At 38.8% G+C, this 143061-nt stretch overlaps 6 protein-coding genes, 6 long non-coding RNA genes and 1 pseudogene across 25 annotated transcripts; 11 read left to right on the plus strand and 2 right to left on the minus strand.

Moving 5' to 3' along the window:
• The first annotated feature begins 13653 nt into the window (after nucleotides 1-13653).
• On the plus strand, nucleotides 13654-18090 carry LOC133711728 (disease resistance protein At4g27190-like). The gene is made up of 5 exons (XM_062137826.1): nucleotides 13654-13682; nucleotides 13789-16184; nucleotides 16887-17189; nucleotides 17305-17781; nucleotides 18058-18090. Exons 2-5 carry the CDS (start codon nucleotides 13797-13799, stop codon nucleotides 18088-18090), a joined length of 3201 nt encoding a protein of 1066 aa, XP_061993810.1. The 5' UTR covers nucleotides 13654-13682; nucleotides 13789-13796.
• Nucleotides 18091-18762: 672 nt separating this feature from the next.
• LOC133707794 (uncharacterized) lies at nucleotides 18763-22303 on the plus strand. Of its 3 annotated transcripts, none has more exons than XR_009845280.1 (6): nucleotides 18763-19341; nucleotides 19492-19561; nucleotides 20352-20550; nucleotides 20617-20749; nucleotides 21297-21567; nucleotides 21689-22303. It is a non-coding gene; the product is annotated as an uncharacterized LOC133707794 (long non-coding RNA). The 3 variants fall into 3 exon arrangements; XR_009845279.1 differs by having other exon boundaries at nucleotides 20634-20749; XR_009845281.1 differs by lacking the exons at nucleotides 18763-19341; nucleotides 19492-19561 and adding an exon at nucleotides 19870-20213 and having other exon boundaries at nucleotides 20634-20749.
• Nucleotides 22304-30269: 7966 nt separating this feature from the next.
• On the plus strand, nucleotides 30270-43360 carry LOC133712436 (uncharacterized). Of its 2 annotated transcripts, none has more exons than XR_009847396.1 (3): nucleotides 30270-30616; nucleotides 30736-30769; nucleotides 42893-43360. It is a non-coding gene; the product is annotated as an uncharacterized LOC133712436 (long non-coding RNA). The 2 variants fall into 2 exon arrangements; XR_009847397.1 differs by having other exon boundaries at nucleotides 42899-43360.
• Nucleotides 38498-42166, plus strand: LOC133707908 (uncharacterized). 3 transcript variants are annotated; one of them, XR_009845407.1, is made up of 5 exons: nucleotides 38498-40627; nucleotides 41166-41253; nucleotides 41344-41380; nucleotides 41651-41737; nucleotides 41889-42166. XR_009845407.1 is itself a non-coding variant. In XM_062133364.1 (4 exons), the coding sequence occupies exons 1-4, from the start codon at nucleotides 40306-40308 to the stop codon at nucleotides 42006-42008; spliced, it is 603 nt and encodes a 200-aa protein (XP_061989348.1). In that variant the 5' UTR covers nucleotides 39753-40305; the 3' UTR covers nucleotides 42009-42166. The 3 variants fall into 3 exon arrangements, 2 of the variants coding, with proteins under 2 accessions (XP_061989348.1, XP_061989349.1); XM_062133364.1 differs by lacking the exon at nucleotides 41344-41380 and having other exon boundaries at nucleotides 39753-40627; nucleotides 41903-42166; XM_062133365.1 differs by lacking the exon at nucleotides 41344-41380 and having other exon boundaries at nucleotides 39761-40627.
• Nucleotides 43361-46402: 3042 nt separating the features above from the next.
• LOC133711730 (uncharacterized) lies at nucleotides 46403-55813 on the plus strand. The gene is made up of 9 exons (XM_062137827.1): nucleotides 46403-48592; nucleotides 49654-49956; nucleotides 50108-50584; nucleotides 51214-51970; nucleotides 52087-52733; nucleotides 52834-53583; nucleotides 53691-54149; nucleotides 54253-55348; nucleotides 55543-55813. The coding sequence occupies exons 1-8, from the start codon at nucleotides 46403-46405 to the stop codon at nucleotides 55321-55323; spliced, it is 6654 nt and encodes a 2217-aa protein (XP_061993811.1). The 3' UTR covers nucleotides 55324-55348; nucleotides 55543-55813.
• A 122-nt stretch (nucleotides 55814-55935) lies between these two features.
• Nucleotides 55936-76146, plus strand: LOC133712434 (putative disease resistance protein At4g19050). 8 transcript variants are annotated; one of them, XM_062138539.1, is made up of 12 exons: nucleotides 55936-56495; nucleotides 57066-57154; nucleotides 57327-57977; nucleotides 59104-59920; nucleotides 67935-70342; nucleotides 71425-71814; nucleotides 71960-72418; nucleotides 72593-73357; nucleotides 73472-74149; nucleotides 74344-75091; nucleotides 75249-75314; nucleotides 75462-76146. In XM_062138539.1, exons 5-11 carry the CDS (start codon nucleotides 67937-67939, stop codon nucleotides 75296-75298), a joined length of 5496 nt encoding a protein of 1831 aa, XP_061994523.1. In that variant the 5' UTR covers nucleotides 55936-56495; nucleotides 57066-57154; nucleotides 57327-57977; nucleotides 59104-59920; nucleotides 67935-67936; the 3' UTR covers nucleotides 75299-75314; nucleotides 75462-76146. The 8 variants fall into 8 exon arrangements, with proteins under 8 accessions (XP_061994523.1, XP_061994522.1, XP_061994519.1 ...); XM_062138538.1 differs by lacking the exon at nucleotides 59104-59920 and adding an exon at nucleotides 58084-58168 and having other exon boundaries at nucleotides 55937-56495; XM_062138535.1 differs by lacking the exon at nucleotides 59104-59920 and adding an exon at nucleotides 58090-58168 and having other exon boundaries at nucleotides 55937-56495.
• Nucleotides 76147-76888: 742 nt separating this feature from the next.
• LOC133712435 (uncharacterized) lies at nucleotides 76889-81526 on the minus strand. The gene is made up of 3 exons (XR_009847395.1): nucleotides 81387-81526; nucleotides 80160-81177; nucleotides 76889-78999 (listed from the first exon to the last, which is right to left on the minus strand). It is a non-coding gene; the product is annotated as an uncharacterized LOC133712435 (long non-coding RNA).
• A 994-nt stretch (nucleotides 81527-82520) lies between these two features.
• Nucleotides 82521-84976, minus strand: LOC133709954 (uncharacterized). Its single transcript, XR_009846407.1, has 2 exons — nucleotides 84728-84976; nucleotides 82521-84586 (listed from the first exon to the last, which is right to left on the minus strand). It is a non-coding gene; the product is annotated as an uncharacterized LOC133709954 (long non-coding RNA).
• Nucleotides 84977-104484: 19508 nt separating this feature from the next.
• LOC133711731 (disease resistance protein At4g27190-like) lies at nucleotides 104485-120610 on the plus strand. The gene is made up of 5 exons (XM_062137829.1): nucleotides 104485-104625; nucleotides 104751-104810; nucleotides 116041-118439; nucleotides 119579-119959; nucleotides 120116-120610. Exons 3-5 carry the CDS (start codon nucleotides 116043-116045, stop codon nucleotides 120608-120610), a joined length of 3273 nt encoding a protein of 1090 aa, XP_061993813.1. The 5' UTR covers nucleotides 104485-104625; nucleotides 104751-104810; nucleotides 116041-116042.
• A 627-nt stretch (nucleotides 120611-121237) lies between these two features.
• On the plus strand, nucleotides 121238-122370 carry LOC133711732 (uncharacterized). Its single transcript, XM_062137830.1, has 3 exons — nucleotides 121238-121958; nucleotides 122087-122157; nucleotides 122243-122370. Exons 1-2 carry the CDS (start codon nucleotides 121238-121240, stop codon nucleotides 122143-122145), a joined length of 780 nt encoding a protein of 259 aa, XP_061993814.1. The 3' UTR covers nucleotides 122146-122157; nucleotides 122243-122370.
• Nucleotides 122371-127491: 5121 nt separating this feature from the next.
• On the plus strand, nucleotides 127492-130943 carry LOC133710966 (uncharacterized). Of its 2 annotated transcripts, XR_009846985.1 has the most exons (5): nucleotides 127492-127731; nucleotides 127815-127963; nucleotides 130252-130414; nucleotides 130568-130630; nucleotides 130820-130943. It is a non-coding gene; the product is annotated as an uncharacterized LOC133710966 (long non-coding RNA). The 2 variants fall into 2 exon arrangements; XR_009846984.1 differs by having other exon boundaries at nucleotides 127492-127963.
• Nucleotides 130944-131029: 86 nt separating this feature from the next.
• LOC133708102 (uncharacterized) lies at nucleotides 131030-131585 on the plus strand. Its single transcript, XR_009845568.1, has 2 exons — nucleotides 131030-131286; nucleotides 131396-131585. It is a non-coding gene; the product is annotated as an uncharacterized LOC133708102 (long non-coding RNA).
• Nucleotides 131586-135548: 3963 nt separating this feature from the next.
• LOC133711733 (probable disease resistance protein At1g61190) overlaps nucleotides 135549-143061 on the plus strand; it is a 10094-nt pseudogene continuing 2581 nt past the window's right edge.

The following is a 143061-nucleotide window of genomic DNA, read 5'->3' on the forward strand; positions in this document are numbered from 1 at the left end:
GCCAAATTTGAAGCGAATCTCGTACCGATATGGGATACTTATATGGGTTGTATATGCGTATCTAACACACCCAGGTATGGATACTCGTTCCAACACGTCGCATCTGTTTTGGATACCTTTTTTTTTCTATAAAAAATAAATTATTAAAAGAGATATGTGGGGTAATATTATACTTTCTCACCCTAATGAACAGTATAGGGGAAAAAAAGGAGGATAAACCTAATCTCATCATGATTCTCAAAGAATCGATCAATTTGCTGTTTTTCTCCTTCTCGTCCTATTTGCTCAAACAGAGCGGTCACTTGATCATCGAGAAAAACTCTACGACAACTTGGGATTGATATATTATTGTTATGTTTGTCTTTTATAAAAATTGATATCTGTTGTAGAAAAACTGAATTTGAGAGGAATTTGCTGTGTATTCTTATTGATAATAGGGGCATCTTTATATAGAGGATTACAATGCATAGAATCTCAATCGTACAAGGAAAGTAATCGTACATTGAATAGGAATCTAGATCCTTCTAATTTAACCCTATTACCACTAGGTCAAGTAACCTAGAGTTTGGGCCAAACACAAATTAGGGTTTACTTGAACACTCCCCCTTGTGTTGCCCAAACGCGGTGCTTCTCTCGTTGCCTCGTTAAAAACCTTGCCGAGTAACAAAAACCCAGTGGGACAAAAATAACCTCGGTCGAAGGGGAAAAAGAGCACAACACACCCTTCACGTTTCGAGACCATACATGTAGACATCTCCCCCTGATGACTACGGTCATGGGAGTTCGGATAACTTCCGTAAACGATGCTACCAACATGTTTCTCGAAAGTGGAATTTAGGCAATGACTTAGTGAGCAAGTCTGCCACACTGTCCTCAGATCGAACCTAGTTCATTTTGATCTTGAGGAGAATCTGTTGTTGCTGATTAAGCTTGGTGTTGTCGCTTTGATGTAGCCTTGCTTCATTTGTTCAAAACAAGCTGCATTATCCTAAATGCTCGTAGGCTCATCTATGGTAGACTTCAAACCACAATTGTTCGAACATGCGTAATTATGGATCCAATCCATATACATTCACGAATCTCTTCGTGAAGAGCAATAGTCTCTGCATGGTCCGAAGATATAGCGACTAGGGTCTATTCTGTAGACCTCCAAGATATCGCAGTCTTTACCCATGGTGAACACTTAACCAGTTTGGGAAGACTTTTGTGTGGGTCAGAGAGATACCCAGCATTAGCAAAACCTTCCAAAACGCTAACTTCGTTTTGGGATGGGGAGAGCGGACGCAGGCCGGTGTTGGCGGCGTTCCTGGAGTGTGATGGGTCCGAATCCATCATCTCTCTGTAGGGATAGAACAAGCCCATATCAATCGTACATCTCAAGTACTGAAAGATATCTTTTACACCAATCCTAATGGCGTCGCGTTGGCGCAAAGCTATATCTTAGTTAACAAGCCTACTGCAAATGAGATGTCCGGTCTTGTGCATTTAACTAAGTACAATAATGCGCCTATTGTACTCAAGTAAGACACTTCTGCCTCTAGCACATCTTCGTCATCATCCTTTTGACGAAGAGGATCCTTTTCAGGATCAAGACTACGAACGATTATGGGGGTGCTTGAAGGCTTGACCTTGTCAAAATGCCTAAGCATCTATCAACACGATGCTCAAGTTCCAAACCGAGACATAATCGTGTTCTCCCAAAATCCTTCATCTCAAACTCGGATTTCTAGTGTTCAGCGGTTTCCCTTAACTCTTTAAGGGCTTCCAATGAAGATCATGTCCAACATGAACCGCGATAGAATCCGAAATTTGTTATGGAAACGCGTGGGCCAATCCCTTCCCAATCAAGTAGTCACTTTAGTGAGCGTTTCAACCTCTTTGTAAACGCGCTCCGTGGTCTAGAGCTACTTGACTTGGGTAAATGAAGTTCACCATGAACCTTCATGTATATTCCGTATCTAGATCCCCATAGAGATACGTAGTGACCACATTTGTAAGCTGCATGTTCAGTTATTCAGAAACTACCAAACTGACAGGGTAGTGGAGTGTAATGACATCCATTACGAGAGAATATGTCTCATCATAGTCGATTCCAGGGCGTTTTATGAGAAGCCTTGCGCCATAAGGCGAGATTACCATCTCTTTTTCTCACTACGCTTTCTAACGAAGACCCATTAGTCAATAGGTTTTATGTCAGGAGGTGTTGGCATCACTAGCTCAGAAAACCTTCCTCTTCGTTAGAGAATCCATCTTAACCTGGATCGCATCTTTCCATTTAGGCCAAATCTCTCTACGTTGGCATTCATTCATCAACGGAGCGTGGTTCGATATCATCGGACTCAACAAACTCATGCGCAACGAAATGCGTGACTACATCATCAATTATGATGGAGTTTTTATCCCACGTCTCATGTACACTAGTGTAAGTTTTCATAAAGCTCTATATTCTCAGGAATAGGGTTCTAACGTTGAGGCGTCCCCCAACGATAACCATAACCCGGAAGATTCTCATGAGACGGATTTTGAGTGTCGATGATCAAAGGATTGAAATGTGCCAAAGTATCCTTCGAACCCACGGGCCTCCCATGCATCCTAGCTGGGGCCATGGCCTATAACGCCAGAGTGCCACTCTCTATGGCGTTGGCGCCCTGCCTACCTCTGTGTAGGGTGGCGCTACGTCCTCTCGTAGGGACGTCCATCCTTGCAGGCATGTTTGCAGCATATTTGTGTGATCTCGTCACTTTAACAGGGATCGAGATGAGACATAGTGGGGACAGACTACGACAATTCCTGTCGTTCCTGTTGAACATTCGTGTTCGTATCTCCCCCTAACTACGGGAAGACTGTCTCATCAAAGTGACATCCGCAAATCTAGCGGTAAGGAGATCGCCTAGCAAGGGCATTAAGTGGCGGACGAATCTAGCGGTAAGGAGTTGCCCATTCGTCTGTAAGGACCCATCATAAAGCGCTGTGGCGGCACAATGGGCACATAAAGACACACTCAAATATGCGTAAGTACGATACTTGTACCCAGTCACTAGCTGTAACGCCGAGGTAGATTGAGTGGCGGTAGGTCGTAGACGAATTAGCATAGCTGCATGCGATATTGCATCACCCCAAGCGAATATAAGGAGATTGGTGCGCATTACCAATGTCTTGACTACCATCGTAGTCGTTTCCGTGAGACCATTTGGGTGTGTACATGGGAATATGATGTCCAACATCAGTCCCATTGCAATAACCATCGAAAGTCTTCGATGTAAACTCTCTAGCATTGTCAAGTCCAATTGACGGAATAGGATGATCCGAGGAGTGAGCTCGTTGTCATATGATATTTGCTAGGAGTGTAGCATAAGCAGCATTACAAGTGGACAATGGCACAACACGTGACCAGCGTGTTTACGTGTCAACCAATCATCATGAGATATTTAAATGTCCGCAAGTTGGTTGAATCAGTCCACAGAATCCCTATGGATTCTATGTAAGAACATAATGAGTATTTTCATATCCTTTGCATAGGACGGTCTCTGTCCTAATTTCCCTAAGGAACGGGCTTTGTAAAACGAGCGAGAGGCTTTAGAAGCAACCAATGAGAATTTTGGTTGGGCCTGAGCGTCTGAAACGCTATTTTGAAGCAAGTTGGTGATTGCATCATCACCTGGGGCGCCATCACCATGATGGACGCCATCCATGGCGTCATGGATAAGGACTACGCCAGCCCTAAGCTGGTGGTGGACGGAGGCAGTGCCCTAGGCAGCAGCGTCGGTCACACTTAGTCCAGGAATCAACTTTTGATTCATGCTTCATTTCGCTCGAGAGAAAAGATGTCCATGTGAAGTCTTTCGTAGACGGATCATCATATCATGACTAGGATGACCTATCCTGTCGTGACAAAGCCAATATGTGTCTAAATCCAATAGATCTTCTCTCATAACTTTTATTGGATTAATAGCTCGAATAGTGACATAGAGTCCACTAGAGAGACACATAAACTTCTCTAAGATGCTCATTCGTTCGCAATCATTAGAGGCATTGCAAAGGAACTCATTTATGTTCTCTACATGCGTTTTCGCATGGAATCCGTTGGCTATCCATAGGTGCGAGTTGCCCTAGGAGCGTAGAGAGTTTCTGTGACATTAATCAAGGTGCCATTTGGCAAAGAGAACTTGGGCTATTCCATGTCCTTGAATTAATACTGATGGCCCAGCCATCGTAGTCACAAAGTAACATGCTCATGAATCAAAATGGAGTCATAATGAAAAGAACTCAAAATTTTATTCATAAGCCAACGGAGTTACATCATTGTCTCTTTGACCAAAGAAAATCTAATCCAAAATGCTAGCTAATGCAAAACAATGGTAGTCGTTTGACTTCTTTCGGTAACTCCAAAATAAATATGACCAGGTGAGTAGAGAGATGTCGGTGGAGCAAAGCTCGCTTAAGTACCACTTATCTCAAAACCTTCCTAGACATCACACTCATTTTGGATGAGCCTATGTGAAGAAAAACTAAACCAATAGCATTTACTACATAGTATGGCAATTGCATATTACATCTCTTGGAAAATAAAGACTTAAACAGAATTGGCGATCTATTGATCCCAGCCAAATTTGTAGTCTTCAACCCTTTACTCTAGATCATCTTCTTGATCTTCTTGTTCCACATAGTGAGCTTCTCTTGCTTCACAATATGTTTTGTAGGCGGTGACAATTTCTTCACGAGCTCTACAAATGTGTGCCTAATGATCAGACACTCCACATTGAGAACATACATCTCTTTGCTCAAACTCCATTGATTGAGGCGCTTTGAAAGCGTCATTAGGATGGCTCTTAGTGTTGGTGGAGCCACCAACATGGCCAGAGGCGTTGCCTCCCTCTCTCTTTCCACGTTGACCTCTTCGGTTCCGTGTTCGCCTATTTTGGCGATTACCTTCCCAAGTAGAGCGATTATATGGACCAGAAAGTCCAGAAGTATCCCTAATGTTAGGGTTTTGCTCTTGGCGCCTTCTCTTAGGGGCACGACTATAATTGGATTCCGGAATATGCTCTATTTCCACTGATCTCGAATTATAGTTCTTCACAAGGATATTGTCATACTTTTCAGTGACATTCATAGCTCCAATGAGCTCATAAAACCTTGTGATCCGTCCTGCAGTAACATCAATTCGATAGTTCTTAGCAACCATCAATGCAGAAACGGGGAAGGTAGAGAGAGTCTTCTCAATCAACATCGCATTTGTGATATCTTTACCACAGAATTCCATTAAGGATTTAATGCGAAGTGCTTCCGAGTTGTAGTCATACACTCGTACTGGAGTGAATCATCCATATGACGAGTCATTAGAATGATGGCTTTCGCCTTATTTGCCTCTAAGGCTGCTCTATTTGCTTCCAAAGCTTGAGCTTGCTCAACAGTTAGCACGTCCTGGCTAGGCTCGAGAATCGTATCCAGGATTCCATCGGCCTTGAGATGCTGGCGGACATCACGAACCCACCTGTGATATTCAGAGCCAGTTGTTCCCAATGGAGCAAAGTCCAATTTGTTCAGGTTACTCATCCTGAAAGAGAACAAGAAATTAGGGTTAGTTTCGGAGCGTGAAAGGCTACCACGAAAACATATAAAATTTCTGAGCGTAGTCGCTTCCAAGAAATTAGGAATTTCCGAGCGTAGTCGCTTCCAAGAAATTCGATTCCAAGAGGGGTTGGATTATATCGAAACAATGATGTGTTTGTGGTCGATCATAACTTCTCAACAAACTCTAAGTTTGGAGGACTCTACAAGCTCTAAGCTTGGAGTGAGCGCGAACCCCCACAGTTCGGCTTAATTTGGTCTCCCCTATGAAGAAGAAAGGGGGGTAGAAGAAGGGAGGTTGCAAGTCCCCGAGAAAAGAAGAAGAAAAGTAATAAAAACTTCAAAAACGGGAACTTTTAGAAAAGTTTACCTTGAAAAATTGCCGGAAATCTTGACCCGAAAAGTTGGCCGGAAAAATGTTGCCGGAAAAGTCGCAGGAAAGATGGCCGGAAAAGTGGCCGGAAGTCTGCCGGAAAAAAGGTTGACCGGAGTTGACCGGTCGTTGACCGAGGTGCTGACGTGGCGGCCGGTTGCTGATGTGGCGGTCAGTTGCTGACGCGGCAGTGCTGACGCAGATGCTGACCTGGGGATGACGTGGCAAGCTTCTGGGCTGCTTCCGTCTTCTGGGCCTCTGGGTCTGATTGCTTTTTGGGCCGAAAGCAGGGCTGGATCCGCTGGGTTGGGCTTGGCTGGAGGAAATCTGGCAGATGCAGACCGGCAAGGAAACGTCAGGTGATCTTCTGGCGGGTTCAGGGTCTTGCCGGCCGGTTCCCGGAAAATTTCCACCGGTTCCTGGATCCTGGAGTGGCGTGGCATCTTCTGAAAAAATGTGGCGGTGATCGGTGGACAGAAAGGATGCGAAAACAGGCAGAAGATTGACAGATTCTTCTTGGGGGCCGGTTCAGTCAATTCCGGCGGCCGGTTCAGGTATATTCCGGCCGGTTCTTGGGGTGCCGCCGCCGGTTCTGGATTTCTGGAATCGAGTTCTTCAAGGTGTGGGGTGGAGGCCGAAAAGGCTTCAAGGTTTTGTATTCGGATTCAAGGTTTTTAGCTTCTTGAATCAGGGTTTGGCTATTTGTTTCAGGGTTAGGGCTTCGTGCTGATAACGTGTTGTAGAGAAACTGAATTTGAGAGGAATTTGCTGTGTATTCTTATTGATAATAGGGGCCTCTTTATATAGAGGATTACAATGCATAGAATCTCAATCGTACAAGGAAAGTAATCGTACATTGAATAGGAATCTAGATCATTCTAATTTAACCTTATTACCACTAGGTCAAGTAACCTAGAGTTTGGGCCAAACACAAATTAGGGTTTACTTGAACAATATCATTATAATCAATAGTCATTGACTAGAGTCTAACATATTTTTAAAACATGATAATCCACAAGAAAATCCAGAACTCTGTTTAAGAAAATATAACTTTTTTTTTTTTGAGAAACCCAAGGGGACGTCAATCCATTGAATGTAAATGTAGGTAACATTACAAAATGACTCACCGGGATCTCCCGGCTACGACAGAATTGAGCCATGAATAGAAACCCTAAAGTAAAACCCTAGAGATTCTAACATAATGTTAACCTTAGAGTGAAGCTCTAAGTAACCAGTGACCAGTAACCTGACGCTACTAGAGAATGCCCCGAACACAGTCAAAAGCATTCTCCAATATATAGAGAGCCCAATACACTTGGGCCCCAATCCACCTGGATCCCAAATACGGGCCCAAAAGTGAACGGGCCTAACCAACACAGCCCACCCAGAACCACCAGGCCCTATAGCAGCCCATGACACCAGAAAATTGGACCATGCCCAGGCCCTTGAAGAAGCACTCAGGGCACCCAGACCACCATCCCGACGCCGCCACATTGAGTCAGGCCACCGTCGGAGTACACCATCTCCATCACCCTCCGCGGCTTTCGTCCTCACCGGGTAATTGTCGTTTCCTGGTGTTTGGCTCCAATTTTGTTGCAGCTGGTCAACAGTCTCTTTTCTTGCACGGGCGTGCCAGCACCGTCGGGTGCGGTCGTCGGGGGTGTCCCTTGACCTGACTTCTGTCGAGCGATTGTAGACGAGGAGAGCACCAACCTCGTCGCGGGATTCTTTGTGCCTCGTGGCGAGGACTTTTGCTGAGCTTCTTGAAAATCACAATCGATACTCGATGTTGTAGATCGAGCAGAGCGAGAACCATTGGGAAGTGAGGAGAACTTGCTAAAGCGTGACTTTAGCTTGGCTGGGTTGCTAGGTCGTTACCCTTGCTTGGCTGGTTCTGTAACCGTTGTGGTTGCGGCACTACCGTCGGCTCCTGAGGAGACTAGGACCGAAGTACGTTGGCAGAGGGTTTGGTGGCACTGAAAGTCGGCTTCTGAGAAGACTAGGACTAGGAGTGTGATCACCGGTAAGAGAAAGAGAAGGAGAGGAGTTGCTCTTAGAGAGGTTGCTCTAGAGAGAACTTAGATCATCTTAGAGATGTTTTGATGTTGTGAATGTGTATTTGAGAATGAGAAGAGAAGGTGTTTATATAGGGAAGAAAAAGAAGAGTGAAATGATGAGTGGAAGAAAAATAATGAAAGTGGAGTATGAAAGTGATTTGTAAAATATGGAAAAGATAGAGAAATGATGAAATGAAAGCAAAGCATGAAGGTGTAGAAACATGGAAGTGGTGATGATCTATTAAAGAGATTGTAGTAGAAAAATATATCCAAGGAAAAAAAAAAAAGCATCTAGCTTTCTTCATGTGGGTAGGAAACATGAACATGTGAATATTGAGCTGGTTTTAGGTCAGTTTCTGCCCTTTATTCCTTCAATTATTTCTCCAACAAGACTTCCGAATGAGCCTTCGACTTCTTCATAAAAAATGTTCCACTATGAGTGTAGATCATCCTGACAAATTTTCAGAGCTTTATTCCATGCGGTTGGGCTGGAAATGCTGCTGGACCTCTTACAGGTCCAGTTTTCCAGTTTTGCTTCTGCAAAATATTGGACTGATTGTTTGAAGGCCTTACACTCAAAAATATCTCTAGCACTCTTCATAAGAAATGATCCTTGGGATGTCTAGTATTAATCTGGAAAGTTTTAGCTCATTTAGATTTCATTTGGTTAGTCTGCCGCCCCTCCTTCCTTGTTTAGCTCGGTTTCTCCTAGCCTAAGTAGGAAAATGTGCTAAAGTTAACTTTTCATGCTTCCATGCTTCCATAGTAGGTTTTATTTAGCCTCTAAATATATATTTCGAGCTTGTCGACAATATGTAGCTTGAGCCACTGACATTGGCTCAATTTCTCCAACACGTGCCTTGTCAGGCCAAAATGCTCATTTTGGGTCGAAACACCTGGAGTTCGGATCTACCACCAGCCCACAAAGATAGCCGATCTTGGAACCCATCGAGGAGCACCATGGGGCCAGACAGGCCAAAGCAAGGCCGCCGCCATACACCGGAACAGACCCAACCACCACACACCACCAGCCACCCTCAGACTCCTAGATCGGAGACCAAGCCAACCTCCCACCAGCGAGCTAACTCATTCACCATCACACCAGCCCCGCCTTCCTCGAAAAGGGGAAAAAATAGAACCAGGATCCCAAACTTTATTTTCTGCATCAGACAGAGTACGATGAGATTCCCTCAAAAAACCGATCTCCTGACCACTCTCTTCACTAGCTCCGCCGGAATAGCAAGCCAATAAGAGCCGGATGCCACAACCCACAGGTTGAACAGAAGGGAAGTACGACCCCAAGGAGGGCGACAGACAGGCTTCACGGGGCGAAGAGACCTCCACGGAAGCCAAAGATCTCGACGAGGAAAACCCTAGAGATAGGGTTCGTCGCCGCCAGAAGAGAGAGAGGAGAGCTCTCATTTTATTTAGACTTCTAATTTTATATGCTCGATATCTTGAGTTCATGCCACACTCCACAAACAGCAAAAAAAGAAAATATAACTTAGTGCAAGTCTGTTTTGAGCTCGCTTTGTAGCAAACTTACAAATAAATAACAACTCCGTATCTTATAGAAAAAAAAAAATTCACTAGTCTACCATTAGCCTGCACGAATTGTGGTATATACCAACAGAACGCCACTTCCTAACAAACAAGTAGGAGCAACTCCTAGAAAGCCCTTAAAGCAGGGCCAATCAAACCAAACTCAAAGTCAGACCCACCAGCCCAACTCCATGTAGTAGAAAAGAATACTTCAATTCAGGGTTAATTCGATGATTTTATTCATCCCACAATGAGGGTATATATACAAGTACAAAGGAGTAGTTTAACTCTAATAGGAAACAATCTTTCCATAATTATAGGATATCCTAATTAAATAAAATCCTAATTACATACAGATTTACAGCGATTCTACACTCCCCCTCAAGTTGGTGCATTGATGTCTATCATGCCCAACTTGTCAACCAAGCTGTCAAATATCTTCCTGGACACTCCTTTAGTAAGAACATCAGCTAATTGCTCCTCTGAGTTTACAAATGGAAGGCGAATAACCTTTTTGTCAAGATTTTCTTTAATAAAATGACGGTCAACCTCCACATGCTTTGTTCTATCATGCTGAACTGGATTATGTGCAATCTCAATGGCAGCTGTATTATCACATTGCAAATCCATAGGCTTTTTAAGCTTGTAACCCAGGTCTTTCAAGACATTATGAATCCACAACATTTCACAAACTCCATGTGCCATACCTCGGAACTCAGCTTCTGCACTTGATCTGGCAACGACTTTCTGCTTTTTGCTACGCCAAGTGATAAGGTTCCCTCCAACAAAAGTGAAGTACCCAGATGTAGAATGTCTGTCAGTTTTATTACCAGCCCAATCTGCATCTGTGTACCCAACAACTTCCAATTCATCTTTTTTCTGAAACAGTAACCCTTTACCTGGCGCCATCTTCAAGTACCTCAAAATACGAAAGACTGCATCCATATGCTCTTCACTAGGACAATGCATAAATTGACTAACAACACTCACAGCATAAGCAATATCAGGTCTAGTATGTGAAAGATAAATCAACCTTCCTACAAGACGTTGATACCTCCCTTTATCAGTTGGAACTTGATCAGGATAAATAGCAAGTCTGTTATTCATCTCAATGGGTGTCTCCATTGGTCTGCAGTCCAGCATCCCCGTTTCAGCAAGTAAATCAAGGACATACTTCCTTTGTGAAAGCAAAATCTCCTTCTTAGATCTTGCAACTTCAATACCCAGAAAATACTTCAGTTGTCCCAGATCCTTCATTTCAAACTCCTTTGACAGATACTTTTGCAATTCATTCATCTCTTTCGGATCATCCCCTGTAACAATCATGTCATCAACATACACAATAAGAGCTGTAATCTTACTATTCTTGCGTTTGATAAACAAGGAATGGTTAGAATTGCTCTGTCTGTATCCAAAGGTTTTCATGGACTTTGAAAATCTTCCAAACCAAGCTCTTGGTGACTGCTTCAGGCCATACAAAGACTTCTTCAATTTACACACCTTGCCAACGTCACTTGGGTAATTCTTAACACTTGGGGGCACATCCATGTACACTTCTTCCTCCAAATTCCCATTAAGAAACGCATTCTTCACATCAAACTGGTGCAAGGGCCAATCTTTGTTTGCTGCTGTTTGGCTCCAATTTTGCTGCAGCTGGTCAACAGTCTCTTTTTTGCACGGGTGTGCCAGCACCGTTCGGGTGCGGTCGTTGGGGGTGTCCCTTGACCTGACTTCTTTCAAGCGATTGTAGACGAGGAGAGCACCAACCTCGTCGTGGGATTCTTTATGCCTCATGGTGAGGACTTTTGCTAATCTTCTTGAAAATCACAATCGATACTCGATGTTGTAGATCGAGCAGAGCGAGAACCACTGGGAAGTAGAGAGAACTTGCTAAAGCGTGACTTTAGCTTGGCTGGTTTGCGAGGGCGTTACCCTTTCTTGGCTGGTTCCGTAACCGTTGTGGTCGTGGTACTATAATCGGCTCCCGAGGAGACTAGGACCGAAGTACGTTGACAGAGGGTTTGGTGGCACTGAAAGTCGGCTTCTGAGAAGACTAGGACTAGGAGTGTGATCACCGGTAAGAGAAAGAGAAGGAGAGGAGTTGCTCTTAGAGAGGTTTGCTCTAGAGAGACTTAGATCATCTTAGAGATGTATTGATGAGTGAATTGTGTGTCTAAGTGTTTCATTGTAACCTCTATTTATAGGCTACCATGCCAAAGTGTTTAGCATTAAACAAATGATAGTGGAGCATTAATTGGAGATCAGAAATGATGAATTTTGGAGATAAGGAATCATAATTGGAGATAAAGAATGATGAATTTCGGAGATAAGGAGATAAGGAGGCATAATTGGAGATAAGAAATATGAATTTTGGAGATAAGGAAGCACTTTCGGCTCCTTTATTCATTCAATTATATCTCCATCAAGCATTCCGAATTTGACCGTGACTTCTTCATAACAAATGTTTCACTACATTGTTCTACGTCGTTCAGACCATCTCCGGCGACGGCGGTTTGACTTCTGGTGGATAAAGGCACTGAGATCAGGTTCGTTGGGCGAGAGGCATCTCGATCAGGCCACCTGGTTGCAGTGTTCTCGGGTTAGTCTCTGCCATGCTATCCTGAAGGCGCGGCGGTCTGTTTCGGCGGCGCGGCAGTGCGGCTCGGCGGCGTGGTGGTGTGGCTCAGGAAGGGTGCCCAGCCGCTCAGGTGCCCAGGATATTTTCATATGGGCTGGATCTTGGTTATGCAATTGGGCCTGGATCTTGGTCATGTTTGTTTTGGCAGACTTGATTTTGGATTCGGGTCGGATTTGGATCCGTATTTGGGACCCGGGTCGTCCTCAATTCTGGATCTTGGATCCAAGACAACTGCTCATTTTGATCTGGTATTGGTTCTGGTTCTTGGGAGTTCGTTTGCTAATTTTCGAGTTTTTGACACCCTCGGTTACTTTCAAACTCCGAGTGAGTGAATCACCTCCCCTAGGTGTTCGTATCACTGGTTACAGTTACGGTTACTATTACATTTTTACTGCTCTAGTGACATATGCAGTGCAGCGATGCCAGTCGGCATCAAGTCACATGGTTACCTGGTTACCTTTCCTTCTCGATGCGATTGTGCATCTAGTTATGCTTTATTATTTTTTCTTTATTATAGATGCGTCTGTGCATCTCGTTATGTTTTATTGCTTTCTTTCGATGTTTTGTGCATCGCTCCATGTACTCATCAGTTTCACTTAATATAGCTTGTCGTCCTTCCTTCAAAAAAAAAATTTAAAAATAACAGCAAAAATAAAAAATACAATTTTACAAGTAATGATTTGTAATCAACTTCATCATTCATTCTTTCACAGTTCACTGAGAGACTTGGTGAACCATATATTGAACATATTCTCAACTTATAGTCACAGATAGAAACTAGCAAGAAAGGGGAGCAAAGAAACCATATCCAATCCCACCAAGACTATTCAAATGTAGAGTTTATGGCCTGTCTAGATGATTTTGGGGTTAATTGAACTTGTGAATATTCAATTGGGTTTCTTCCAGTTGAAATATAGATATCTAACATTGAGTAAGAAACAGAAACTGATCGAGCTTTTATAAGATCGAAACTTAAACACTGAGCTTCTTGTTTACTCTGACATGTATGAAACCCAAAACTCAAAACACCGGCAAACAATAGAGAACATCCCTCAAATGGAAAGAATGCAAGCCAGCAGGCCAATCACATCACATAAGATGAAAAAATTGCATAAGCAAATGAAGAACTATCAAGGATAATATCACATAACTGGATTGCCCAAATTGAAAGTCGAGAAACCCACAAACTACACGATAAAGCCCTAGATTACAAAGAGAAACGAAAGCCCATGGTGTAGAAGAAACCTGGAGATCAGCAATGGAACCAGAAGAAATCGCAAGATATGGATGTCGTCGTAACTTTTCATTCTGCTTCAATTTTCTGCTATCATCATTTCCAAATTAAACAATCTTTCAAGGAAAATAATTTATTGGGGACCAATTGTATTTTCAGTCCCTCTTTGATTTTATTTGCTCTGTTTCTCTCTTCTTCTTCTTTTCTTCCTTGTACGACATAACATTACGTTATAAACGAAAATATCTCAAATCCTCTGAACCTTTAGTAAGTGATACCTAGATGTGATGACCTTTGTTTCTTTCGTCCATTCTTTAACTTGAATATCAAGTTTTGTTGCAATCCTGATCTTATTTGTTTCGTTTGTATTCAGTAACAGACATGGATTTTCTTGTTGCAATCGGTACTGGAATTGTTGGAAAGATTGCTGAGTTCACAGTTGCTCCAGTTTTACGCCAAGTGGGTTATGTAATCTACTACAACAAGAACCTCAAAAAACTAGAGAGTCAAGTAGATGAGTTGGGTGCTGCCAGTGAAAGCATGAAGCGTGCTGTTGAAACAGAGGAAAGAAAAGGTAGAGAAATTAAAGCAGATGTCCAGAACTGGCTGACTAAAGTGGATGAGATGACTAAAGAAGCAAACGATTTCTTGGAAGATAAACAGCATGCAGAGACTAGATGTCTCCGTGGCTTTTGTCCTAATCTAAAGCTTCGCCATCATCGCAGCAGGAAAACAACAAAATTGGTTCAAGAAGTTGCTGACCTCTGTGGGAAAAAGGATTTTGGCGATATTGCATACGATGTCAAACCAGAGGAGGTGTGCAGCATACCTGCTAAAGATTACCAAGCCTTTGATTCAAGGACTTCAGTTGCGAAGGAAATCATGAATGAACTGAGACAATCTAATACCCACATGATTGGGGTGTACGGTATTGGGGGTGTGGGAAAGACAACACTTGCTAAAGAAGTTTATCGGCAAGCTACAGAAGATAAAACGTTATTTGATGATGTTGTTATAGTACAAGATGTAAAAAAGAGTCCAGATTTGGAAGGAATTCAAAAAAGAATTGCTGAAAAGTTGGGAATGGAATTTCTCGGAGATGAGACTATAGACAGAAGATCTAGTCGTCTTTTTCATAGGATAAAAGACAACAAAGTTCTGGTAATTTTGGATGACATAAAGGAAAAAATTGATTTGGAGAATGTGGGAGTTCCACGTGTGTCGAATTGTAAAGTATTGTTAACATCTAGAACCAGAGAAGTATTATCGGGTGAGATGCGTACACAAAAGGAGTTTCAACTTGACCTTTTAGATGCAGAAGAAAACTGGAGTTTATTTGAGAAGATGGCAGGTGATGTTGTTCAAAATCCTGCCATACGAGAAGTAGCAACAGAAGTGGCCAAAAAGTGCGGAGGCTTGCCGGTTTTAGTGGTAACAGTTGCAAGCGCCCTGAAGAATAGAAGTAAGGTACAAGATGCCTTGCGACGCTTAAACAAATTTGAGAAAGAAGGATTCACGAAAAAAGCATACTTGGCTCTGGAGTGGAGTTACGAGCAATTGGACGATAAGGAACTTAAGCCATTGTTCTTGTTATCTGGAATTATGAGAGATTACTCTATGAATCTTCTTGACTTGCTGAAATACAGTATGGGCTTAGGTTTGATTAAAAACGTGGATACGGTGGAAGAAGCACAAAATGCACTGCATTCACTGGTTGAAAAACTTAAAGATTCTTGTCTATTGCTAGAGGACAGTGATAATAATAAATATTTTAGAATGCATGATCTTGTTCATGAAGTTGTAAACCGGATTGCCTTGAGAGAGCAACATGTCTTCAAAGTTACTATTGGAGATGAGTTCAAAGAATGGCCAGCTAAGGATTTTTGTAAAAAGAGCACTATGATCATTCTTGTTAACTGCAATATTCCCCGTCTTCCTGAAGGTTTGGAATACCCAGAACTGAAAATGTTTACCTTTTGTGGTAGCGATTTTGATCACTGCTTGGAAATTCCCAGAAACTTTTTTGAAGGGATGAAGAAACTCAAAGTGTTGGACTTCACTAATTTGAGTATCCCAACACTACCTCCATCTCTCCAATTCCTAAAAAGTCTTCAGACATTGTGTTTGGATGTCTGCACCTTGGGAGACCTAGCTTTAGTTGGAGAGCTAAGAAACTTAGAAATGCTTAGCTTTTTACAATCCAAGTTTAGAAAGTTGCCCGAAGAAATAGGGCAGTTGACACGTCTGCGATTGTTGGATTTGAAAGGTTGCTCTCAACTCGAAGTGATTTCACCTAATGTTATATCAAACTTGAAAAGGTTAGAAAACTTGAGAATGGGTGATAGCTTCAACCGATGGGAGGGTGAAGGAGTCATCAGTAGTGAAAGAAGAAATGCAAACCTTGAAGAGCTAAAGTTCTTGCCTCAGCTAACTACTTTACAAATACATATCCCAGATGCTAACATCCTTCCAGCAGATTTATTCACCACTACTAGTAGGTTAAAGAGATTCCAAATATGTATTGGTTCTGCGTGGAAATGGGATAATGTTGATGAAGCCCTCAATACACTAAAGCTCCGACTCAGTGCTAGCAATGAATTGGACCAAGGTCTAAGAATGTTGCTGGAAAGAACTGAAGACTTATACTTGGAGGGGATGGAGGGTGTTAATAATAATATTGTCTACCAAATAGGTGCGAAAGGTTTTCAGAAATTGAAGCATCTCCATCTCCAAACGAATGCCGAGTTTACGTATATCATAAATGGGAAGGTGCGCTCCTTCATTTGTTCAAATTTGTCATCATATTATAATTAATTCTGTTACTTTGTAATAGAATTATAGACGTCCTTCATGTATTAAGGTCATTATTTCTGTGCATAGAGAATAATTTTGAGAGAGATGCAAGAGCTACTTGATTTTAATTTTGTGAACTTCTAATCTCCTTTATTATCAAGCACAAACCACGGTATTACAATTGTCGTGTTATTTTGCTGTTGTTAGAGTTGGTGAGTGTTGGGACCAGTGGGCAAGTGGATTAGAGTAGGACTTTGGGACTTAAATGTTAGGAGGAGGCTGAAGTGAACTACTTCTAATCATATTTCTTCTTACTTGATTACTCATATTGCTTCTTACTTGATTGCTTAGTTACAAGATAACTCAAGATAAATTCTAGACTACTCTGGGTAAATTAATGTAGTTCTAGACAAACTATCATCATTGTTCCAGGATGATGTAGAGACTTACCAATGTGCATTATCATTTTAAAAACAACTTAAATACAGTACAAAAACATTGTTTCGAAGATGCCTACTCCACAATATATGAAAAAGAAATAAGATATCTTAGAATAACGAAATATCGATTAATCATTCTTAACATAGTTATTTAATTGCTCTTTTGTCATTTTTCGTAATGATCTAGCAATAGCAAATGTGATTTCCTAAACATGATCTACTTGTGCCATATGTACAGGTTAGGTATCCCAACTTAACATGGTTGGCGGTGAATGAACTCAATGGTTTAACATTCTTGTTATCATCTTCAATGGCTAGAAGCCTTGCACAACTCAAACGTCTTCAGGTATCAGGATGTCAAATAATGGAAGAGATAGTATCCATAGAAGAATCTGATGAAGAAATTGTAGACAACTTCTTTTGCCAGCTACAAATTATGGAGCTAAAAAACCTTCCAAATCTCACTAAATTCTGCTCAAGAAACCATACTGAACTTTCAAATCCATCCTGTGGGATACAACACTTTCTTTTTGACAATAAGGTGACTAATACATTTATTTTCCTATTTCACATTTTATTTCCAATATTCTCGATCATTTAGTTACATATTGTTTCTTCACTGGTCCATGATCAAGATGAATATCTTTCATATGCAGGTAGAGTTTCCAAACTTGAAGAAGTTATCTTTTGATGGCCTAGCAAAGTTGACGACAATATGGAACAATCAATTTTCTCTAGAGAGTTCAAAAAATCTAGAGATAATTGAAATTGTTTCTTGTGACAGTTTGAAAAATATATTTCCGGTTTCGGTGGCTAGAAATCTCCTGCAGTTAAAAGAATTGATAGTGAAGAGTTGTGGAGTGGAGGAAATTGTCGCAAAGGAAGAGTCATTACAAACAAAGCCTAAGTTTGTGTTTCCAAAAGTAACACTAGTGATTTTTGATGGTTTGTACAACCTCACAAATTTCTACCCAAGGATGCATGTGACCAGCTGGCCATCACTCAATGATTTGAGCGTGTTGCGATGTGCTAAAGTCAACATGTTTGTTGAGGAAATCTCAAGCTTTCAAGGACATAATGAGCTACAACGTCTTTGTGTTTCTATGCCGCAATCTCTGTTTTTAATTGAGAAGGTAAGAGTACTTAATTTACACATTCTTTTTATTAAAAGTATTAATTATATTATGACATAGGAAGATTATTAATTTTCATACCTCAGTTTTGAAAAATATCATAATGGCATCTGAAGATTTAAGCCCATTAACTTTTTAAGGGTATTTTCGTTCCTTCAGTATTCATCTTCTCCAAACTAGACAATTATAAAAAGAAATAAAAATAAAGGGAAAAAAAATGAGCTTGCCATGGCTCAAACTCTCGCAGATCTAATTGGATCTTCTTCTTCTTTGCAGACCGGCGATCATGTCAATGGCCTTCGATTTTGACTAGTTCATTTTTTTTTCCTATTTGTCTCACTTGTCCAACGGCGCCTCCGCTACTAAAACTTGTTTATGCTATCAGGCGATAAAAAAAAAAAAAAAAAAAACACAAAACTAGCCTTTTTACATGAGCATGAACCATTAGTCAACACTTAAAAACGAACATATCCAGAAGTTTGGGTCCTCTTTGTTCCACTTTGGAGTTGTTCATCATTTTTGTTTTAATCGAAGAGGCAGTATTGGAGAGGTATATGACTAAATTCTAACTGTAAATAAATAAATAAAATAGAGAGAAATAGAGAGAGAGAGAGAGAGAGGAAATGTTGATTTATTTATAGTTAGCATATTTTGTAATGTATAACGATACGCACACATATATGCAGTCACTCTCACCTGCTGAAAATAAAAATCTTACAAGAGAGTGAATCAGCAGCACATCAAATTAACAACTGCTTGATTATAATCAAGTTCCGTTATCTTGTCTATTTCAGGATTCATTTCCGAACTTGGAATGGTTGTACGTGAGAGCAATGGAGTTTTCGAATGGTCCACTCCTAGCAGCAGCGCAGTTGTTTAGCAATCTAAAGCATCTTGAGGTTTGTTGTCCAGAGTCCAAGTCACTTGTTTTCCTTGACAAATTACTCGACCCAGAAGGAATCACCACTAGTAGTGCAGTTGGGATTGGGACCAAGCAGCAGCAACAGCTCCCACATTTAAAACAGTTGTGGCTTGTTCGAATGGAGAAGCTGACGCATCTGGGCCAAGATGATGAAGATGATAACTCACAATCAGCCCCCCGCATCCCAAATTTTCCCAACTTGCAAATTCTATACGTGAATGGTTGCGACAGCTTAAAGAATCTGAGATCATCAGCAATATCCTTCAACAATCTAACAAGCTTGCGAGTAAGTGTTTGCAAGGGGCTGAAATACTTGATAACTTACTCCATGGCCAAAAGTTTAACGCAGCTCACAAAATTGGAAGTTGAGGAGTGTAAGAGACTGGTATATATAGTGGCAAGCAATGAAGATGACGATTCATTAGGAAGTTATGAGGTTACATTCAGGGGGCTGAAACATTTGAAACTATAAAGTCTACCAAGAATGCAAGGCTTTTGCTCCGGAAATTGCATTGCTAAATTCCCGTCCTTGAAAACTTCAAGCATGAGCAACCGCCTCAAATTGAAGATTTTCGAAGCTCATAACCAAACGCTACAGCTAACAGATGAAGAGGCAGACACAGATGTCGATTACTTCGGTAAGTCTTGATTCACCATTCATGGTTTATTTTTGTATTCTCCCAATATGTACTCTCTGGTGCCAAGCTATGTGTATGTCTTTCTATCTATACAATTAGAAATCCTCATATTGAAATGCTGATTTGCGACAATCTTTGAAATATTTCCAGAGGCAAGTCTGATTGCTGAGGATAAACGGAATTCGGCAAGTACTAATTGATATCTTAACCAGATTTCACTGTAAGTAAACCTTCTTGTGCCATGCGTACCACGTGTTTGGGAAAATGCTTGTGTGAGAATTTTGCTGCATTTCAATTCTTATGCTTCTATTGATCTTCATGTGTATAAGTGTTCACTCTCTTTCTACTTCGCAATAAAGGAAAAAAACAAGAACACGATAGAAAAAAAAAACAGAGTGATTCATATTGGACCTCTCCCCATTATTGTGCAACCTTTGGTCATGCTGGTGCTTTGTTCCAATTGAGAGCTATGGAGCTTCTTTTCGGTTTTTTTCTCTCAGCTTAATAATTTGGGATCTTCATTTTTTAGTTGCTTAATTGGCCCCAGGCCTTATTGACTATGAATAAGGCTTTTAATTAGGAGTAAGAAATAAGAATAAGTGTTGATTAAATGTTTGAGTGCTTTTACGAGAAATCATTACCGTGTCTGAAAGGCTTCTCATCATTTTTGGTGAGTTCTCTTCTTCTCTGTTTCCCACCGAAGCCATGCAAATGGCGTTGTTGTTGACCTAATAGAGTTGAGTCTAGGGCTTTTACTGCTTTAGTTGATTGCCATTGATTTCAGTTCATACATCAATGGCAAGAATTGTTTAATTTTGTTTCAGCCCGAGTGTTTTTGATCATGTCTTGGTGCATGATTGAGTCCAACCCAGGTAAAATTCCACAAGAATTCATCAAATTTTGCGTTTGAGATCTGAAATAGGAAACTAAAGCTTTCATAATTTTCATAAGCATAGTGGATTTTGCTTCAATTAATTGTGCTGATCATGAACTGATCGAATTTGTTGTAGCTTTCAAACAGTGAAGCTCATCCGGGGTATCAAGATGAAGTGGAAATCTAGTTTTTGAGGACTACATTTGGGAAGGGTTATACTATACAGACCAATGTTTGCATCAGAGGAAGTGGAGATGGAAAAATTATTGGGAGAGAGATGAAGTTACTTTTGTGGTTTGATCCGATCGATCATTATGCTATATTAAGGAGATTATGTGAGTTTATTTATTTTTATTTATTACTTTTTGTTATCATAGTTTAAGCTCCATTTGTTAATTCAGAATGTCAAAGTGATCAGTTTATCAAGGACCGAACACAATTTGTCAAGAGCCCTGTAAATCATGAAGTTCTGTTTTCCCTGCTCAAAGTCTTTATCTCCTTCAGCAGGAATCATCGATGATTGTACCTTCGCTGGTAAGTATAGACTTTATGTTTCGATCATTTTTGGAAGCTTATCATCTTTTTGATACTTAGATAGCTCTCATATATCCTTTTTTTCCTTACTGCTGATTCTTCTTTTAGGCCGGGAATAACCAACCTGGTTTTCATTGTTATGACTTATGAGATTATGAACAAACGAGTTCTACTTTTGCCATTGATACTTTTTTTCTTTTTTGCTTTCTTGAAACTATGATCTATGGTTTGGTGAATGTCACTCAACATAGAAATAATTTAGCAGAATACTATAACAAACCCTCAGATTGATAACTTCATGGGGTACGTGAAAAAGCATACATCTCTTTCAAACAAATCCTTTCAGTTGTATGATGCAAACCTGTTTTCTGCACCTTTGCCCTTTTTAGATTTAACATTCACAACATGTTGTCAAATGTCCTTTATGTTCTCTGATTAATGAAAATTTTTGATGGTGTGTTCTGAGATATACTAAATTTGTTGTTTCTTAGATGACATGTGGAGCCAAAATATTGTTCTCTCACATGACTTATATGGTGTGGAACAGGATCTGTATGCTGATAGTATCAGAGGGAAGCTCAAACAGAATTGATGCTTCTGAAGTTTCGTCGGAGCTAAAATCAAATGGACAAGTTGTGGATGAAAGTCTGTTCAAAGATAGCAAGATGAATGTGACTGAGATGCAGATAGATGATTCAATGCAGAAGTAGGAATGGAATGTGAGGTGTCTGTACCAAAGTCAGCTTCAGATATCATTATGAAATGATATCAGAGGTTATGGATGGATCTGATGAAAAGATCTCAGCTGAGGATAAAGGGTAAGTTAAATTGGAGTTTATTTGTCATTGTGACCAAGATCCTTATGCTTGCTCTTTTTAACTTCGGTTTGTATCCTTTTTATTGAACTTCTTTTAATGTCATTGTGGTTGCTGCCTGCAGAACCTCATTGTGAAGGAGCACAAGATTTGTTAGTTGCCAAAGATTCTAATTATGTTACTATTGTTCAATCTGCGTTGCCACAAACAGTAAACGAATCCCCAAGTGCTATGAAAACTGTTGAGCCCATTTCATTGACTCAGAGTTCAACTCCCACTAAGAGTTGATGTGAATGTGGCTGCCACTGTGATAGAGCCTAAAGAAGCTTCAAGGCTGAGGCATTGGGTGATTAAGATGGGAAATTAGATTTCGAATCAGGTTCCAGCGTGGAAGGAGATTCTGAGGATGAGGGCACTAAAGATGAGGCAGTGGCTGAAGCTTCATATGAGCTTTAGGATAACATGAATGTTGCACAAGTGAAGAAGAAGATTCTGAGGATGCGAACTCTGAAGATAGTCGGTTGATGAAGCTTCATCTGAGCTTCAGGATAACATGAATGATATCAGGAAGCAAATGAAGAGGAAGGTTGTTGCCTCTGAGAGTGAGACAATGTATTGTGTCTATGTAGCCTGCTTAGAATTTACGTTTTTAAAATGTGTCAATATGCACGTCCGGTTAGAACACCAGCTTTTGTAATATGTATAAATTTCATAAAGATGTTTGGTAAACGTTTTTTAACTTAGGTCCCTTTAACTTATAATCGTTACTATATTACGTATAAAGTAAATAAATAAAAAACGCGGGTGTATTTCCTAGGTTAGTAAAACTCTAGTGACCTGGGGTGTAGGTCAATTTTGACCTAACCTCGTCAACATTTTTTTTTCCTCCTGTTTGTGTATATAATTGTTGAGAAAATTTTACAAACAGTACCCGACTATACAAAACTATCACTTTGGTACCCCAAGTTTGAAGCCCGACCCAAGAACGGTACACGCCGTTCATGACGGCGTTAAGAGTCCAGCCACGTGGCATATTTTGAGGGGTAATTCGGTCCAACTTTTTTTTTTTACTTAATTAAAAAAAATTTATGAGATCAATTTTAAGTTTCAATTCATGCATTCAAATCTGCCATTTGGAAAAAAATCGTGATTGAGTAGCCGTGGAACTTATAGAAAGTTCAACATGTTAAGTCGATATGGAGCTTTATTCGAATCCCTTCTAGAATTTTGAACCCAACATGGAAAACAAAAGTACTTTTTAGAGCTTTAACCAGCACTAGAACACATGAATATGAACTTTGCACCAATTATAATTTACATTACAAATTATAGTGAGAGTTATTTAGCGATTCATCTATGATATATTAAGCGGACCAATTCAATACAAATGTAGAGTAGATGGGTCTGATCTCTAGTTCAATATATTCAAATCCATTAGAAAGAAGGGGAGCTATTTAATATTATGAGGCTAACTAATGCTCAACTTCTGAGTTTGATCCTTATCGCAGCGTTGCAGACTTAATTGACTGTTGTTGAGTGTTGATGCCCTTTCCATCTGTCTAGAATTCTCAAGTTTCAACATTTTCCCTAATATATAGTGTGGTATTCTATCAAATCAACTAGCACCGATCTTAAGGAGAAACCCTCTCAACCCTAGTAAACCCTAGCCGTCACCTTAGCAAACCCTAGCCTTGCCGGAGATTTGTTGCTTTCCATTCTGTCCTATGCAGCAGTTCAAGATCCTTGCTTGGAACTGCCGAGGGCTGAATAATATAGAGACCCAGGATGCGCTCGTCGATTTAGTCAGAAGACAAAACCCTAGTCTGGTTTTTCTTTCTGAGACGTTAGCCTCACCGGATCTATTGACGACTGTTCGCCGTAAGATTGGTTTTGATGGAGTCGTGTGTGCTCCCAAGGATGATGATTGCCGTGGACTGGCTTTGTTTTGGCGCAAAGACATTCCAGTTCGTTTTCGAACGTATTCTCCTAATCATATAGATGCAGAGGTAGGGGTTGTAGGATCTGCAGGTGTCTTTCGCTTTACCGGCCTTTATGGAGTCGCTACTGCAGTTAATCGTACCATTACTTGGGACCTCCTTCGGTTGTTAGCCTCCCAACTCCATCTTCCTTGGCTGGTAGTTGGCGACTTCAATGAAATCCTGAGTCCTGAAGACAAATCAGGAGGCCCTCCTCGTGGTGCAGCCCAGATGAACCGATTCAGACAAGCACTTGTGGATTGTGATCTGATAGACATGAGGTTCGTTGGGTCACGATTTACGTGGTCCAATCGTTTCACCAAGGAACGACTCGATCGTGCTTGTCAAACAGTTTCTTGGAGAGAACTATATCCTTTCTCTAGGGTTATCACCCTCCCTCTCAGTCACTCGGATCATTGCCCTATTCTAGTCGAAGTTAATCCGGAACCAGTTACTCTGTATCGCAGACCTCGATCCTTTCGTTTTGAGGAGATGTGGGTACCTCATCCTGAGTGTTCAAAGGTGGTGGAACAAGGATGGATGCTCCCCACTTCAGGGGACTCGATGTTACAGGTTGGACGAAAGATCCAACATACAGGGCAACTTTTTATGAGTTGGAATTCTGGGGTTTTCCAACAGCGGCAAACTGAAATGAAATTGATAGAAGGTAAACTGGGGGAGTTGATGAAGCGTGGTTTTGAAGATGGACATTTCGCCGAACAGAAAGCGTTACAATTTCGCTTGAATGAATTGCTTACTGCTAATGAAACTTATCGGCGGCAAAGATCCAGAGTCCAATGGTTGAAAGACGGTGACCGTAATATCGCTTTTTTCCATAGGAAAGCTTCGAACCGTAGATGTCGCAATCGAATCAAAGGGCTTTCTAACGAAGCAGGCCAATGGTGTTCTAGACCTGAGGAAATCGCAGATATTTTGATACGGTACTATGTGTTTGGCTCCAATTTTGCTGCAGCTGGTCAACAGTCTCTTTTCTGCGCGGGCGTGCCAGCACCGTTCGGGTGCGGTCGTCGGGGGTGTCCCTTGACCTGACTTCTATCAAGCGATTGTAGACGAGGACAGCACCAACCTCGTCGCGGGATTCTTTGTGCCTTGTGGTAAGGACTTTGCTGTAGTTTCTTCTTGTTCACACAATCGATACTCAATATTGTAGATTGAGCAGAGCGACATCATCGAGAAGTGTTGAGATCTTGCTAAAGCGTGACTTTAGCTTGGCTGGGTTGCTAGGGCGTTACCCTTGCTTGGCTGGTTCTGTAACCGTTGTGGTCGCGGCACTACCGTCGGCTCCCGAGGAGACTAGGACCGAAGCACGTTGACATAGGGTTTGGTGGCACTGAAAGTCGGCTTCCGAGAAGACTAGGACTAGGAGTGTGATCACCGATAAGAGAAAGAGAAGGAGAGGAGTTGCTCTTAGAGAGGTTTGCTCTAGAGAGAACTTAGATCATCTTAGAGATGTTTTGATGTATGAATTGGTCTTCTGAATTGGTCTTGGTCGCGGCACTACCGTCGGCTCCCGAGGAGACTAGGACCGAAGTACGTTGACAGAGGGTTTGGTGGCACTGAAAGTCGGCTTCTGAGAAGACTAGGACTAGGAGTGTGATCACCGGTAAGAGAAAGAGAAGGAGAGGAGTTGCTCTTAGAGAGGTTTGCTCTAGAGAGAACTTAGATCATCTTAGAGATGTTTTGATGTATGAATTGGTATATTGTTCTATGTTGTAGCCTCTATTTATAGGCTACCAAGCAACACTATTTGGCCTTAAAAACAAATCATAATGGGTTAGGTTTGAGCACTTAAACACTTAATGGAATGTTAGGTTTGAGCACTTAAACACTTAATGGAATGTTAGGTTTGAGTCATTTTCTGCTCCCTTATCCTTCAATTTTTATCTCCATCAAGCACTCAGTTTTTGACCGTGACTTCTTCATAAGAAATGTTCCACTATGAGTGTAGATCACCCTGATAAATTTTCAGAGCTTTTGATATAGTGTTTGGGCCGAAAACGCTGCTGGACCTCTTACAGGTCCAGTTTCCAAGCCTTTCTAGACAAGGAAATTCCTTCAATTTTATCTCCATCAAGCACTCCGTTCTTGACCATTACGTCTTCATAAGAAATGTTCCACTATGAGTGTAGATCACCCTGATAAATTTTCAGAGCTTTTCATATAGTGGTTGGGCCGAAAACACTGCTGGACCTCTTACAGGTCCAGTTTCCAAGTTTTGCTTCTGCAGAAAATTGGACTGTTTGTTTGAAGGTTTTCCACTCCGAACGAGCTTTGGCACTGTTCATAATAAATGATCAATGTGATGTCTAGAATTAATCTGGAAAGTTTCAACTCATTTGGAGTTCGGATGGTTAGTCCGCCATCCCTCATTTCTTGTCTAGCTCGCTTTCTCCTAGCCGAAGTAGGAAAATGTGCTAAAGTTGATTTTTCATTTCCATGTTTGGTAGGCCTTATTTAGCCTCTTAATAATATATTTTTGAACTTATCGAAAATATATATGTGAGCCACTGATATTGGCTCAATTTCTCCAAGACACGCTTTGTCAAACCAAAATGCTCATTTTGGGTCCAAACACTATGAGGAGATCTTTCAAGCTGGCAGGTCCGATCCTGTAGCCCTTAACACGATTCTAAATTGTTTGCAACCTAGGGTTTTTGCGGAAATGAACGCAGACCTTATTGCCCCTTATTCTGATGGTGAGATAATTAAGCGGGCATTATTTCAAATGCATCCTTCTAAATCGCCGGGTCCTGACGGCATGTCTCCTTGTTTCTTTCAGAAATTTTGGAATGTAGTTGAAAGAGATGTTTGTATGGCAGTTCGTGAGGTGTTGAGTACAGGTCAGATCTCTCAAGAGTCCAATTTTACTCACCTTACTCTCATTCCAAAGATTAAGGATCCCAAACTTCCTTCAGACTTAAGGCCTATAGCATTGTGTAATGTGGTGTATAAGATTGCCTCCAAGGTTCTGGCTAACAGACTCAAGGCGATCCTCCCTCAAGTTATCTCTCCACTGCAAAGCGCGTTTGTTCCGGGTAGACTCATATCGGATAATACTTTGGTGGCAACCGAAGTAGCTCATTTTATGAAGAAACTTCGTCGCCAGGCTGAGGGTTTCTTTTCTTTAAAACTTGACATCTCCAAAGCATATGATCGACTTGAATGGACGTATTTAGAGGCTATTTTGCTCAAATTGGGGTTTTGTCGAGGTTGGGTGGAAGTTGTCCTCTCCATAGTCAAGTCGGTTAGTTATTCTATTTTGTTCAATGGCTCACCTACGGGTTTTATTTTGCCTTCGCGGGGTATTCGACAAGGGGATCCCTTATCCCCATACTTGTTTATTCTGTGCGCAGAGGGACTTTCTGCACTTATTTCCTCTCGTGTTCAGAATGGTATCATTAAAGGTCTCACTATGACTCCTACAGCTCCTACTATTCACCATCTTTTATTTGCAGACGACAGTTTTTTGTTTGGAGAAGCTTCAAGCCGTGAATGTCAAGCTTTTAAATAGGTACTGTCCATCTATGCAAGAGCTTCTGGTCAACATATTAACCTACAGAAATCTAGTGTTGTTTTTAGTGGTAATGTTAGCCAGCGAGTCAGGACTTCTTTAGCCTCGATACTCGGAGTGCAGTGTGTTGACGAGCATGGCTTGTATTTGGGTTTGCCTATCCATGTTGGACATAACAAGAAGGACATTTTTGCCTACTTAAAAGAGAGGTTATCCAAGAAACTCATTAGTTGGCGGTCCAAAATATTGAGCTCAAGCGGCAAAGAATTACTCATTAAAGTTGTAGCCCAGACTTTGCCTAACTATGTGATGAGCTCAGGCGGTCCATGTGTGATGATTTACAGCAACTCTGTTGTCAATTTTTCTGGGGAAGTACAGATGATAAAAGAAGAATTCATTGGAGGTCTTGGGAGAGGATGTGTCTCCCTAAGGACAAAGGCGGTATGGGGTTTAAACACCTGCATTCGCACAACTTAGCCATGCTCTCGAAACAAGGTTGGAGGCTTATTGCAAACCCGGATTCTCTTGTGGCCCGAGTCTTCAAAGCAGTGTATTATCCGTTTGGATCTTTCCTAACAGCTGATATGGGTGACCGGCCTTCTTACTCATGGAGAAGTCTTATGGAGGCAAGACCGGTCTTGCAAGCAGGCTTGTTGTGGCGTATTGGCAATGGCCAATCAGTTAGAATTTGGGACGATGAGTGGATCCCTAATGTCTCTCATTACTCTTTATCTCGTTCCTCGGACTCGGTCTTTGAGACAGTCTCTGACTTGATTAATCATGATTCATTTTCATGGGATATCCCTGCAGTTCACTCTTGCTTTGAACCTTCTGTAGTGGCCCAAGTCTTGGCAATCCCTCTAAGTAGGCGCTTTGAAAGAGATAAGCCTGCATGGAAGCTCGATAAGAAAGGTTATTTCTCGGTCAAATCTGCATACAAAATTGCATGTGACTTCTCTCTCGGTACTTTATTTGCCTCAGCCTCCACGGGGGATCCATATGGTCCTGTCTGGAAAGCTTTGTGGAAGGCACAGGTCCCTAGCAAAGTTGCCATCTTTGGCTGGAGAGCGATTCACAATTTTCTTCCCACACGATCTGCTTTATCCTTGAAGGGTTACACGGGTACAATGCAGTGCGTTATGTGCTCTACCCATGTGGAAACTTTAGAGCACTTATTTTGTCATTGTAGTTTTGCTCGTGAGATCCTTGGTGCACCGCCGTTCTCTATTCCCATTTCATCCTTGTGCTGGAAAGATTGGATCTTGGATCGAGTCTTGTCACTATCTTCAGGGGCCTTTGACCAGCTACTAGTGTTGCTTTGGAGTATTTGGAAAAACCGTAACGATAAGCTATGGCATGATCAAGTTCAACCGAGTGCTACTCTGGTGGCCAAGGCTATGTCTTGGTATGAGGAATATCTACAGGCTAACTGCTCTACTAGTACTCATTCTCCTCGTCGACCTAAGCCCCGTAAAGAATGGGTTGCCCCAGATGGTGAGTGTTTGAAAATTAATGTGGATGGAGCGTTTCTACCTTCGATTCAGTACGGTGGCACGGGAGGTGTGATCAGGAACTCTCATGGACAGTTTATTGCTGGCTTCTCATTCCGAATGGATTTTGTTAGCTCACCCTTACATGCTGAGTTGCTTGCCTTGAAGAATGGGCTGGAATTGTTGCAGGCTATGAGTATTACTCGTGCTACTATTGAAAGTGATTGTTTAGTCGCAGTACAGACTATTAATTCCTTAACCCCAGACCTATCTCCTTTGGGTGCATTGATTGTGGATATTCAAGGACTGCTAGCTGCCAGCAGGGACTTCAACCTCTCACATGTTCCTCGTCAGGCTAACACTGTGGCACATAGGTTGGCTAATTATAGTTTTGAATGTAATGTTCACCTTGAATGGTTCTCTATTGCTCCAGAGTTCATCCTGGATGCCCTTTTGTACGATTTCAATCGTATCTAGTAATAAAATCTTCTCTTTTCCTCGAAAAAAAAATATATTCAAATCCATTCAATTAAGTTATAATCTTACCATGGCCTATTTGAAGAAAAAATTAGGACCAATTTAAGTTTTGTCTATTTTTTTTAGGTTAAATTTGTAGTGCGATTTTCGTTTCTGGTTTGAATCGACAAGCGTGGTGCAATTGCAGAAGGAAGTATGTCTGGGCATCGATCGATTTTTGTGTCATGTTGGAGCACACTATTTTGCAGCAAGATACAAAGGCTGGTGGGGTGATGTTGGCGTGGATCAATAACTTTGAATCAATTTGTTTGAGATTTTTGCTTGGTTAACTTTGTCCATGGTAGATTAGAATTTTGTTGGTAGTAAATTGACTAGCAGTCAGAGGTTGAACTATCCTCCACTTTAATTCGATTCTAGTATTTTTAGTGGTAGCAGTGTTTGATTTCGAGGGGTAACCAGACTTTGGAAATGGGTGGGTTGTTCTGGTTGGTAGCTGCGAATCTAGAGTGGCATTGCCATTGGTATGTGTATTGTTCAGGCGCTGCAATTCTTATTTCTTATGTTGTGATCGGCTATTGTAATTTTTTACTGGAATGAAAGTAAACTATTCTGATTGGAAGTAGAAATAGGATGTTCATGAAACAAGTCTGAGCCTTTTCACTTTTCATCGATTATGCTCTTTGTTAACATATATTTTATATACAAGCTAAGTTCAATTGCACCCATCAAAGTGGTTCTTTTGTCATTGTTAACATCTGCTTCTTCTCTCTCTTTCTTTTTCTTATTTTGTGGCAATTTGATTTTGGCTTGCTCTGTTTGGTTGCTTGAGAAAGATGTACGAAAAGTATGTAATTTAATTCTTGTTACTCGTTTGTAATTAAAATCAAGATCACATGTTGAGATGAGAAAACCATTTTAAAACGTATTCGCGACTCGCGAGAATACGTACTTCTTCAATACTTTTAGATATTTAATTGGTGGGTTACGCTCCATGGGGGGCTGCAGATCCACTAGAGATTTCTACAATAACCAGGAGATTCTACTTTTATTTCAAAGAAAAAAAAAATAAAGCATGTGTTTCGCATCCTCAGTGGATTGTTTGTTGTCCTTGACCAGCAGCTTGCTCCGAATATGATCAGTGGAAAAGAAACAGTACGTAACAACAATAATTGTACGTAGACCCATCATTATTAACGCGTCCCACACGGTCGTAAATGACCCAGCAGCTTTACTGAACCCACATGGAAATGAAGTAATGACGAAAGTGATTTTTTGCTCATTGACTTCTGCACCTCACAATGGTCTCTCTGTACGTGCTTAATCTCACTAGTGTTGCTTTTTAGCTATATAGCTGCTTCCTCAACTTTCAAGTATTCACTCACCGATCGACTCTCATCATTCCTCTCTGTAAACTAAACCAAACCAAGGTTAAAGTGCAGACTGCAGACTAATAGCAGCTAGCTTTTTAGTTTCCCTCTGATTTGAGAGTGTCCCTGCATCTTACATCAACCTTCTTTTGGTTTTACTTCGGATTATATGCCAAATCATAACCACATAGAAACAAAAAGAAGAACCAGGTATTAATTGCGTTTCAATAGATGATATATATGACTGATCTTAGATCTACTGGCTGATATATTCTGCAATCTCACTTGATTTGATTTTAGTACATGATCATCTTCTTTCTGCGTTTCAGTTTACTTCATAACAAAAACATCGAGTTATAAAAGGTATGTTCATTCATTTCCTTTTCTCTGAGAGATCAGAGATTTAATTGTTTATATATGTTTGAATATCCATATAACAAATTTTATACCAAAAAAAAAAAAAAAAAAAGAGGAACAACTAAAGAGAAGAGGAAGATTAAAAAAGAGAGAAGAGGAAGATGATATGCAAAAAAAAAAAAAAAACATATGTTTGCATTGGGGGGTGGGGTGTGTTGTATGATACTATATTTTTACAAAATTTACTGACACAAATAAGTAATTAGTGTTGTCCTAGGGGTTTTGGGATCGGTGTCCCTTACGGGATTGATGCATCTAGCACCTGCTCCATTTGTATGGAGTTATTTTTGGGCTTCCGCCTGCTACTTGGAGTCATTAGTTATGATTATGTTGATGGTCGTCGTATCCCTTCACCAATCTGGCATGGTGGTGGTGAAGGGGTTTGGTGTTCCTTTGTAGTTAGTGGAGTCGGAAGATCAGGCTTGTTCGGTTGTTTTTGGATTGGAGTTCAGGTCGTCATCGAATCCGGATCTAGGATCTAGGTTGCTTTTGGATCCTACTTTGATTAATATTTAAACGGTTGGATGACATGTAAGTTGTAGAATTAATATTTCAACTAAAACTGAGACCACTCATCCAACCGTTGATTTGAAAGTCCTCACTAGAGTCTCTCTCATATAGACAATACAATTCACAGTTTAAACAAGAGTAACAATAAATAGGTTGTTAGTTATTGTTACACAGTCTTGCCTAAAATGACAAAAAGATAGTTATATAGTCTTGCTCACTTAATGGATAGTTTTAAGGGATTGTAAGGGACATGTGGATCTCTGATGTAGGACGAGATTTTAGCCAATTTCAACAAAAGTTCTTGAAAAGAAAGAAGCGTCTTCACATTAAGAAGAATAATTTGAATATTGAAAATTGGTATTCAAATAGGCTTCTTAATGATGGAATTAATCATAAATTACTCTTTTGGATATATCGGGATTCTCGAGCAAAATCTTGATTGGGATTCCAAGCATAATATTCTTTAGTATCTAGGATTCTATTTTTCAATTTTTATTTAATCAGGTTTTAATTAGATTTCCTAGTTTTAGTCTACAATAAATTGTTCTTAACGTTTTCTAGTTGTATTAAGTTTATGCTATGTGCCCTATATAAAGCACCTCTTAGATTGTAATTTTGATTGAAGTTATCAATAAAAAACCAAATATTAGAGAAGTTTCTTTATGTTTCTTACGGCTGTGCCCGTAATTGCTACTGGATTCTAGCTCATCTCATATGGCTTTCGACGCTTGATGGAGCCTCTTGCTATCGTGTTCATGCTTCCCGCATCAATCTCAATCTCGTGTATTATTATATTAAAAAAAACATATTGTACGTCTTGCTTTTGTTATTTTACTTTTTTCAATCTTTTGCATTTGTTTTCAAAACACACGTAAAACCTTTGGCTTCACCTTTGTCTTTGTGTTTTTGTTCCACATACATAGATTTCATTTATACTCTATCCTGTTCTAGCGGAAAAACAAACGGTATCCCAATTCCAATTGCTATACCAACATCAATCCAGCACATTATCACCTCTACGAAAGCTAGACAGGAACAAACACTAACCTAAAGCCAAAGAACCCGACTTGGTGCCCGATCTAGAACCCAGCCCACCACTGTACCCAAGGTTCTAAAAAACGCTAGGCGCTAGTCGGGCGGTAGGCTGGGGAGGAGCGCCCAGGCGGCTAGGCGGGTGCCTAGGCGGTTTTGTATTTTTTAATTTTTATTTATTTTTATAGCATATCAAAGTATAAAAAAGTGTATATAACCATATGTAGACTTAAAGTATATATAAAGAATTTTTTATTAGAAGATATATGAAGACTTACTATAATATACAGAAGATAAGATTAACAAGCATATTCTTATAAAATATAGTTTACTCCCGTTTCCAATGCCGGTCAAACACTTGACCTGGAATATATGGGTTCCCTATTCAAGTTGAACCACAAACTCAACTTCTCCAGTAGACTACTCGGACACCTAGAGTCCCAGAAAAAAAAAAAAGATATGGAGAACCCAACAGATGACATCGTCAAACTCGACAGGTTAATCTGATTCCCAATTCGCTTCTCTGCTATTCTCTTGTCTTCTCACTCCGATCGACCAAGGTGAGCTCTCATCCTCTCTCTCTTCCCCTTTCACAATTTTTTCCAAGCTTGAAAAACCACAGCTGTCTCCACCGCAACTTCAGTTTCACGATCAGAATTGATTTGATCGGTGAGTTTGGATTTCTGAGGTCTTGCGAAGAGGACTTGAGTTTACGGTGAGAATTTGGATCTTGAAATGAGTTTCGGATGTTTGTTGTTCTCCGTAACCCGCCTAAACAGCCCGCCTAGCGCCTAACTACTCGGCCGCCCAGGCGCCTAGTCGCCCGCCTAGGCCGACGAGGCGGCCGCCCAACTTCAGTCCGCCCAATTCTGCCGATTTGCCATTCCTCGAGTCGAAGAGCCGCCGCCCAGCGCCTAGGCGGCCTGGGTGGCCGAGTTTTAGAACACTGACTGTACCTATAACCTCGACCTCTCCAACAACTCCCTCTCCGATTCCTTAGACAAAGGTCTGAAAAACTGTAAGCAATTGCAGAGATTGATACTCGTCGAAAACAAATTCACCTGCAAAATTCTAATATTCCGACCGAAATTTGGTTCGATATGGAAAATCTCCTCCAATAAACCTCTCTGACAACAGCTTCATCGGATCGATGCCAGAGGATTTCGGCAACTTGATGTGTCTCTCATGCATGCTCAACCTCTTGTTCAATCACTTTTTCGGCACGATTTTGAAATCGTTGGGAGATTTACCGGTGACGGTGAGCTTCGATTTCTGCAAAAACCTAGCTCTGAGTTCCCTGGGTAACCCAAATTCCACGCCCAGATCCGATAACAACACGCAAGGCCATGATCTTCATCGCGACGAAGATGGTGATCTATACCGGATATGGGGGGGAGAGAGTTTTAGGGGTTTTGTTTTTAGGAGGAGAGAGAGAAGTAGGAAAAATATATAAAAATAAATAAATAAATAAAAAGAGAGAAGAATTAAAAAAATTTGAAAAAAAGATGAAGTGAGGGTATAATAGTCATTTTAGGCATGTTGTGGACTTGTTGTGTGAGAATTAGAGAGAATAATGACTATCCAGTTTAATTTAAAAGGCAAGGGATTAAACTGTTTTTCAGGCAAAATGTAACATGCAACTCTTCCCAATGAGATATATCACCTCTTCTAACTTCTCCTTTATTAATTCAACTTAGACTATAACCACAACAGCTATTCCCTAGAAGTCTGCTACTCAAATATCATAATTCAAGCAAACTAGTACAACATACACTACCTCTAAGCCATGCAGTTATTGTCTTATTCTGTAGATTTGGCTTTACTATTGTAGTTCTCTTTTAAGTCAAATAGTTTCATCCCATGAACCTGTATCTTGGCCTCACCTCTTCCAGCCTATAAATTAAAGCTTCTAGTTGCTACAAAGGGACATCACACAACTTCTAGGCAACAGATCTCAGAACCTCTAAACAATACATCTTTCAAGCAAGCCTCAAGCAACAGGCCAAGCATTCCCAGCCTCCAATCCAAAACCATTTTCAAGCTCTAAATGACCTTAAACCCATCAATCACCACGAAAATCCATTCTCTCCTCACTGTAGTAGATTACACCACAACAAACCTTTAGCCATAGCAAGTAGGACTGGGCACGGGTCGAGCCCGTATGTCTATTTGCCAGGCCCAAAACGAGATATTCATCGGCAGGGACCATTGTAAGCTCGGACCAAAAAATTTTGGGCCGGGTCACCGGGCTTTTGGGCCCAAATTGGCCTTACAAAAAAAAAAGAAAAAAACAAATCTGATGATAACAACCCAGATTCTAAAGCACAACCCAAAAACAAATCTGATGATAACAACCCAGATTCTAAAGGTTTTGGGTTGTCTTTGAACTTCACCATATGTTAAAGTTTAAACCTTTATTTGCCTCGATTGGCCGTCGCTGAAGGTCGAAGATGACCTCCCCTTCTGAAATCCCTAAGCCCTTTCAAGCTCAACCAAATTCAGCGGCGGTGCTGATGGGTATCGAGAATTCAAACCCGAAGAGTTGGAAAACCCATTGAAAGAGCAGAGCCAATTCAATCCTCAGAGAATTTGGTGGTGGATAATGAAAGAGAGGTGTTTTACCATGGAAGTAGGAGACCAATTAAGACTGGTTTTGGAAGGGAGAGACCCTCATGATGGTGTTGATATATCTGGGTCGCCAGAGATGGATATATCTGGGAAGAGAAGCAGAGCATAATTGAAGAGAAGAATAAAGGGAAGAGAAGAAAATCTGGAGCAGAAGACCCGTGGAAAGAGAAGGAGGAAAAGAAAAAAGGGAAGGAAGACTAATAAAAACTATAAAAAAAATATTTATTAATTAATAGTCAGGCCCAACGGGCTTTATTATATTTCAAAACCTTGGACCGAGACCGGACCGGACCAGACCAGAAAATTTTAACAAATTTTTTTTGCAAACCCGGACCGAACCATGCGGTCCGGGCCGGTTTTTCGGCCTTACGAGCTTTTTTGCCCACCCCTAATAGCAAGCTCTCATCTTCTGCAACTCATGTATTTTTAGCTCCCACACCACATGCCTTCTTGCAAGCCTTTTCATGTACTTTTGTTCATCTATCAATGCTATATGAAGTTTCTGTCTATGTATCACAAGAAGCATGCTGCCGCAACAGGCCAACATTATTGCGGGGGAGCTTAAGGGAAGACGCTACAAAGCTTCTTGAAGCTTTGGACCTAGTTCCTAAACTTAGAAGGGGTAAAATAGAGGAGATCAACCTAATCAAGCAATCCTAGCAGCCTCTATACAAACCCACCCCAACACCAGGCCACCACCTTCATGACCAACACCATTAACAAACAGGCCACCACCACCCTGAACATCATCGCCAATGCTACACTTATCACCATCGCTGCAACTTCTACCTCCGGCGGTCCCCCCACCCCAAAAAGCCATGGACGAGAGCCTAAGCACCACCACCAAGACAACCTTAGCACCCCAAATCTAACGGACTAATCGAAATTTCACATCGAACACACCTATGCTATAGATGTCGCAGCCACAAGACACGACAAACCCATTGAAATTTCACATCGAACCCATCGTAAGAAATAAGCTACTGTTGGTGCCTTTGTTGCCATCTGTCTAAACATAAGCTCTGGACTAGAACCCATCAGATAAAAGCTAATTTTCTTGTATACTTTGGTAACATCAACCGTATGCTGGTGAGCATCCTAAGCAGGTATTCAGATATAACATGGTTAACAAGTACAGAGTCATGTTAACATTCCTCTTCATACAAACCGCTTATTACAAGCACTTTTGGCTGTAAGCAAGCTGAAATAAATGGCATATACCCTCAGGTTCGTTAATCACTAAAGAGTATCTCAGCTCCAATCTTTAGTTATCAAAAAATGTTGTATCAAATTAATAGGATCAAGGAAAAGATGGATAGAGAAAGAGAGATGTGGACATTGATAGCTGGGCATCATATATTACAAGACTAGCATAAACTAAAGCCAAATACTGAATCCGGAAGTCCCTGATTAAAAAAAAAAAAAAAAATAATAATAATAATAATAAGGAAAAAATTCACCAACGGTGTCTGGACACTTAGGGGACTTTCAAAATGATACCTGAACTTACAAAGTTATCAATGTGATACCTAGACTCATTTTTTCGTATCAATATCGTACCTATGACCAATTTCCGTAACGGCTCCGTGACGGAAATTGGCCGTAGGTATCACATTGATACGAAAAAATGAGTCCAGGTATCACATTGATAACTTTGTAAGTTCAGGTATCATTCTGAAAGTCCCTGAGTGTCCAGACACCGTTGGTGAATTTTTCCCAATTTTGCACGTGCGATGCACGTGAGTCACTTAATGAAGACAAAATGACCGATTTACCCTCAAATTCTTTCTTTCTTTTCTTTTCTTTTTTTCTTTATTCTTCTTTCTTTCTTCTTCTTCTTTTCTGGTTTCTTCTTCCCCTGATTTGAATCATCAAGATTCAAATCATCTTGCTCGTCCGATTCCCACCGCCGATCGCCGATCAAACACCGCCGCTGCGTCTCAATCCACCTTCATGCACCACAGATGTTTCTGGTTCCCCCAACTTCAAATCCTATAGCAAATTGAAATTGTGCATTGAGGCTTCACCTCTCACTCCGAGTTCATCCCCGCCGCCGTCGCCAATGACTTGACCACAACAACCTCCACCACCGCACAACAACGTCGTTGGGGATAAGGACTGCTTCTTCCTCCACCGCTAGCGAAATCGTGGAGGATCAAGGCCACATTGTAAGGGCCACCGGCCGGAAGGACCGCCACAGCAAGGTTTGCACCACCAAAGGCCCCAGGGACCGCAACATCAGGCTCGTCGCCCACACCGCCATTCAATTCTACGACATGCAGGACCGGCTTGGATACGACTAGCCTAGCAAGGTCGTCAATTGGCTAATCAAGAAAGCCAAGGCCGCAATCAACGAGCTCGACTAGCTGCCACCGTGGAACCCAAACTAAATTTATGTTCATACAACATTTTCTCTGACGATGCCGATATCCGCCGCGCAGGACACGCAGAACGTGAGCCTCAATTTCTTGATGGTGGAGGCTCCGAGTTCTTTGTCTACTAATCGGCGAGGCACAATGGTGGGTAGCAGCGGAGTGGCGAAGCTGGTGAATAAGAACAGCTCGAATTTTCTGCAGGTGAGGATGGTGTGGAGGCCGAAGTTGTTAATCTTTGTCTGCCTAAAATTGCCTCTGATCGAAGTTGGGCTAGAGGCCGAAGTTGTCAGCTAAACCGATGAAGTTGCAGGTGAGGATGGTGTGGAGGTGGTGTTGCATGTCGGGAACGAAGGAAAGGATGGAGGGGTGGGATTGGAGCTATGATTTGAGAGTGGAGGGCGGGCGGGGTCTGAGTTTCTGATCAATGGTGTATAAAAGGGGGTCGGAGGAGAGAACGAGAGTGGTGGTGGTCAAGTCATTGGCGGCGGCGGCGGGGATGAACTCGGAGTGAGAGGTGAAGCCTCAATGCACAATTTCAATTTGCTATAGGATTTTAAGTTGGGTGAACCAGAAACATCTGTGGTGCATGAAGGTGGATTGAGACGCAGCGGCGGTGTTTGATCGGCAATCGGCGGTGGGAATCGGACGAGCAAGATGATTTGAATCTTGACGATTCAAATCAGGGGAAGAAGAAACCAGAAAGAAGAAGAAGAAAGAAAGAAAGAAAAAGGAAAGAAGAATAAAGAAAAAAAAGAAAAGAAAAGAAAGAAAGAATTTGATGGTAAATCGGTCCTTTTGTCTTCATTAAGTGACTCACATGCATCGCACGTGCAAAATTGGGAAAAATTCACCAACGGTGTCTGGACACTTAGGGGACTTTCAGAATGATACCTGAACTTACAAAGTTATCAATGTGATACCTGGACTCATTTTTTCGTATCAATGTGATACCTACGGCCAATTTCCGTCACGGAGCCGTTACGGAAATTGGTCATAGGTACGATGTTGATACGAAAAAATGAGTTCAGGTATCACATTGATAACTTTGTAAGTTCAGGTATCATTCTGAAAGTCCCCTAAGTGTCCAGACACTGTTGGTGAATTTTTCCCTAATAATAATACAGTCATGAACTGAATATCAATTTAATAGTTTAATTTTCGAACAAATGTCTGTGCAAAACGAAGGAAATGGTGCATACCTTTCAAGGCCAAACTACACATGGAGAAAACAACAACAAAAGCAATTCCGGCATTAGATAGTATCCAACAGAGAGTATGATGAATTATTTGATTATAAAGTTACATGATTGGATAAAAAATTTCCAGACCCCAAGCACCAAACCAGCTTCCTTCTACAGCAGCCAGTCACCGTTTAAACCCAATGTCGAAAAAGATTCTTATAGCTTACAGAGGAATAAGTGGAAGGGAAGCCGCCAGAGGTTGCCTTGAAATCAAACTCTTTCCCATACAGAATTACACTAGTTAAGGGCTTGAACAGTTGCCCAATTGCCGCACAAACACCACTTGCAACCAAAAACTATATAAAAAACACAGAGATGACCACAATGTTGAACTTCCAAGTCTTTATGCTCCAATAAAACAGAGAGTTTTAGCAAACCCCATCAATACATGATAATTAAATCCAGTAGCTGATCAAGTTTAAAAATAAAAAAGACAATTTTTACAAGTAATGATTTGTAATCAACTTCATCATACATGCGTTCACAATTCACACATTTTGATTTCCTAAATCAAATAGAGACTTGGTGAACCATATATTGAACATATTCTCAACTTATAGTCGCAGATAGAAACTAGCAAGAAGGGGGAGCAAAGAAACCATATCCAATCCCACCAAGACTATTCAAATGCAGAGTTTATGCCCTATCTTGATGATTTTGGGGCCAATTAAACTTATGAATATGTCAACTGGGTTTCTTCCAGTTGAAGTGTAGATATCTAACATTGAGTAAGAAACAAAAACTGAGGCTTTATCAGGTGGAAACCTAAACACTGAGCTTCTTGTTTGCTCTGACATGTATGAAACCCAAAACTCAAAACACCGGCAAACAATAAACAACATCCCTCAAATGGAAAAAATGCAAGCCAGCAGGCCAATCACATCACATTTGATGCAGCAATTGCAGAAGCAAATGAAGAATTATCAAGGATAATATCACATAACTGGCTCCCCAAATTGAAAGTCGAGAAACCCAAAAACTAAACGATAAAGCCCTAGATTACAAAGAGAAACGAAAGCCCATGGTGTAGAAGAAACCTGGAAATCAGCGATGGAACCAGAAGAAATCTTTGATATGGATTACGGACCAAATTAAACAATCTTTGATTCGGAAAATAATTTATATACGGATTACGGACCAATTGTATTCCAACACTACAAGAAAAATGGTCTACGACAACATCATATTTACAACATATTATAAATGTTCGTTGTTGCTTATAGTTTTCCACAACGGGCAAACAATGTGTGTTGTTAAAAACTGTATACCACAACATGCGTCATTTGCATGTTGTTAATTTAGTTATTGACAACTCACCTTACACGTTTTTATTTTTAAGTTGTCAATTAAAACATTAACAAGTATAAATGCATCTTGTTAAATATTTTCAAAACAACAACGTGCAGCGAACACTGTTAAAACTTTGAGAAAAAAGATACAAGAAAACTTGCAGAACAATTGTGCTCAACAAGCACCTGTGGGCTGTGGACTAAAGTCACTACAAACTCAACTCGATCTTTCTCAAAGAAAAAAAGAGAAAAAGAAAAAAAATATTAAAAAATCAGCCCTCTGAATCCATCAGAGATCCAAAACGTATAAAATCCTGGGCTTGAAGAATTGAACTCTGAAGCTCTAGACTCTCATTCTCTCAAACGGCTTCGCCCTCACCAGCTTAAACCCTAAACCGCACGAAACGATGTCGTGGCTTCCCTCCGCCGTCGCTCTCAATTGCATCGACGACTTCGCCATGAAGCAAGACCACTTCTCCGGCGTCGCCGCCGTCGAGCACATCCCGCTCAGCCACTTGGCCGACGGCAGGATCGACTCTGCCTCGGCTGTGGTCCTCCAATCATTCGCGTACCTCCCACGTGCCGCCCAGCGTCAGCTACGTCCTTACCAGCTCATCCTCTGCCTCGGCTCCGGCGACTGCGCCACTGACTCCACTTTCACTGCCGACCTCGGTTGTCAATCTCCGAAGCATTTCGATGGCCGGATTTCTGGCGTTTACGGCTACGAAGGTACTTCGTTCTTTCTTCATATTAGGTGTTCCACTGTTTCGCACCTTCAATTTCATCGTCTTGGTTCCTATTGCGTTCTAATCAGCACAGCATGTTGTTTAGCTTGAAAATTGTTTGAAGAACTCAGCTTTTAGCCTCGCAGCTGCAAAACACTGTTATTCATTTGCTTCTTCATGTTTGCTTGTTCCTCCTGAATTGGCATATTGTCGAACACTAGGTATGCATTGAAAATAAAGATGATTCATGCTAGATAGTGAAATTGATATAAAAATTCGATTGAAGGATGTGAGTATGAGACATTGCAGTCTTACTGTGTACAACTGTGGACAGTATAATGAATGTTCATGAGAATTAGATAAAAGTGGTTTTGAGAGTGAATTTGAAATACTTTAATTTTAGCTGTATTGGGAATCATCCTCTGAGAGTGATGGTCTAATGGATGGTGTATCAGGTATTTGTGGCAACGTTTGATGTTTCGGTTTGTGTAATTTGCATAACGATCGATCAGATTGATGTTAATGTGGTTGTGTATATGCAGATGATGCAAAATGTGGTATGCCGACATGGATCTGCAAGGGGCTTACTTATTTTCTTATTTGCAGGCCTGGTTTACTTCTATCTCTAAGGTTGGTTTGTTGCCTTAAAGTAATCTTCAACTTAATTATTACTATACAGTGCTTTGAATTTATGCCCTTCTTTTATGTGATCATGTTCAGGCTTTTGATCTGTTGGAAATGGTAAAGGCAATCAAAGGTATTGTCTAGCAGAATGTTTTTGATAGAAAGCTGCAAGTAGTCAAGCAGTTAGCTGCTATCGTTACTCCATTATTGGTAATTGGATAGTCGGGTAAAACTATAAATGTTGAGTAAAGAACACAGGTTCAAAGATATTGTTTTGGTCATGTATTTCACTAGGGTAATGCACATAATGGTTTTGAGCAGAAGGCTAGAAGTTGCATGGCAAATGTTGCTCTGTACTCCATACATTTTGGTTACATTAACTTTTAGGTTTTCATTTGCATAGCTTTTCCAGCAGTCCATGGATGCTTAGAAAGGGGATTCTTGCAGCAGGAGAATCTGTTGCAACATGGTCTTCCTGTTGTGCTCTAAGGTAATTTATTGCTGGGATGCAGTAATAATAAACTAATCATCTTTGTTTCCTTTTAAATGTCACTCCACAGGTTAATCGATTTAATAACCTAAAACACACAGATGATTGGTGTTAGTTTCCTGACTGTTGGACAATGCTTTCATGTTTTCAGTATCTATCGCGCAGGCATAGCTTTAGATATTACAGGTTTCGTTGGCCAAACCAGCTGCTAGGATTCTTGAAGTTACTGGAAAAACTGCACAGAGCATTAGAACCCGATAGGATCCATTGAACTTCCTCTTAATTTATGATATTTGTAGTCACAACAATGCTTGTTTTGTCAATTACCAATGATCCACAAAGGATTCAGTACTTTGTCTTGCATTTTTTGTTAGGAATATATCTATTAGACAATATGGTACTCTTAATGAAATGTATATTTTTCTTTTACATGGTTAGTCTACTAATATTGGCATGGGAATGTGCTCAAGTAATGGTGAATGTTTACAGAGTAATCGAGAAAGGTAAAGGAAAGAACCCAGCAAATTGGGTGCAATAATATATATTGAAACATTATAACAACGTATTCAGTAATATGACAACATACCATGTATGCTGTCGAAAACTAAAGACAACATGCTGAGAGTGTTGTTAAAACTTACAACATACACTTGAAACGTTGTCGAAAATTTATGACAACGTGCAGAGCTCATTGTTGAATAATTACAACAACGTGCGTCGCCTCTTTTTGACAACGTGCAAAGCGCGATGTTAAGGACTCATGGACTTTTAATGACTCTGGCATCTACAACATGCGCCAAACGTTGTCAAAAGTGATTGACAACGTGAATTGCAAGTTGCTAAACGTGTTTTTTCTTGTAGTGCAAGTCATTTATAAATATCCCTCTTTGATTTTATTTGCTCTGTTTCTCTTTTTTTTTTTTTTTTTTTTTTTTCTTTCTACATAACTAAAACCCAAAAAGCAAAATTAGCAAAATTCTGATTTCCTTTCTTTGAGTTGAATATCAATTCCAGTACCAGATTTGAATCTTAAATCCTCTGAACCTTTAGTAAGTCATACCCAGATTTGATGACCTTTGTTTCTTTCGTCCATTCTTTGAGTTGAATATCAAGTTTTGTTGCAACCCTGATCTTATTTGATTCGTTTGTATTCAGTAACAGACATGGATTTTCTTGTTGCAATTGGTACTGGAATTGTTGGAAAGATTGCTGAGTTCACAGTTGCACCAGTTATACGTCAAGTGGGTTATGTAATCCACTACAACAAGAACCTCAAAAAACTAGAGAGTCAAGTAGATGACTTGGGTGATGCCAGAGAAAGCATGAAGCGTGCTGTTGAAAGAGAGGAAAGAATGGGTAGAAAAATTGAAGCAGGTGTCCAGAACTGGCTGACTAAAGTGGATGAGATGACTAAAGAAGCAGACGATTTCTTTGTTAGGGTTTGCATTAATGTTGACTTAGTTAGGGTTTGCATTAATGTTGACTTAGTGATAAGATAGGTTTATCTTTAATGCTGTTGAATAAACCCTAGTTGTTAGGGGTTAGTTAGGGTTTTGACTTCTTCCTGTAATCGTGTACCACGCATCAGAGTTGTACGGTGCATGGGCTGCTATTTCGCTTTCATCGTTGTAAGGCTATATATGCCATCTCTTCCAATAATGAATATATGAGGTTATTCTCCAGTTTGTGGTTTAGACCTTGCATTTCATATCCAACAAATTTGGTATCAGAGCCCCATAGAGGGGCCTGACTGAGAAACCTAAGAAACCGCAGTTTCTTGTAAGGCAAGGTGAGTGATTTAGAGAAAGGAGAGAAGAGCTAGCATGGCAGAAACCAACTTTGTGCAGCCAGCAATACCTCGGTTTGATGGTCATTATGACCATTGGGCCATGCTCATGGAGAACTTTCTTCGTTCGAAGGAGTATTGGCACATGGTGGAGATTGGTATTCCAGCAGCTGCAGCAGAGGGAGGAGAGGAGACAGAAGCTCAACGGAAGTTAAGAGAAGATGCAAGACTAAAAGACTTGAAGGTCAAAAATTACTTGTTCCAGGCCATCGACAGAACCATCCTGGAAACCATCTTGAGCAAGGAGACCGCAAAAGGAATTTGGGACTCGATGAGACAGAAATTTCAAGGCTCAACGAAGGTTAAGAGAGCTCAGTTACAAACACTCAGAAGGGAGTTTGAAGTTCTTGGCATGAGAGAGGGTGAGAAAGTGAATGAGTATTTTGCTCGTACACTTACAGTGGCAAACAAAATGAAGGGACATGGGGAGAGAATGGGAGATTTGGTGATTGTGGAAAAGATCTTGCGATCCTTGACTCGCAAGTATGATTATGTGGTGTGCTCGATCGAGGAGTCCAACGATCTCACAGCCATGACTATTGATGAACTTCAAAGCAGTCTCTTGGTGCATGAGCAACGCATGCATGCACATGATGTTGGAGATGAGCAAGCTTTGCAAGCTCTGAAAGTGACACATGAAGACACCTCTGGTGCAAGAGGTAGAGGTCGTGGAATGTTCAGAGGAAGGGGACGAGGAAGAGGCAGACAGGGATTCAATAAAGCCCTAGTGGAATGCTATAAATGTCATAAGCTAGGGCACTTTCAATACGAGTGTCCTAACTGGGAAAAGACAGCAAACTATGCTGAGTTTGAAGCGGAGGAGGAGCTCTTGCTAATGGCCTATGTGGAAATGAACAATTCAAAGCGAGAAGATGTGTGGTTCCTGGACAGTGGATGCAGTAACCATATGTGTGGCAACAGAAAATGGTTCTCAAATCTCGATGAGACCTTCAAGCATTCAGTAAAGCTTGGCAACAACACCAGAATGGCAGTGACAGGGAAGGGAAACATCAAGCTAGAGGTTCATGGCATGACTCAGGTAATAAGTGATGTGTATTATATTCCTGAGTTGAGAAACAACCTGTTGAGTATAGGGCAACTACAAGAAAAAGGCTTGGCAATTCTCATACAGCATGGGGAGTGTAGAGTGTATCATGAAAGAAAGGGGTTAATTATGCAAACTCCTATGTCTGCGAATCGAATGTTTATCATCCTTGCTGCAGTTGTGCTCTCGGATTCCCCAACGTGCCTGCAAACAAGCACAGAAGACTTGGCACACTTATGGCACCGTAGATATGGCCATTTGAGTTACAAGGGACTCAGGACCTTGCACTACAAGAAAATGGTCAAAGGGCTTCCACAAGTCGTGGCTCCTACAAGGGTGTGTTCTGATTGCTTGGTGGGAAAGCAATGCAGAGACTCCTTCCCGAAGAAAAGCATGTGGAGAGCGTCACAACGATTGCAACTAATTCATGCAGATCTCTGTGGACCAATTACGCCACAATCAAATAGCAACAAGAGGTATGTTTTAAACTTCATTGATGATTGCACCAGAAAGATGTGGGTATATTTCTTGAAGGAGAAATCGGACACCTTTACTATGTTCAAACAATACAAGAACTTAGTAGAGAAAGAGACAGGCTCGTCTATTCTTTGTTTGAGAACTGATAGGGGAGGAGAATTCACATCAGTGGAGTTTAATGAGTTCTGCAAGTCCAGTGGGATCAAAAGGCAACTCACCGCAGCCTATTCTCCTCAACAAAATGGGGTGAAATTGTCAAAGGATGAGGCAGGTAACAAAGTTGATGCGACCATGTACAAACAAATGGTGGGAAGTTTGATGTACTTGACAGTAACAAGGCCGGATTTGATGTATGTGGTTAGTCTTGCTAGCAGATTCATGGCTAGACCAACTGAAATGCACTTGCAAGCTGTGAAGAGAGTGCTTCGGTATGTGCAAGGCACAGTTAACTTGGGAGTTTGTTACAAAAGGAGAGGTGATGGGAATTTACTAGCCTATACGGATAGTAAGTATGCAGGAAATGTGAATGATCGGAAGGACATCTCTGGTAATTTGCTAGCCTATACGGATAGTGATTATGCAGGAGATGTGGATGACCGGAAAAGCACCTCCGGCTATGTGTTCTCACTGAGTGGAGGGGCAGTGTCCTGGACTTCCAAGAAGCAGCCGATTGTTACCTTGTCAACTACAGAGGCAGAATATGTAGCTGCAGTCTCATGTGCTACTCAGGGTATTTGGTTAAGCAGAGTGTTAGACAAACTTGGTCATTCTCAAGACAGCTGCATCACTATCCTATGTGACAACAGCTCAACCATCAAGCTCTCTAAAAATCCAGTTCTGCATGGCCGTAGCAAACATATTGAGGTTCGTTTTCATTATTTACGTGAACTTACAAGGGATGGCAAGGTAAGGTTGGTGCATTGTGGCTCTCAAGATCAAGTGGCAGATGTCATGACTAAGCCACTCAAACTTGAGAGCTTTGTGAAGCTACGTGAATTGCTTGGGGTCTGTGAGATTCCAAGTTAAACTGATTGCTCACTGCAATTCAGTTTAGGGGAGGATTTGTTAGGGTTTGCATTAATGTTGACTTAGTTAGGGTTTGCATTAATGTTGACTTAGTGATAAGATAGGTTTATCTTTAATGCTGTTGAATAAACCCTAGTTGTTAGGGGTTAGTTAGGGTTTTGACTTCTTCCTGTAATCGTGTACCACGCATCAGAGTTGTACGGTGCATGGGCTGCTATTTCGCTTTCATCGTTGTAAGGCTATATATGCCATCTCTTCCAATAATGAATATATGAGGTTATTCTCCAGTTTGTGGTTTAGACCTTGCATTTCATATCCAACATTCTTGAATTATGAGCAGCATGCAGAGACTAGATGTCTCCGTGGCTTTTGTCCTAATCTAAAGGTTCGCCATCATCGCAGCAGGAAATCAACAAAATTGGTTCAAGAAGTTGCTGACCTCTGTGGGAAAAAGGATTTTGGCGATATTGCATACGATGTCGAACCAGAGGAGGTGTGCAGCATACCTGCTAAGGATTACCAGGCCTTTGATTCAAGGACTTTAGTTGCAGAGAAGATCATGAATGAACTGAGACAATCTGATACCGACATAATTGGGGTGTACGGTATTGGGGGCGTGGGGAAGACAACACTTGCTAAAGAAGTTTATCGGCAAGCTACAAAAGATAAAACGTTATTTGATGATGTTGTTATAGTACTAGATGTAAAAAAGATTCCAGATTTGGAAGAAATTCAAAAAAGAATTGCGGAAAAGTTGGGAATGGAATTTCTCGGAGATGAGACTATAGACAGAAGAGCTTATCGTCTTTGTCATATGATAAAAGACAAGAAAGTTCTGGTAATTTTGGATGGCATACAAGAAAAAGTTGATTTGGAGATTTTGGGACTTCCACGGGTGCCCAATTGTAAACTATTGTTGACATCTAGAAACAGAGAAGTATTATCGGTTGAGATGGGTACACAAAAGGAGTTTCAACTTAACCTTTTAAATGCAGAAGAAAACTGGAGTTTATTTGAGAAGATAGCAGGTGAAGTTGTTCAAAATTCTGCCATACGAGAAGTAGCAATACAAGCCACACAAAAGTGCGGAGGCTTGCCAGTTTTAGTGGTAACAGTTGCAAGCGCCCTGAAGAATAGAAGTACAGTACAAGCTTGGAAAGATGCCTTGCGACGCTTAAAGAAATTTGAGAAACTAGGATTCACGGAAAAAGCATACTTGGCTCTGGAGTGGAGTTACGAGCAATTGGATGATGAGGAGCTTAAGCCATTGTTCTTGCTTTCTGGAATTATGAGGGGTTACTCTATATGTCTTCTTGACTTGTTGAAATATAGTATGGGCTTGGGTTTGATTAAAAACGTGGATACAGTGGAAGAAGCACAGGATGCATTGCATTCACTGGTTGAAAAACTTAAAGATTGTTGTCTGTTGCTAGAGGACAGTGATGATAATAAACTTGTCAGAATGCATGACATTGTTCATGAAGTTGTAAACCGGATAGCCTTGAGAGATCAATACGTTTTCAAAGTTGCTATTGGAGATGAGTTCAAAGAATGGCCAGCTAAGGATTTTTGTACAAAGTGCACTATGATCATTCTCAAAAGATGCAGTATTCCCCATCTTCCTGAAGGTTTGGAATGTCCAGAACTGAAAATGTTTACCTTTTCTAGTAGGGATGCTGATCACTACTTGGAAATTCCCAGCAACTTTTTCGAAGGGATGAAGAAACTCAAAGTGTTGGACTTCACTAGGTTGAGTATCCCATCTCTACCTTCATCACTTGAATTCCTAGAAAGTCTTCGGACGTTGTGTTTGGATCAATGCACATTGGGAGATGTAACTCTTATTGGACAGCTACAAAACTTGGAAATTCTCAGCTTTCAAGAATCCAAATTCAAAGAGTTGCCCAAAGAAATAGGGCAATTGACTCGTCTGCGATTGTTGGATTTGAATGGTTGCTCTCAACTCGAAGTGATTTCACCTAATGTTATATCAAACTTGAAAAGGTTAGAAAACTTGAGAATGGGTAACAGCTTTAACCGATGGGAGGGTGAAGGAGTCATCAGTAGTGAAAGAAGAAATGCAAACCTTGGAGAGCTAAAGCGCTTGCCTCAGCTAACTGCTTTACAAATACATATCCCAAATGCTAACATCATTCCAACAGATTTGTTCACCACTAGTAAGTTAGAGAGATTCCAAATATGTATTGGTTCTGCTTGGAAATGGGATAATGTGGATGAAGCCCTCAATGCACTAAAGCTCCAGCTCACTGCTAGCAATGAATTCATTGAATTGGACCAAGGCCTAAGAATGTTGCTGAAAAGAGCTCAAGACTTGTACTTGGAGGGGACGGAGGGTGTTAATAATAGTATTGTCTATCAAATAGGTGATGAAGGTCTTCAGAAATTGAAGCATCTCCATCTCCAAACGAATGCCGAGTTTATGTATATCATAAATGGGAAGGTGCGCTCCTTCATTTGTTTCAATTTTGTCATCATATTATAATTAATCCGTAGATATTTTGTAATAGAATTATATATAGATGTCCTATATTTATTAAAGTCGCTATTTTCTGTGCATGGAGAATAATTTAGAGAGAGATGCAAGAGCTACTCGATTTTCATTTTGTGAACTTCTAATCTCCTTTATTATCAAGCACAAACCGTGGTATTACAATTGTCCTGTTATTTTGCTGTTGTTAGAACTGGTGAGTGTTAGGACCAGTGGGCAAGTGGATTAGGAGAAGTGTTTTAGGAGCAGGGACTTTGGGACTTAAAATGTTTTTAGGAGGAGGTTGGACTTCTAATCATATTGCTTCTTACTTGATTACTCATATTGCATCGTACTTGATTACTTGCATTGCTTAGAGCAACTCCAACAGCTTCCCTATAATTTCTGTATTATAGGGAAGTAAAAGTCAAAACTTTAGCCTTTTTTTCTGCTCTAACTCCAACAGATTCCCTATTTTACAACAATCTCTAAAATCTCCATATTCTTCCTTAAAATTTTAGAGTTTGCTGTAAATATAGGGAATTTGGTTTTCTCTTTCCTCACTTTCCCTAAAATAGAGATAGTTATAGGGAATCTGTTGGATCAAAAGAGGCTTATTTTTCCCTAAAATAGAGAAAAATCAAAATATAGGGAATCTGTTGGAGTTGCTCTTAGTTAGAGGATAACTTTAGATAAGTTCTAGACTACTCAGGGTAAATATAGTTCTAGACAAACTTTAATCATTGTTCCAGGATGATGTAGAGACTTCCCAATGTGCATTATCATTTTAACAACTTAAATACAGTACAAAAACATTGTTTTGAAGATGCCTACTCCACAATCTATGAAAAATAAATAAGATATTTTAGAATATCGAAAATATTGATCAGTCATTAATTCTTATAACAAATCTTAACATGTCATTTAATTGCCCTTTTGTTTTAGGTATTTAATTACTTTTGTCATTTTTCCTAATGATCTAGCAATAGCAAATGTGATTTCCTAAACATGATCTATTTGTACCATATGTACAGGTTAGGTATCCCAACTTAACATGGTTGGTGGTGAATGAACTCAATGGTTTAAGATTCTTGTTATCATCTTTAATGGCTAGAAGCCTTACACAACTCAGACGTCTTCAGGTATCAGGATGTCAAATAATGAAAGATATAGTATCAATAGAAGAATCTAGTGAAGAAATTGTAGACAACTTCTTTTGCCAGCTACAAATTTTGGAGCTAAAAGACCTTCCAAATCTCACTAATTTCTACTCAAGAAACTATAGTGAACTTTCAAATCCATCATCTGGGATACAACACTTTATTTTTGACAATAAGGTAACTAATACATTTTTTTCCTACTTCCTTTTGGCTAATACCTTGACATATTTTCTTTTCACATTTTAATTATTTTTGATATTCTCGATCAATTAGTTACATATTGCTTCTTCACGAGTCCATGATTAAGATGAATATCATTGATATGCAGGTAGAGTTTCCAAACTTGAAGAAGTTATGCATTGATGGCCTAGCAAAGTTGACGACGATATGGAACAATCAACTTTCTCTAGAGAGTTCAAAAAATCTAGAGACAATTGAAATTGTTTCGTGTGACAGTTTGAAAAGTATTTTCCCAGTTTCAATAGCTAGAAATCTCAAGCAATTAAAAAGGCTGATAGTGAAGAGTTGTGGAGTGCAAGATATTGTTGCAAGAGAGGAGGGACTTCAAACAACACCTAGGTTTGTGTTTCCAAAAGTAACACAAGTGATTTTTAGAAATTTGTCCAACCTCATGAATTTCTATCCGGAGATGCATGTGTCAAGCTGGCCGTCACTCAATGAGTTGTGGGTGGTACAATGTGCTAAAGTCAACATGTTTCTCAAGGAAATCTCAAGCTTTCAAGGACATAGTGAGCCAGAACGTCTCAATGTTCTTATCCCACAGTCTCTCTTTTCAATTGAGAAGGTAAGAGTACGTACTTAATTTCTTTTTATTAAAAGTATTTATTTAAAATATATTATGTATTTATTTAAAATATATTATGACATATACCCTGATACCTCCAGGGCTTTTGTCTCAGTATCTATAATGTTCCAAGATTTATTGGCATTGTGATTGGAATGTCACTAAAAAAGAGAGGTTCAGGGAAGAAAAACATGTTTCTGCAATTAGGCAACAGAAAAAAAAAATTTGAAAAAGAGCACAAAACTAGTCTTTTTGCATAAACATGAACCATGAGTCATAACTTAAAAATGCACATAATATCCAAAACGTTGGGCCCTTTTTGTTCTACTTTGGAGTTGGTTCAGCATTTTTTTTTTTTAAATCAAAGAGGCAGTATTGGAGAGATATATAACTAAATTCTAACTTTAACAAAAAATAAAAAAAAGTGAGAGAGAGGAAAGATTTATTTATTTTTAGTTAGCATATTTTGTAACGTATAACAATATATACGCACACATATATGCAGTCTCTTTCACCTCTTGAAAACAAGAATCTTACGAAATGCTCTTTTAAGTACTAAAAAGTGAATCAGCACATCAAATTAACAACTGCTTAATTATAATCAAGTTCTCTGATCTTGTCTATTTCAGGATTCATTTCCCAATTTGGAATGGTTGGCCGTGAATGCAATGGAGTTTTCAAATGGTCCACTCCCAGCAGCTGCACAATTGTTTAGCAAACTAAAGCAACTTGAAGTTTGGTGTCCAGAGTCCAAGTCAGTTGTTTTCCTTGACAAATTACTCGTCCCAGAAGGCAACATCAGTAGTAGTGCAGTTGGGACCCAGCAGCAGCAGCAACTCCCACATTTAAGAAAGTTGAGGCTTGTTCGAATGTACAAGCTGATGCATTTAGGCCAAGATGATGAGGAGGACAACTCACAATCAGCCCCCCGCATCCCGAATTTTCCAAACCTGGAAATTCTATTCGTGAATGCTTGTCACAGCTTAAGGAATCTCAGATCATCCGCAATATCCTTCAACAATCTAACAGCTTTGCAAGTAATTAATTGCAAGGGATTGGAATACTTGATAACTCACTCCATGGCCAAAAGTTCAATGCAACTCATAACACTGGAAGTCGTGATGTGCCAAAGACTGGTGGAAATAGTGGGAGGCAATGAAGGTGACGATTCAAGTCATGAGATTACATTCAGGCGGCTGAAACATTTAAAACTATCTGGTCTACCAAGACTGCAAGGCTTTTGCTCGGGAAATTGCATTGCTAAATTCCCGTCCTTGGAAACTTCAACCATGAGCAACCGCCTCAAATTGAAGATTAATTTCACAGCTCATGACCAAACGCTACAGCTAACAAACGAAGAGGCAGACACAGATGTCTATGGTGTGGGTAAGTCTTCGTTCAGCATTCATGTTTAATGTTTTGTATTTTCCCAATATATATATATATATATATTTATTCACGCTATCTATACATGAAATGCTGATTCTGTGTGATATTTCTAGAGGAGCTGATTGCTGAGGATGAAATGAATTCGGCAATACATGCAGAAATACATGCAATTGGGGATGGGATCCTCCCACATTTAAGAGGGTTGAAACTTTACGGGATGCGGAAGCTGATGAATCTTGGGGAGGATAGCTTCGGACCGGCATGCCCATATCTTCCAAATCTGGAAATTCTGAAGATAGATGACTGTGACAGCTTAAAGAACTTAAGATCATCCGCAATATCCATCAAGAATCTAGTAACTTTGCAAGTAAGTCGTTTTAAGGGATTGAAATACTTGATATCTTTCTCCATCGCCAAAAGTTTGATGCAACTCACAAACCTAGAAGTTCAGGATTGTGAGGAAATGATAGAAATAGTGGGGAGCAATGGACACGACCATTCTAGAAATGAGATTGAATTCAGGGTGTTGAAACATTTGGAACTTTCTGCTCTACCAAGTCTGAGAGGCTTCTGCTCAGCAACTCGCATTGTCAAATTCCCATCCTTGGAAAATTTATCGATGAGAAGTTGTAATCAATTAGAGGCATTCATCTTTGACCCTACGGATACAAGTAATACAATTGGCAAGGATATCAAAGACACCTACTCAAATGAAAACATTGAGTCTGGAGTAGTGCAACAATTCCTTTTTGACAACAAGGTGAAATAATTGTTTAACTTTCTTTAACTATTCATTTATACCACATCTTCAAAGTTTCTTTAACAGTTCCATAAGATGGTTAATAAGTATTTTTATACAGGTTGAATTTCCGAGGTTGAAGAGTTTGTCTATGGAGGGTCTAACAAAGTTGACCGCAATATGGCACAGTCAACTTTCTCTAAACTCCTTTAGTAGACTCAAAGACCTTCAAGTACATGGATGTGGAAATCTAATAAATATCTTTGTGCCCAGTACTATGGGAAGATTGAATGCTCTTGAGACCTTATTGATAAAGGAGTGTAAGTCTGTACAAGTTGTATTTGAACTCGGAGGAATTGGTGTTAGAGGAATACATGACACGTCAGCAGAAACCCAGCCGAGATCTTTTGACTTTGAAAATCTAGATTCGGTAGAAATTGATTCTTGTGAGAGTTTGAAAAACATTTTCCCAGTTTCGGTGGCTAGAAATCTCCACCAGTTAAAAAGGTTGATAGTGAAGAGTTGTGGAGTTCAGGAAATTGTCACAAAGGAAATTGAATCTCCGAGGTTGAAGACAGCCTATACTAAAAGGAAATTGACAGAAGAACACAGTGAAGAAAACAAGGATGACATGTTTCCTGATTTAAAAGAATTGGAGCTAAAGGATCTTCCTCATCTTGTTATATTCTGCTCAGGAAATTATTTTGAATTTGCATCTATGGAGAGATTGCAATTAGAAAAGTGTGCTAAATTGGAGACATTCATCTGTAATCCCTCGAGTAACAGTATTGCAAGCCAGAAAGAAATGGAAAGAGTGGACAAGAATGAGAACCTTGAGACAGTAGTACCATACTTTCTTTTTGACAAAAAGGTGAATTACATTAATCTGTTTCTATTTCTTTCATCTTGTATTTCCTACACAGTCACTTTAAAAAGCAACGGTTTCTTAACATTTCCTCAAAATGGATGTACATGCAGGTAGGGCTTCCAAGGTTGGAGAGATTGATTATCAATGAACTACCAAAGCTCACAACAATTTGGCACACCCAACTTGCTCCAAACTCTTTCCACAGACTGGAAGACGTTACAGTGCAACAATGCAATGGTCTTAAATATATTTTTCAAGTCTCCATCATAGCCGCCGGTGTTTTTCAGCAGCTACAAAAGTTGATAGTAAAGGAATGTGTAGTGGAGGAAATAGTTTCTCAGGAAGAGGGCGTAGAAAAATTAATGCCTGATCAGTTCTTCCCAAAGCTAACATGTTTGGAATTTACAAGTCTATTCCAACTTGAGAGATTCTATCTAAAGATGCCTGCTATAAACTGGCCACTAAAAACATTAGTGTTGTCTGATTGTCAGAAAGTGGATATCTTTGCCGTGGATGACTTGGGGAATCTGCGTACTCGGGTTAAACAATATCCTGTTCTATGTGAGAAGGTAACTTATGCAAATATACATGAGCCCCCTGTACAATCTATGGATCTTTCTGCTGTACTGATAGTCTGATACTAACATAACATATGCATTGTTCATATTTCAGAGTTCATTTTCCAAACTGGAAGTTTTGACCTTCAGCCCCGTGAACATCTGGTACGGTCGACCTGCCCATGAGAAAGCTCTTTTTCCTGCGACCAGTACAGATGGGTCCCTTCCACATTTGAGAACGTTGAGGCTACATGGAATGGAGAAGTTTATGCGTCTCTGGGAGAACACCGAACCTGCAGCTGGCTCAGCTTTTCCAAAGATGGAGACTCTTGAGGTGAAGAATTCTGGATTGACTAATCTAGAGTTGTCTGCAATATCCTTCCGGAATCTAACAATTTTAGAAGTAACCTTTTGCTGGCGATTGCAATATTTGACCACTTATTCGGTAGCTCGAAGTCTCGTGCAACTCAAAACTCTGAAAGTTGACGAATGTAAAAATATGAAAGAGATCTTCACAAGCGAAGGAATGGGAGAAGATGCAAGTGAATGTGAGATTGAGTTCAGCCAGTTGCAAAGTTTGGAACTCGGTGATTTAGTAAGTTTGGAACGGTTTTGCTCGAGCAATTGCAGAGTGAAGGTCCCAATCTTGGGAACTTTAGAGGTGAATTGGTGCCCGTTCAAATTGAAGATTTCCTCTGATAAGGTACTAGAAGTTGATGATGTCCAAACTGAATCATGGTCGCAAAGCATGTCTATGCTGGAACAGGACAACAGACGTTTGCGGGAAGAATTAAGGGCCAAAGAAGGTAACAGCCTCCCGGAGACTCCGGTTGTTCTCGCTCTGCCTGACACTGGTCCTTCTAGCTCGTTGACTGCCAAGAGAACTGCTGATCTTCCTGTGGAGGTGATAGCCCAGCTTAATGCTCTGCTTGGAATTGATCTGGCAACTCCTGCCGTGGACAAGAAGAGCTCTTCTAACCACATAGTGACTGAGCTAACTGCCCAACTTGAGGCAAGAAGGTCTGAGCTTATTGCCGGCAGCTCTCAAGTTGAGGCGGAATGTCAAGAAGTCATGGGCCGGGAGGCGGAACTTGTTAACATAAGACAACTAATCAAACTGCTTGAAGCTCGGGCCGCTACTCTTGCAGCAGCAGCCCCTCAAGTTGAAGATTCTCACTGCTCATGACCAGACACAGATGTCGATCGTGAGGGTAAGTGTATTTTCCCATCTCATTACATTCATGTTTAATGTTTTGTATTTTCCCAATATATATTCTCCGGTGCCCAAAAATTTTGTATATAACCACATTTCACTGTGGTAGTCTATGCGAGAGTGCCTTAACAATAAGTAAACCTTCAAAGTTGTTATTATTTGTTTTGACAAATTCCTTACTCCACTTTCCAGATTCTACTGCTCCACCTGGCCGTAATTGCTCGTCTTTTCTGGTTTGACTTAAGTGGAAGATTCTTCACCAAAGTGTACATTCGTGTGTTGTAAACTAATGGCTTGTGTTATGCATACCAAGTGTTTGGTAAAATGCTTGTGTGATTGTTTCTGTGGTGATTTTGCTGCATTTCAATTCTATGCTTGTATTTATATATGTGTGCAAGTCTTGCTTTCTCTCTGCTTAGCAATAAAGGAAACTGAGTGATCAGAAAAAAACTGAGTGATTCTTATTTGAGCTCCTCTCGTTTTCAGTTTTTTTTTTTCTCAGCTTAATGTTGGTGTAATTGCTGATTTTGGAATCTTCGATCATTTCTTTGCTATGTTTTCCCATTTTGTCATTTTCCTTAATTAGCCCCAACTTATTGACTATAAATAAGACTTGCTCGAATAAGATGGCTCTGGCCCCAATTCTGTCCATTTCTTGTTCACCAAAGTGTGCATTAGTTTTATACATAAACTTATAGTGTGTGCTATGCACACCAAGTGTTTGTGAAAATGCTTGAATGAGCATTTTACTGCATTCCAATTGTTATACTTGTGTATGACCCAGCTGGGCTTGTCATCGACCCATCCCAGCGACGCTTTGCTGTCGAACCGGTGAAGTGTAATTTTCGATACCAGGTAGAATCATAATGAGTTGAGTTTGGCAAATTTATGATGAAATTGAGCAAAGCAGGAAAACTAGTAACCATTTCTGTAAAGTTTACTCTCGAAACTCAAACTCTGATGCATGAGATACCCATCACTCATGCACTTCGCATCTGTTTATTTGTATATGACTAGAAGGACTAGGAGTCCATGTGCAGATCCGTGAGTACCATAGGAGACATCTAGCTGCGCTAGTTGTTGATGCCAATGAGGAACATGAAGCACTGCTTAAAGAAGAGCCTCAAGTTGAGTTCAGTGGAGAGGTCAGTCTTTATATCTTTTTGTGTGTGTAAGCAATGCTTGAGGTTACAAAGACAAGGAAATTTACTTTGTTGCAGTCTTTTCTCTTTCAACATGAGATTGAAAAATCGATTACTAGTGAAATTGCTAAATTTTCAGCTGAGTGATTTATTTCAGGGCTTTGGTTTATTATGATTCATGATCTTGCACTTCCCTTTTTCTCTGGTCAATTCTATATGATTACCATCTATGGAATCCATTTACTTCAAACCAAAAGTTACTTGGTAATCAGGAAGGAATGTTAAAAGGGTAGAATTTGTTAACATCAATTTGTGCACTCTTGATTAGATTCTTTGTTGTTGGACTTTCTCAAGTAGTGTTGAGCGGAAGGCAAAATGGATTTTCAACAAGCTAAAAGGTGTAAAACAATAGAACCAATTAGTTAATCTGCAGGTTGACTTTCTTAACATATCAAGTGTTCCTACGAATTAAGCTTCTGTGGACTATTCTTTTTTTCTTTTTGGAATCTGTAATGTCATCTCAGACACCGGTTGACAAATTTTAAGCTTTCTTATGCAGTCTTTCTATTGCAGATCTACAAAGGTTTAGGTATGCAAGGAATACATCATTCGAAAGGATGCATTTGAACTTCTGGAGCCAGTCAACAGTTTTCCTTTGGATTGTACGTAACACACTACTATGAAGTTGAGCTTTGTTGCATTGTGAATAGGAAATTCTAATTGCAATTGTTGAATTTTACAAAGAATTAAGTCAGTATTGCATGGAGTGTCTGATAGCTATGACAATTCAATTAAATGGAACAAGTTTTAAGGCTATTCTCCTTTTCTTATCAGGTGTGCTGCTTCAGACAGTTTTTCAGGTTAGTTACCAAGACTGATTACCTGCTATTACGATAGTGTGCTGAAGATAGTGTTGACAATAGAATTAGTGTATCAGGTTTATTTGAGAAAATTGGTGATCTAATTGCATGTTTTGTTGTTACATATAGAACTCAATGTTTTGATAGGGGATTTTCTGCTATCTTTAATTGGGAATCTTATAATTTTGGGAAGCCTGGAATTTGATTCTAGAAAAGAGAAAAGAGTTCTTGTGGTGCTGAGAGGGATCGAGGACCACCACAAGTTTCACAAATTATTTTTCGATCAGTTGGGAGTTGGGGACAAACACATAACTTTCAAAGAACAAAAAACTTGACCATTCGTTAATTTGGAACCTTTGAAATTCTAATCAATTCTACCTTGAAGTTGCCTCAACCTAGCAATTGGATAGAATTAACTCATTATCCTGCTTCTTTTCTTTCCATCCACTAAATATCCTCCATTGAATATTCTTAATTTCTTGCCATTGACTAAAACCAGTGCTGATATATCGGCTGCTACTTGCTTACTTCCTTAGTTTTGACATCTCCATTCTTCTTACTTTGTTTGCTTCTCAAATTGAAAAAGCCGCAAGAAAGCACAACAGAAAAGGAAGAGCAAAATCAGGTATTAACTGTGTTTCAAGGATGTATATAACTCTATAAATGTAGCCTTAATTCATATCTCTACTGGTTGGTTCTCTTAAATTTCATCAGCTGAAATTCTCGATTAGCTGCAGATAAATTGAATTTTTAATCCCGTGTTCGAGGCAAAAGAAAAACTAGTTTCACTCATAAGTCGTAGCCAAACGAGTTAAGGCATGTCTCTCATTTCCTTCTTCTCTTTGATATTAATCACTCTGTTATTATTCTTCATCACCAAGCAAGAAATTCCAAATATCCTGTACCTTGAGGAATTAGATCATCTTTAATTTTCTGAAATTTAATTACTATATAAACATGCCTGTTATTTATTTCATATTAAACAAACTTTAAACCTACACCTGTGTTTACTTTCGATCGTACTCTACCCTCTTCTAACTGAAATAATCTTAGCTCTATCATGTCATGAACAAAACAGTAAGATTTTCTTCCATTTGATTTGCTCTGTTTCTCTTATGCTTCTTGAGATCTAATCCCTTGGTATTTTAAGTTTTTATGTTCTGAAGTTCTGAGAGAAAATAAATACAAGTAGACCTATAAATAAACCGGATTTAGAGCGGATCGACCTAAATCCAAATCCGTTTAGTAATAAAAATTTTCAACCCGACCCGATCTGTTAACCCAGCGGATCGTTGATAGCTCAATCTAAATTGATATTCGGGATTAACGGATATACGGTCCGCTAATCCGATCTGTTTATAATAACGAATAATTTTAAATTTTAATAATAATGTTACATTTCTATGATGATACTTCATGAAATATTAATAAAGTATTTTATATTTATTATCTTATATTTTAAAAGTTATAAGTATTCTTAATATTTTATAGTTGATATTTTGGAAATAATATTTTATTAATACAAAAAATAATGTCTATTTGTTAAAAAAACAGACCGGATCATTAACGGATCGGATAAACATAAATATGTGTTTGATATGTTAAATAAAAGGATTAACGGATCCGAACTATTGACAGATTAAATTTTGAATCCAAACCCGTTCAATAACCACGGACATATCAAAATCTAGTTCATGTACAAGTCTAAATACAAGGGTCTTTGACTCTGTTTGGCTCCAATTTTGCTGCAGCTGGTCAACAGTCTCTTTTCTGCGCGGGCGTGCCAGCACCGTTCGGGTGCGGTCGTCGGGGGTGTCCCTTGACCTGACTTCTGTCGAGCGATTGTAGACGAGGAGAGCACCAACCTCGTCGTGGGATTCTTTGTGCCTCGTGGTGAGGACTTTTGCTGAGCTTCTTGAAAATCACCAAATCGATACTCGATGTTGTAGATCGAGCAGAGCGAGAACCACCGGGAAGTGAGGAGAACTTGCTAAAGCGTGACTTTAGCTTGGCTGGGTTGCTAGGGCGTTACCCTTGCTTGGCTGGTTCTGTAACCGTTGTGGTCGCGGCACTACCGTCGGCTCCCGAGGAGACTAGGACCGAAGCACGTTGACAGAGGGTTTGGTGGCACTGAAAGTCGGCTTCTGAGAAGACTAGGACTAGGAGTGAGATCACCGCTAAGAGAAAAAGAAGGAGAGGGAGAGGAGTTGCTCTTAGAGAGGTTTGCTCTAGAGAGAACTTAGATCATCTTAGAGATGTTGTTGTTGTGTTGTGAATGTGTGCTTTAGAATGAGAAGAGAAGGTGTTTATATAGGGAAGAAAAAGAAGAGTGAAATGATGAGTGGAAGAAAAATAATGAAAGTGGAATATGAAAGTGATTTGTAAAATATGGAAAAGATAGAGAAATGATGAAATGAAAGCAAGGCATGAAGGTGCAACAACATGGAAGTGATGATGATCTATTAAAGAGATTGTCTTGAAAAATATATCCAAGGAAAAGAAGAAAAGCATCTAGCTTTCTTCATGTGGGTAGGAAACATGAACATGTGAATATTGAGCTGGTTTTAGGTCAGTTTCTGCCCCTTTATTCCTTCAATTATTTCTCCAACAAGCATTCCTAATTTCACTATGACCTCTTCATAAAAAATGTTCCATTATGAGTGTAGATCACCCTGGCAAAATTTTAGAATTTTTGGTATAGTGGTTGGGCCGAAAACGCTGCTGGACCTCTTACAGGTCCAATTTTGCTTCTGCAAAAGATTGGACTGATTGTTTGAAGGCCTTCCACTCAAAAACATCTCTGGCACTCTTCATAAGAAATGATCCTTGGGCTGTCTAGAATGGATCTGGAAAGTTTCAGCACATTTCGATTTCATTTGGTTAGTCTGTCACCCCTCATTCCTTGTCTAGCTCGGTTTTTTCCTAGCCGAAGTAGGAAAATATGCTAAAGTTGACTTGTCATACTTCCATAGTAGGCTTTATTTAGCCTCTAAATATATATTTCGAGCTTGTCGACAATATATAGCTTGAGCCACTGACATTGGCTCAATTTCTCCAAGACACGCCTTGTCAGGCCAAAATGTTCATTTTGGGTCCAAACAGACTCAACGAATCATTTATAGGAACAACTTTCCCCATCACTCCAACAACAAAATGAATTTCTTAATCAGCCCATTTTAGCGCGAAATTACAATTTTGAGCTCAGTTCAATGATAAAATTACGCCAGTCCTCCCTCCCTCCCTCCCTGAAGCAACCTTTTCTGCCTCGTCACCTACGAGCCCAAGACAATGACAACCCTCTTTGTCGTCGAAATCTCGTTGCCCCAACCCAAAATGATGATGTCGAAGATTCCCACAGGCATCATCACCGCCTTTTATACCTAGTCACTCGAGCCCAGCTCACTCTACCTCTGCTCCTCTCTCTCCTTCTTCGGCCACCTAACCAAGATTGAGCACGTGCTCAAATTGTCCTTCGCGTCCTCCACCTCTTCCACTGTCGTGGTTGATATTCTCAGGGCGTATATGCATATCATTAATGTCGCTCCATATATGCATATTTTCATTTAGGCGTTTCTTATCTTTGGAAGAACCAAAACATGGAAGAAAGTAACACATGACAGATCTCTCTTCGTCTCTCTAAAAGATTATGTCTTTTTGTAACTTGGTTTCTAGGATTTTAAAGCAACCAAGGCATCTTTGCTCTGAGAGAGAGAGAGAGAGAGAGCCATTGGGTTTGGTAAGAAAGAACTTAGGGATTGTTGGTCCACTACTTGCTTGAGGAATCGAAATGTTGAAGCCCTAGTGGACTTGTGAAATGGTTAAGCGAATTTACATCTGGGATGTGGGATTTGGATAAGAAAGTGGATTTTTCATGTAGGAAGAGCAGCAGATTAGAAGAGGCTATGAGATGAAATGAGAGAGGAGTTTGGTGTGGGATTTGGTTGAGTGTTCAAAAAGACCAGTTTAGCTAATAATGGCATTAGGGTTAACCGGGTTAGTGACGATAGGTACATATAGTGGGTCAAGATAGTAACGTCAAGTACCAATATCATAGTTTTGAAAATCCATGTATTGAAATTCATAGTGGGCCTATTTAAGGTACTGTTCTCAAAATTTTCCCTAACGGTGTGTTTGGTTGAGAAAATTAGAAAATCCATAGGAATTTATAGATAACGAAATCTACAATTTCATGAATTAAAATTTCATTAGTTGCAATTTGTAATGTTTTTCTTTTTGTTTTTTAAGATAAAAATGTGGATTTCATTAAAGACATGCCAACATGGTCATTACATATCCTTTCGCTGCCTTCTAACTAGATAGATCAAGAAGTTGTAGTAGGAGAACCACTACTATGATACATTATATTCAAAAAACCTATGACTATGGAGACACTAAGATATAGTACATGGCCTAGAACCACACGAACCTAGTCTAGGAGGTTTTGCCCAGCACTAGGAAGCAATTGTCCATTGATAGATTTGGCCTAACAGAAGCCCGTAGCTGCCCAAACTCCTGACGACCCGAATTGCCTTGGATGCCTCATTAATGAAGAGCCCAAGCCCATCTCTTCTTTCATGTTTATTCTCTAGCCCACAACAGCAAGTAGGCCCTAGCCCCTATAGATACTTGGCCTAAACCCAATAGTTGTTAACCAGCGGCTATAACACCACCGCCGCAATAGCCCACGACACCTTTTTCATGCTAAAACTCGCAACCAACCAAGCAACAGCTGTCATGGAGAACATAGAGGGTCTGGCCTACTGCCGCCTCCTCCATTGAAGTCATTGAAAGCTGGGCTCGGATTAAAGCTCAAAATCAGCCTAGCCACATTACCTATCGCATTGATTTGGATACCCTGTTCCAACTACGCTCCAGCATAAACTTCGGCAGTATTCGCAGTTCTGCCAAGACCAGACCAGCATTGACGAAGCGTGGTGATGGTCCACAAACTCTACAGTGCGGCTTCGTGCAGCTATGCCTCTGGACGAAGTTCCCTTCAGCCTGACTGCAAAACCCTCGCCGCCATGGTTCAGACCACCGCCGCCTTGATTGAGAACACCAAGCCTATTCATTGTAAACCATAGTGCAATAAGCTGAAATCGGCATTCAAAATTATGTGCAGGGATCTGAAAATCGAGCTGCCACTAATCAAGCCACCACCACGCAGGCACGGAACCAGGAATTAAATTTGAGGTGTGCTAAATTTACCTTATGCTAGCAAGAAAAATTATTCTAAAAAATTTGACAGAGTTTACTTTGTTTTGATGGAATATCTCAATTGCATAACACTTGTCAAAATATGATCCACAAGATGCATTTTGTCACCCAAATCTAACAATAGAAAATTGAAACAATTCAAAGTTAAATATTCAATGTCAATACAAATTCAACTCTCAAACAATCAACACAATAAAGAAATTGCCTATTTGCCACTATCATGAGCAATTGGGTATTTGGGTATTAATAATACAAATTCAATATCTTTTTCTACAAATCAATAGATTTGATTGCTTATATCAAGAAATCTAGAAATACCTAAATTCTAACCTAAATTACATTCTAATTTCGTCAAAAAATTTCATTATAGAAGAGAAGTTAAAGTGTAATACCTGAATAAGGTTGAGAGATGAGACTCATGAGAGCAGATTATTAAGGAGAGGAGATAAGAGTGACTTGGTAGAGAGAGGTGAGAGTCTGAGGCTCTGAGCTTGAGAAACGCAGAACAGAGAAAGGGAGAAAAGGAGGTGAGGACGAGAGGACAGAGAAGATAGAGAAAGGGAGAAAAGGAGAGACTTGTCTGCTAGTTGGTACATACATTAATTATATATGTTGACTTTTTTTTTTTTTTTAAAGGGTGCTATGACTTAGTATACATATATTAATTTTTTTCTCCCCAAAATCTTGAGGTGTGCTGCAGCACACCCCTAGGTCCGTGCCTGCCACCACGACTACATGCTACCGTCCAAAAGGACGGTTCAATCCTTGATGAATCAATGACATTAGATGGGAGAAAGAGGATCGGATCCAAAATTTTTGGACTTGGAGGTAATGCATGTCGCCAACATAAGGAGACGGCGATAGGATTAGCGTGAGAACAATCGCCGCTATAAAGAAATTGAATCATATGGTATCCACATTTTCTGTTGTTTGGTTGTATTTTTTTAGAATTAGAATGTGTAGTAAATTAAGAAAATTTAAAAAAAATAAAAAAAAATTCAAATGGTCAAAAAGCTTTTTTTTTGGAAATAAATGAAGAATTAAAAATTGAATACGGCAAAAGAATTTGAAATGACACATATTTTAGAGGAAATTGAAATGAGGAATTCGAGTAATGAATTCCTTTGTTTTGGGGATGTCAATTTGATTTGTCCATGAAAAAATCTACCACGTTTTTATGCTTAGAGTGGAGTACAAGCATTTTAATGCCATGTATCCAGTCCAATAATCAATCCAGCACCTTTATGGTGTTTTCATGCATGCTATATAATTGATGACTTGCTAATTAACTAAAAGTAACTCGAAAGTAGACTCCTTTGATTTGTTTTTTGCTCCCACAGGTCTTTCCTAGCTTTATTTAGGGTTAAGATCTCGCAATGAGATCAAAGCTCAATAGCAATCCTTCAAGGTCAAGTAACACCATAAGAATGGAATGAGTAGAGACTTGTGTATGATAGAAACATCAGAATACAAACGATCTGTTTCTCCAGAAGACGACCCTTCTTTAGATAAAGGCATGTCAAGAAGACTGCGTCCCAAGTCCCACCATTAGTACGAGAGCCAGATGACCCAAGAAACTAAGAAGGACTGCTATCAATAAATCATCAAATAGCATAAGAAGTCAGATCAAAGCGTTTATTAAAAGTACATTCATCAAATAAACTCAACCAATGATTATAACATTCATAATCCAACAGTAATCGCAAAATTAATAAATCATAAATAAAAATCAATCCAAAGAATTTATCCCAAATCATACTCCAAGCTCAAATCCGATATATTCCTCGGGAATCATAAATCAAATCCGATGCTTTTGTCGGAAATCAAATAATACTCGTGGAAAAGTAAATGTTTCTAGCAATCTAATGAAAAACCATGACGATCTAACGGTCCATTTATCACGAAATGAAATCCTATAGTGACAAATTTTCGAAATACTGATCAGTAGTCAACACTAGAGAGATGGTGCGAGGGCTTCCGAAACTTGCGGAGCGACCCGGTAAGACGAAACCTAGGTTTCAGTATGGCGGCGGGGAGTCTCGTGCTCTCCTGACCAAGCAGAGGCGAGATTCAAGCGACGTAGGCTGGGAGCGTCCATGGTTTCTCAGGTGGGGGCGTTGGGATCTCGACAAAGGTTCTCCCAGGCCCTGGTTGAGGCGACTCTCGACTAAGGGTGTTTTGTTAGTTGTGGAGTGGTGGATTGTGTCAGAGAGGCATGGGTGTCGGGGCCTGTCGTCTTCGAGACGATCAGCCTCTACATCGTGGAGGCGTCGGGTGGCCGAGGTCAGATCTGAGCGACGGGAGGCGCTGGCTGTGGTGGCGTCTGGCCTGGACGAAGGCGACTCGGGCTGTGATGCAGGCTTGCAGATGGCGGCGACAGGAGGCCTGGGACTGGTTTCTGTACCGCAGCCGGTGGCTGGGTAGGGTCTGATGGCGGGAACAGGTCTGGTGCTGGAGACGAGTGCGACAGCGGCCTGCGGGTCAGAAGAGCCTCCGGAAAAATCGGCGGGAAACCCTAGTTTTGAACTAGGGTTGACCGCTGGTTTGACCAAGCTGGTTATAGCTTCTGGGCCTGCTGGGTTCGGGGCTGCTTTCAGTGGGCCGTTCATGGTGATTACTGGGCCTGATTGGGGAGGGCTCAAATTTGGAAACAAGCTGCAGTGCCTCAAGAATAGCCCAAGGAGCAATCTGTTTCCGAGGTTGTTGGCTACTGAGGAAACTGAAGATGGTGCAAGTTCCAACCCTAAGGGGGTGGGACTAGCGCTATCTTAAGTTTCTCTCGGCTTTTAGACATTTAGGACTCAAGCCTTTTGCAGTAGGGGTAATTTCTATAGGCTTTTCTAAGACGTGTCTAGTTAATATTTGTACCACAATTGCGTGATTGGCAAATTATACTAGATGAATATTTCTTCCTTAGAGAGCGAGACTACTCTTGCTTAGTTTAGGCTTGCTGTTCAGCGAGCGTCCCTTAGATCTTAATGAGTTTAGAGTGGCTTAGATAGGTTATCCGGTTTGTCCCGGACTTTCTTATGTAAGTTCTGTTAGACTCTGGCCTGTTTTTCATGGCTTTGATATCTAATTAAATCAAATCCTTTCAAAAAAAAATAGTGACAAATTTTCGAAACCTAAACTTGGAATTTACCTCAACTTTAAGGGTTTTCATCGTCTCAATAATTCTAACAAGTGAATGAAAAATAGAGATGATCCGATGGTCGAATTGTCACAATTCGAAACTCGAAAATCCACAACTACGTAATTTTTTATAAATGTTCAAACGATCAACACTCATTAAACAAATTATAAATATGGATTCCTAACATCGAGCTCTTCTAATGAACTAAAATAGAGGACCAAAGGAGGTGGCATGCGCCTCCATAAGGCTTCACCCCGAATTCTGAATTAGAGCTTGCTGCATACACCAAGGGATTCATCTTGACAAGAGGAATGAGTTTTGTACTTGCAATAAGCTCGGTTCGGCTAGAATAGTTGGAAAACGCCTTGAAAATTTAAACACCCGATATTTTTAAACCATCAGTTCTTCCATGTTCAATCGAGTTGAGCCAAAAGGTGAGTACCAGTGTAATCAGTGAGGCAAGGGTTCCAAGACCCAGGCTTGATTGGGTCGGGTCACTCTGTGCAACACCGCAAGTGAAATTTGCTTATCTTCTCCTTCCTTAAGGCTAGATGGCATAAACCACGTCCATAGATCTCAAGAGGAGAAGAAGGTAGTTTAAATGGGACAAGTGGCGCGGCGTCGGGTGGTAGGACAACGAATAAATTTCTAGTTAGGCCAGGTTGACATTCGGGTCTCTAGGGTTGATCTGGATCGAGGGTTTGTGTGTGCCTCGGTAATTATTTTTACCCCATCTAGGATTTTCAAATGGAAAATTTACCTTCGGAAACTATTTAGCTAGGGTATTCAGAATAGTAACTTATGCTTTTCAAGTTACAATTTGTTCATACAAACTTCGATTTTTTGCTTGCTTCGTGTCTAAGGACATTGTTTAGCGTTCTCTACAACTTTAGTGAGGAAGGTTTCTCCAAAAAGTGAACTGAAGAAAAAGTCAACTTTAGAGCCTTCTAAATGTTTGAAATGAACATGTAAAATGAAGACCTTAGTCTTTTATGGTCCAAATGATTAGTAAACAGGTAAATCAAGGTACAAGGCATAACAAATTCGTTTTGTCTAGATCAGATCTGGACTAGGCTACTTGGGGTCAAGGGTGGACACACGGTAAATTGTTAGCTGGGGGAAATGGTTGCTAGCAGGTTGGCCACATCGGACAATCATATGGCTAGTTGTTGGCAGCTTCTGTTGCAGCACTGTACAAGTTGTTAGTGCCATCCTCCTCTGATTTTTTAAGTCATGGAAGTCTGGTTCAGATCACTACTTGTTCATGGGGCCCTTGGCTCTATTTTCGTTTGGTTTCTTCAAATTAGTAGCTACCAAGACATGATCAAGACCCATGAACATGTCTTAGAGGCAGCGCTGTGACAACAATACAAGCTTGGTAGATTTGGTTGAGGATAGTACATGATCTCCTTTCTAGAGATGGTGAATAGTGGCTAGGATTTATGGTTATTGGATCTAGGCTATGTCAATGGGCTTTTCATTGTTTGATTTTAATTTTCATGGTTCTTTTTTTTTTAGTTGGTTGTGGCTTTATGCCGAAATAAGTCTCTACTAGCTAAAAGTAGGGCAATGTGGGCTTTGTTATGGTTTATGCACTTAGTGTGTCTTGTATGCCATGATCAAATAGGCGCAATCTCTTAGTGGCAAGATGAAACAAAGTGTTGCAAAATTTATCTCCGATCGGCAACATAGTGTAGACAAACTGTTAACACTATATTTAAAACATACACCTTTTTTTTTCTTTTGGACAATTCATATATTGTATACCTACGTGAAACTTGTATAAAGGCTGTCATTTTTTTTTTTGTCTAAAAGAAGACTGTTTACATTTGAAAAAAAAAGAAATTCTATGATATTTGTGAAAAAATTGAGTGAAAAGAAAGGTATATTCTGTTTTATTTTAAGTTGATTGTCATATGCAAATATATTAAAAGAGCAAAGATATAATAAGATTTTTTTAAAACGAATAAGATATGTTTGTAATAACAAACTTTACTTGAGAACGGCGAAATCATATCCCAACTAGTAGACACACACACGCTCTATGTTATCTAGATCCTCTGTTTTCTATTCAGTCAACACGAAAATCATGAGTTCATGACCAGTGCCATGCATGTGAACTTGGGTCGTACATGTTGGATCTAGTTGTTCATGATCAGCTGACTTTCATTTCAGTTTTGTTGTCCTCCTTAGCCTCATATTTGATTAATTTGCTTTACATCTTTTCCACAGTCATGGAGTGTCTCACTGCAATTGGTACCGGAATTATTGGAAAAATTGCTGAGTTTACAGTTGCACCAGTTGGACGCCAGGTGGGTTATGTATTCCACTACAACAGGAACCTTAGTAAACTACAGAATCAAGTTGCCGACTTAGAAGCTGCAAGAGAAAGTTTGGAGCACAAGATTGTTGAAGAAGAAAGAGCAGGAAGAATAGTACTGGAAACTTTTGTAACCAATTGGTTGACAGATGTGAATAGGATCATTGGAGTGGCCAAAGATTTCTTAAAAGATGAACATCAAGCAAAGATCAAGTGTATGCATGGATTTTGTCCTAACCTAATGGCTCGTCATCATCTAAGCAGGAAATCAACAAAACTGGTTCAAGATGTTTCTTATCTCTATGGGAAAAAGGACTTTTCCAATATTGCATACGATGTTACACCGGAAGATGTATGTGTATTTTCTACCAAAGATTATCAAGCCTTTGATTCAAGGACTTCAGTTGCTAAGCAGATCATGGATGAGCTAAGAAGTTCTTCTACGGCTATGATTGGGGTGTATGGTATTGGGGGTGTGGGGAAGACAACACTAGTCAAAGAAGTTTACAGGCAAGCCACAAATGATAAAACATTATTTGATGATGTGGTTATGGTATTGGATGTAAATAAGCATAATCCAAGCATCAAAAGAATTCAAAGTGAAATTGCTGAGAAGTTAGGTCTCAAATTTCATGAAATTGGAACTCCAGCTGGAAGAGCGCGTCATCTATGTAATCGAATAAAAGACAAGAAAACTCTTGTCATTTTAGATGACGTTTGGGAAAACATTGATTTGGAGACTGTGGGTCTTCCTCACTTGGCAACTCTTAGGATACTCTTAACATCTAGAAGTAAAATAGTATTATCTTCTAACATGGGTACACAAAAAGTGTTTCATCTCCAGGTTTTAGACAGAGAAGAATCTTGGAGTTTATTCCAACAAATGGTCGGTGATATCGTTAATAAACCTGATATTGAAATTGTAGCACCACAAGTAGCTGAGAAATGTGGAGGTTTGCCACTTTTAATTGTCACTGTTGCAAGAGCTCTGAAAGATAGTCCATTGTATGCGTGGAAAGATACTTTGAGACGCTTAGAAAGGTTGGATGGACAAGGATTGACAAAGAAAACATACTCTGCTATTCAGTGGAGTTACGATAAATTGGATAATGACGAGCTTAAGTTGGTATTCTTGCTCTGTGCAGCTGTAGTTGGGAGTAGTAACACTGTTGATTTCCTTGATTTGTTGAAATATAGTATGGGCTTGGGTTACATTAAAAATGTGGATGCAATGGATGAAGCACGAGATGCATTGCGTTCACTGCTTGGAAAACTCAAAGATTTTTGTCTATTGCTTGACTGTGGTCATAGTCAACATGTCAGTATGCATGATCTTGTAAAAGATGTTGCTAAACGAATTGCTGCTGGCAGAGATCAACACATGTTTTCATTATCTCATGGAAGTGAGTTGAAAGAATGGCCAGACAAGGATTTCTGTTCAAAGTGCACTATTATCTGTCTCAAGAAATGCAAAATCCCCAAACTCCCAGAGGTTTTACAATGCCAAGAACTTACAATGTTTCATCTAGACAGTACTACAGACGATTCCTCCCGAGCAATCCCATGCAACTTTTTTGAAGAGATGAAGAAACTCAGAGTGTTGGACTTAACTGGTCTGAGTATCCCATCACTACCTCCATCTATTCAATTTCTAAAAAGTCTTCGGACGTTGTGTTTGGATCAATGCACATTGGGAGATGTAACTATGATCGGACAGCTACAAAACTTGGAAATTCTCAGTTTTTTAATGTCCAAATTCAAAGAGTTGCCCAAAGATATAGGGCAATTGACTCGTCTGCGATTGTTGGATTTGACCGACTGCTCTCAACTCGAAGTGATCTCACCTAATGTTCTATCAAGCTTGAAAAGATTAGAGCACTTGAGAATGAGAAATAGTTTTAACCGTTGGGAGGCTGTAGGAGTCATGACTCCAGAAAGAAGTAATGCAAACCTTGAAGAGCTCAAGCACTTGCCTCACCTAACCGAATTACAACTACATATCCCAAATGCTAACATTCTTCCACCAGATTTGTTCACTGGTTCCAAGTTAGAGAGATTCCAAATATGTATTGGTTCTGTGTGGAAATGGGATGATGTGGATGAAGCCATCAATGCACTAAAGGTCCAGCTCACTGCCAGCAATCAATTTGACCAAGGTCTCAAAATGTTGCTAAAGAGAACTGAAGACTTGTACTTGGAGGGAATGGAGGGTGTTTATCGCAGTATTGTATATCAACTAGGTGCTGAAGGTTTTCACAAACTGAAGCATCTCCATGTCCAAAACAATGTTGAGTTTATCAACTTTATCATAAACGGGAAGGTGCGCTCCTTCATTTATTTCAATTTTACCATCATATTATGATTACTTCGTACTTATTTTATAATTGAGTTATAGACTTCCTGCATTTATTAAAGTCATTATTTCTGTGCATGGAGAATAATTCACAGAGAGATGCAAGAGCTACTCGATTTTTATTTTGTGAAGCTATACGATTTTCATTCTGTGACCTTACAATCACTTTTATTTTCAAGCACAAACCATGGTATAACGGTTAGCTAGAATTGGTGCTGTGGTAGCACCGATACAATTTGGTGAGTGTTTAGTTAGTACTAGATGGAGTTTAGGACCAATTGGATTAGGACAAGTCTTTTTGGGCAGGACTTTGGGACTTATGATAGCATAAATAGAATTGGTGAGTGTTGGTTAGATCACATACATGTATTATAGTTTTGCAAATCGACCTACTGTACTGGTCCATAGCTCCACCCACTTTTGTATTTTTACACACGTCTAGGACTTTCAACATTATTAATTAGTACATGATTGTTCTAGACTACTCTATGTAAATGTAGTTCAGGACAAAATTTCATCATTGTTCTAGGATATAGAGAATTCCCAATGTGCATTATCATTTTAACAATAACCTGATACAGTCCAAAAACATTCTTTTAAAGATGCCTACTCCACAATCTATGAGAAACAAATCAGATGTTTTAGAATAACGATTAGTCATTTTAACATTAACTTTTTTTTTTTAAATTCCCCTATGAGAAACGAATCAGATGTTTTAGGATATAGAGAATTCCCAATGTGCATTATCATTTTAACATTAACTTTTTTTTTTAAATTCCCCTTAAACACATGATCTCCCAAATGAAAACTCATTGTCTTTAACATCTTCTTTAAATACACACAGTACAAAAACATTGTTTTGAAGATGCCTACTCCACAATCTATGAAACAGAAAACAAATATTTTAGAATATCGATTAGTCATTATTAACATAGACATTTAATTACTTTTTTTGTTTTAGGCATTTAATTGCTTTTGTCATTTTTCCTAATGTTCTAGCAATAGCATTGTGATTTCCTAAACATGAAATAATTATGCAATATGTGCAGGTTCGGTATCCCAACTTAACATGGTTGGCCGTGAATGAACTCAATGGTTTAAGATTCTTGTTATCAACTTCAATGGCTAGAAGCCTTGCACAACTCAAACATCTGCAAGTATCAGGATGTCAAACAATGGAAGAGATAGTATCAGTACAAGAATCTGATGAGGAAATTGTACACAACTTATTTGGCCAGCTACAAGATCTGGAGCTAAAGGACCTTCCAAATCTCACTAAATTCTGCTCAAGAAATTATACTGAACTTTCAAATCCATCCTCTGGGAAATTGCAATTAGTGGATTGTAATAAAACAAATACAACTTTTGAAGAAATTGAAGAGACAGACTCAACTAGAAACCTTGACATTGTGATACAACACTTTCTTTTTGACAATAAGGTGACATACCTTGTTTTCCTATTTCTTTTTGGTTAATACCTTGGTGTATTTTCATTTCACATTTTATTTCCAATATTCTTGATCAATTAGTTACATATTGTTTCTTCACCGGTTCATGATTAAGATAAATATCATGTATATGCAGGGCGAGTTTACAAACTTGAAGAAGTTATCCATTCATGGCCTAGCAAAGTTGACAAGAATATGGAACAATCAACTTGCCCTAGAGAGTTCAAAAAATCTAGAGACAATAGAAATTGTTTCATGTGACAGTTTGAAAAGTATTTTTCCAGGCTTAATGGCCAGAAGTCTTCAACAGTTGAGGAGCCTAAGAGTGCAAAATTGTGGGGTAGAGGAAATCGTGTCGAAAGAAGACGGTGTACAAACAACACCTATGTTTGTTTTTTCAAAACTAACACAAGTGAGATTTGAAAGTTTGCCCCAACTTAGGAATTTCTATCCAGGATTGCATTCTTCGAAGTGGCCGTCACTCGTGGCTTTGGAGGTGTATGATTGTATTAAGGTGCATATATTTGCGGAGGGCAGGCGTGAGTTGAACAATCTGTGCACTCCAAATAAACAATCTTTGTTTTTACTTGAGAAGGTAACAGTACTTTTACATAATTTCTCTTCATACCCGTGTTAAAATCTATATATAAGCACTTAATCAAATTCTTCATTAGAAGCTACGACCAAAAATCAATATTTGAGTTTTGTTGCTCTACTTAAAATATCTATTGATCATAACTGACTAGGAGTTATGTGATTGATATTTCAGGATTCGTTCCCCAATTTGGAAATGTTAGGCATGGCCGTAATGGAGAATTGGGATAGTCCGCCACTCCACTTGTTTAGGAAGCTCGAATTTCTTTGTATTTCTGCACGCACCGACTCATCGTTGAATTCCCTTGAGAAATTACTTGGTCTTGAAAAAGTCAAAGGAGAAATACATGCAGTTGGGGATGGGACCCTCCCACATTTAAGGGTGTTGCACCTTCACGGGATGCGGAAGCTGATGAATCTTGGGGAGGATAGCTTCGGACCAGCATGCCCATATTTTCCAAATCTGGAAATTCTGGAGCTAGAGGACTGTGACAGTTTAAAGACTTTAAGATCATCCGCAATATCCTTCGAGAATCTAACAACTTTGCAAGTAAGTCGTTGTAAGGGATTGAAATACTTGATATCTTTCTCCATGGCCAAAATTTTGATGCAACTCACAAAATTGGAAGTCCAGGATTGTGAGGAAATGATAGAAATAGTGGGGAGCAATGAAAATGATGATTCAGAAAATGAGATTGAATTCAGGGTGTTGAAACATTTGGAACTTTCTGCTCTACCAAGTTTGAGAGGCTTTTGCTCTGCGACTCGCATTGCCAAATTCCCATCCTTGGAAAAATTATCCATGAGTTGTACTCAACTGGAGACGTTCATCTTTGATTCTATGGGTAAAAATAATACAATTGGCAAGGACATCAAAGACACCGACTCAAGCGAAAACCACGAGACTGAAGTAGTGCAACATTTTCTTTTTGACAATAAGGTGAAAAAAATAATTATACATTTGTTTAACATTCTTTAATATTTATTTATATCAAATTTATAAATTTTATTTAACAGTTCCATAAGATGAGTAATATATATATTGTTTATACAGGTTGAATTTCCGAGGTTGAAGAGTTTGTTTCTCAAGGATCTAACAAAGTTGACCACAATATGGCACGGTCAACTTTCTCTAAACTCTTTTAGCAGTCTAAAAGACCTTGAAGTACATGAATGTGGAAATCTAATAAATATCTTTGTGTCCAGTACTGTGGGAAGATTGAATGCCCTTGAAACCTTATTGATAGAAGAGTGTAAGTCGGTACAAGTTGTATTTGAACTTGGAGGAATTGATGTTATAGAAGAACAGGACACATCAGCAGTCACTCGGTCGAAACCTTTTGACTGTAGAAATCTAAAGTCGGTAGAAATTAATTCTTGTGAGAGTCTAAAAAACATTTTCCCAGCTTCGGTTGCTAGAAATCTTCAACAGTTACAGAGGCTGTCACTGAGGGGCTGTGGAGTGGAGGAAATCATTGCATACGAAGGGGAAGCACAAACAACACCGAAGTTTGTTTTCTCAAAAGTCACATTTGTGTGTTTTGGAGAACTGTCCCAACTTAGGAGTTTCTATCCTGCCATGCATGCGTCTAATTGGCCAGCACTTCAAAAGTTGGTGGTTGTTCGATGTCACAAATTGGAGATCTTCTCTGGGGCACTTTCAAGCTTTCAAGGGAAATATGAATCAAACCCGTCCACTCCAATTAAACAAACTCTCTTTTCAATTGAGAAGGTACGGATGCTATTACACTAATTCTCTTTACATATCTTTCGGTGCAACACTAATCAACCGGATGTGTGACGCATGAGTAGGTTTTTCATCAGTGATGGTCTGTTGGATACTTTAATAAATACTTTTCAAAGCTATGGAGGGGATATAATTGACAATATCTCTGACTCTATTTTCGTACTTTACATCAATTTCAGGATTCATTTCCCAACTTGGAAGACTTGACTTTATGCAGCATGGAGATTTGGAATGGTCCACTTCCGGTCCACTTCTTTAGAAAGCTAAAATCTCTTACGGTTTGTTGTCCACAGTCCAAGTCGGTTGTTTTCCTTGACAAATTACTCGATGAAGGAAGCTCTAGTACTAGGCAAAGAGAGGATGCAGTTGAGATTGGGACCCTCCCACGTTTAAAAAAGTTGCATCTTCGTTTAATGCCCAACCTGATGCATCTTGGCGAGGATAACTCACAATCAGCCCCCCGCCCAAATTTTCCAAATCTCGAAATTCTACTGCTGAGTGCTTGTGCCAGCTTACAGAATCTAACATCATCCGCAATATCCTTTAAGAATCTGACAACTTTGGATGTACGTCTTTGCAAGGGATTGAAATACTTGCTAACTTACTCCGTCGCCAAAGGTTTAGTACAGCTCACAAAACTGGAAATTAAGGATTGTAGGAGACTTGTTAGTATAGTGGGAAGCACCGAAGAAGACGATTCTGGAAATAGTGATGAGATTATATTCAGGCGGTTGAAACATTTGAAACTTTCTATTCTGCCAAGACTGCAAGGCTTTTGCTCCGGAAATTGCATTGCTAAATTCCCGTCCTTGGAAACTTCAAGCATGAGCAACCGCCTCAAATTGAAGATTTTCCCACCTCATGACCAAACGCTACAGCTAAGTGAGCTAACCAACGAAGAGGAAGACACAGATGTTGATTTATGGGGTAAGTCTTCATTCACCATTCATGTTTAATGTTTTGTATTTTCCCAACATATATTATTCTCTCTGGCGCCCAAAATCCTGAAATTTCCACATTATGTTTACTATCTATACAATTAGAGCCCTCACATTGAAAATTTTGTATATGAAATGAGCTCCAGAGTGGCTGCTGCCTATTGACGATGAAATGAGCTCGGCAAGTACTGATTGATATGTTACATTTCACTGTAAGTAGTCTATGCGGGAGTGCCTTAACAATAAATAAACCTTCTTTCTTTGTGTTATCATCTATATACACATTACAATTTCCTGCTTGCTTCTACCTTTAAATTTGTTATTACTTGTTCTGACAAATTCCTTACTCCACCTTCCAGATTCTCCTGCTCGCCGCAATTGCTCCTCTTTTCTGCTCTGACACAAGTGGAAGATTGTTCACCAGATTGTGCATTCGTGGTGTTATAAACTTATGGCGTGTGCTATGCGCACCAAGTGTTTGCGAAAATGCTTGTATGATTATTTGTGTGGTGATTTTGTTGCATTTCAATTCTTATGCTTTTATTGATTTATGTGTGCAAGTGTTGCTTTCTTTCTCCGTAGCAATAAAGGAGGAAAAAAAAAAACCGCACCAAAAAAAACAGAGTGATCCTTATTGGAGCTCTTGTCATTGGTGTGTAACATTTGGTCCTGCTGGTTCCAATCGAGAGCTCTGTAGCTTAATATGTTGTGCACCGAAGTGTGCACACCAAGTGTTCGTGAAATTGGTTGTTCTGCGACCTTTGGTACTGGTGGGGCTTTGTTCTAGTTTCAATCGACAGCTCTGCAGCTTCTTTTTGGTTTTTCTCTCAGCTTAATATGTTGTGCACACCAAGTGTTTGTGAAGATGGTTGTATGAACATTTTACTGCATTTCAATTCTTAAGCTTGTGTGGACTGATTTGTATGTAGTATTTACTTTCTGCTTAAGAAAAAACCAGTGTGGTTCTTGTTGGACCTCTCCCGAATGTTTACAGGCCTTTGCTGCTGCTGCTGCTTTAATCTGGTTCAATTCACAGCACTCTTCTTTTTGGTTTCTCTCCCAGCTTTGTTAGTCTAATTGTTGAGTTTGCAGTCGTCTTCGACATTAATAGTGAACGGCTAGGGATGTAGGTCAATTTGGATCTGAGTCTCGTCAACCAGTTTCCTGTTAAAGTCTTGTCTGTCTTTTGTAGTTTTGTCTAACTCAAGAGTTCTTGACTGCCATCTTTCAGTGTGCTCATTTCTATGTCTAATTGCTCTGCTTCACTCCATTGTATTTTTCAAACTGTACATTACATTTCATTCATAAATCTTTACGTGATTGCATATAATTCTCTGTCCAAATATATTGCAAATTACCAAAATCTGTCAAAGGCTCAAAGCTAGAAGCACTAATGTACCTTATCCTTATCCTTCTGAAGAAACAGAGAATCTTCAACATTAATAATGCATCTTTTGCTGCTTGCAGAAGGCGAATAAAACCTAAAACTAATCATCTCTGTAGTGAACTCCATCAAGATTTCACAGTAATACCTAGCTAGTAATCTAAAGATCAACTTAAACTGGTGATTTGGTGAACAACTTGTGAGCCAGGGCTAATTGGAAGCTACGGATTTGCTTATCATTGTAGACTCGTGTAAACCGGGATATCACTACATGCTGTTACTCTTTTAACTTCTAATATCTGGGGATTCAACTGTATGTCCCCCGGTAAGTCATGAAGTAATGGTTTTAAACCAATAAGTTCAGCTATAAAATTTGGTGCAGCTCGACCTCAGTTGTGCCCAGGAAAGTGAAAGGTAGCAGCATTTTGTTCAGCTGAAGCCATCAAGGCAGTAACAAGTGGAGTTGGGTTCTGTTGCTGAGAAGTCGTCGGAGAGCTAGAAAGTAAAATCTTATCCTTGGTGGCAGACCTGGCCGTCACTCTCTCACTTGTTTTATGACTTTATCTTCCTTCTTTGTAGGCTCTAAATTACTACTTTTCTGCAAGAAAATTTAGAGTTAACAGATGCAAACTTGTAGATATATATCTTAACTCCTAAATAGAAAAAAGCAATGAACCAACTTGAACTGATCTGGAATCCCAGATCGATATATAAGAATGAATTTGGAGCTTTATTAGATTGTGAATTTGAGAATTGAAAATTCTGTGTATGCATCAAAAATCTGTAAATGCATTGGCATATTGTTCCGAGACAGAAAGACCCTCTTGAAAATTCAATGTACTGTACACATATTTACAGAAATCTATAATACATTCAACTATCTCAAAGAAAGTGATGTTGATGACAATGTGAGCTGTAAATGGGACTTATGAATATCAAACAGGAGCCAAAACTTGGATCTATCACCATCACTGATCAGAAAAGTAGATGATCCAAAACCATAATTTATCCCTTACATACATGGAAAAAGGTACGCAAAGAACTGCCTTAGAGTTAATATACATACAATCCACATTCTCCAATACTGATGCAGCCAAAAAGCCAGAAGAGAAGAGCTGTACAACAAAAGTCGATGGTCACAAATTTCATGTCAGCAAAGATCTGTAAGAGGACGAACTGCTAATGCATCTCACAATTCCTCGATGATCAAAAGGATACAAAATAGCAAAGTCTAAGACACGTAGCCGACACTCCCATAAAAGCTCAAAGTTTATATTTTCATTATCAAACTTTGTCAGCTCAAAGTTTGTATTGTCATCCTAAGTATCTCTGCAATCAAACACATCACTTTTTGAATTCAATCGACAGTAATACATAGGACAGAGAAATTTGTTTCAGAAAGAAGAAGCACCATAATCAAAAACCCATTACAGCAAACTTATCCAAATACAGAAAGTATCAGAGATTCAAAGAACCTAGTAAGAACATTAAATCAAAGTCTGCACCTTCAAAGAAAATGCTTGACAATAAAAGTCATAGCTTCTGGTAAAGCAGTAATATGCCATTTGGGTCTATATCTTCACATTGAAATTTAAACACAAAATAAAGCAAGTCTTCATAAACTGTCCATAGAACCTCATTATAACTGAAAAGGACTTGATGTTTTATCAAAGTGATAAACCACCATATATCACACATTAATCGGAACAGTGCGTCAAACAGTAATGGAGAAAATAAGAGTTCCTACCTCCAAAATAGTTTGAGTTTCTAAAGACGATTAATTAACAAAGCACTAAAGATTAGTCATATATAATACAGACTCAGTTCTAAGTACATACACATTTACTTCGAATTTCATTAATCAAGTTCAAACTATGGAAGGTGTACAACGTAAACTATGGAAGATTTCATTCGTATTTACCATTTTTAATTTTATGCATCACATGTTAGAAACCAGATAACTCTTCTGCATAAGAAAACTGAAACTGAAGTTTACTTCCCTTGTTAGTGCAGGCAATGATTCTCATGGTCTTCCAATTTATTACATCGTCAGAACAATCTAAGACCACATAAGGATAAACTAAAGTGCTGTTCATCATCATAGGTAGCTCTAGTTTGATCGTTGGCTGAAACTCTATAAATCCAGGAATATAAAAAATACCCAAAATGTTTCTTGATATGGAAATCTCAGGCTTTTTCATCCAGTATATGCTAAATCTCAAGTTACATGTTAAAGAAAGTCATATCCTTTTCATTCAAGATTCAGCAAATTACAAACAGCATTCAATCGATAAACAATTCACAAAAGCATGAAAAATAGGGTAGTTTGGCCAATCCGAAATCAGAAACTTTGGCATGGAATGTTTTGTCCAAGAGAATGCTGCTACTCTTAAACCCTCTGTGAATCTCTGGAGGACTAACTTGTTCATGGAGATACTCCAAACCTTTTGCAGCTTCAAAAGCTTTTCTCAATTGGGTTTCCCAGTCTAACTTTGTGAAGAGGGCATTAGGACCTGCAGAAGTTAATGCAAGTAGTTAACCCAACAGCAGATGTAGTAAATATTAGATCCAAAGTAGACACAATCCCTTTATGCTCATTACTTTTCATGGTTTTCATATGAAGTATTTTATTATAAAGGTTTTTAGGGACATGGTGAGTTAAGACTTTTTAGGGACATGGTGAGTTAAGACTACCAAGGGAACTATATTTGACCTACGCTTATTAGGAATTATCTAGACTTCGTTTTAGGATTTGTCTAGATCTTAGAAGTGGTCTCTGTAAGATGAACAATTGTAGCTTGTTATTGGCAGACAAAGCCTCAGTGTAATTATATCCATCTCTTCCAAACCCTGATTCTTCTTTCTTCTGTTTCTTCTTGCTATCGCCCTCTTTTCTACCTGTAATTATTTTCTTCTGTACCTCTTACTAAGTCTGCCTGTCTGATATCCCTGTTCTATATATCAATTTCTTCTTTCTCTTTATATTTATCTCTTTTCTATTTCTCTTCTAAATTTCTCTCTGAATCTCAGAAAGTGTTAGGTGTTGTCAGCTCACTCAGCTGTAATAGACTAACAAAAACAGTGAGGTCATAAAGTTTTCATTACTCCAGAAAAGAAGGAGGCTAGAGAAGGAATAAAATGCAAGCAGAAAGATCAAAGGCTGGCTTTAACTCACATGGTACAGATATAAGGATACAATATGACATGAACTGTAAAGTAGAAGGGTTTTCATAACATCCTTTCTATGCCTGAACCCTACTAATCATGCAAAGAAAACTATCCAATCAGCACCCCAATTAGATCCAACCTTATAAATAAACAAAAAAACCCTAACAAAATAGAGAAGCTGATAAGATCCTGCCAATTAGAGGTCTTGCCAAGCTTAGCCTCATGAATCTATACTTCTTCCTCGATACTGTTCTATCATTCTATATAAAGCTCTATCCTTTCTCATTCTTTCCTAAGTTCAATAATTCCGATTTTAATTCAATCCTAACATCACTAACCCCTCAACAAGGATTTGAAGTCCCAGCTCTCAATTAAAGAATCTGAATTCACACGGATCTAAGGTCAAGACCTTAAAACACAGGTCAAAGATTAGGAATTTCACTTCAACTCAACAGTTTCAGTTGAAAACACTATGCTCAGAACATACAAATCGACACTATAATACCTCAAATGATATCACTGAGGGTGTAGACACGTGGCCAAATACTCTTCCAAAATCTGTTGTCTCCCTTTCCAAATATCTCACCCTCTCTGTTTTCTTCCAACCAAAAACAGACATAAAAAGCCAAATCCTAATTAAATTGAACAAAATCAAACATTAATAAGAAGATGAAGTTGAAATTGAAAAACTAGCTCAGGAACAATTTGAGTTGATTCAGAGAAGCTTCCACAATCTGAAAGCAAATGACAGGGTTAATATCTTGAAATAGCATCTAGAAAGATTTTTCACAGTAAACTGTAAAAGTACACGCAGTGAAATCAGCAGTGTATTCTATGGCTTAATTGCAATTCAACCGAGTCTTTTTCATAGTCAACAACTTCAGTAAATTTCCATGCTTATCTGCACTATCTATCTGCTACAATTTCCCAATAAAATGACAACCCAAAGGACCAAATGTTTAGAATGAATTCTCAATACAACATTCCTCCTGAAAAATTACAGATTCTATGAGCACTGATCTCCAATCCTTAAGCAGTGCAGATTAAATAATGATACCAGATTCATATTCCTAAAGACTCCATAACAGATTCATTGAGTTATAAACAGAAACTTGGACAATGGAATTCCAGAAAGCAGATATAAACAAAATCAGATCAGTCATTGAAAAAAAGAGTTCAGATCATACTGCATTAAACAAATCATTGCACAAAAAACATTAACATCAACTTTGAATGAAATCAAAGCAAATGTAAAACTTGCACTTATAGGAACGGTGGTGGTCTTTCTAGTCATAAAGGCTTCAACTTTAAACTACGATTTCCACACTAAATTCCCAAACCAGCTGAACAAACTTGATTAAATTTGAATCAACTCCCATTTCCCATGCCACACAAAACATTTCAATAGAAATCAATATATTCATTAAGCTACCCAACTTTGTCTTCGACCTTGGAAAGGATTGCCTTACTTTCCTCACTGCCAGCTTTCACAAATTCCTTGACCAATTCTTCCCAACTTGCGACTATTGCAGATAACATAAGAGAAGATAAATGATAAGAAAAGATTTAGGGTGCGTAAAATAAAACTGTAAATCAAATTTCCTTCTTTTCAATTCATGCATACAGTCTCAATTTTTTCCCACAAATTAAATTCTATAAATGAGATAGATTCATCTGAAAACAAGGACCAAAATTGACGGCAAATAATGGGTAATGGAGAAGAAGAAAGTACCAAAAAGTTTTCGACTTTCCCTTCCGTCTTAGGTCACCCCAAAAGGTAAGATGTGAAACACGAGGAGAAAATAGTTCACAACATGCAGAAGAAAAGCATATCCCAAAGTGCAGGGGGAGAGGGATGTATTGCTTTACTCTTTTCACTTGCTGCCTCCATTTTCAAGTATTCCCTCAATGAATCCCTGATCTTTAAACCAAACCAAACCAAAGGTCTGCAGATCAGATCAGTTAACAGCTAGCTCTCCATATTTGCCCTCTCATCCCTGCTGCATCTAGCTAGCAACAACCTTCTGTGGATTAAATTCTATTTGAAACCCGCAGAAAGAAGAAGACGGGACTGGTATTGATTGTGGGTCATCAAGGAATAGACTATCTACATCAATTTTGGTTTTCCTTTTTCACTTGGATTCTGATTTTCTTATACGATCCATCTTCCTGGTTTTTTTCAGTCACTTCATACAAAAAAGATCGAGTTATAGAAGGTATGTTCATTAATTTCCTTCTCGATCTAATTTCAATTTATCTGATCGAGTTATTTTTTTTTTTTTTGATCGAAATAGTTTGGGATTGTTGTGCTGTGAGAAGAAGCAGCTGAGGTGTTTGGTAAACTGGTTTTAAAAGTGCTGTGAGAACGAAAAGCAATTTCTAAGTGTTTGGTAAATTGTAAGCCAAAAGTGTTTTGACTGGATATAATTACCAAAATGGTCATATATCCTAAGATATGCTACTAAAATACATGATTTTGTTTTTTGATTATGTAACCATACCAAATAAAAAAATTTATCATGTATTATCGTTGTACCCTTGCTTGGACCGAATAAAAGATTTACTTTAAACCCTTCAACATGCATATTATGTTTTACTATTACACAATTGTCCAGAATATTTGGATTAATTTTTGAATTAATTTCCCAACCATAGTTCAACGGGAACCATTACACAATATGTTAAAGTCACTTGAAATTTGCAACTAAATGCTAAGTGGATAAAAGTGTTGTGACTGGGTATAATCACTAAAACGGTCATAAATGCTAAAAATACTAATTTGGGCAATTTTGCTTGGACTGAAGCTATTCTGGGTAACAAACAAGAAATTTGTGAATCAGAGATGCACATCCATTTGAAAACTTGCTTGAGAAATAAGTCGATGAATTTGAGAGGGGTTTAACAGTAACATTGTGTTAAAATACAACGATTTTGTCTTACAACAGTAGTGATCCAGTCTCTGTCTCCAAATTGGTAATAATAGTACAATAATAGTCAAAGTTCAATGAGCATTTCAATTTTCTAATCTGTAGATGAAGCCTGTGACTGCACATGTCTTATTTTCCCTTTCCATGCTATACCTCTTATGATGCGGAAATTTGCAACCTCTTGAAATAGAACATATGATATATTGTATGTGAGTTCAATCCAAAATGGGGTACTTCAAAATCCTTGCCTTCTTTTGCTCTTCCAAGTTTGCTTTTATCAAGGAGTAAATGACAACACCAGCAATTGCTATTGCTGTACCAATCGCAGTTTGTATAGAGATCTTGCTGGCTGCCAAATATGGATTTCATATATGAAGAGTTAATTAACTTGTCTATCATGTAAAAATTCTGAAAGCACAATATTTCTTACAATGACTAGTCTCTTATAATATCACTATAACTAATAGCAGTATACAAATTAAGAGAAAAACCTCACATCATCAATTATTCTAGATTTGTGCCAAAGCAGCAAGCCACAATGCACATTTCAAAGCCTCCACTTACTTCCCAAAACAGAACCAATTAACTTGTCTATGAAAGATCAAACACAGAATATAAACACAATCAAGCTTACTGCAGATACATGTATGATTATATTCAAACAACCAAGATCACCAACAAATAGTTTAGATACAGTTATGTTCAAGTATTTGTAGTAGTTATGAAACATAGACATGTTGGAGTTAATGGTCACATACCTGGAGCAGCCATGGATCAGGAATAGAGATTCTCAAATATTGTTTTAGTATACAAAGATTCTCAGGCAAGTTGTTTTAGTATACAAAGATTCTCAAATATTGCATCATAATTAAATATAGGACTGTTGGAAACAATTGGAAGCAAACACCTCCATTACAATTAGTATACAAACTCAAAATATGTAACGATCCCAGAAGCATATAATCAAATTAAGGAACTAGATTGCAAAACACAAAGCCAATGAACAATCCAAACTACATAGCAATTTCAACTTGTATAAAGCATCTTTTACTGGCTAAGAAAGTGCCAAGTAAATCATAACTAATATCTGAGTTATATGCTTAAGAGGGATGCTCTATCTGTAACTATGTGAGCTTTCCTTGCCAACTTACATGACAGATATAACGATATGGGAATATCAAAACATCATTCAGGTGTACTACGTACTACTACCTGTAAGATTAAGATATCCATAAACTCTAATCTGCATATTAATAAATCTTATTAATTAGCTTCTTTCCTAATAACTCTAATCTGCATATCATAAATCTTACTGATTAGTGCAGCACCATATAACTAGCAGAATATCAATCTAGCTAGAATTAGTCAATAGCAATGAAAGTTCCAAATTATTAAGATAAGGATATGACAATGCTAAAATGCTATTTGATTTAGGAAATGACAATGCTAATAGATCATGTATATAGTACATCCACCGTTTTAATAGGTGCAGAACTCTCGCATTCCCTTCTCATACTAAGAAAGTGATCTGTTTCAAATGTTCAAATCAATTTTATCATGAGTCTTTTAACAACGGGAACAAAACTGGATTACGGAAACCAATCCAATCACATGACCCAAGTTTGTTAAGTGTCTATTTATCAACCAGACATCAGCCCCAAGTTTATAAGAAGAAACAAAAAGAGCTCAATTACTGCACTTAATCATATTTTTCAAAGACAGCAATACCTGCATATTCTAACACCAGTTCTTAGAGGAGGTTCCTCTTCCCTTTCTTCCAATTCGAGAGAGAGTTGAGCCTACTTCCCTTAGTTCCTCTTCTCTCCTAGTGGAAAGGCAGCGACTCCATAACTACAGTCCTAGATCCTCTTCTTCTTTCCGGATTAAAAACCAGTTGAGATTCCGACGGCATACCCAAAGTCATTCATCTAAGTATTTTTGCTGATAATTCATTCTTCTTCAACCTCCTCCAGAAACTAACTCAAAAATTAAACCTTTATTCTTCCTATCCCAAATTAAGCAAGACACAAACTTCAATAATGCTTAAAAGCACAAACCCAACTCACAGAAGAATACCAATTACATGAAGCACGAATCAAAAAAAGATTGAATCTGAAAGAGTAAGGTAAAGAGAGCAAGATTGAACCTTTCAGTGACAGCAGAGAGAGAAGGAGGAGAAGTTCGATGAGGATCGAATTATCGAGTGTTGCGCCTGTTGTCTTGACGGCAAAGAGGAAGAAGGTGAACGACTGCAGAATGGCTGCCTAGCGATGGAGATCGAAGAAGCTAAACCCTATCTGTTATGTAATTTTCAGAAAAGGAGAGGACAGAATTGGCAGTTAGACAAATTTCATTAAACTCTCTACTGTTGTTGCTCCGTGTTTTCCAAAAGCAGCTCTCAAAAGCTACAAATTGGAGCTTCTCAAATTCAGCTTTATGGAGAAGCAATTTCAACCAAAAGCAGCTTTCAGAGATTTTACCAAACATCATACTTTTGGCTCAAAAACAGAAGCAGCTCCAAAAGCACCTCATGAATCAATCCCAAACTAAGCCACACTTGTTAGAGATTCATTTCAGACAACAGAGTCATTCCAACAGTGTGGTGTGATATTCATTTCAAACATCATATAGTTGTGTTGCTGTTGTCTGAGATTCATCACACACAACACAGTTTTCCTAAAACTGTTGGTGTAATATAATGTTTCTCAACAGTCAATAAATGAACTGTTGTGTGAGTTTGTAATAGACAATAGTTTAACCTAATTATTTTCATTTGGAAATATTCAGACAACACATACTTAGCTATATATGTTGTGTGAATTTTGAAAAGACAATAGTTTTTAATTGTTGTCTGAATGAGGTCAATCAGACAACAGCAGCTTTTTCATTCAGACGACAGTTCATTAACTGTCGTCTGTTTAACTTTGTGGTATAGATATGGCACATATAATAATTTCCTATATTTATGTCATACATCAGTGACCAAGTAGTATAGAAACAACCAGTATCATCTACTAGAACATTGACGCTCACTTATTAAGTGAGCCTACATGACTATGACTAGTCTTCTTACATAAAATTAAAATTAATTGAGAATCATTTTGCCAATATACACAACTATGGTGCTCGAGTATATTTTTTAACTAAATGTAAAAGCACTTGATAGAATGTAGGCGTGAAACTACCATAAGCATCAAGTAATAATTGAGGGTAGTAAGAAACCCTACTTAACAGTCCAACCCAGCCAAGCAATAGGGCTAGGCCCAAAAGTCAACCTAACAACAGTGATGAAGGTCAGCCCAACTATTAGTAGAGGGATTAGAAACTAAACTGATCACTCCAAATACTAACCCAAGTAAATCTAGATCATCAAAGTACCTATGAATTGAAAGAGAAAAATTGCATATTGATTTAGGTGTTTGGTGCATAACATTTTACAATGAGTTAGAAGCTACTATATATACAGGTTAGAACCTAAGCTAACTTGCCCTCCAAATTGTAGAATCTGGTAGGGGTCAATTTTCCTTTTTGGATAGATTCGTCCATAAACGTCCTGATTTAGTTGAGTCCAGAATCTTTGCAATTGAAATCTTTAATTTGCCCGAACTCTTTCTTTGTGAGAATTTCTTCCTTGAACGGACTCTGTGACCGACATTATTACTTGGGATTAGCTGAAAACTTCGAATCTTCTTTTTAATTCATTTGCGTAGCCACCCATTTAAACTTGGATTTTCCAACCACGTATGTGGTTGCATGACTCATTTTTATCATCTTCTCAGTCGTACGACTCAAAAACTATAATCTCATTCAAGGGATTGAATGATGCCCAGTCGTACAACTCAAAAACTCTAATCTCGATCGAGTGACCGAACCACGCCTTCACTTCGGTCGTACGATCCAATGGACCTCATTCTTAGCCGAATGACCGATTATCTTCACTCTCAGCCGAATGACCGATTATCTTCACTCTCGGCTGAATGACTGAATGCCTTCACTCTCAACCGATATTACCAAACACCTTATTCTTGGCCGAATGACCCAGCACCTCATTCTTGGTCGAATGACCTAACACCTCGTCCTCGGTCATAACTTCACTTTACTCGTGGTTTGATTTTGGACAAGACCAACCTTGTAGTCGAATGTGGCACTCTCTGAAAATTGCTAAATTTAGGTTCAAACAAGAACAGACCTTATATCTTCCTCTTTCACCACCTCACACAACCATCATCGTGGCCAATAGCTGGTTCTTCCACTTCACAGCGAGAAAGCAACATGGTTGGAACTAGCTGTTTTAGGAGAGCCGAGTGGAGGCTTGTCTCCTTCCTTCTAGAAAGGTGCCACTGTGATCTAAAGAACGATTGCCACCTGCAAAAGACATTAATTCATGTTGACGAGAAAGATCAATCATCTCTGGACAATACATCCTGGTGCCACAACAACAATAACGACCACCAGTATATCCCCTCTCTCTTGGTGCCTCAACAACAATTATGGCTACTAGCTAGTATATCCCGTCTCTCCTGGTACCTCAACTGTGAGCCCCGGAAAAATTTATCGAGTTTAAGTGAAATAATTCGATAATTTACTTATCGATTTCGATAAAAGTTAAAGTACTCGAGAATATTTTCAGAAAATTTCGTGAAGTGAAATCCTCAATTTAGAAGTTGGATAATGAAGTACACGTCATGACGAGTTCGTGGAAATTTTCGGAGAATTTTTCGGTGACCCGAACTATTTTTTTAACTATTTTCCGAAGTTGAGGAATTTTAGATATTAAATTAAGAAATTAGGAAACAGATGGCGCGATCCTAGCCATCCACCGACTCCACCTCTTGATCCTAGCCGTTCATCCTTAATTGGGTCAGTCTATTTATCTATGTGTGCTCTGTTGGGAGATCCAGAAGGATCGAGAGAGAGGAGAGAATCAGAGTTCTCTCTGACCCGAAACGAAACCCAGAAACCGGCAACAGGGTCTGACCGGCGCTACTTCGTCCGGCCACCGATCGACGACGGACGACCACCATCTTCTTCGCCTCTTCGTCGCCTATAGCCTGATGCTCTTGGATCGTCCATGCACCTGACAAGGACGAAGAGCCGACGGTGAAGGTCCAAGCTTTCGCCGGCGATTTCTGCAAGTTTCCGGCCACCATTCAAGGCGCATTCGGTATGGAAATTCATCCCTTCGTCATAATATACACGATTTGATACTTAGTTTTCGGATTGGAGTGAGTTCTGATGAATTGGGTTTCTGGATTCCTCTCGGTTCCGGTTCTGCTCTTCGACGCAGGCGACTTCTCTGGCCTCTCTTGTTTCGCTCTTCATCTCGTCTCCACATGTTGATGCTTGTCGTTCTAAACTGAAGCTAAATTCCAAAGAACTGCTAGCTGGTGTTGGATTCCCAGTTCGTCATCATCCCTGTTCAATCGAGCTTGCTCGAAGTAGCTTTTCAAGGTATATTTCAACTCTCGAACCAAGTTTTGATCTTGGTGTGATACTTGGAGGTTAGATGAACTGAATGGGTCGTTTGGCTGAGATTGTATTACGCTTGTTCTAAGTTTGGTTGCTCAAGGTTGGGTTTGAAAATGAGTGGATAACCTGTTGTTGTGGCCTTGAAATGGATAGTTGGTTGTTTGAATGTGTATAAGCTCGATTGCATGTGCAGAATGGGTTGTGTGTCGATGTGAATGGATTATGACTATCATGTTTGATTGTGGTTGTTGTTATTTAGGTGATAGCTGTTTAGAATTTATGAATTGGTTGTGGAAAAATCAAAAATATGTTGAAGCTATAAAGCTTGGGTGTCCATAGTAAATTCTGTGGAATTACTATGCCGCAAAACGGTTAAGTAAATTCGAGATCTTTCGTTAGTGAAGTCGTTATTGGTTTGCTTGTGTATTTCGTGGTTTGATAATAAGTAAGGGATTAATATACATGTATTGGGTGGCCTTAGTAATCGGGTGCACTCAATATATGTTTGGTCGATAACGTAACTTCAAGTCAATGTTCGATAATTTAGGTAATTATCGAATCTACCTCGGTTGGTCAAACATGGTCAAATGGTCAAAATAGTCAACCCTTGGTCAACTCCTGGTCAAACCAGGAAAAGTTGGTTTGGACGATATACTAATCGTTGAGATTTCGTTTAACTGTTCAAAAGTTATTAACTATTGAAATGTCGGAATCTAGGACTCCAGTTACCCGAGGAACAGAAGGTTCGTTACTCTCGGAGTACGTGAGAGAACGCATCGGAATCCAGGTAGGGATTCAGGACTCTCCTCGGTTAGTGATTTTCTTATATTGTTATTAAATGATGCATGTTAGTTGGTATGGTTTGGTTATGTTCAAATGCAATGCATACTAACCAAACCATGTGAGAAATGTGATGGCTTGAGAGCGAAGGGTGGCTCTGACTTCCTTGGGTTCGATCCCCAAAACCTCCGGAGGGTTAGTTACACCGGTCGGACGGTGAGCGATCGCAATGACGACCCGATCCGTGTGTGTAGCTAGGTAGCGGACGCTCTCGCTACGCTTACCTGGTGATAAATTAAATTGAGGTAAGGTCGTGTAGTGGGTCTATGGGACCGGCCATCAGGTAAAACTTGGACTTGGCGCCGTAGTTGTTTGAGCATCATGCATCAGTTTTCAAGTTGAAAAACATTAAAGTTTGTCGTTTCTCTTAAACACTTGGTTTAAGCATGTTTTCATACTGGAGCGCTCCAAACACATGTTTGTTAATTTTCAAACCTAGTCGAGTTAGGGTTCCTGTTGAGCAGCGAGGACGAAAGCTCACCCCTACAACAGTATGGATGCAGGTACTGTGCACTGGTGACGGGACAATAGCGGATCGAGCTGGGTGTGCAGAACAAGTTCGGTAAATTACCGTGTGAACCTTATTCTAAATTCTATTTCTCGAACTTTGTGTTCTGGAACTTGTGGTTATCTAGTCTCGTGTCATCATTTAGTTGAATTCTCTTAAAGTGAAATTCAACCTTGTGTGAGTCTTTATCCAAGTTCTGAACGAGTGAAATAGATTTCAGCAACTCAAGTTTTTCACCTCAAGCATATTTGTATCTTCCGCTGTGTCAAAAAGTTTTCAAGCAAAATGCCTAGCGGTTCTCTAGGATGTAAATCGAGCGTTCGGTTTATGTTTTAGAGACTCGCGGCACTGTGACGTGCTTAAGCTGGTGAGGTGCAGCTTGGGGCGTTACAGAAAGTGGTATCAGAGCAATGCTTCCGAGTCTTTGATCTCAACGATTTAAAAAAACCTCTGATACCCGAAAAAGTTTCTGTCGGCTCGTGAAAATTTCCAAATCTTGGTAAAAAGTTGACTTGGGAAATGGTTGTTCAAGAACGTGTTTCGGAAGTCGGAACCTTTGACTTGAAAAGTTGTTAGAATTTCTACCTAACGTTTGAAAAGGTTTGACTTCGGTTATTAAGACCTAGTTTCGAAAAAACGTTCGAGAAAGTTTTCGGAAAGAGGATTTCGAAAATCAGTTCACGAGCGGTTTCAAAGATGTTTTGGGAAAGAGATTTCGGAAAAAGGGAAGTCTTGGCGGAAAACGTTGTTTAACTTTATCGTGGTTTTTACATTTGAGGTTTTGAACAAAACCTTACACTGATTTAAACCGTGTTTCGAGGTTCGTCTAGAGTCTTGAATTCCTGTTATGCGCGAGATTTTAGGAATTCCTTACTATGGAATTCCGGTTCTCTCCCTAGTTGTGAAAGGGTTGTTGCTCGTGTGTGTTCATATAATTACAACTATTCACACGGTTTAGGGCCCGACTGGCCACCGGATCCCCCTAGTGTATACCGAGGTTGAAAGTTGTTAATTACTGAATACAACTTGCGACAAATAAATTACTCTAGAGTTATTCCCTAAAACTTCAACTTGTGGTTAGTCGGAACTATTGTTTGTTTTCCCTTTGGATCCCTTAATTTGAAAATCGTTATCCCTTTTTCGAAAGGTTGACTTATGTTCCGACTTGTCTTTGTAATTGAACTTGTGTTTGCGTGATTTTGTATCATTTTGAATGTTGATATATTGTTGAATTCACTTACCGATTCGGTTGTTTGCCATCGCTCTGTTCAGTGAATCTGGTTTGTTAAATGTTGGACTTGGAAATTGAACTAGATTACTTCCACAGACTCGATTGTTGTGATTTGTCTTAAATTCTTTCAAGTCCAACTGTTATATGTTTATACATTATGTTGAATTGGTTTATGGATTCACTTCCAAAATTGTGCATATTCACGTGAATCCTGTTCATTGAAATATTGTTGGTGGGACTCGATGTTCCATCTGTCTTGTCATCTTTATCGAGTCCAGTTATTGTTCATCCTTTATTTGTTTTTCTTGAATTTGAATGAGTATCGCCACCCAAAGCTCCTCCACAGTGCACAGACCGCGGCAAAGATGTGGGCCCAGTATGAGGTAAAAATAAATGGAGCAAGGTATGTGAACGACAAACTTGGGTTTATGTAAATGTGATTAATGTGGGATGTTGATTGTTGCTCTCATGTTAGCCTTGAAATGTCATTTGACAACTCTCGAGGAATTTGAATCATCATTTCGCGAAGATCCTGTCAAGCGCAACTCGTTGACGTTTCTTGTGCCTTAGGGGTTGTCAAGGAAAAGTGGATCTTCAGCTACTTAATCTACTGAACAACAGAATGAAATTCCTCGCTTAGACCTGTCGGCTTCGAAATTAAGTAAGAGAGATTTAATTGTGCTTTAGTACTCGCCATTTGACGTTGCTTGTGGAGTTTTAGGGTTGTACAATCTGAAAGCATGGTTCGGCGAGTGGTACCATATAAGGCGTTGCTTTGGGTAGCCGGGAAAGCTACGCGATTAGAAGATTTATGGGTTTGACTAAGGTCACCCTATGTTATACTTTGAAGTTTGTAGACCTCCTCGGGAATGATTAAACAAGATAATGCGGATTCAGCATGGACCCGAAGCGTGTCATAAGGGAAGAAGGAGAAGAGGTGTATGTCACTGAGCGACCTCTATGGCGACTTCTCGAATTTTGTTTCTTCGACTCACTCGTATGTGAGGTGGGAACCTCGTGTTAGTTACGGCTATAACTGACCCGAGTTTCTGAACGCCGAGATTCGCGTCTGTACGAGGAAACAAGCCTACTTAATTTGTTCCCTGGATCAATTTGCTCGACTCTAGGTATCAACATGTTAACTATTGCGTGGTTGAGTTCGTTCGGAGCTCCACCATTTGCCGAAGTCAACAACGAAAGGTTATCGAGTAATACGTCTATCAAGGAAGGGCAGGCGAATCTCTGCGAATCTGGCCGTTTACAACAACGCGTGTTACCGGTAAGGACCCTAGGAAGTTTGCAAGTATTTCTTCCTTGCTAATTTTGTTGACTTTTATTTTCTTTTTGTGGTTGGTGTTGTTCTACAGTTTTCTTGCATTATTAAAGTTTTGGTTGTGGTTGAAATCATGCTAGTTCAACATTTAGACTTCTCCATTTCAATTGTTTCCAAGGTTTAAAGGATCTTGTGTTTTGAGAAAGTTTTTCCGGTTGCAAAAGTATTTCGATTAAAGTGATTTGAAAATTGTTTTCAATTCCAACCAATTTCACCCAAAGGTGAGGAATATTAACCCTCCGAAACAGTCTCAAGGCTGAGATTTTTAATCTCAAAGTTTTGCTGATTTTCCCGTTGCAGAAACTGTGGAATCAATTTCTAATGACTTCCAGAGCTTCAAAATTTTGAAAATTTTAACACAACAATGTTCAGCATTTTGGCCAATGATCTGGAAAATTTCACTTCATTTCGACTGGACATAAAGTCGTGGCCATTTTTCCAAATCTGCTTTACGAGAAAGGAAAAATTTGAAAACTTCTCTACAAGTTGTTTTGGTAAAATTTTCACTTCCTTTCTCTTCCCTTCTTGGAAGTTTACAGATTTGGTATTGAAAATCATTTGAAATTTTCTAGAGCTCAAATTCCTGTTCTTAGGAAAGTTGCAAAGCGAAGTTTTGGCATTGTTTTCGGTTGCTTATCCATATAAGCCAATTTCAACATAAATTGTAGTAAGGGAGGATATTCTCTACACTACTAGACAGTTGGCAACCGAAAGGCAAGAAAGAGACGTGCAAAGAACAAAAGGTGGAAAGCTTGCGTCGTCAACATCAGGAACACAACTTGTGACTTCAGCGACATGGCTTGACATGGTCAGAATGACGTGTGACCTGAGAAAGTGTTTTGACGCCAGGTACGTTATGAGTGTTGTTCGTGGTTGCTTAACCATAAGCCCCTCGAATTTTTACGAAGCTTTCAAGATCGACGCTGATCTATACGTGGAAGCGTGTGGGCTTCAGTCTCTATGAGGTAAACCTAAAATTGTGATCCTCGAATTTCGTCGAATCGTGACGGAAACCCCTGCTGGAGCTTGTTATCAAGGTGGAACGTCAGTTCAACTGAGTTAGTGTTCCAAGAAATCCATTGACACGTGGCTGTCGCAAGAAGGACAACATGATTCGATGTTGTTAACACGGGACATATTGTTCACGCAGTTATAGGAAGTACTTCGCCTTCGAGTTCGAGGAGTGCATGCGTTAGCTAAAGTAGTAGTCATAAACGACTACGTAGTGAGCTCGTGGCGAGGAAAAATTGGTAATGTGTCGTCGCGTGGCAATTCGTGGAATAACTTCTAGAAATCGGCTGTTAGGTTCCGTCGTGCTTTTCTCGTATAGCTTGACTAGAAGGACGGATGCTTAGCCAAGTTCGCGGGTATTTGTCCTTCTGAGGACAATGACATCTTCCACAGTGAATTGCGAATTTCATATTAGCGACGACAACGTCTACTTGTTGTTCATAGTTAATGGGAGTTCCACGAGTGGAACATAATTATACCTACGGGTAGTTACGTATGTCTCTGGTTAAGTTCAAATTCCCGGATCACGGTGTGCTTGTTGTGAGCGGGGATTGGTTGAAGACGTGAATCGTCTACGAGTTGCCAACTGTGGCAGTATTGAATAATGGTAATAGGGTTGGTAGTTACCCAGTTTTATTTGGTATAGACATAGATTGTCTATGGAAATGCCAGGTATGGCAGTGTTTGGAGGAGAGTGATAAACGGTTAAATTCCTCATTCTGGTTGTTATGAGAAAGGTCTTGTGGTTACAGAAAAGTGAAAACTAGCGGAGCAAAGTGTATCCTGTTGGTAATAAATGAGGAACACTTGGTAAAGAGAAATGTTAGCTCCGGCGTCGATATGTATGACTAGAAATAGTCGAGTTATACCACAAGGAATTAGGAATTGGAAATGTTATGGGTACTGGAGTCCAACATGAAAGGTGAAATATGGTTGACTGTTTGACCAATCATGAAATTTCGAGGACGAAATTTATTTAAGGGGGGTGGAACTGTGAGCCCCGGAAAAATTTATCGAGTTTAAGTGAAATAATTCGATAATTTACTTATCGATTTCGATAAAAGTTAAAGTACTCGAGAATATTTTCAGAAAATTTCGTGAAGTGAAATCCTCAATTTAGAAGTTGGATAATGAAGTACACGTCATGACGAGTTCGTGGAAATTTTCGGAGAATTTTTCGGTGACCCGAACTATTTTTTTAACTATTTTCCGAAGTTGAGGAATTTTAGATATTAAATTAAGAAATTAGGAAACAGATGGCGCGATCCTAGCCATCCACCGACTCCACCTCTTGATCCTAGCCGTTCATCCTTAATTGGGTCAGTCTATTTATCTATGTGTGCTCTGTTGGGAGATCCAGAAGGATCGAGAGAGAGGAGAGAATCAGAGTTCTCTCTGACCCGAAACGAAACCCAGAAACCGGCAACAGGGTCTGACCGGCGCTACTTCGTCCGGCCACCGATCGACGACGGACGACCACCATCTTCTTCGCCTCTTCGTCGCCTATAGCCTGATGCTCTTGGATCGTCCATGCACCTGACAAGGACGAAGAGCCGACGGTGAAGGTCCAAGCTTTCGCCGGCGATTTCTGCAAGTTTCCGGCCACCATTCAAGGCGCATTCGGTATGGAAATTCATCCCTTCGTCATAATATACACGATTTGATACTTAGTTTTCGGATTGGAGTGAGTTCTGATGAATTGGGTTTCTGGATTCCTCTCGGTTCCGGTTCTGCTCTTCGACGCAGGCGACTTCTCTGGCCTCTCTTGTTTCGCTCTTCATCTCGTCTCCACATGTTGATGCTTGTCGTTCTAAACTGAAGCTAAATTCCAAAGAACTGCTAGCTGGTGTTGGATTCCCAGTTCGTCATCATCCCTGTTCAATCGAGCTTGCTCGAAGTAGCTTTTCAAGGTATATTTCAACTCTCGAACCAAGTTTTGATCTTGGTGTGATACTTGGAGGTTAGATGAACTGAATGGGTCGTTTGGCTGAGATTGTATTACGCTTGTTCTAAGTTTGGTTGCTCAAGGTTGGGTTTGAAAATGAGTGGATAACCTGTTGTTGTGGCCTTGAAATGGATAGTTGGTTGTTTGAATGTGTATAAGCTCGATTGCATGTGCAGAATGGGTTGTGTGTCGATGTGAATGGATTATGACTATCATGTTTGATTGTGGTTGTTGTTATTTAGGTGATAGCTGTTTAGAATTTATGAATTGGTTGTGGAAAAATCAAAAATATGTTGAAGCTATAAAGCTTGGGTGTCCATAGTAAATTCTGTGGAATTACTATGCCGCAAAACGGTTAAGTAAATTCGAGATCTTTCGTTAGTGAAGTCGTTATTGGTTTGCTTGTGTATTTCGTGGTTTGATAATAAGTAAGGGATTAATATACATGTATTGGGTGGCCTTAGTAATCGGGTGCACTCAATATATGTTTGGTCGATAACGTAACTTCAAGTCAATGTTCGATAATTTAGGTAATTATCGAATCTACCTCGGTTGGTCAAACATGGTCAAATGGTCAAAATAGTCAACCCTTGGTCAACTCCTGGTCAAACCAGGAAAAGTTGGTTTGGACGATATACTAATCGTTGAGATTTCGTTTAACTGTTCAAAAGTTATTAACTATTGAAATGTCGGAATCTAGGACTCCAGTTACCCGAGGAACAGAAGGTTCGTCACTCTCGGAGTACGTGAGAGAACGCATCGGAATCCAGGTAGGGATTCAGGACTCTCCTCGGTTAGTGATTTTCTTATATTGTTATTAAATGATGCATGTTAGTTGGTATGGTTTGGTTATGTTCAAATGCAATGCATACTAACCAAACCATGTGAGAAATGTGATGGCTTGAGAGCGAAGGGTGGCTCTGACTTCCTTGGGTTCGATCCCCAAAACCTCCGGAGGGTTAGTTACACCGGTCGGACGGTGAGCGATCGCAATGACGACCCGATCCGTGTGTGTAGCTAGGTAGCGGACGCTCTCGCTACGCTTACCTGGTGATAAATTAAATTGAGGTAAGGTCGTGTAGTGGGTCTATGGGACCGGCCATCAGGTAAAACTTGGACTTGGCGCCGTAGTTGTTTGAGCATCATGCATCAGTTTTCAAGTTGAAAAACATTAAAGTTTGTCGTTTCTCTTAAACACTTGGTTTAAGCATGTTTTCATACTGGAGCGCTCCAAACACATGTTTGTTAATTTTCAAACCTAGTCGAGTTAGGGTTCCTGTTGAGCAGCGAGGACGAAAGCTCACCCCTACAACAGTATGGATGCAGGTACTGTGCACTGGTGACGGGACAATAGCGGATCGAGCTGGGTGTGCAGAACAAGTTCGGTAAATTACCGTGTGAACCTTATTCTAAATTCTATTTCTCGAACTTTGTGTTCTGGAACTTGTGGTTATCTAGTCTCGTGTCATCATTTAGTTGAATTCTCTTAAAGTGAAATTCAACCTTGTGTGAGTCTTTATCCAAGTTCTGAACGAGTGAAATAGATTTCAGCAACTCAAGTTTTTCACCTCAAGCATATTTGTATCTTCCGCTGTGTCAAAAAGTTTTCAAGCAAAATGCCTAGCGGTTCTCTAGGATGTAAATCGAGCGTTCGGTTTATGTTTTAGAGACTCGCGGCACTGTGACGTGCTTAAGCTGGTGAGGTGCAGCTTGGGGCGTTACAAACGACCTTAATGACCATTAGTACATCCCCTCTCTTCGAGTACCTCATCTTCAGCCATGGCTATCAGTACATCTCCTTTATTTTGGTGTAACAAATTGAGATTACTAGTCTATCCCTCTCTCCTAGTGTCTCCAATAACATAACAAATCAGACCAAAGCGTTTATTAAAATTACATTCATCCAATAAATTCAACCAATGATTATAACATTCATAATCCAACAATAATATGAAAATCAATAAATCATAAATAAAAATCAATCCAAAGCATTTATCCCAAATCATACTCAAAGCTCAAAACCGAGATATTCATAGGGAATCATAAATCAAATCCAACGCTTTTGTCAGAAATCAAATAATACTCGTGGAAAAATAAATGTTTCTAGCAGCCTAATGAGAAATCACGACAATCTAACGGTCCAATTATCACAAAACGAAATCCTATAGTGACGAATCGTCGAAACCTAAAGCTCGAGTTCACCTTGGAATTAACCTAAACTTCAACGATTTCGTCGTCTCAATAATTCTAACGAGTGAATGAAAAACGGAGATGATCTAACGGTCAGATTGTCACAATTTGAAACTCGAAAATCCAAAATTACGTAATTTTTTATCAATATTCAAACGATCAACACTCGCTAAACAAATTATAATTAAAGATTGCTAACATCGAGCTCTTTTTAACAAACTAAAATGTAGGGCCAAAGGAGGTAGGCACGCGCCCCCACACGGCTACACGCCCAACTCTAAATTAGAGCATGCTGCATACACCAAGAGATTCATCTTGATAAGAGGAATGAGTTTTATACCTACAACTAAGCTCCGTTCGGCCTAGAATAATTGGAAAACGCCTTGAAAATCTCAGCACCCGATATTTTTAAATCATCAATTCTTCCATCTGCGATCGAGTCGAGCCAAAAGGTGACTACCAGTGTAATAAGAGAGGCAAGGGTTCCAAGACCCGGGCTAGGCAGTTCCGCGGCTCGAAGTTTTCGAAAAAGTCTGATTGGGTTGGGTCACTCCGTGTAACACCGCGACTGAAATTTGCTTCTATTCTCTTTCCTTAAGGCAAGATGACACAAACCAGGTCCACAGATCTCAAGACGAGGAGAAGGCAGTTTAAATGGGACCTGTAAAGTAACTTCAGGTGGTAGGACGATGGAAAAAGTTATGGTTAGGTCAGGTTGACATTCTGGTCTCGAGGGTTGATTTGGATTAAGGGTCTATTTGTGCCTCGGTAATTGTTTTTACCCCATCTAGGGTTTTCAAATGGAAAGTTTACTTTCGGAAACTATTTATGCTAGGGTATTCAGAATAGTAACTTACACTTTTCAGGTTACAACTTGTACAAACTTCAATTTTTGCGTGCTTCATGTATACGGACTTGGTTTAACGTCCTCTACAACTTTAGTGACAAAAGTTTCTCAAAAAACTGAATTGAAAATGTCTTAGAGGTGGCGCTGTGACAACAATACAAGCTTGGACAGCTTGGTAGATTTGGTTGAAGATAGTGCACAATCTCCTTTCTAGAGATGGTGAATAGTGGCTAGGATTGGTGGTTGTTGGATCTAGGCTATGTCAATGTGCTTTTCATTATTGTTTGATTTTAATTTCATGGTTCTTTTTTTAAAGTTGAATGTGGTTTGATGCCCAAAATAAGTCTCTAATAACTTATGGTAGGGCAAGTTGCGCTTTGTTCCAGTTTATGCACTTAATGCGTCTTGTTTGCCATGATCAAATGGATGAAATCTCTTAGTGGGAAGATGAAACAAAGTGTTGCAAAATTTATCTCCGATCGGCAACATAATACCGACAAACTATTAACTATGTACAAGGTACACCTTATTTTTCTTTTGGACAATTCATATATTGTCTACCTAGGTGAAACTTGGATATAGGTAGTTTACTTTTTTTTTTTTTTTTGTCTGAAAGAAGACTGTTTACATTTGGGAAAAAAAATCTATGATATTTGTGAGAAAAAAAAGGTATATTCTGTTTTATTTTAGGGGCCGTGACCACTTACCCAATTTTAGCCTAAAAATTGCCCACTTACTCTACTAAGAGTTTTTTACTCCCATTTACCCAATTTAATCGCAAGTGACATTTTTACCCCCAATTTAATTAATAAACTACAAACTTCTCTCTCTCACCTCCTATCAGACTCTTTCTCTCTCTCTCTCTTCCCATCTGCCCTCCCCTCTCCGATCTCTTTCCGGCGAGGAAAGAGATCCGACGGATCCGTCCACAAGTTAATCATAAAGGAGTGGCGGATTCTAGAGAACAATCTCCCCGACTCTATCTACGTGCGCGGATTCTCAGATCAGTCATCGTCGGCGCCACCGGGACTCGCTACCACGACGCGCTCTTCTTCTTTGATATCAACTTCCCGTCAGACTACCCGACCCGACCGTCCAATGTGCATTACCGCTCCTACGGGTTACGGGTCAACCCGAATCTTTACGAGCGGGTACGTCTGCGTGAGCCTGCTCAACACCTGGACCGGAAAGAAGAGGGAGAAGTGGGATCCGGCTCAGTTCACCGTCCTCCAGGTTCTGGTCTCGATCCAGGCGCTCGTTTTGAATGAGAGCCGTATTTCAACGAACCGGGTATTTAGTTCTTCTCCATCGCTTGGGTGGCTTGATCGCATATTTTTGGAATGCTACTCCCATTGTCGCCACCGCCATGATGATGATGATTCAGAATTTTTTTTTTTTTTTTTTTTTTTAAGAATGAGAAAATCTAGTCTTCTTCTGTTTCTATCTCTCTGAAACAGAAGAAGTGACAAATAGAGGGCAAAATTGGCCGACTTCAATATGGGATGTTGCTAGTAGTGATTGATTTGTTGTTTATTATGATTTGGTTGGGCAATAATAAGATTATTGGGGGGCGAAAAAACGATTATTGGAAGATAATAATAAGATTATTGGGGGGTAATAAAATATTTATTGGGCAATAATAAGATTATTACGGGACAATAATAAGATTATTTATTTGGATAAACCTACTAAAACTTTCAAAATTAAAAACATCTTCATTTTTCACTAATTATTGATCCCTAATAAACTTGTTATTGGGGGGCAATAATATGATTATTGGGGGCCAATAATATGATTATTGGGGGGCAATAATATGGTTACTGGGTATGATTAGGGGGCAATAAATTCAGAAGCCGGAATCCGGTCACCAGTTCGGTAGCCGGATTCGAGATTCCGGTGACCGGTCGCCTGATTCCGGTCACCGGTTGCCGGAGTCGGCTGCCGGCCACTGGTCACCGGAGTCCGGCAAGGTCTCCGATGACTTGTCTCTCTAAGTGAGAAAGAAGGAGAGGGCAAAAAAGTCCCAAAAATAAATAAAAAAGAATAAAAATTGGGTATTAGGGAAATAATCTCTTAGAGTGTTTGGGTAAGTGGGAAATCTCTTAAAGTGTTTGGGCAAGTGGGGTTAATTAACTCCAAAATTGGGTAAATGATTATTTCCTCTTTATTTTAAGTTGATTGTCATATGCAAACATATTAAAAAAAAAAACAAAGATATAATAAGATATGTTTGTTTGTTGGTAATGACAAACTTTACTTGACAACGGCGAAATCATATCACAACTGGTAGACACACACACACGCTCTATGTTTTCTTTTCTTTTTTTGGCAAAGAGTATTTGGGAGGGGGGAGGCAGGTCCCCAGGCCCAGGAACCTTATGATCGACCGTTTGCCTCGATTGCCCGAGGCAGGCCTTGGCAAAAGCCCAACTAACATCTGGGCCACGAGCCGGTTACAATTGGGAGTAGATAGCCCCTGCAACGTCCCAAAGCCCACACTACCACACTTAAGTGGTCGGGTGGTAGGACCCGCAATAAACCACAATCAAGCCTCGAGATGACTTAGACACCCTTGAAATTGGCACGTTTCACCAGCGTTCACATGAGCCCCGCAAGACCGCGGCACTGAGCAACCTACCAACAAGGGATAAATTGACAACTCTGGGGCTCGAACCTTGGATGGGAGTGTCAACCAAGGCAAGAACCTTGCTTTTGCCAATCCTGCTAACCCTTGTTGGCACGCTCTATGTTATCTAGATCCTCTGTTTTTTATTGGGTCGACAAGAAAATCATGACTAGTGCCATACATGTGAACTTGAGCTGTACATGTTGAATCTAGTAGTTCATGATCAGATGACTATCATTTCAGTTTTGTTGTCCTCCTCACCCTCATATTTGATTAATTTGTTTTACAACTTTTCCACAGTCATGGAGTGTCTTGATACGCTCAAAGCAAGCGCATAATTTAACCCTGAAAACATCGTTAGTAGTATAAGCAAATAGGGATCGTTCTATTCCGGGGATTGAGGGTACACCTGTCATTGTCAAAAACAAATAAAGAATTAAAATTAAAACAAAGTATAATATTCACAAATGTATTCACAAAATATAAACATTTTACACGAAAAGGGGGGATTTTGTTTTTGGTTTTTTTGAAAATGAAACTAAGTTAACAAAAACAATTAAAATGCAAAAACTTAAAAATACGAATGGAATGAAGGAACAAAGATCAAAACCGAAACTTATGATTAAAATTGATTCAAACCCTAATATTGTTCATCTAAGTCATGAGAAAGGAGTTGATCATGTGAAACATTCGAAAGCAAATGAATTCCCATTTTTTTACTTTTCAATGCTAATTAACCTAAGCGAAAGCACCTAGATTAATCCTATCAAACATGCAATCAAACCCTAGAAAGCTAGTCAATCATGTCATGTTTAACGCATTACACATAGAGAAAGGCTATCAACTCAAGTGTACAACTTAGTATGGAAAAGTCCACCTAATTGCAATTCTCTTTAATTAAATTCGATCTTTGTACAAAACCTTTACTACTTTGATTTAATTTTACACAAAACAAAAAGTTGATTCATGTTCTTAAACCTAGCACCATTCATATCGAAACCCTAAGTGTTTGCAACCACATAAGATTAAAATACAAAAGTTATCCATAATGCAAATTTAATTAAACAAACCCACATAAGCAACTCTCGAATCACAATATATGAATCTGAAAATTCTCAATTAATCATAAAAATTCCAGAAATAATACTTTGTTCAAACATATATGTCAACTAGTTCATAACCAACGAAATTCAAAGCAAAGGTTACAAAGGAGAATCGGATTACACCGTGGATGAAGATGAGATGGATGATTCACGTTGTGGATTCTTGAAACTCGAAAGCAAGCTTCAAGGATGGCTATGGATGGAAGTGCTCACGGCTTCTCTTCTTCTTCTTTGGCCTTGCTTGAACTCGTGGAGATGACTAAACTTGAAACTAGAGGATGGAAAGGAAAATGGAAAGGAAATGGAGAGACAAAGAAGATGGAATGGATGAAGGAATGTCTTTAGAGTGAGAGGAGAAGGTGTTTATATAGGGAAGAAAAAGAAGAGTGAAATGATAAATGGAAGAAAAATAATGAAAGTGGTTTGTAAAATATGGAAAAGATGGAGTAATGATGAAATGAAAGCAAGGCATGAAGGTGCAGAAGTATGGAAGTGATGATGATCTATTGGAGCAGAAAAATATATCCAAGGAAAAAGAGAAAAGCATCTAGCTTTCTTCATGTGGGTAGGACACATGAACATGTGAATATTGAGCTGGTTTTAGGTCAGTTTCTGCCCCTTTATTCCTTCAATTATTTCTCCAACAGGAATTCAGTTTTGGCTCTTGACTTCTTCATATGAAATGATCTACCATGAGTGTAGATCATTTTGGTAAAATTTCAGAATTTATTTCCATGCCTTTGGGCAGAATCTCTGCTGGACTCCTTACGGGTCCAGTTTTCCAGTTTTGCTTCTGCAGGAAATTGGGCTGACTGTTGATAGGCCTTCCACTCAAAACTAGCTCTGGAACTCTTCATAAGAAATGATCCTTAGGATGTCTAGAATGGATCTGGAAAGTTTCAGCTCATTTGGAGTTCATTTGGTCAGGCGGCCGCTCCTTCTTCCTTGCTTGGCTTGGTTTCTCCTAGCCGGAGTAGGAAAATGTGTAAAATTGACCTTTTAGTACATTTCCATTTTTCTCCATCATTTATAGGTAATTATGGACCTAATGCTCATTTCATCATCATCTACTCCAATGTACCTAAAAAAATAGAAATTAAGTTAAAAATCGATTCGTTAAGGAATTAACTAAGCAAAATGTGAGGAATTAACTATTAAAATACCACATTAAAATGCTCCTATCATGTCTCACTGCAATTGGTACCGGAATTATTGGAAAGATTGCTGAGTTCACAGTTGCACCAGTTGGACACCAGGTGGGTTATGTATTCCACTACAACAGGAACCTTAGTAAAATACAGAGTCAACTTACCGACTTATAAGCTGCAAGAGAAAGTTTGGAGCACAAGATTATTGAAGAAGAAAGAGCAGGAAGAAAAGTGGAAACTTTTGCAACCAATTGGCTGACAGATTTGAATAGGATCATTGGAGAGGCCAAAGATTTCTTAAATGATGAACATCAAGCAAAGCTTCAGTGTATGGAGAAATTTTTCTATCCTACAGTCAAACCATGTCAGCTGCTGACATGGTTTGCCTTACCAATGATATTTTGACACATAGCCTTGTATTTAGGTTATTTGAAATTCCTTTGTTTCGTTATTTTGAGAAAAGACCTTTTTAGGTTCCCTTCATATTCTTACGGTTACCACGTCTAGAGGAGACGACTGCACAATGCCATCTCCGTCGAGATTATCATGTTGGAACCTACTCTCTCGACGACACGATGCTTCGAATGGTCTCTCTCAAGGTGGAACTTGCTCTTGCGAGGGACGTATTTCTAGATAGCATCAGTGGGATTGACGTAGAAGACCAATTGGTCTTGGAAGATGTTGAGGACAATCACGATGAAGCCGGCGATGCAGCTGAAGATGAAGTCGCAGGTCCAAAGGCGGTGGGAAGAGGTGAAGAGGAAAGGGAGAGTGAAGATGAGAGAGTGGGTGGGAGTGCCTATGGCTGGGGATAGGAATGGGAGAATGATGAGAAGTTTGATGGCAAAGATTTGTGTTCATCGATGAGATAAACAAAATAATCAAACTCGATTCAATCAATAAGATTCGAATTCCGTAGACTTACCTCTTGCTCTTAACCCAGAAATATCACTATCTCAATAATACAGTATGAGTTTATGAAAAAATTTAAAGCCCAAACTTGAAACTACATCCATGAAATTGCCCAGACTACCCGATCAAAAGAACTACATAAAAATATCAATTAATGGTTTTAGATTTGAGAATGCTTTACATGTTCACAACACCCTGCATAATCTCAGTATAAAGAATTGCAGAAGAGGATGATATTGAGATGGTGGGGATCGTGAAGAGGTGCAGATCTGAGAGGTAAGAGCCAATACAAAAAGACCCAAAAAGGTCTTTTCCGTTGACTTAGCGTTAATTCTAACTTAATTCTTACACTCCCTCATAAGTCATAACTTTGGGCTAATCCCTACTGCTTATGTTTATGATGATATCGTTTATATACTTCTCTTGCTGGAATGGACTGCTACTATTCTAAAATATATTCGCGAGACCTTTGTTGTCAACAGACCAGGAGGCTCTCTTCTTCAATATCCACCCAAAGACTTCTCCATTAATCAGGAGATTCTACTTTATTGCAAAGAAAAAGAAAAAGAAAAAGAAAAGCATATGCAAATTATGGGGACAAGCAAGCATCAGATGTGAATCCTCATTACGAAGACTTGGATCTCATTCTGCTTCCTTCCTATAATTGTATATTGCCGAAGACCTATAAATTAAGCTGCTCTCTAGCCTTGCTCTCCTTCCCACTTTCTTCATTATAAACTGAAAGATCGAGTTTCATTCATTGTTTTTCATTTGTCTTCTGGTTCAAGTCTCCCCTGCACACTTCTGGGTGGCTAGCGACCTTGTTTCAGTTTTACTTTGATTATTGCTCTACTTCTCACATTCAAAAACCCATACGAAAGGTATTACATTTACATCGTTTCCGCTAATTCTTCAGTCTGTTATTTTCTCTTTTTGTGTCTTGCAGAAAATTAGAATTTTCATCTTTTTTTTTTTTTTTTACCTTTGTTCTTGTGTTTTTTCACAGAGGTTCTCTACACTGTTTTAGGCGGAGAATTTGAAGGAGTAATTATACCTTAATATATAGGTATGTATTCTAATTTCCTTCTTCAATTTCATTTGCTCTGTTTTCTTTTCGTTTTCATTTTTGGATCACTAGGATCTAAGCCCTTCCAAATTTTATTTTATAGTTCTAACTCCTTTTTCTCTGGATAAGTTCGAAATTCCGATGATATACCAAAGATTAGCTAACAAACATAAAGCTAGGCCCTCTTTTTGGGGTCATATTTTATAGGGTCCTTGACCAAAAGCCCCAAAATGAGCCAAAGTTATCCCACTTACCCCAGCAAGAGATTTTTATTCCCACTTACCCTATTTGAAGTAAAATGACTATTTTGCCCTTAAAGTAATTAATTAATTACATTTACCACTCTCTCTTCACGATCTGCCCTCTCTCTCTCTCTCCACACGATCTGCTCTCTCTCTTTCTCTCTTTCTCCGATCTGCTCTCTCTCCGATCTCTTTCTCTCTCGGCTCAGAAAGACGGCGCCGGAAGATTCATCGACGGTAGAAACAGAAACTCGGCGAGTTTGATGGTCCGCCGGAATTGTGAGCTCGGAGAGTTGTGGTTCACCGTCTCCGATTCCAAGCATCGTTGCTACGCGAAGAAGAACTCCCAAGCTCCGTCGATGATGCTCGGCCTCTGGAAGGACTTTCCGGCCAAGGTCTACAGATTCTCAATGTCGCCGGTAACCGCCTCTCCAGCGAAATCAAAACCGGAGTTCATCTCCGGCGAGATTTGGCGCTCGAGCTCGACCTCCGGTGCTCGACACAGGGCGGTGGCAGAGGAAAACGTTGATCTGCTATACCGGTGGCAGAGGAAAGCCCATATATCCAACCTATTTGATAACAAAAACGAAACAAGAACGAATTGCCCATTATCTTACAACGGTCAAAATTGGTTCTTGCTGGGTATGTGTCATCAGAGTTCGCCTCAATCCCAAAATTGGGATTCATTGCGATTATGGGCAAATGAAGCAATATTGCTCCGTGTTTTGTGGTAAGAGAAGTTCGTTTGTGATTGCACACTAAAATTGCTTCCGTTGCGTACTATTGATGCAGTCAAGAATGGAATTTTGCTTTGTATTTAGAAAATTGCAGATGGTTCTGCATCAGAACTGCATAATTGCATGAATTATCTTCCTTTGGTTATTTACGAAACTTGTTTTATAAATTTTGTTGGATATTGTCTACATATGTGAATCTATGTCTCGATGCAGGTCTATCAAGCAATTGTTGCTTATACAAATAACAACAACTTTGTGTTTTTCTCGCTGTATTGATATTGTTGTTTATAATAAGTTGAAAAGCAAGGAAGATGGATATGTGGCTTTCTGGGAATACTATGGAAGATGGAGCCATAGCACTTTTTTTGCGGTAAAATGGGTCAAAAGCCCAAAATGAAAGAAAAAAAAAAGTTCTATTGGGGCAATAGAGGCTCGTAAAAGGTCTATTGGGGGGCAGTAAACGTCTATTAGAGGGCAATAGACGTTTTGAATTGATGTAATCTCTTCGTTTTTTTTCTTTAATGGAAGTTTTATTTGTTTAATGTAGAAAAATTAGTTTTCATTCCGGCGATCGAAAGTTGTATTGGGGGGCAATAGACGTCTATTGGGGGGCAGTAGACGTCTATTGAGGGGCAATAGGCATCTATTGGGGGCAATAGACTATTGGAGGCAATAGACATCTATTGGGGGCCAATATACATCTATTGAGGGCAATAAACCTCTATTGCCCCTCCATTGGGGAGCAATAGACGTTTATTGGGGTAATAAACATGTCCGGCAACCTATGACCAGAATCCGGCGGCCGGTGACCGGAATCCGGCGAAGTCGCCTATGGTTTCTCTCTCTTCCATTTTCTCTCTCTCTCTCTAAGTAACAAAAGGGTGAGGGGTAAAATGGTATTAAAAAAAAATTAAAACAAAAAAAAAATCTTAATGGGGTATTAGGGAAGACTCCCTTAGAGTGTATTGGGTAAGAGAGAATTAAAAAAACTTAATGGGGTAAGTGGGAAAAAAATCCCTAAAAATGGGGTAAATGGACAAAAACCCTATTTTATATCGCAAAATACCCATTATCACATAATATACCAAAGCAATCCAACACACATACAAAGGGATTAAAGCGTGAAGTACAAACATAAATCCAAAGAGTTGGAACCTACTAACTTCACAATACCACCCACGAAAAACATATGTATAGTTGCTATGAATATGAAGAATAAAACTAGAACATTAACATAACTAAATAATAATAAATAACTTATTCTTGAAATTTAACCGAAGTTGGTTGTTTTCTCTTTCAAAAGAAATATCAATTTAGTAATAGGGACTCACACACTAAGTCGCCAATCATAAAGAACTCCCCTAAATCTATAGGTAAAACACCATTTAGCACACATAAACAGCTAAACAAACTAAGCGAATAGAAGAAATCAAATATCGATCGATCGGTTAACCTCATACAGTAATTTTTAACAGTGTGAAAATTTGACTATGCTTGCTAATACGGCCCTGTACTGGAGAGGGTTTAGTCCCTTAAGGTTTGTTTTTGCTTCCGAACAAGTAGACACTAATCTTGTTCATAGGCTCAACCAATGTTTTAAAACGCTGAGGCGTACACCGAGGCGTTTTTGAGAGAGCCTTGATAAGGCGTAAGCCTCAAGGCAAAATGCGTAAACCTTGCATTATATGAAAATGATACATATATTATAATTATAAAACATTAATAATGTAAGGAAACAATTTTATTCACTAATAATTATTGGTCGACCTACCTATGTACGAAGTCATGGGTTCGAGTCACCATGGGGGCAGGAGTGAAACCCTTTGATCCTCTTTTCCAAAAAGAAAAAAAAAAAGAAAAAAAAAATATTATTGGTCGACCTAATCTCTAACCCTTTTTTCAGTTATTTGGTAGACTTGGTCTTTAACTCTTTATCCTTATCTTTTTATTTTTCTAGTTTAAACGTATCTTCCTTTAACCCCTATCCCAACTCCAAGAGCAGATTCTTAAACCCTATCCTGTTCTCTTTCTTTCTTTTTTCATTTTTTCTTTTTTTCAAAAAGGGATAAAAGAAGTATATCTTCAGCTAGTATTTATCATAACTTCCAGAGAACATGATCTCAAACCATATTCATACGTATTTCAAACCTAGAAAAGAATTCCGGAGAGGCAGGTCTGTGTTCAGAATAGCCATGGCCGGGGAACCATGGATTTCACTATTCATATTGCAGCAGCATTCAGAGTAGTCATGGCTGAAACCATGGATTTCACTATTAGGATTGCAGCAACATTCATTGGCGCGTACGCCTTTCACTACGTTTTTCACGCTTTTTGCGCATTCCACGCCTTAAGCATACGCTTTACGCGCCTTTGCGCCTACCTATCAAAACAGAGGCGTTTTGAAGGCAAAATTACGCCTTTCAAGCTTTGAAGCGCCTGAGGCGCGCCTTTTAGTACATTGGGCTCAACAATACTCATATCTGGTTTGATAACAACTGCCAAATCGAACAAGCACTACCCGATTCGGCTTTAGGGTTTGGTGGTAAGTGGGCTTAGCTTAACCCTAAGTTCTTTGAGTCCCATAAGGCTGCATCTGACATTGCTATTTGTCCCACAATATCTATATCCATACCCCAAGTAAGTGAGTAAGGAATCGGAACCAGTTAAAGTCCGAGAGATTTTTTTTTTTTTTTTTTTTTTAATATCTAACATTTTGTTCAAAAATTTTATGTTTGAAATATGGGTAGTTGTATTTTCTTTCTTTCTTTCATTCATTACAAGATGATGAAAGAATAAAAGGAGGAGCCAAGTCTCACCACACGAACATCTACAAAACAAAACATTAATCGCCAACACATTGGCAACTTGATTAACTTCCCAGAAGATATGATAAATACAACACAATTGTCCTACTGAAGGCTGGACTTGAGAATTTGAGTCCTGAGGTGAATTGTGAAAGTGGACCCATATTGCAAAACCTAGTGTTATTACCTTCTATGATATCAGTGGTTTTACATTACCTTCCGATTGTGAAAAGGTTTTCCTAGACGCACCTTAATTACGAAGTAGAACCTTCTACACTTGCACAGATAAGTTAATGTCTAAATACAGACAATACAAGTTCAGATTTTAAACAAGAGTAACAATAACTAGATTGTTATGTAAACAATTTTGCGTAAAATAAAACAAAACGACAGCAAGTCTATGTAGTTAATGGTTATTTTCTACGTACTCATCTTGATGCGGCACGTAGTGGATCAAACGCCGAACACGAATAGAATATGAACAAGATATGAATCCCTAACTCTCGTTGATTCTCTAAATTGAGAACATCATGAATTGATGGTAAAAGCACTGGATAGAACCCTAACCCACTTGTTGGTTCTCTACGTGAGAATAGCCAAGGATTATAGGGGTGTCTATGCCTTGTTGATTCCCGGATGAACAGTTGAGTTTTTTTTTGGAATAAATATTGATATCACTAGAATCAATAGCCGTAAATAGTTAGAGCCTACAAACCGCTTGAACAAGAGGTAAGAAACCCGGAGATACCTATCTAAGTCAATGCTAAACTCATTATGGTCTAAAGAGATGCTTGCATTTAAGCAATCTTAGTTCAACAAGAGAAAACCTCACTCTAAGGAAAAATTGGTCATCTAGCTCTCACTTGTCAGCACTCAATTATGGTAGAAGTAAAAAACTAGAAACATCTCATAAAGCTCCTAGAAGCTAATTTTGCTAAACCAGGCTTTTCACCTACTACAAAAAATTAAAGAAGATTAAGCTCCTTCCCCTTGGGGCTAGAGCTTGATTCACCATCTGCATTATTCAGCTTTGGCAACAAATTTTTCTTTACCTTCTTCCTTTTGTCAACTACACCTTCAGGCTTTAGCGCCTATCTTTTTTGCATTTACCACTATTGGCCTGCCTAAGTGGAACTAAACCCATGTCCACCGGCTCCAAGTTCTTCTTGCCCATGCCAAACTCAGCTTCATGCTTTTTTTGGAGATATAATGATCTTAACATCAACCTTAGAATGACTTTTTTCAGTCACAGATTCCACCATCGTGTCTGCTTCATCAAGCTCTTGAATTGTCACTTTCCGACATGGCTTTTAGATAAGGAATGCCGGGTTATGAAGCAATGTCTCCGATATTGAATTCAGAACTTGAAGTCTGAAAATTAGGATTTGGTCATTGACTGAAACCCTATTTTGAAGAGCAGCGTTGACTCTACGTATTGCAACTCCCAGATGTTGACCTAGAAACCGGTGCCCCAGACATCGTTGACATCCAACCAGGGGCAGAACCAGGATTTGTATCTTGGGTGGCGTTCAGTTATAAACTAAATTTGCACATACAACAGTAATTTTGGTAGTTTTTTTATTTTGGAAAATTAAAAGAGTTCTTTAATCAAAACCACCCTATCCTATCATGTAAAATATTTCATCATTAAGAAAAATTTACTGAATATGTCCCATAACCACAATTAAATATTCAACAGTAAAAAAAAAAAGAAATTCATTTTAACGCCAAAAAAACTTAGAAATTAATAGCAAATCAAATATGATTATTGTGTGCTTTTTTCTCTTTAAACTTTCCTTTCAAACCCTAGGCGACGGTGGGGAAGTTTACTGTACTTGGAAAATTTCATGTATTTTGGTCTGACTAACCAACCAAAATAAGTTTCCTCTTTTTGTTCATTTTGTTTTTTTTTTTTTTTTAAAGAAGGGCTGGTGCGGCTGCCTTCAAGTTTTGATTAATAAAACTGTCGAATACAGGGGGGACATAAAGCCTAAACCCCTGATTATAATAAGCATCTAGAGAACGTCCCGAAATTAATAATATCAGGAGTCTCTACTAAATAAATGTATTCAACTAAGCACCAACTAGCAAAGAGTGCTCTACTGGCTACTCTATTTGCTTTAACATAGCAGTGACATAATAGAAAGATAACTTGATATGTAACTCAAGTACAACGTAGCATTGCATATGGATATGCACAGCTTTCCCACTATGTTGCCACCGGATGATAATTCCGACAACACTTAGCTTCACCTTGCCACTAGGCGGAAGCGACCATTTAACGAAACAAAGAGCTCGCCGCATACCTAGAGCAGACATACTTTGGATGCATACACAGACACAAAGCCCGACTGGCCCTACACAACACAAGTAGGGACTTATTGCTCGCATAAAGCGCAACATAACTAGAAAACATAAATAAGCAACTTTAAATAAAATAAAACTTAAGGGAGGGCCAAAATAATGAGCCCAAACCTAAACTACAGCCCAGAGTGTGGCTACAGCTCACATCCAAGCCCAAACGACCAACCCAGTAAGAGGCCCAGATCCATCCCTCCTGGGCCAAAGCAGCTGCATCATCGCACCTCCAAACCCACCTCCTCACCACTAGCGTCGGACCACTGTTCCATCCCTGTCGCCATCTGACATCAGTGGGCAACGACCCGCGATCTCCAACCCATACTAGCCAACGTTGAGAAGCTCTGCATCGGGCAGGAACGTACGAGCAGTACACCAACAAACCAGTAAGCTAGAGATCCATCCGACCAGTCTTCGATTCATTCCAACCAACCATCGAATCCGGCCCGCCGATCGCCAACTGCCACCAAACGCCGCCCTCCCCCGTGACACCGCCCCGATCCCACTCCAATCTAAGCCCACAACCCCAACGCAGCTTCTCATTCCACCCAAGAGAGAAGAAAGAGAACCCCTTCCGATCCCAGACTCTGAGACTGAGCACCTACGAAATGAAATGCCCGTCCGGACGCACACATCGTGCACCAGCTTGGCCAACAGCCACTGCCAGCCCAGAGGCGCCGCCGGACAGGCGCTACCACTGAAAAAGAAGAGATAGGGAGAAAACTTCTCTAGGGTTTTCTCTAGAGGGAGAAAAAAGGTTTTTTCATTTAAGTTTCAACTTAAGCCTTCTGTATAATCCTTTTCTTTTGCGGTAAGAAATCTTCTTTGGGTCAAGAGAATACTTGTATCACTACAAAGGCTATTTGGCCTCACTACTAGTGGAATCTCTAAGTGGATGTAGCCTTGCCTCAAAGGCAAGGTGAACCACTATATATGCTTGTGTCTCTCTCTCTCTCCCCATCATGATCCACACTTAGTTCCCGTCCCGTATTCTCACACAGAAACACAAAGTTAAACGTAAATATGAAAAATAAAAATAGGGAGTAAAAAATCGAGTGGAAATTATAGAAAAATTTATATAAAAGTAAGTTAATAGAAATTTTCCTAATTTGGTGCTACACTCTTCATTCTTTTTCTTTTTTTGACAAAGAAATTAAAGTTCATTGATTGAAAATTAAAGTACATCATATATTAGAGAAATTTCTCCATATATTAGTACATTGAATAGCCATGATGACCTATTCTCGACCCAAGCATTGAATGCAGTAATCACAAATGCATTTTTAGCTGAGAAATTTCTATTTTTAGCTAATACATTGTCTGATTACATTCACAATGCATAAATGTATAAATAACTGAACGTGAAGAAGTGAACTAAAAATGATTTCACTTCTTCTACTATAATACCCTCTACTGACAAATCAATTTATAAAGTTGGAAGTAGTTGAATAGTGCGTTTATGCTAAACTTGCATTTAAGAAAAGAGGATTTGTCAACCAGAACATATTTCCTTTACGAAAAATATGCCTCATATATTAAAATTTTTTGAAATCAATTTTTCAAAAAGGATAAAAAAAATGTTAAAATTTGAATAGAAGAAGAAGAAAAGGAAAAAAAAAAAATACTAAAGTCAAAATTTTCTTATCTAGGACTTTCTTCAAGTAAACTTGGAGAAGCACTTTTTTTTTTTTAGTTGAATGAGGTTATACTTTATTGATAAGCAAAAACAAACTCAGTGTACATCATGCTTTTCAACATCAATTACCTATTGAATAAAAGAAGGACTAGAAGAAAAAAAGAAATTCTGGTCTTGTGCAGCAGCATAAGCTGCCAGAGTATGCGCATCTTTATTTGCTTCCCTCTTAGTATAAACCAATCTTGAACTGGTCATGATTTGTAACTCAGCATTGACATCATCATAAAGTCTCCCAAGCATTGATGTGTTTTGAACATCTCTATGAGCCAACTGCTGCTGCAATACCAAGCAATCTGTCTAAAAAATAATAGGCTGTAAAGCCTGCTCCACCGCAAAAGATACTGCTTCCTTACAAGCCAAAAGCTCAGCATGTTCAGCTGATTGAACATGATGTACTATTTTACCAACACCCCTTAAGAAAGTGCCATGTGCATCCCTGACCAAAAAACCCACAGCAGCTCGTCTAGTCCCAACATTATAGGCCCCATCAAAATTCAACTTCACCCAACCTTGAGGAGGTGCCTTCCATTTCATATGTCGTCCCACACCCTGAACTCGTTGCACCTTGGAGTTGTGAAAAATAAAATTACTGAGTCTGCTAGTAGACATGAGAGCTATATCACAAGCTGAGGTGATTTTATGGTCCCATACTCTAGCATTCCTTTCTTTCCATATTCCCCAAATCAAAAATAACAGCTGAGTAAAAGTAGTCTTAGATAATTTGTCAGAGCAATAATGTAACCAACTCAAGGCATCCAACTCATCAGTAGCAGATCCCAAACAACACCCCATTATGCTGGCCTTAGAGCTAAAGACATCCCTTGTAAAAGTACAATTACGGCATATATGAATAATAGTTTCAGTTTCAACATTGCACAACACGCAAACTTGAGACTCCAATTCCACATGTCTAGAAGCTAATCGATCCATAGTGGGCAAAATGTTACGACAAATTTTTCAAGCAGTGACCTTAGCAGAACTAGGCATTTTAGCATTCCAGATTTTTTTCCAGACTCTCTGATTTGCAACAACAGAAGGTGGAAGAGTAGACGCCTTTCTTGAAAAAGCAGAACGATAAGCTGATTTGACAGTAAACATACCTTTTTTCTCCAAATGACATGTCAGTCTATCTTCGGGTTGCCTGGTACTCAAGGGAATAGAAAGAATAGCTGCAACCTCATCAGGAACAAAGATGGAGCGTACCTTGTGCTCATCCCAATTATTGGGAGGTATAATCAGTTCATTCACCATCTGTACATCTTGTTGACTCACTAAAGCAACCTGAGGTTTATGAGAAGGTAGCTTGGGTATCTAAGCATCGTTCCATACCGAAACATTATGTCCAGTCCCCACCTGCCAAAAAGCACCAGTTTGAATAAACTCCCTTGTAGCAAATATACTACGCCAAGAGTAAGAAGGTGTAGCATGCGCATCAGCATTCCAAAAATTGCCATCTGGATAATAACGTGCTTTATACAACTGTGCCACCAAAGACTCAGGGTTGGAAATCACCCTCCAAGCTTGCTTGGCAAGCATAGACATATTAAATTCAGATAAGCTTCTGAAACCCAGTCTACCTACTTCTTTAGCATGACACAAATCATCCCACTTCTTCCAATGGATTTTACGTTTATCTGAGGAACTTCCCCACCAAAACCTTGCACACAATTGCTCAAGATCCTCACAAAAAATTTTTGTAAGTTGGAACACACTCATAGCATAATTAGGAAGAGCCTGAGCGACAACTCGAATTAAAATATCCTTCCCAGCACCGCTGAGCAATTTTCCTTGCCAAAGTTTCAGCTTCTCCCCAAGTCTCTCCTTTATATATTCAAATGTAGCAGTTTTCTTACGTCCCACATATGTAGGCAAGCCAAGATACCTTTCATGTGATTCCATAATCACTACACCAAGCAAATGAGCCACTGAACCTTGAGTTGGCTCTTCAACATTTTTACTAAACGCAACTGAACTCTTGTTGAAATTCACCACTTGACCAAAAGCTCTTCCATACACTTTGATCACCTCATTAATATGAAAGCAGGCCTCAGGGGTAGCTTGCGCATAAAGCATACTATCATCTGCAAATAAAAGATGATTCACTCTCGGGGCATTCTGGCAAATAGCAATACTAGGAAGCAATCCCAACCGCTGTGGCAATCCCAACTTCTCGAAGGTGTGGTTGTGTCGGTCTGCACCACAAGTTCAAAATTTAGACAAGAGAAACATTATCTAGATAGTTAAATGTATAGCTTTTTTTATTATTTTTTTTATGACAGTTAAATGTATAGCTTAGACAAATCAAATAGGGTAAAATCTTTATATGGTACATGATCTATCACGAAATGCACTTTTTGGTACCTACAAATTTTTAGGGAGTCTAGTGGTACCTGTATTATCCCTCTGTTAGCCATTTTAGTACTTCCGTCAATTATTCCGTTAAAGTATGGGTAAAATCGTAAAACACCTATTTTTCATATTTCTTTTACAAATTTTTTATTAAACTAAATTAAAATAAATTAGACTAGGTTAAAAGAAAGACCTAGAATTGAATTTAGTGAATATCTAGATTTACCTATCATCTCTATTGATTAATCCTATTAATTGTTCGAGAAAAAAGTTATCTCCAAATTAGTATATATTAACTTTTCATAAAATAAAAAAACCTAAACAAAAATAAAAGTACTTAAATTAATTGACCCAAGTATCCCGATAACAGTGAAGAATAAATTGGGTATTATTTATCTTTTTTTTATGTGTCAAAATATTTTTTAATTATAAATATTCAATATATTAAATTCTATAATTCTAATTATGAATGAAAAGACTATTTTACCCTCATTATTTTACTCACATGAGGGTCACATGACTGCCACGTAGGCATTTTTAACGGAATAATGGACGGAGGTACTATAAGGGCTAACGGAGGGATAGTACCACTAGACTCCCTGAAAATTGTAGGTACCAAAAAGTGCATTTCGTGATAGTTCGGATACTATATGAGGATTTTACCCAATCAAATATCTACAATTTCATGACTGACTTTTCCTGCATTCTAACCAACAGTAACTTCTAAATAGATTGGCCATATTAGCATTAACCAACAGTGATGTTCTCTTTAAATTTAGATCCTTAAATTTATTTGCTCTGTTTCTTTTTCTTTCTTCTAATTTACGCATAATTAACCAAACAAGGAAAATTTGATTTTCTCACACCCTTGAGAGTTCGAAGTTAGACCTCTTCTAGGACACAACCAACTTTATGAAGTCATCCAAAAATGTTGACAAACAAAACTAGTCCTTCGTTTTCTTTTCCCCCTCTGTTCTAGTTGAATATCATTGAGAATTTCGTTGTCACCTTTTCTTATTTGATTTCATTTATATTCAATAACAGTCATGGTGTTTCTTCTTGAAATTGGTACCGGAATTGTTGGGAAGTTTGCTGAGTACATGGTTGAACCTATTATACGCCAAGTGGGTTATGTAATCTATTACCACAGGAACCTCAATAAACTACAGACTCTAGTGGGTGACTTGAATGATGCAAGACAAAGCATGCAGCATGCTGTTGAAACAGAAGAAAGAAAAGGTAAAGGAATTGAAACAGGTGTTCAGAACTGGCTGACTAAAGTGGATGTTATGATTAAAGAAGCAAATGACTTCTTAGAAGATGAACACCATTCAAAGACCAAGTGTCTCCATGGCTTTTGTCCTAATATAAAGCTTCGCCATCATCTAAGCAGAAAATCAACAAAATTTGTTGAAGAAGTTGCTGAGCTCTCTAGGAAAAAGGATTTTGCCAATATTTCATACGACGTCAAACCAGATGAGGTGTGCAGCATATCTACTAAAGATTACCAGGCCTTCGATTCAAGGACATCAGTTGCGAAGAAAATCATGAATGAACTCAGACAATCTAATACCGACATGATTGGGGTCTACGGTATTGGGGGTGTGGGGAAGACAACACTTGCTAAAGAAGTTTATCGGCAAGCTACAGAAGATAAAACGTTATTTGATGATGTTGTTATAGTACTAGATGTAAAAAAGATTCCAAGTTTGGAAGGAATTCAAAAAAGAATTGCTGAAAATTTGGGAATGGAATTTCTCGGAGATGAGACTATAGACAGAAGAGCTAGTCGTCTTTGTCAAAGGATAAAAGACAAGAGAGTTCTGGTTATTTTGGATGACATACAGGAAAAAGTTGATTTGGAGATTGTGGGACTTCCACGGGTGTCAAATTGTAAAGTATTGTTGACATCTAGAACCAGAGAAGTATTATCGATTGAGATGCGTACACAAAAGGAGTTTCAACTTGACCTTTTAAATGTAGAAGAAAACTGGAGTTTATTTGAGAAGATGGCAGATGATGTTGTTCAAAATTCTGCCATACGAGAAGTAGCAACACAAGTAGCCGAAAAGTGCGGAGGTTTGCCGGTTCTAGTGGTAACAGTTGCAAGCGCCCTGAAGAATAGAAGTACATTACATGACTGGAAAGATGCCTTGCGACGCCTAAAAATATTTGACAAACAAGGATTTACGGAAAAAGCATACTCGGCTCTGGAGTGGAGTTACGAGCAATTAGATAATGAGGAGCTTAAGCCATTGTTCTTGCTATGTGGAGTTATGAGGGATGAATATATAAATCTTGATGCCTTGTTGAAATGTAGTATGGGCTTGGGTTTGATTAAAAACGTGGAGACAATGGAAGAAGCACAGGATGCCTTGCATTCACTGGTGGAAAAACTTAAAGATTCCTGTCTGTTGCTACCGTACAGTGATGATAATGAATTTGTCAGAATGCATGATCTTGTTCATGAAGTTGTAAACCGGATTGCCTCGAGAGATCAATACGTTTTCAAAGTTGCTATTGGAGATGAGTTCAAAGAATGGCCAGCTAAGGATTTCTGTACAAAGTGCACTATGATCATTCTCAAAAGATGCAGTATCCCCCATCTTCCTGAAGGTTTGGAATGCCCAGAACTGAAAATGTTTAACTTTTCTAGTAGGGATGTTGATCACTACTTGGAAATTCCCAGCAACTTTTTCGAATGGATGAAGAAACTCAGAGTGTTGGACTTCACTTATTTGAATATGCCATCACTACCTCCATCTCTCCAATTCCTAAAAAGTCTTCAGACATTGTGTTTGGATGAATGTACTTTGGGAGACCTAGCTTTGGTTGGAGAGCTAAAAAACCTAGAAATACTTAGCCTTTTAAATTCCAAGTTTAATAAGTTGCCCAAAGAAATTGGGCAATTGACACGTCTGCGATTGTTGGATTTGGATGGTTGCTTTCAACTCAAAGTGATTTCACCTAATGTTATATCAAACTTGATATGGTTAGAAAACTTGAGAATGGCTGACAGCTTTAACCGATGGGAGGGTGAAGGAGTCATCAGTAGTGAAAGAAGAAATGCAAACCTTGAAGAGCTAAAGCACTTGCCGCAGCTAACTGCATTAAAAATACATATCCCAGATGCTAACATCCTTCCAGCAGATTTGTTCACCACTAGTAAGCTAAAGAGATTCCAAATATATATTGGTTCTGCTTGGAGATGGGATAATGTGGATGAAGCCCTCAATGCACTAAAGCTTCAGCTAACTTCTAGCAATGAATTGGACCAAGGTCTAAGAATGTTGCTTGAAAGAACTGAAGCCTTGTACTTGGAGGGGACTGAGGGTGTTAATAGTAGCATAATCTATCGTTTAGGTGTTGAAGGTCGATTTCAGAAATTGAAGCATCTCCATGTCCAGACGAATGCTGAGTTTATGTATATCGTAAATGGGAAGGTGCGCTCATTCATTTGTTTCAATTTTATCATCATATTATAATTAATTGGTAGATATTTTGTAATACAATTATAGATGTCCTATATTTATTAAAGTCATTATTTTTCTGTACATGGAGAATTACACAGAGATGCAAGAGCTACTCGATTTTCCTTTTGTGAACTTCTAACTCTTTTATTATCAAACAAAACCTTGGTATTTCAATTGTTGTGTTATTTTGCAGTTGTTAGAATTGGTTTGTGTTAGGACCAGTGGGCAGGTGGATTAGGACAAGTGTTTTAGGAGGACTCTTGGACTGAATGTTGTTAGGAGGATGCTGAACTTCTAATCATATTCCTTCTTACTTGATTACTCATATTACATCTTACTTGATTACTTGCTTAGTTAGATGATAACTCTAGAAAAGTACTAAGCTACTCTAGGTAAATGTAGTTCTAGACATCTAGGATGCATGATGTGGAGACATCCCGATTAATGTGCATAATCATTTTAACATTAACTCTTTTTTCTTTTTTTTCCCTTAAATCCCACTATTCTCCACTCTTAGTTCAAGACAAACTCTCATCATTGTTCTGGGATGATGTAGAGACGTCCGGATTAATGTGCATTATCATTTTAACATTAATTTTTTCTTTTATCCCATTATCCTCTACCCTAGATGCGGTTCGAACACATTATCTCCTAAATGAAAAATCATTATCTTTAACATTTTCTTTAGATATATCGAAAATGTTCACCTGGTCAGTTATTGACCAAGAAAATAATGTCCAACCACCCTTAGATGTAAATCTAATGGCAGAAAGAATTATAATTAAGTTGAGTTGTCTTGTTTTGCACCCTTAGATGTAAATCTTAGAGTTGTTGAGCATAAATTCTTCGGTCAGCAACTGACTAGGTGAACACCACTGTTAGATATATAAAATACAAAAACATTGTTTTGAATTGAATATGCCTACTCCACAACCTATGAAAAAGAAAACAGATATTTTAGAATATCAAGTAGCTAGCTAGTCATTATTGACATAGACATTTAATTGCTCTTTTGTGTTAGGCATTTAATTGCCTTTGTCATTTTCCCTAATGTTCTAGCAATAGCATTGTGATTTCGAAAACATGAACTAATTATACAATATGTGCAGGTTGGGTATCCCAACTTAACATGGTTGGCGGTGAATGATCTCAACGGTTTAAGATTCTTGTTATCATCTTCAATGGCTAGAAGCCTTGCACAACTCAAACGTCTTCAGGTATCAGGATGTCGAATAATGGAAGAGATATTATCAATAGAAGAGTCTGATGAAGAAATTGTAGACAACTTGTTTTGTCAGCTACAAGATCTGGAGCTAAAGAACCTTCCAAATCTCACTAAATTCTGCTCAAGAAATTATTCATATCCAGCCTTTGGGAAATTGCAATTAGCGGATTGTATTAAAACAAATGCATCTCATGAAGAAATTGAAGAGACAGACTCAACTAGAAACCTTGACGTTGTGATACAACACGTTCTTTTTGACAATAAGGTGACAAATACATTTTTTTTTCCTATTACTTTTTGGCTAATATATACCTTGACATATTTTCATTCACATTTTAATCATTTCTAATATTCTCGATCAATTAGTTACATATTGTTTTGTCACAAGTCCATGATTAAGATGAATATCATATATATGCAGGTAGAGTTTCCAAACTTGAAGATGTTATCCATTGATGGCCTAGCAAAGTTGACGACAATATGGAACAATCAACTTTCTCTAGAGAGTTCAAAAAATCTAGAGAAAATTAAAATTGTTTCGTGTGACAGTTTGAAAAGTATTTTCCCAATTTCGATGGCTAGAAGTCTCGAGCAGTTAAAAATGCTGATAGTGAGTAGTTGTGGAGTGCGCGAAATCGTTGCAAGAGAGGAGGGACTACAAACAATACCTAAGTTTGTGTTTCCTAAAGTAACAAAAGTGATTTTTAGATTTTTGTCCAACCTCACAAATTTCTACCCGGGGATGCATGTGTCAAGCTGGCCGTTGCTCAATCAGTTGAAGGTGATGCAATGTGCTAAAGTCAAAGTGTTTGCTGCAGAAATCTCAAGTTTTCAAGGACATAATGAGCCAGAACGTCTCAGTGTTCTTATCTCGCACGTTCTCTTTTTAATTGAGAGGGTAAGAGTACATACTTAATTTACACCTTCTTTTTATTAAAAGTATTAATTTAAAATATATTATGACAAATATATACCCTGATACCTTCAAAACTTTTGAGTCAGCATCTAAAATATTCTAAGATTTATTGGCATTGTGATTGAAATGTCACTAAAAAGAGAGTTCAGGGAAGAAAAAACTTGTTTATGCAATCAAGCAATAAAAAAAAAATGAAAAAGAGCACAAAACTAGTCTTCTTGCATAAGCATGAACCAATGAGTCAAAACTTAAAATTGCACATATCCAAAAAGTTGGCCCTTTTTGTTCCAGTTTGGAGTTGGTTCATCATTTTTGTTTTAATCAAAGAGGCAGCACTGGAGATATATAACTAAATTCTGAATGTAATATTAAAAAATAAAAAACAAAAAGAAGAAAGGTTGATTTATTTTTAGTTAGTATATTTTGTAATGTACGTCAATACGCACACATACATGCAGTCTCTCTCACCCCCTGAAAATATGAATCTTACCGAAGGCTTTTTAAGTACTAAAAAGTGAATCAACACATCAAATTAACAACTGCTTAATTATTAATTATAATCAAGTTCTCTGATATTGTCTATTTTAGGATTCATTTCCCAATTTGGAATGGTTGCACGTGAATGCAATGGAGTTTTCGAATGGTCCACTCCCAGCAGCAGCGCAGTTGTTCAGCAGACTAAACCATCTTACGATTTGTTGCCCACAGTCCAAGTCAGTTGGTTTTCTTGACAAATTACTCGACCAAGAAGGCAACAACATTAGTACTGCAGTTGGGATTGGGACCCAGCAACAGCAGCTGCTTCCACATTTAAAAGAGTTTAAGCTTGTTGGAATGGAGAAGCTGATGCATCTAGGCCAGGATGACGAGGAGGATAACTCACAATCAGCCCCTCGCATCCCAAATTTTCCAAACCTGGAATTTCTATTGGTGAATGGTTGTCACAGCTTAAGGAATCTGAGATCATCCGCAATACCCTTCAACAATCTAACAAGTTTGCGAGTAAGTGTTTGCAACAGATTGAAATACTTGATAACTTACTCCATGGCTGAAAGTTTAATGCAACTCACAAAACTGGAAGTCGAAAATTGCCCAAGACTGGTGGAAATAGTGGGAAGCACTAAAAATGACGATTCAAGACATGAGATTACATTCAGGCGGTTGAAACATTTGAAACTATTTCGTCTACCAAGACTGCAAGGCTTTTGCTCCGGAAATTGCATTGCTAAACTCCCGTCCTTGGAAACTTCAACCATGAGCAACCGCCTCAAGTTGAAGATTTTCACAACTCATGACCAAACTCTACAGCTAACCAACGAAGAGGCAGACACAGATGTCGATCGTGCGGGTAAGTGTATCTTCCCATCTCATTACATTCATGTTTATTGTTTTGTATTTTCCCAATATATATTCTCCGGTACCCAAAAATTTTGTTTATAAAATGCTGATTTACGACCATCTGTGTAATATTTCCAGAGGCACGGCTGACTGCTGAGGATAAAAGGAATTCGGCAAGTACTGATTCGATATCTTAACCACATTTCACTGTAAGTGTGGTTAGAATTTTCTGCTTGCTTCTACCTTCAAATTTGTTATTACTTGTTCTGACAAATTCCTTACTCCACTTTCCAGATTCTACTGCTCCACCAAACGGTCCGACAAAAGTGGAAGATTGGTCACCAGATTCATGTGTCATAAACTTATCGCTTGTGCTATGCACACCAAGTGTTTGGCAAAATGCCTGTATGATTGTTTCTGTGGTGATTTTGCTGCATTTCAATTCTTATGCTTGTATTGATATGTGTGTGCAAGTCTTGCTTTCTTGCTGCTTAACAATAAAGGAAGAAAAAACAATAAACACGAATAGCACAGAAAAAAAAAAAAACAGAGTGATTCTTATTAGAGCTCTTCTCATTTTTCTGCAATCTTTGGTCTTGCTGGTGCTTTGTTCAAGTTCCAATTGAGAGCTTTCTGGCTTCTTTTCATTTTTTTTTCTCAGCTTGTCATTCTGCTTAATTAGCCCCAAGTGTTTGTGAAAATGCTTGAATGAGCATTTTACTGCATTTCAATTGTTATACTTGTGTGTATGACCCAGTGGGGCTTGTCGCCGACCCATCCCAGCTACACTTTGCTGTCGAATCGGTGAAGCTTAATTTTCGATACCAGGTAGAATCATAATGAGTTGAGTTTGGCAAATTTATGATGAAATTGATCGAGCAAATCAGGAAAACTAGTAACCATTTCTATAAAGTTTACTCTCAAAACTCAAACTCTGACGCATCGATGCCAATCATTGATGCACTGCGCACCCGTTTATTCCTATATGACTAGAAGGACTAAGAGTCCATGTGAAGATCCATGAATACCATGGGAGACATCTAGCTGCACTAGTTGTTGACACCAATGAGGAACATGAAGCACTGCTCAAAGAGGAGTCTCAAGTTGAGTTCAGTGGAGAGGTCAGTCTTTATTTGGTAATGATCATGAAGGAATATTAGAAGGGTCAAATTTGTTAACATCAATAAAGAGATTTTGAATTAGAAAATTGATATTGTTGTTTAACTTTTATTAATTTTTGTAAAATTTGATTCTGGACAGTATGATTGAGTGAGATTTTATCTACAATATATGCTCAATTTTGGATTGCAATGACAACTGCAAAAGAGGAAATAGTAATGAAACTACTGACTTTTGATGTCTAGGTAATAGCTATTAACATATTGGAAGGTGAAATTTTGAGAAGCATTAGTTTTGGGTGTAGAGTGAGAGTGGATAGAATTAAGTAGTGGTTAAGATGGATAACGTACTTAAAGTGTTTGCAATAAATGGATTTTGTTGTATGAATATTGAGCTATTTTTACATTCTAGGAGTTGGGCTGGCTTATATGCTCATTGGTATTTACAAGAGACACCTAGCTGAAGCATTGTCAGAAGCAATTGGGTTTGAAGCCGATGAACAGTGATAACCAACTTTAGCTTCTCAAGTTTGTACCTGCTCTTTGTTTGCATTGAGAAAGTTTTGTATTATTTGTTGAGTACTTGGGTTTTAATCTGAGGAAGAGTAGGACGAATATGGGTAATTCTTTTTCATTTTGAGTTTTATTTGAGTTTCTTCTAATTGATTAAAGCCTCAGATGAACAATTGTTTTGATTAAGCAATTTCTGGGTTGCATTTTGTCTTTACCTATTGATTCCTAGAATCTGGATTTTACTTAAATTTGTTGTTTTTTGGGTTTATTTGAGGTAGCTCTGAACTGGGAATGTCCATAGTCCATACTGGTCTTGAATTTTGTATTTGGCAAACATGTGTTGTTTTATATATGATAAGCTCTGGTAGTGAGTGTAAAGCATGTTCCTTTTGATGATATCCATTGAATTTGAGATCTGAAATAGGAAACTAAAGCTTTCATAATTTTCATCAAGCATAGTGGATTTTGCTTCAATTAATTGTGTTGATCATGAACTGATCAAATTTGTTGCAGCTTTTAAAAGTGAAGCTCACCAGGATATCAAGATGAAGTGGACATCAAGTTTTTGGGGACTACATTTGGGAAGGCCTATACTATACACACCAATGTCTACATCAGAGGAAGTGGAGATGGAAAAATTATTGGGGGAGAGTTGAAGTTACTTTTGTGGTTAGGAGATTATGTAAGTTTCTTTTTTTTATTTTTTATGTTGTGATCATAATTTAAGCTCCATTTGTTAATTCAGAATATCGAAGTGATCAGTTTATCAAGGACCGAACACAATTTTCCAAGAGTCCTACAAATCATGAAGTTCCATTTTCCCTGCACAAAGTCTTTATCTTCTCCAGCAGGAATCATCGATGATATTAACTTAGCTGGTAAGTATAGACATTGTGTTTCGAACATTTTTGGAAGCTTGTCATCTTTTCGATCCTTAGATAGCTCTCATATATCCTTTTTTTTTCCAGACTGCTGATTCTTCTTTTAGGTTGGGAATCACCAACCTGGTTTTCTTTGTTCTGACTTATGAGATTATGAAAGTTCTACTTTTGCCATAGATACTTTTTTTCTTTTTGCTTTCTTGAAACTATGATCTATATATGGCTTGGTAAATGTCACTTAACATAGAAATAATTTAGCAGAATATTATAACAAACCCTCAAATTGATAAATTCATGGGGTACGTGAGAAAGCATACATCTCTTTCAAACAAATCCTTTTAGTTATATGATTCAAACATGATTTCTGCACCGCCCTTTTTAGATTTAACATTGACAACACGTTGTCAAATGTCCTTTTATGTTCTGTGATTAATGAAAATTTTGGTGGCGTTCTAAGATTTACTAAATTTGTTGTTTCTTAGATGACATGTGGAGCCAAAATATTGTTCTCTTACATGACTTATATTGTATGGGACAGGATCTGGTATGCAGACAGTATCAGAGGGGAGCTTAAGTGGAATTGATGCTTCTGAAGTTTCGTTGGAGCTAAAATCAAATGGACAAGTTGTGGATGAAAGTCTATTCAAAGATAGCAAGATGGATGTGACTGAGGTACAGATAGATGGTTCAATGCAGAAGTAGGAATGGAATGTGAGGTGTCTTCAGATATCATTATGAAATTATATTTGAGGTTATGGATGAATCTGATGAAAAGATCTCAGCTGAGGATAAAGGGTAAGGTAAATTGGAGTTTATTTGTTATTGTGACCAAGATCATTATGCTTGCTCTTTTTAACTTCAGTTTGTATCCTTTTTATTGAACTTTTTTGTGGTTGCTGCATGCAGAACCTCATTGTGAGGGAGCACAAGATTTGGTAGTTGCCAATGATTCTAATTATGTTACTATTGTTTAATCTGCGTTGCCACATAAAGGAAGCGAATCCCCAAGTGCTGTGAAAACTGCTCTTATTTTAGAATATTTTCAATTAAAAAAAAAATAAAAAAATGTCAAAAATTAAAAAAAAAATTTCGTTGCTTTTATTTATTGAGTCACAATGATTTTTGGGTGAAATACTTTCTTCATCGTAGCCGCATCAATTTTTGGTGCCGTTGCCGAGGATTGGTAAAATCTCTAGCACTTAAAGTGTCATTAATTTTGTTGTTTATATAGAATGCATGCTAAATTTTTGTACTACACTTGTGGAATGGTAACAAATTGCGATTTATGTTAGGCCAAACTATAATTGTGATTGAGTCAAGAGTGATTCTAGTTGGACCTCCAAATTTGATATTTGGACCTCCAACTTTTTTCAATTATTAATATACTTTGTCAAGTCATATGAAAAGACAAATAAGGACAAAGAGAGAAAACAGAAAAAAAAAAAAAAAAAAAAATCTCTTCTTAAATTACCTCCCTAAATATAACATTCAATTAAATTGATTTTTTATTTTTCCGGAATTTCCTTATATTGACATATAGTTTTAAAATTTACCTAAAATAATTAAGTAAAAACAATAATTTCTATACATGGCTCATCATTTAATACAAAAATAAATTCAAAACAATCTGATTTGGAATTTCCTTAAACTAAATTCATTGAGTATTATGATATAGTTATTACTCGATCTTCCAACCCAAAACCCTTGAAATTCCTTCTTTTAGCAAATTCAAAAGGATTTCAACAACATATCAAGATCGAGAACCTTTGATTAATTTTAGTGGAGGAGAGACCTACTCATAAGAGAGCAATATCATGTGATTTTGATTCATTCTTCTTCTCATGTTGGAGATATATAGAGATAAAAAGGAGAGTAACATATTGTTGTATCTTATGTTCAAGGGTGTTTTAGTAAAAATAAGGAGGTCTACTTAGCATTTTAAGTATTCTAAAAAGTAAATTAGAGGTGTACTAAGTATGGGAGGTCCAAATAGCAAATTTGGAGGTCCAACTAGAACCACCCATTGTGATTTAGTTTAAGTTTTATGATTGTTACCAAATTAAGCATGTCTTTTATAATTGTTGTGCAATTTGTAGAAGTTTTTTTAAGCATGTTGTAAATTGTATGTGTTTCACTTAGATTAATATACTTAGGTTGTTATGAATTTAGTTAAATACTTAATTGTTGTAAGTGTGTAAAATAGTATGAGTAGACAAGGGCCATTTTGTTAATATTGGCCTTAACCCTTCATTAGTACCTTACTAAGGTCTCTTGAGGCTGAGGGCGGCCTTTATTAGCACTTGGAGAATGGTCTAACACATAAGTTAATTTGCCAGCTGAGTAAGGGGCGCATATGGATGGTGTCTTAGATTGGGACCCTGGGTGATGGGTTCAATTGGATCTCAGAGATACTATAGAATGAGCCTAAACCACTATGTGGGAGTAGCCGATATGGGCCTAAACCTCAATGAGGGAGTAGCCTCCGTAGTATCACCAAAATGAGTCCTCCCTCTCACTTACCTCTTAATCTGGCCATCCAGCCTTCTGAAACAAATGAAAGAGACTTATGTCTAGGCGACTATCCTTATATCGTATCTCACCAATAGTAGTGGTTTCTATTGAACTCGACTTACAACTTGGAATCAATTGAGACATGCTTAAGGTATATTGGATTAAACATGACCTTGTCGAGGGTAGCTGTTCTATAATCCCATTGCACAACGAGGTTCTCTGTTCCAGTACCTAAGTATGTAATTGTAAATGTAAAAGTAACTTAGAAAGTTAAGGAAAGGCTTACTTTGTTTCCGAACACTACAAAAAAGAATTCAATTGGCTTCACTTTTTTGCATCGGCGTGTAATAGCCGTCGCGAATGATAGATATTTTGCTTCGGCAAAACAACCCCGTCGCAAAAACAACAATCGGATACGACGGCAAAACATCCCCGTCGCGATAATACCAATTGTTTGCTACTGCATAACTACGCCGTCGCATATTCTAATATGAATTGCTACCACCAATGTGTCGTCGCGTGTACTTAGTTCTAAACTCTATGTTAGAGGGCAAAAGAGAATTAAACTTTGAAAAATTTCTCTTTGGGTCAGCCTCTCTTCCGCTCTCAACCCGCTTCTCTTGTGCATCAGATCAATTAGAAACTAGTGTGGCGTTTGGGTATTCAGAATACCAAAGTCCCAAATACATGCATCTTGTCTCTGGGTCAGATCGGCTATAACCTAGATCTCGTCATTTCAATATAATCCATCACAGATCTGGTATTTCTTTCTTCTCCAGATTCTCCGCTCTATCTAAGCTAGATTTTGATATAGAGAGCTTCTTTTTGGAGAGTGAGAAACAGAGACGAGAGATGGGTTCTGGTTCGAAATTGGAAGGCACATAAGCTCGCCGATACGGCAAGACCCGTAAGAAGTCTTGAGTGTTTCTAGGGATTCAAAGTCATTCAACTGATAAGGAAATTAAAAAGGCGTATCGGAAACTCCCTCTCAAGTAAGTTCAATTTCCGATTCGAAATCCACCCGTTTCATTGTTTTAGATTATCTTGTTTGCTTTTGTGTAATTTATTGTTGGGTTATGCTGCTAGTTAGTATATGAGGATAGTATTGCAGCAATAGAGATTGATTCTGTGAATTTCAGGCGCCGCCATTGTTTCTCCTCTCTCGAACTCGTACTACTCGCTTCCTTCTCTCTTATATATGTATCTATTGTCTGCATATATGCAATTTGCAATGCTTGATTTGATTTTTAGGAAGGAAAAAATATTTTCAGGAAGTGGGTTTTGCGATTCATGTGGTTTTTCTTGTTTTGGTTAAGCATATTGGGATTAATGATTGTAGTTATGTGGATTTGAGCAAGTGCTTTTGAGTTTTGGCTTTTGATTGTGGGATTTGTTGGAATAGAGATTGATTCTGTGTTAATTTTTGCAAAGGGATTCTGGGTTTTGTTAGTTTGAGTGAGATATTTTGTGTTTGACTACCTGAGGATCTTTGTCAGTTCCTTCGTTTCCAGTATAATAACTATATGATTGTTCAGCAACCGCCATAACCTTCCCTTGTGAAAATGAGCAAACAGAAGTCAAAATTATGAATGGGGGAAGAAATATGAAAGGAAAAGAAAAGGGAAAAGAGGCATATTGATCGGTTTCTATAACCATAATAACCATAATTATAATGCAGCAATACTTCTTGCCAGGAAATATGCTCTTGATTGCAATGTGAGTGTTTTCTGCCACTTAATATCAACTTTCCCTTGCCCTAGTGAAGTTGAATCCCTTAACACGAAGTTTGATGTAGAAATATTCAAATGACAGTTCATGATTGCTGGACCAGATGACAGAGTATAGAGCCGGCTGAGTTTTGCAAATGTGTGTACAATCAAGTCTTACAACTTGAGTGTGTATTTGTGTGTATGTGTGACTGCATGTGTGTATTTGTTTGTCATGAATCATGATGAGAGTAAAATGTATGTTATAGTAATTAATTGGGTGCCTACTAATCTGGGTTGCATCATTTAGGCAGTGTTTTTGTTTGCCTAATTAGCATCGGATTGTAACAAGTCTCTTTCTCTATTCTTTGTTTTGTTGGTAAGAGGTTGTAACGAGTTTTCAATTCATTATTAATTGGTTCTTTGTGGCTGAAAAAATAGTAGCAAGTATTTAAAAAAAAAAAAATCCCAGCCTTTAATAGACTGAAGCTTAAAGACCATTAAAAAAAAAAAAATTGAAAATGGGTAAATGGGTGGGTATGGGTTTACCCGTTTAAAAATGGGTTGGGTAAATACCCATACCCGCGAATGCTATTTGAAACACTGCAGGACACTAAATCAGTAATGCTTTACAATATGTTCAGATTACAATAGTTAAGTTTCTTCATATGGAAAATCAATTGAAGAAGGCAAGAGTTTTGGTGATGCTTTTGAAATGCAAGTACATTGACCCTCTTTCATTTCGTTGATGTCTTGTGGGGGATCAAGAAGTTTCTGAATGCAGGATCAGAAGCCCTCTAAAGGAAGAATACCAAACTCGTTGATGATTTCTTGTATAAGTTAATCCACACAAAAATTGAGCAAATGAAGAAAAAGGATTAACTCTTCTGAGACTCTGAGCTCGTGACAATACTAGTTACAAGTTTCAGATTCTGCAGGTTCAAATCTATGTTGATCCATTTTGGATATGAAAAAGATTTCTCAAAATTGGTTCTGAAGCCACCCTTATCAATTTTGCATTACTTTGCTGTCATTCTTACTGTGTGTCTGTGTTTATGAGAGTGAGAACGAGATCATTTCCTCTGATACTTGGTATCAAATCATCATCTCATAATATGAATATTATTTTGAATGGAGCCATGTGGTCCATCAGATATTTGTGGCAACATGTATTGGGGATTGTCTTGCATGATGTTTCTCTTCTCTCTACCTTCTAATCCTATGTCTGCTACATGTTTCATAGAATGACAAGGAGGACATACTGTCGCGGTTTCTATTGGAGAGTGAGAAGAATCCAGAGGAGATGAATGATAAATATCTAAGCGAAATAATTATGAACTTCATGATTTCTCTTGGAAAGATACCAATGCAAATTCACTCTTATGGTTCTTCTACATGCTCAGCAAGAACCCTCTAACATAATTTATTATTGTTCGAACAAGCTTCTAGTGCTTGCCTTCTTTTGTGCCCCTTTCAGATTTGATTGTGCTTTGGAATATTGGGACATTTGGTTTAAATTTCAGTTGGCATTCTTCTGTCATCTCTCTGACCTTGTTTTTGTGTCAATGATGCAGGAGTCCATTCCTTCAACTTTCTTGGTTTGGATATCAAGTGAACTGGCCCATCAGCTTTGTTTCGACTCCTGGTGCATTGAAAATATATGCCGAGATATTCAGTTTTTTGATACTAGTGAAACTGGCTTTGTTTTCATTGACTGATGTGTGGCGCCAATTGAAGGTGTGGATTTTTTTAGTTGATTTTTTATTTATTTTTTAGGTAGAGTGCTTGTTAGAGTTCCTTTTCAATATGTTTTTCTGGGTGTTGGCATTAAGACTGCATAAATCCTATTCTCTGAGATGCGTTTGATTGAATTCCTATTCTCTGTGGCAGGGTTGATGAAATAAAAATCACTAATGCTTTACAATATGCAGCTAGTATTGAGTACGTTATAAGGTGAGCAGCAATGACCATGATATCTTCTGTTAATGGTGTTTATTTGAGAAGAATCCAGTTTGTTTATGAATCAAAAGAGGTGTATCAAAGAGAATCCAGTTCGTATCCAGTTACTTATATTTGACAATGTTCTAGTAATTTTGAGTTTTCTGTTCATTCAAATATTAATTCTTCTTTTTGTCATTGCAGGTGGAGTACCAATATTAGTCTTTGGTCAAACTGGGGTTGCATAAGTTGATTCTCCAAATGAGGCCCTTCCTCTTAATTGCAGACCTAATACTGGTGCTGCGCAGCTGACCAAAGATAAAGTCAAGGTAGAAACCAAACATTGACTGTGTTTTTCATTACCAAACGCTGTGTAGACTCTGATAAATATAAAGATGTGCACACATGAAGAGGTGAGGTATGAAATGATAATCCACCAAGCAAAGCTGTAGTTTCTAGTGTAGTTCTCTACTCTCTGAGATCGTAGTCCCACTTTCACTTTCTCCTATCCCTATTCTACTTTCACAAGGCTTTCTCTATCACCATTGTCATGCTCTTCAAATAGTTCCTTTACTTTCGCAAAGACATCTCTGCAAATTCTTTGAGTTTTGAAATCTCTCACGACCTGAAGAAACCTTTCATATATGTCTCTTTGGTCAGAAAACTAAAGGGTAAGAGTGTGTCAGTTTAGGACCTAAAGGAGGGTAATGAAATTGAGGTTCTTTTCTTTCTTAAGGTCAGTGATCAGCTTACTATTTTATCTGTTTTTTCGTGTACCAGTTTCATCTCAGCAGAGAAATTGAAGCTTCAGATGTGTTCACTTGAGGTTGTCATTAGCTGGGATGAGCGAGAGTAAGATAGGAGAAAGAAGTTGTGCATTTTTTGTATTTTGAACAATGACAAAGATGTATGAATCATTGAATAACAATATTGTGAAAGAGTATACAAGCTTCTCATTTGTATTTTTGCACAGAATGTGATTTGTATGGGTTTTGCAAATTTTTTTTTTTTTATTGGTGATTCATATTTTGCGACGGCATTGTTTCCGACGCAGATGACCTTCAGCGACGGCAAAAAATTTCATTGCGGTAGGTGGCGTCGCTATAGCTCTTTGCGACGGCAAAGTTGCCGTCGCCGCGATGGCGTAATTGCCGTCGCAAATAGCAATGGCGACGCCCTCAACGACAACGGCGATTTTGCCGTCGTCTAGCCGTCGCCGTTGGTCTTTCGCGACGGCAATTTGGCTTTTCGCGACGGCATTGCGCCGTGGCTATTTGAATTTTTTTTTGTAGTGAAACCTTGTATATGTTACTAACACTTGATAAAGGCCTACCATGATGAAATGATCCGCGGAAAAAGCTTCCAAATGGGCCAAGTGGTGGATTTCATGGGCCGGATTGCTGAAACAGGGAAGCTACCAAGCAACACGGTGCCTAACCCAAGGAAGGAGGCACCCCAAGACGTGTGAACAAGCAGAAGAGTCCAGGCTGAAGGACTATAAATATTAAGCGCGGCGCTGCATGGGAGGCAACCCATTTCAACCGAAGCTGTGGAGAAGCCATCAACGAGAGTTTGACATTTCTATCCCTTCACTTGCTTAGGTTGAATTGTACTTGTGTCTTTGTTTGTTTATTTTACCCTTCCCTTATTTTCGTAGCCTCCCATATTTAGGGTCTATATACCATATTTTTTTTGTCTACATTGAGGACAATATAGATTCTAAGTGTGGGGTGGGTTTACACCTTTATTTTAGAATATTTTCAATTAAAAAAAAAAAGATCGAAAAATGTCAAAAATTAAAAAAAAAAATTTCGTTGTTTTTATTTATTGAGTCACAATGATTTTTGGGTGAAATACTTTCTTCATCGTAGCCGCATCAATTTTTGAGTTCAACTGCCACTAAGAGACAGACCAGCAAGAGTTCAAATGTGAATGTGCCTGCCACTGTAATAGAGCCTAAAGAAGTTTCAAGGCTGAGGCATTGGGTGATGCTATGGGAAATTAGATTGGAGTATTAAAGACGCAGTCATTCTTTTCCACAGCCCGATTCTCTTTGTGATCCAGCTTTCATTCCTCAATTCACTGTTTCGTTCCTTCATATACCTCCCCACAAATAGATAGAGACAAATGGGAATAACCGAACCGCGTCTACAAAATGCCAGTACCATGCAGCTGCTTCAAAGCCAACGTGATGCTCCTTGGTCAGATGACCAAGATATTGGCGAATACCACATATGATCAAGAAAAGAGTACCTATAATCACATGAAAACCATGAAAGCCAATTGAATCAGGTTCCAGCGCGGAAGAAAATTCTGTGGATGAGGGCACTGAAGATGAGGCAGTGGATGAAGCTTCATATGAGCTTTAGGATAACATGAATGCTATCATGGAAGCAAGTGAAGAAGAAGATTATGAGGATGAGAGCTTCATCTGAGCTTCAGGATAACATGAATGATATCAGGAAACAAATGAAGAGGAAGGCTGTTCCCTCTGAGAGTGAGACAGTATATTGTGTTTGTGCAGCCTACTTAGAATTTTACATTTTTGAAATCTGTCTGCATCAACATATCTTTTGGATTGAACGAACTAATTTGAATTTTTTTTTTCTTTTTTATTAAATGACCCAAAATTGTTCAAGAAAATTAAGAAGCGATCAAAAGTGTTTACAATGTGTAATCGAAAAAAAAAGTATTTACAATGAACTTTTTTTTTTTTCCCCTTTCACATAGGCTAATTAATTCCCCACCTTCTCTCACCATTAGGCCAATGTCAAGGGCTTATGTTTACGATGAATTTGTTCATATACTTTTTTCTTGCCGGAATGGACTGCTGCTATTCTAATTTTCATCACCAGACAATATAGATAGAAAAACAGAGAAACTAAATATGTAAAGTTCTATACAAATCAGGACACAAAGCCCAAGTCCAAAGGAATGGAGCGGGCCCTTAATCCCTGATATTTCACGCATAATTACAAAATTAAAACAAGTTTTTGTTAAACTTACCGCAATGCCACCCAAAACAGAGGTACCTGACTCGAATAGAGAAATCTGAGGCTACGCGCCGACATCGCGAACCGGACCGGAGTGACGCGGCTGAGCCTGAGCGAGTAGTGCCACCACGCCTCTTCCAGCGCTGCGATCGATTCTAGATCCGGCCATGGCTGCAGCGTTGGAGGCTTTCGCTCTATTACTGATATCTTCGCTTAAATGCCACTTGCACTCTAGCGATTTGCTCCCAATCTCACAATAATAATCGATTTCTAGTTTGTGTATTGCTCTGTGATTTAGTCTTTCCTGCGAGATATATTGATGAATATGCCCTAATTGACTCGCCTGCGTTGCTTTGTTTCAGTTCAATTTAAGTTTTTTTTTTTTTTTTTTTTTTAAGGTTAAATTGTGTTGCGGTTTTCATTTCTGGTTTGAATTGACAAGCGTGGTGCAGTAGCAGAAGGAAGTATGTCTGGGCTAAATCCGGCGGGTTTGCGGGTTATCCGTTGGAAATTCGGCGGGTTATCCGTTGGAACCCGTTAAGTATGTCTGGCCCAGCGGGCTAAATCAGGCCTATGTCTGGGCATCGATCGATGTTTGTGTCATGTTGGAGCACACTATTTTGCAGCCAAAGGCCGGTGGGGTGATATGTTGGCGTGGATCAATAACTTTTGAATCAATTTGCCTGAGATTTTTGCTTGGTTAAATTTGTCCATGGTAGATTAGGATTTGTTATTAGTAAATTGACTAGCAGTTAGAGGTTGAATTATCCTCCACTTTGCGTCGATTCTAGTATTGTTAGTGGTAGCACTGTTTGGTTTCGAGGGGTAACTTCGGATATGGGTGGGTTGTTCTGGTTGGTAGCTGAGAATCTAGAGTGGCATTGCCATTGGTATGTGTCTTGTTCAGGTTCTGCAATTTTTATTCCTTATGTTGTGATCGGCTCTTGTAATTTTGTTCTGGAATGAAAGTAAGCTATTCTTATTGGAAGTAGAAATAGGGTGCCCATGAAACAAGTCTGAGCTTTTTCACTTTTCATCGATTATGCTCTCTGTTAACATATATTTATATACAAGCCAAGTTCAATTGAACCCATCAAAGTGTTTCTGTTGTCATTGTTAACATCTAATTCTTCTTTCTTTTTCTTTTTGTTATTTTCTGGCAATTTGATTTTGGCTTGCTCTGTTTGGTTGAAGATGTACGAAAAGTATGTAATTTACTTCTTGATGCTCGTTTGTAATTAAAATCAAGATCATATGTTGAGATGAGTAAAAGTATTTTCAAGGACTAGCAAAAGTATCTTCAAGCAGTAGCAAAAATGATCTTCTCTATCCCTAAAAGCAGTAGTAGAGTTAACCTCGAACGTTGTCTCAATTTTCAAGCAGTAGCAGAATTGCACGAGTAAAAGTGTAGTAGCAAAACTGGCCGAGTACGAGTGCAAAAGAGTTATTATTTTGTTATCCATGTTTAAGGGGTATAATTATAAATATATTATTGATACATAACAATCACATAACAGCTTGTCTTTATATACAAAAATTTGTTCTTATGAAGGTTATATAAAATTTTATGAATGTAGTAGCTGATCATTTGTCAAAATTATTTATATTATCTAGTTTGCTATTATTTTAAACGCGAGCCCTTTGTTCGAAACAGACAAAACACTTCTTCAATATTCAAATAAATGACAGCGTCATGTGGGGCTGCAGATCCACTAGAGATAATCTACAATAACCAGGAGTTCTACTTTTATATCAAAGAAAAAGAAAAGCATTAGTGTTTCGCATCTTTAGTGGATTGTTTGTTTTAGTTGACCAGCAGTTTGCTCGAATATTGATCATTGGAAAAGAAACAGTAACAACAATAATTGTGCATGGACCCATCATTAATTCATTATTAACGTGTCTCACGCAAATGACCTAGCAGCTTTATTAGGGTTTAGCTATATAGCTGCTTCCTCCACTTCCAAGTATTCACTCACCGATCAACTCTCATCATTCCTCTCTGTAAACTACATCAAACCAAGGTTAAAGTGCAGACTGCAGACTAGCTAATAGCAGCTAGCTCTTCAGTTTCCCTCTGATTTGAGAGTGTCCCTGCATCTTACATCAACCTTCTTTCGGTTTTACTTCGGGTTATATGCCAAATCACAACCACGTAGAAACAAAAAGAAGAACCAGGTATATTGCGTTTCAACAGATGATATATATATGATCGATCTTAGATCTACCGGTTGATATTCTGCAATGTTACTTGATTTGATTTTGGTACATGATCATCTTCTTTCTGCGTTTCAGCGTACTTCATAACAAAAACATCGAGTTATAAAAGGTACGTTCATTCCTTTCCTTCTTTAATTTCCTTTTCTCCGAGAGATCAGAGATTTAATTGTTTATATATGTTTGAATATCCATATAACAAATTTTATACCAGAAAAAAAAAAAAAAAAAAAAAAAAAAGAGGAACAACTAAAGCGAAGAGGAAGATTCTATCCAAAAAAAAAAAAAAAGAGAAGAGGAAGATGATTTGCAACATATGTTTTTTTCTTTTTTTACTATATTTTAGGTTACAAAATTTACTGACACAAATAAGTAATTTGACTACCTAGTGCTGTCCTAGGGTTTTGGGATCGGCGTCCTTTACGGGATCGACGCATCCCACCTGCTCCATCTTTATGGAGTTATTTTCGGGCTTCCGCCGGTTACTTGGAGTCATGGGTTATGATTATGTTGATGGTGGTCATATCCCTTCTCCAATCTGGCATGGTGATGGTGAAGGGGTTTGGTGTTCCTTTGTAGTTAGTGGAGTCGGAAGATCAGGCTTGTTCGGTTGTTTTTGGATTAGAGTTCAGGTCATCATCGAATCCGGATCTAGGATCTAGCTAGGTTGCTTTTGGATCCTACTCGGATCCTACTTTGATTAATATTTCAACGGTTGGATGATATGTGAGTTGTAGAATTAATATTTCAACTAAAATTGAGACCACTCATCCAACCGTTAATTTGAAAGTCCTCACTAGAGCCTCTCCTATACAAACAATACAATTCAAACAAGAGTAACAATAACTAGGTTGTTACACAGTCTTGCCTAAAGTGACAAAAAGTATTGCTCAATTAATGGAGAGTTTTAAGGAACTGTAAGGGACATGTGGATCTCAATCTTATGTATTATTATATTAAAAAAAAACATATTGTCTTGGTTTTGTTATTTTACTATTTTCAATCTTTTGCAGTTGTTTTCAAAACACAAGTAAAACCTTCGGTTTCACGTTTGTCCTGTGTTTTTGTTCAACAGACAGAGATTTCATTTGTATTTTGTTCTATTCTATCGGAAAATTTAGAACAATAACGGTACCTTTATTCACAGGTCATTACCACAGCAGCTAAGGTATGTGCTTTAATTTTCTTGTTCAATTTCATTTTGCATCATTTATATATATATATATATATATATATATATATATATATATATATATATATATATATATATATATATATATATATATATATTTAGCTCATTAGTTCGTTTGTTTTAATATAAATATATGGTAAATTTCAACATTAGTAATCACATTTTCTTTTATCGTCAGTTACGTATATTCTCTTCCATATATATGTTTTCGAAAGGAATCAAACTAGAAAGTCAAACATAATGATTTTACAGAATACAATAAAAATAGACACAAAGAGACAACAAGTAATTTACGGTGCGCAAATTGCATCTTGAGAGATCATGTTATAAAAGACAAAGAACATAATTCTAGCTTATAGGTTTTAATAATAGGCTCTTCCTTCCTCAAACAGCATCATGAAAGAAATAAGAACAACATAATTGGTGGCAAAGATTGCCGCCACAACTGCCTTGGTTAGTTGGCAGATTAAAACTCATAATGGTTGTTCAATTAAAGTTTATATTTAGATGAATGGACGAAAATTTTATAAAATATAGGAGTAGAAAAGTATATAAACCATAAACTATTATAAGCATCAATTAGAAAACTCAAAAAGCAAAACACATTACTGACCTATGATGCTCGCATATGCCAAATTTGAAGCGAATCTCGTACTGACATGGGATACTCATATGGGTTGCATATGCGTATCCAACACACTCAGATATGGATACGCGTTCCAACACGTCGTATCTGTTTCGTATTTTTTTTTTTGTAATTAAAAGGATATGTGGGGTAATATTATACTCTCTCACAAAAAAAAAAAAAAAAAAAAAGGAGGATAAACCTAATCTCATCCTGATTCTCAAAGAATCAATCCGCTATTTTTCTCCTTCTCTTCCTGTTCGCTCAAACAGAGCGGTCACTTGATCATCGAGCAAAACTCTGCGACAACTTGGGATAGATATATTATTGTTAGGTCTTTAAAAATAAAAATAAAAAATTGATATCATTCTAATCAATAGTCATTGACTAGAGTTTAACATATCTTTAAAAATTGATAATCCACAAGAAAATTCAAAACTCTGTTTAAGAAAATGCAACTCAGTGCAAGTCTGTTTTGAGCTCACTTTGTAGTGAACTTAAAAATAAATAACAACTCCGTATCTATTAAGAAAAAAAATTTAATTGACTAGTCTCCTATTAGCCTACACGAATTGTGGTATATACTAACAAATAAATAGGAGTTGCTCGAAAACCCTTAAAGCAGGCCCAATCAGCCAAAACTCGAAGTCGGACCCACCAGCCCAACTCCATGTCCAGGCCACCACCTTCATGACCAACACCGCTAACAAACAAGCCACCACCACCACCACCAACATCGTCGCCAATGCTACGCTTATCACCACCACTGCAACTTCTACCTCTGGCGGTCCCCGCACCCCCCCACCCCAAAAAGCCATGGATGAGAGCCAAAGCACCACCACCAAGACAACCTCTGCACCCCAAATCTAACGGACTAATCGAAATTTCACACCGAGCCCGCCTAAGCTACAGATGCCACAGCCACAAGTTACCACAAACCCTGTTGCCATCGTAATCATTCACCGCCAGTTGAGAAACAAACACCAATTTATCTAGAGCAAGCTACCGATCACTTGGAAAATCTCAAAAGCCTTCCACAATCTCCTCAGTGCTGAGAAACAACACTTGAAAGCACTGTGCTCCTCTTAACGAAGACAAAGTGACGCTTGAATCGACCTAAGGAGATCCGAGGAAGCCAATGACGCCGCTGCCGCTAGGGTTGTGAAGATCAATTGCAAATGATACCACTGATGATCAATAGAAAATATAGCTACTAACAGCCAATAACAAATGTTTTGGTTTATTTGTAAAATAAGGCTATGAACTACCTGGTAGCAAAACTGAGGTTGTGCTCCCAGGATTGGGCTAACAGGCCCCCAACCTCTCTTCTCTCCATTCTGAGGAACGATGGCCTACCTGGTCCCCCTACCACACCAAGTTCCTAAGCTGCGATAGCTAGCATTGTTTTGTTGTTTTCTACTGAAGTACTTTCCTTATTTAGTCTATTCCTTCTATGTACTCCCCCTTTCTGCCCTGGTGGCTTAATGAAATCCTTATTCAGACAAAAAAAAAAAGGCTATGAACTACACAAATATACCAGACGCAAAAGCAAAACACAAAAATATTGCTATTGCTACGCAGAAACAATAGCAGATACACAGTTGTTACTAAAGTCAATAACTTTTGTCACTGACGGTGAATAGCTAAGATATTGTTACTCATGGTCATTAACATATACATGTTATTGATCGTCGACAATAACACTTTTGCAAGTGTTACTGAACAGAGTAGCACGTACTCTTTGATCTGACAGTTGATAGTTAAACCTAAACTATCAGTTATCAACCACACCACACTACTAAGCAGTCTAAGCTTGAACAGTTACCCGAAATACACTTCGATACACACATCAGCAAATCTAAAGGAGTGTTTGGGTAAGGAATTAGAAGGTTCTAAGAAACTTTAAGGTAATAGGATTTTTGAGGTGAGTGAACTTTAAGGGAGTTTACAATGAAGGGATTTAACTCATTTAAGTGATGAAATTTATAATTGAATTGTTTGGGTAATTTTTTTCATTTAAGGGATTATGTTAATATACTTGTTTTTGACAAAATTAATCTTTTTTTTTTATCAAAGAAATTAATCTTCTTTTATATTTTTATATGGAATTCTGGCAGTGAATTGTAATTTTTTAACTAAATATGTAAACACAAAAAAAATTGTGGTCACCAGTTAATAATATACGGAACAATGAATGAGATATTACTTCCAAAACTTCCATTTAAATGGAAAACCATGAAAAACACTAGAAATTTGGAAAATGCATCTAAGACAAAATTAATAAATATTTCGTGACCATTTATATCTATTTCGAGCTTGGAGGGTGTGTCGTGTACTCATCTTGCAACCTTTAATCCTTAGAGCGAACCCTGATTGAGGTCCTCTGCTCATTTCTTTTTACGATTTCTTCTACGGGTTTTGATCTTGGGGCGGCAACTTACAAGGTCATGAAGGCGGTTCCTTTCCACATGCATTTGAAAACTCTAGACCATGTGGCATTTAAATGAGTACATATAGATTATAGACTATCTATATACCCAGTGCACAATTCAAGCCTCACACCCTACAATGACATAACCCAATTAGCAATTAGCATATCAAATGAACCATATATTCATTTCTATAATCAAATTCAAACTGTACCAACTTCATACGATTGCTACTAAAGGCATAAGAAAAGAAATAAATCAACATAATGTACCACAAACACAGCAAGTTATAACAGAAATGATTAAATATTGTTTACTCCCTAGACTTATAGGTTTTCGTCATTTCAGTCTCTGACGTTCGAATTTCACCTAAAAGCTCCTCGAACTCTCAATTTCCTCACAATCGGTCTCTGCCGTCAAGCTTCGTCCAAATTGTCAATTAAATTGCTGACGTGACATCCATTTCACGCTGAAATATCTATTTTACCCTAAATTACTTTACATTTTTTTTCTCTCTCTCTCTTTTTTTTACTTCTTTTCTTCCAGGCTTTCTCTCCTCCTCTGTTTATCTCCATCTTCTTCTTCCAAAAATAAACACAACTCTCTCTCCATCTTCTTCTTTGGAGATGAATATGCCTAGCAAACTCAGCATAATACAAAACGAACTCCCTCTCAAATCTTTAACACCAACACCAGTAGAATTTCCCTCACCTCTGGGCTCTCTCACCCGAAACGCAACCCAACGACCTGTTTTTGTGACCCGGCTGTATTCTTGCCATTCGGCCACCGCACGATGGTGCACCGGCGTCAACTTGTTCGTCTCGCTGTCGCCGACAACCCTATGGCCTTGGATCATCCATGCATCGAACGAGGAAGGAGAATCGACGATCGAAATCTTGAAATTTTTCCGGCGGACTTCGGTGATTTCCGACCACCGATTGAGCTGCATGTGGTATGGAACTTACTCCTCTCATCATCCTCTACGCTCTAGTGTAATTAGTTTTTGAAATTGATAGAGTTATGTTGATTTGGTTTCTGGGTTAGTTTCGGCCCCGCCGTCGTGGTTGCCCCCGGTGACTTTTCCGACACTTCTGGGCTTAGTTTCCCTCTTAACTGCGCCTATTGACGTGAAATTAGGAAGCTTGCTGGGTTGATTGCATCATAAGCATCAGCTCATCATCAGTCGAGTTTTGACAGTGAGTTGATTTGGGTTTATGTTTGAATTGTTGAATTTTATCGAATTGTTGTAGCTTTGATGGTTTGGGTTTATGTTTGAATTAGAAAGGAAATATTGGTGGGATGATTATCGTATTGTTGGTATTGCAATTGTGATTGGGGTTGGGGGTGATCGTTAACATTGGTTAGGGGAAGAGAGAGAGAGAGAGCGGGAAGAAGAGAGAAATGGATGCCACGTCAGCAAAGGTAATTGAGGGTAAAATAGACATTTCAGCTGTGAAATGGATGCCACGTCAGCAATTTAACAGACAATTTGGACGGAGTTTGACGGTAGAGACCAATTGTGAGGAAATTGAGAGTTCGAGGAGCTTTTAGGTGAAATTCAAACGACAGGGACTGAAACGACGAAACCCTATAAGTATAGGGAGTAAGCAGTATTTAACCCTAAAAGAAATTTGGACTTAATACCTCAAAAAAAAGATTGTCTAGATTCCTTCTCACTAAGCTTCCGAGTGATAACATCGCTGTCCCACCAACTCCCAACTGCTTACTCTTCCCTTTAACCCCCTATGGATGGCAATGACACCAATCCCCAATGCAAGGTACTTGAGCCTATCCAACTGTAACGAAGATGATGTTTTAGGCTGAGAATTGTGTCTACCTCTAATCTTTGGATGAGATTGTGTTCACCCTTGTAATTTGAGGCAAAGTTTTGTCCTCTACTCTTGCTTGGTTTTCGACTTCTCTTCTCACCCCTTGAAAAAGTAAGAATTTTGTTCCAGTTTTGGTTCAGAATTTCAGACCCATACGCCAAGACAGGGGCACAAACATTATGGCAAAAAAATGAAGTGACGATAAGCACTGATGCATGATCTCACGTTAATACTTCTAACTAATTAAAACGAACTATTTCATATCAGTACTATCTGATAAACAAGTAAAATATATCCCTTCCTAATGAAGCTTAGTAGATTGCAGCACTGGACTGACAGACTGGAAATAATCTACTGTCGGTGCCTATGTTGCCATCTGTCTAAACATAAGCTCTGGACTAGAACCCATTAGATTTTTCTTGTATATTTTTGTAACATCAACTATATGCTGGTGAGCATCCTAAGCAGGTATTCAGATATAACATGGTTAACGAGTACAGAGTCATGAACTCATGATAGCATTCCTCTTCATACAAACCGCTTATTACAAGTACTTTTGGCTGTAAGCAAGCTGAAATAAATGGCATATACCCTCAAGTTCGTTAATCACTAAAGAGTATCTCAGCTCAAATATTTAGTTATCAAAAAATGTTGTATCAAATTAATAGGATCAATGTTGTATCAAATTAATAGGATCAAGGAAAAGATGGATAGAGAGAGAGATGTGAACATTGATAGCTGGGCATCATACATTACAAGACTGGCATAAACTAAAGTTAAGCCAAATACTGAATCCGAAAGTCCCTGAGTAAAAAATAATAATAATAGAGTCATGAACTGAATATCAATTTAATAGTTTAATTTTCAATCAAATGTCTGTGCAAAACAAAGGAAATTGTGCATACCTTCAAGGCCAAGTGTTGCAGTAGCCACCATTAATCCACACATGGAGAAAACAACAACAAAAGCAATTCCGGCATTAGATAGTATCCAACAGAGAGTATGACGAATTATTTGATTATAAAGTTACATGATTGGATAAAAAAATTTCAGATCCCAAGCACTAAACCAGCTTCCTTCCACAGCAGCCGGTCACCGTTTAAACCCAACGTCGAAATGATTCTTCTAGCTTACAGAGGAATGAGTGGAAGGGAAGCCGCT

This window comes from Rosa rugosa, chromosome 5 (assembly GCF_958449725.1).
Source record: "Rosa rugosa chromosome 5, drRosRugo1.1, whole genome shotgun sequence".
In the NCBI taxonomy this organism is placed as follows: domain Eukaryota; kingdom Viridiplantae; phylum Streptophyta; class Magnoliopsida; order Rosales; family Rosaceae; genus Rosa; species Rosa rugosa.

What these genes read in the sequence shown, in the direction of transcription:
- LOC133711728 (XM_062137826.1), top strand. Translation starts at nt 13,797, where the DNA reads ATGGATTTTCTTGTTGCAATCGGTACTGGAATTGTTGGAAAGATTGCT. An exon ending in CGTATATCATAAATGGGAAG is followed by an intron (nt 16,185 to 16,886) that starts GTGCGCTCCTTC and finishes CCATATGTACAG; the next exon opens with GTTAGGTATCCCAACTTAAC. An exon ending in ACTTTCTTTTTGACAATAAG is followed by an intron (nt 17,190 to 17,304) that starts GTGACTAATACA and finishes TTTCATATGCAG; the next exon opens with GTAGAGTTTCCAAACTTGAA.
- LOC133707908 (XM_062133364.1), top strand. Translation starts at nt 40,306, where the DNA reads ATGTCGTGGCTTCCCTCCGCCGTCGCTCTCAATTGCATCGACGACTTC. An exon ending in TGGCGTTTACGGCTACGAAG is followed by an intron (nt 40,628 to 41,165) that starts GTACTTCGTTCT and finishes GTGTATATGCAG; the next exon opens with ATGATGCAAAATGTGGTATG. An exon ending in TCTTCCTGTTGTGCTCTAAG is followed by an intron (nt 41,738 to 41,902) that starts GTAATTTATTGC and finishes TCTATCGCGCAG; the next exon opens with GCATAGCTTTAGATATTACA.
- LOC133711730 (XM_062137827.1), top strand. Translation starts at nt 46,403, where the DNA reads ATGAGGTTATTCTCCAGTTTGTGGTTTAGACCTTGCATTTCATATCCA. An exon ending in TGTATATCATAAATGGGAAG is followed by an intron (nt 48,593 to 49,653) that starts GTGCGCTCCTTC and finishes CCATATGTACAG; the next exon opens with GTTAGGTATCCCAACTTAAC. An exon ending in ATCCTGTTCTATGTGAGAAG is followed by an intron (nt 54,150 to 54,252) that starts GTAACTTATGCA and finishes TTCATATTTCAG; the next exon opens with AGTTCATTTTCCAAACTGGA.
- LOC133712434 (XM_062138534.1), top strand. Translation starts at nt 63,346, where the DNA reads ATGACATTAGATGGGAGAAAGAGGATCGGATCCAAAATTTTTGGACTT. An exon ending in ATTTTCTTTTTGACAATAAG is followed by an intron (nt 73,358 to 73,471) that starts GTGAAAAAAATA and finishes TTGTTTATACAG; the next exon opens with GTTGAATTTCCGAGGTTGAA. An exon ending in CTCTCTTTTCAATTGAGAAG is followed by an intron (nt 74,150 to 74,343) that starts GTACGGATGCTA and finishes CATCAATTTCAG; the next exon opens with GATTCATTTCCCAACTTGGA.
- LOC133711731 (XM_062137829.1), top strand. Translation starts at nt 116,043, where the DNA reads ATGGTGTTTCTTCTTGAAATTGGTACCGGAATTGTTGGGAAGTTTGCT. An exon ending in TGTATATCGTAAATGGGAAG is followed by an intron (nt 118,440 to 119,578) that starts GTGCGCTCATTC and finishes CAATATGTGCAG; the next exon opens with GTTGGGTATCCCAACTTAAC. An exon ending in ACGTTCTTTTTGACAATAAG is followed by an intron (nt 119,960 to 120,115) that starts GTGACAAATACA and finishes ATATATATGCAG; the next exon opens with GTAGAGTTTCCAAACTTGAA.
- LOC133711732 (XM_062137830.1), top strand. Translation starts at nt 121,238, where the DNA reads ATGGAGTTTTCGAATGGTCCACTCCCAGCAGCAGCGCAGTTGTTCAGC. An exon ending in CACAGATGTCGATCGTGCGG is followed by an intron (nt 121,959 to 122,086) that starts GTAAGTGTATCT and finishes TAATATTTCCAG; the next exon opens with AGGCACGGCTGACTGCTGAG.